At 48.3% G+C, this 140163-nt stretch overlaps 4 protein-coding genes, 1 long non-coding RNA gene and 3 other non-coding genes across 27 annotated transcripts; 6 read left to right on the top strand and 2 right to left on the bottom strand.

The window, feature by feature from the left end:
• Positions 1-14910: 14910 nt before the first annotated feature.
• LOC117017781 (uncharacterized) lies at positions 14911-27441 on the bottom strand. 3 transcript variants are annotated; one of them, XR_004422126.1, is made up of 6 exons: positions 27316-27441; positions 25121-25232; positions 21792-21842; positions 17860-17987; positions 16873-17194; positions 14911-16123 (listed from the first exon to the last, which is right to left on the bottom strand). It is a non-coding gene; the product is annotated as an uncharacterized LOC117017781 (long non-coding RNA). The 3 variants fall into 3 exon arrangements; XR_004422124.1 differs by lacking the exon at positions 27316-27441 and adding an exon at positions 26687-26879; XR_004422125.1 differs by lacking the exons at positions 14911-16123; positions 27316-27441 and adding an exon at positions 26687-26879 and having other exon boundaries at positions 16518-17194.
• On the top strand, positions 27063-49628 carry MSI1 (musashi RNA binding protein 1). 4 transcript variants are annotated; one of them, XM_033098387.1, is made up of 15 exons: positions 27063-27178; positions 27348-27388; positions 27952-28033; positions 28132-28216; positions 31145-31186; positions 32723-32815; positions 36386-36434; positions 37635-37717; positions 38219-38336; positions 40916-40996; positions 42279-42335; positions 45312-45380; positions 46173-46327; positions 46791-46854; positions 47852-49628. In XM_033098387.1, exons 1-14 carry the CDS (start codon positions 27120-27122, stop codon positions 46830-46832), a joined length of 1056 nt encoding a protein of 351 aa, XP_032954278.1. In that variant the 5' UTR covers positions 27063-27119; the 3' UTR covers positions 46833-46854; positions 47852-49628. The 4 variants fall into 4 exon arrangements, with proteins under 4 accessions (XP_032954278.1, XP_032954277.1, XP_032954280.1 ...); XM_033098386.1 differs by having other exon boundaries at positions 46140-46327; XM_033098389.1 differs by lacking the exon at positions 42279-42335.
• Positions 49629-53795: 4167 nt separating this feature from the next.
• LOC117017902 (U6 spliceosomal RNA) lies at positions 53796-53902 on the top strand. The gene has a single exon (XR_004422136.1). It is a non-coding gene; the product is annotated as a U6 spliceosomal RNA (small nuclear RNA).
• A 1571-nt stretch (positions 53903-55473) lies between these two features.
• Positions 55474-62402, top strand: PLA2G1B (phospholipase A2 group IB). Its single transcript, XM_033098390.1, has 4 exons — positions 55474-55529; positions 58832-58991; positions 59490-59617; positions 62205-62402. The coding sequence occupies exons 1-4, from the start codon at positions 55496-55498 to the stop codon at positions 62327-62329; spliced, it is 447 nt and encodes a 148-aa protein (XP_032954281.1). The 5' UTR covers positions 55474-55495; the 3' UTR covers positions 62330-62402.
• Positions 62403-68721: 6319 nt separating this feature from the next.
• On the bottom strand, positions 68722-82100 carry SIRT4 (sirtuin 4). 9 transcript variants are annotated; one of them, XM_033097145.1, is made up of 7 exons: positions 78638-78682; positions 76453-76478; positions 74360-74857; positions 71647-71941; positions 71334-71543; positions 69421-69730; positions 68722-69175 (listed from the first exon to the last, which is right to left on the bottom strand). In XM_033097145.1, exons 1-5 carry the CDS (start codon positions 78665-78667, stop codon positions 71391-71393), a joined length of 1002 nt encoding a protein of 333 aa, XP_032953036.1. In that variant the 5' UTR covers positions 78668-78682; the 3' UTR covers positions 68722-69175; positions 69421-69730; positions 71334-71390. The 9 variants fall into 9 exon arrangements, with proteins under 9 accessions (XP_032953036.1, XP_032953038.1, XP_032953039.1 ...); XM_033097147.1 differs by lacking the exons at positions 68722-69175; positions 78638-78682 and adding exons at positions 79049-79111; positions 82017-82100 and having other exon boundaries at positions 69330-69730; positions 76453-76592; XM_033097148.1 differs by lacking the exons at positions 68722-69175; positions 78638-78682 and adding exons at positions 79049-79111; positions 82017-82100 and having other exon boundaries at positions 69330-69730; positions 76453-76586.
• Positions 81568-81708, top strand: LOC117017901 (U4 spliceosomal RNA). The gene has a single exon (XR_004422135.1). It is a non-coding gene; the product is annotated as a U4 spliceosomal RNA (small nuclear RNA).
• A 237-nt stretch (positions 82101-82337) lies between the features above and the next one.
• On the top strand, positions 82338-82478 carry LOC117017923 (U4 spliceosomal RNA). Its single transcript, XR_004422153.1, has one exon. It is a non-coding gene; the product is annotated as a U4 spliceosomal RNA (small nuclear RNA).
• A 13376-nt stretch (positions 82479-95854) lies between these two features.
• Positions 95855-139894, top strand: PXN (paxillin). Of its 7 annotated transcripts, XM_033097696.1 has the most exons (16): positions 95855-96021; positions 96500-96538; positions 127769-127995; positions 128267-128382; positions 128715-128851; positions 128966-129167; positions 130002-130137; positions 131601-132500; positions 133516-133791; positions 134055-134369; positions 134972-135067; positions 135337-135507; positions 135630-135803; positions 136427-136508; positions 136634-136782; positions 137751-139894. In XM_033097696.1, exons 1-16 carry the CDS (start codon positions 96009-96011, stop codon positions 138015-138017), a joined length of 3300 nt encoding a protein of 1099 aa, XP_032953587.1. In that variant the 5' UTR covers positions 95855-96008; the 3' UTR covers positions 138018-139894. The 7 variants fall into 7 exon arrangements, with proteins under 7 accessions (XP_032953587.1, XP_032953588.1, XP_032953590.1 ...); XM_033097697.1 differs by lacking the exon at positions 96500-96538; XM_033097698.1 differs by lacking the exons at positions 95855-96021; positions 96500-96538 and adding an exon at positions 127473-127568.
• The last annotated feature ends 269 nt before the right edge of the window (positions 139895-140163 follow it).

Raw genomic sequence — 140163 nt, 5'->3', positions numbered from 1 at the left:
TGGGGCTTTGGGGTTCCAACAAGACTCAGAATCTCTCAGAACTACAGCCCGAGCCGTGCGTCTCCCCTCCAGGGCTGGGTGCTGCCTGTCCATCATAAAAAAAATTTTTAAAAAGGAAATAGTAGTTAAGCACCCGCATGCCCAGACAGGGAGGAAATCGGGCAGCCCCAGTGCATGTTCAGCCATGGCCATTCCATGGTTAGGAGTATGAAGTATTAAGATGAACAGAAAAGCGGTGAGATACGAGGAGAAGGAAAATGCCCAAAGAAGGATAGTGTTCCGAAGGAAGGATGCACAAACAGGCGGCAGAGAAGGACATGGTGCCCGGAAGAAGTGAGCTGGGAATCAGCTGGTCCCGGAAGGTGAAAGAGGACTAAATACTCTAACCTGAGTTTCCACTTCAAAGCATTGTAGCGTGTCTGGCCTAGAAAGTCCAGGCAGTGCATTTTATAGGTGAGGCCTCTGAAGCACAGGCAGAGGGAGAGAACAAGTCTCTCCCAGGCCACAGAGATGGCAAGCCTGGGATTCTGCCACTGCCTCTGAGGTCTCCTTCTGTTACATGGTCCCATCATCTCTTGGCTGAAGGTCAGAGCCCCAAGAGGTGAAAATCTAGATTTGTCTTCCTTGTTTGGGGCTGGGCTATGTTCCCTGCTCATGTGGATGCAGATGCTCTGATGCCAAAGATGGGGAAGCAACTAGTAGGATGGAAAATTCCAGGAAGGCTAGGCTACTAGGTATCCATCCATCCCTCCATGCATCCGTCTGTCCATCCATCTCCATATAGCCCATATAGCCATTGATTTGTCCATTCATTTGCCAGTCCTTCTCTCCATCCACCCATCCATCCACCCATTTATCCATCCTTCTGTCCATCCATAAATATCCATCATCCATGTTAACGCTGCTAATCACGGGGTATGCTGGTTAAGACTGAGTTCTGGAACCAGACTCTTCGAGTGAGAATCCTGGCTCCACCACATACAAACTGTGTGACGTTAGGCAAGTTACCTAGCCTCTCTGTTTGTTTCCTCCTTGACAAACTGCAGATAACAATATTATATCCACTTCATAGGGTTGTTGTGAGTGTTCAATGAGTTAATCCATTTAAAGTACTTCGAGCTAGTTCATATCTATGGAGCAAATTTGTTCACGTTAACACCACTTATTATTATTTAAGGATGTGCTAAATGGGGTCCCGAGGTTTGAATAAAGGTGCTGCGGAATACAGAGGCAAAAGTGAACAGCTTGGTGTGGGGCCCAAGTCAGGGAAAGCTGTTCCTTGATTCACTGTTTCTGGGTCCTTGTTTGGAGTCCAGAGGTGAAAGGAGGGGAGCACGGACCCCCCTGGCTGTGGCCTGGGGCGCTGTGTAGCAGGTGCCACGGTGTAAAGCACCCTCCTGCTCCGCCTTTAGGACCGAGGCATGCATTCCCCTCGCTGCCGGAGTCCGTGGCGGACAGCTCACAGCTGAGTCCCTCTATGTGGCTTGCCCACAGTTGAAGGGATTCATGGCACCAAGGTCATGCCCTCTACTCAGGGCAACTCATAGTCTTGGTCTGGTCAACACAGGTATAAATATTCAGGCCTCTCGTGTCAACTCAGGACAACGCTGATGGACCATCTCAGCTTCAGGGCTCCCGGTGGTTGGCTGAAGCCTCCACTGAGACTGCATTACAGCCCAGCTCTTCCCTTTACACATTCCTGCTTCATTGCCACAGGTGTTGGCCCCCAAAACACCTCCTAAGAAAGGTCTGCATGCTAATCTCCATCTCTACATTTGCTTCCTAGAGAACCTGACCTGTTTTTGTTTTGTTTTTAGTTTTGGTTTTCTAAATTACAATTGACATTCAATATTGTATTAGTTTCAGGTGTACAACATAATGATTTGGCATTTATATAACTTACAATGTGATCACCACGATAAGTCTAGTAACCATCTATTACCATACAAAGTTAATACGGGATTATTGACTTACTCCCTGTACTGTACCTTACATCCCGTGACTTATTTATTTTATAGCTGAAAGTTTGTACCTCTTATTCCCTTTCACCTTTTTCACCCATCCCCTCTCCTCACCTTCCCTCTGGCAACCATCAGTTTGTTCTCTGTATCTATGAGTCTGTTTCTGTATGTTTTGTTTGTTTGTTTTAGATTCCACGTATAAGTGAGATCACATAGTATATGTCTTTCTCTGTCTGACTTATTTCACTCAGTATAATACCCTCTAGGTCCATTCATGTTGTCGCAACGGCAAGATTTCGTTCTTTTTTATTGCTGAATATTAGAATCTGACCTGTTGGATAAAAGATACACTCTCTCTTAAAGGCTATTCACCATGTGCTATATATATAAAATTCCTGACAACATCCTCGGGGAGTAGATGCTATTTATCACTCCCATTTGCAGATGGGGAAATTGAGGCACAGGAAGGTGAGAAGATTTGCCCAAAGTCACACAGCTGGTATGTGGCAGAACCAGGACTCAAACCCAGCAATCAGGAGCCGGAGTCTGTGCACTTGCCCATTGCACTACCCTGCCCAACGAGGTTCAGACCAAGCCCAGGAATTCCCCCAGGAGGTGGGTGGGTGGAGGTGTGAGTGTGTGAGTGGAAGGATGCATGTGGGGCCACACAGGTGCACACAGGTCCCCATGTGTTCACTGTGAGTGTGACTGCACAAGTGCGTGCCCATGTGGTCTGTGCTCTGCTGGCATGAGGGTGACCAAGCCAGGCGTGTGGGGCTGCACGTGCACATGGATACCCCGCTCAGGTTCCCACAGGACCTGTCTCCCTGGTTTCTCCTCTTTCCTTTTATATACAGGAGTTGTGAGGGTGTGCATGGAAGGGGGGAACGCAGGACTTGGATTCCCAAGCCAAACTGCCATTTCCTTATTCTCACCATGCCTCCCGAGAGTAGGTAGGGTCTGGATTGTTGGAACATCAAGCTCTCTGTAGAACAGAGTTGGCAAATTGGGCAGGGAAGTTAGAGAATGATATCGTTTGTACCAAAGGCAGCAACCCCAGCCTTTGGCCCTGCTTGACCTCCAGTGGGGTGGCTGGTATTTATTACTTCATTGGGGTCCATGTAGTTAGGGGTAGGAGAAGCCTGTGGAGTGAAACTGTTGGGTTCAAATCCCAGCTTAGCCTCTTAGCTCTGTGACTTCATCAACTTACTTACGCTGTCTGATCCTCGCCTTCCTCCCCTGTAAAGTGAGAGTCTAATAATAGTAACTCCTTCACAGGGTTTATTGTAAGGCTAAATACCACTTGAAATAATGCTGAGCCTATAGTAAGTCCTCAAAAATGCTAGTTTTATTATTATTTTGAATCCACACCAGACAAGTAAAGGGCAGAGATAGTGCTTTCCCAAAGGAAAGTGCTTTTGTCAAGTAGCTATATTATCCAACCTTGTGAAGCAGGTACTAACAGGCCCATTTTATAGATGAGGAAACTGAGGTTCAGCAAGATGAAGTAACTTGCTACAGATCACACAGCAAGTGAGTGACAAAACCAGATTTCCAATATTGGTCTCATCCTAATTCCAGTGTTCTTCCTACCATCCCACAGCTGCCCCCTTGTTTAGCCTAGAAACTTCTGGGTTGTGACAACTTGTCCTGGAAACTCTGTTCAACGCAGATATATTGCTGCCTACATGTTTTTCTCTCATGTTGCCTACTCACAAGAAAATATGTAAGGATTTACAGGTGGTCAGACTTTATAAAATTAAAAAAAAAAAGACATCTTTCTTTGTGCAGAAAGAAACACAAGAGAGACAGTGAAGCAGGGAGCTCTTAGAGGAAAATGGGAGGTTCAAAAGGCAATTAATGCTTCTGTCTGAAACTGTAAACAGATAGTTACCGGCTCTGACACCACCAGCATGCAGACAAAAGGCAGACAGAAACAGCGCACCACAAGGAAGCTGGGATAGACTACGCCCAGGGTGGAAATTAAATGTTTTCCTGAAGCAGAAAGGAAAACCATGGTTAAAGCCAAGCCATGACTCTAAGTCTGTGACTCCATGACAGTTTAAGTTTAGTGAGTTAAAGGCCCATAATTTGTACCTAGGTGGTGTGAATCTTAAAGTCTTACTGGCCATTTTCTCTTGACCTAAGTTTGTAAAGCAAAAGTAATAATTAGAGGTGAGTCTTCAATGCACACTGTCATTTTAATATATATATATATATATATATATATATATATATATATATATAGAGAGAGAGAGAGAGAGAGAGAGAGAGAGAGAGAGAGAGAGAGAATCATTGGCATATTTAGTCAGAACTCTTGGTTGTAAGCAACAGAAAACTCAACTGAAAAAGTTGCAACCAAAATATTAATAGTTAATAGTAATTATTACTTAGTGGCTCACAACTGGATCCAGACATTCAAACATTTCAGTTAGTGTTCTGCCATGTCTTGGCTGTGCTTCTTCTGTGGCTTTGTTCTCAGCCAGACATGCTCCCTGCCAGGGTGACAAGATGACCCTCAGAAGCTCCATGTTGCTTTCTTCTCTAAGTGAAAAAGAGATTGCTTCTCTCCAGCTGAAACTTTAGGGTTCCCTCTGATTGGCTGTCATTGGGTCACATGCCTTATATTTCAACCAATCCTGTGGCCAGGATGGATCACAGGGTCGGAGTAAGCCCCATCCAAGGTATGAGGACTGATATTGGTGGAGGGAGAGTTCCCCAGGGAAACTGGGGCACCGTTTCCAGAAGAAGACACATGTTCACCATCTGGTAGTTCCTGCCTCTCTGTTAACCAAGCTTAAGTAGAGGCCGGCATCAGGAATAATGATAATAATAATTAATAATAATAACTAACTCTTATTGAATACTCACTACGTGCCAGGCATTATATACTAAATGTTTTATATACATTATCAAATTTAGTCTTCATATTTATTGCTTATTGTCATCTAACTTCACCAATGGGCAAACTGATGCTTAGAGTGTTTAAGGAACTGACACAAATTCATACAGATAGCAAGGAGTGAAACCAGGCGGTCTTTTTCAAATTCTGTGCGCTCTTGGCTTCTCTGGGAACTATACTTAGAGCTGGTGTATCTCTCAGAATCGCCAACTCTGTGCCAATGAGAAAGCCCTGAGCTTTCTAAAGCCTTGCAAAGGTTGCCCGGGGCGGGATGGCAGATAGCATCCTGATGCTCATTTAGAAGGATTCATGATTCTCAGAGGGCTTGTCCTGGGGCAGTGCCATGGACCTACTGCCATGGACATTGAGAGAGTTTACAAGGATAGTCTGATCCAAGGATCATTGTGGGTTTAAGAGCCTGGATTCCTTGGTGCCTCGGCCTGCCTCCACATCAGGAGTGTTGGGTAGTGTGCCATGGAGGGATGTGCTGGGTCTGAGCCTCTGTTCTGCAACTAGCCAACTATATATGTCTTCTAATAATTTCCATGAATCTCTCTGAGCCTCAGTTCCCACATCCTTAAAATGGGCATAACAACACCTACCTCAAAGGGTTGTGGGGATTGCATTGCATGCAAAATAATACCTGCTTGTCACCCAGCTGGTGCTCCAAAAAGTTGGTTCTCTCCACATTGTCCCCCTTCTCCCTACCCTGGAGATTTAGCAAGAGGCACAGCAAGTAGAGAAAGAAAAGCACCTTCTGCCTCCCCTGGCCAGCCTGCTGGGCTCTCCTCCCCTCCTCCTCCTCCCCTGTCCAGCATTGTTCCTGGGTTCGAATCCCAGCTCAGTTGTCCTCTTCCTAGTATCATGACCTTGGGTAAGTCCCTGTCACCCTCCTTTCCCCCCTTAGCTGAAGAACACACCACCCTCACGAGGTTTGATGAAAGCCTCCTCTGTAACCGGGCCTGGCCCAGGGGTTGTTTATTCTCTGGGTCTGAAAGAGTGAAAGGGACAGAACTGGGTGGGTTAGGCTGCTTTGGGCAGGGCCCGAGATGTCTGGTCAGCAGAGGGGCCCTCTCAACTTCACTTCCCCTCTCCTGAATAATTCATGACAAACAAAATGGCTGGCCCAGACTCCCGAGCTCCCTCCTCCTGGCTGGGGAATGGAGAAAAGTTTCTAATTACAGGTCAGCTGCCCGACTCCCTGGGCCCCTGGGCGCTGCACACAGGGGGGGTTCATGGGAAGAGCCGGGAGGGGAGGGACTCTGTCCCAGCCCCTTTCCAGAAGGAACTCAATTCCTCTGGAATGGTAGCCTGGGCCTGCCAAGGCCTGGAGAAGGACTGGGGAAAGAAACTTAGAATGGACAGGAAGAGAAAACTTTGCCGAAGGGTTAGAGAAGTGTCCAGAAAAATGGCAGGTCAGAGAAGGGACCACACTTCCTGAAGTCCCATGGAGAGTGCGGCCAACCTGGGCTCCCAGAGGAGGATGTCCTGATTCCCAAACCATAGCCTCTCAGCTACCTTACAATTTCCCCACCTGGGAAATGGGGGGAAACACAGAACCTACCTTACAGCATGGTTGGGGAATTACATGAGTTAATATATGTAGAGTGCTTAGAATACTGCCTGGCACAAAACTCAAAAAATATATATTAGCATTAGTGTAGTTGTTATTTTTTGCATTATGTTGCCTCCACGGGGAGGTGGGTAAAGGATGAACCTGAAGAAAAGAGAAGGTTCAGGGAGATTGTAGAAGAGGAGAAAAGTGACTTGGGAGGCAGTTTAGTATAGTGATTAAAAGTAGAGACTCATATGTTTTGCCATAATAGTGGAAAAAAAGAAGGAGAAGGAGAAGGAGAAGGAGAAGGAGAAGGAGAAGGAGAAGGAGAAGGAGAAGGAGAAGGAGAAGGAGAAGGAGAAGGAGAAGGAGAAGGAGAAGGAGAAGGAGAAGGAGAAGGAGAAGGAGAAGGAGAAGGAGAAGGAGAAGAAGAAGAAGAAGAAGAAGAAGAAGAAGAAGAAGAAAAGAAGAAGGACCATAGGATTAGGCTGCCTGGGTTCAATCCCAACTCTGCCTCTTACTAGCTGTGTGATCTTGGGCAAATTGCTGCACCTCTTTGAGCCCCTGGATTCACCGTCTGTGATAAATGGTAGCCACTTCCAGTAGTAGAGAGTGGTAAACAAAACAGATAAGGTCTCTATCCTTGTGGAGCTTGCAGTCTAGCAGAAAGTTTCTGTTAATCAAGAGCACTTATTGAATGCCCACTGCGTGCAGATCTTGTGCCTACTGCATCATAGAGCTTGCAGTCTACCAGAAAAGCTATACTAATCTAGAACATTTACTGTGTGCCTACTGTGTGCAGGTTCTGAGCACTCTGCAGACATTCTCTCCAATAAACCTCATAGCTCTCACCCCCATTTTATAAATAAAGAGGCGGAAGCTCAAGGTCAGGAGCAGGGAAGGAATTTGAAACGAAGGAACAGGTCAACAGCATGGATGAACCTCCAGACTTGAATAACGTTAAGTAGAAAAAGTCAGACACAAAAGAGTACACATTGTATGATTTCATTTATATGAAATTCTGGAAAAATGCAGACTAACCTATAGTGACAGAAAGCAGATCAATGGTTACCTGGGACCGGGAGGGAGGGCAAGCACTGACTCCAAAGGGGCACAGGGGAAGTTTTTGGGGAGATGGAAATGTTTTATATGTGACAGTGATGCTGGTTACGTGGCTGTATTCACTTGCTGCTGCTCATTGAATTGGACACTTAAATGAGTGCATTTTATTGCATGTAAATTATATCTCAGTGAAGTTGATTTTTTTGAGGGCGTAAAAACTACACCGGACTCCAGAGTCCTGCAACCCTTCTTGTACTATTTGTCTGATTTCAAGCTCATTAGTGGGCAGAAACTGCATCAGGACCTAACATCTTTAGGTCCTCCCCCGACTTCCCAACCCAGGGCCTAGCAAAATGTTCTCAAACCCACTAGGTCAGATCAGCAAATACACCTTGGACCTTGGGCACCTTCTTTGTGCTGGATGCTGAGGTCACAGAGCAATCAGTCTAGTGGGGAAAACAGAAGAAAATGGACAAATAGACATAATAATACAGTTCAGTACATGTTCTGATGGGGTAAGTGAGACATCAAGAGTGTGCCTGCTGGGCCACAGTAATGAGTCCTGCACAGAGACTGGAACTTGAGGTGGTGAGGCTCCCGGGGTCTGGAATGTACTGCCGGGATTCTAATCCCCACTCTGCCACTAGCTAACGGTGTGCCCTTGGGTGACCACCTTAACATACCAAGTTTCAGTTCCCATCTCTGGAAAATGGAGATCATAGTCTCTCCACTCGAAGAGGGCTGTTGTGAGGATGAAAGAACATGGGGACTGTCACTTGCTTAGCACAGCATGCACAGTAAGTGTTCAATAATTGTTAGCTGTTCCTATCATGATTGAAGAATAGGGAGCTGGGGGGCAGAGACACACAGAGGGGGACTCCCTACCCAACCTGGGGGTGGGAGAGGGGTGGGGGATCCTTTCCCAGAGAAGTGATACTTGGAGGAGGAGCTGGCCAGTTTGAGTGGCCATGGGGGCAGGAGAGATTGGGAACAGCTTGGGGCAAACGCCAAATAAATATTTGCTCAATAAATAAAAAAAAAAATAAAGACCGGTGCAAGGCCTGCCTGTAACCAGGGGGACAGAGAAAGCCTGCCAGGCAGACTGGGGGGTCCTCGGGAGGCAGGATCCGTGTGGCTGGCCCCAATGGCAGACTCCAGACCTTTTAGGGATGCAGGGCCCTCCCTGGCCCGGCTGGATCCCACCCTGTACCCCTGATCTGTACACCCCAAGACCTGAGACCTGGGGCTCACAGAAGAGGGCACCGTGAGGCAGGCTGGTGAGGAGGGGGTCCTCCCGGACCTTCTCCCCTTAAAGAGAATGGGCCAAGTCCCTGTGAGGCGCCTCCCCCCGGCCACCCCCCCACCCCCCCACCCCCACCCCCGCGTTGTCCGAGCCACAAAGGGCCGGGATCAATGGAAGGCGGGAGCGGCTGACGGGCCACCTCTTTGTGCGGCTGTCTCAGGCCTGTTTGCGCCGCCGTCTCCGCGCCCCCATTGATCAGGCATGTGGAAAGATTCCGCCTCCTGGTCTCCCTTTGTGGCCGCGTTGCCAGGCTGCGCCCGGAGTGACTGCACCGCGCAGGGCGCTCCCGCCTGCGGTGGGCACAGGGCTGCGAGATGGGTCGGGGGTCCCGAGAGGGTAGGATTGCCAGAGTTAGCACATAAAAATACAGGATGCCCAATTAAATGAGAATTTCTGATAAACCACGAATAAAAGCAAAAAATATTTTTAGTGTAAGTATCTCCCAAATATTGCCTGGGACATACTTATACTAAAAAAGTGTTTGTTTTGTTTTATCTGAAATTCAAATGTAACTAGGCGTCCTCTGTTTTATCTGGCACCCTATGAGAGGGGAAACCAAAAAAATTCCTTTCCCCAGCACTTATGCTGATAACTTCTCCCGACTTCAATGACTGGAGTTTTTCTTTCTTTTTTTTTTTTTTTTTTTTTTTTTTTGTTTTTGCTTTTTGGCCCTATCTGCATAGGGCCAAGCTACTTGAACTATTATTTAGATGTTATTTTTCTTGAAATGAATCTATTTTTATACTTAAATTAATAGTGATTTACTGATGCATACATTACATACATTCACTTGAACGAGTATTAAATGTAACCTCCGAATGCATTTTTACCTATGTGACATCCATGTGATGTGCCGAGATCAAGATATAGTCCCATCACCCCAGAAGGTTCCTTTGGATGGCTTCCACCCCCCACCCCCTCAGGTCCCTGTCCCGTTGGCAGCCAGTATTCTGACTTCCCTCACCATGGATTTGTTTTAGTTGTTCTTGAACTTTGCATAAACAGAATGGCTTATACGTAGTATGTACTCTCTTGAGTCTAGCTTCTTTCAGTCTGTGTTAAATCTGTGAGATTCATCCACGTAGTGGCTTGGGTCAGTAGTTTGTTCCCTTTCACTGCTAGCTGAGGAATATTCCGTTGTATGGCTGTACCACGGTTTAAGTATCCATTCTCTCACTGATGGATGTCTCAGCTGTTTCCAGTTTTTGGCTACTATGAACAAAGCTGCTATGATCAAACTTGTACTGGTTATTGTATGGACTTCAAATATATTTAACCTAAGCAATACTATTTGGGAATTTGTAGACTGGAAATGCTAGTTTTATTATTTTTCTCCTGCATGTTAAATATAGAACTATTACACGTTTATGTGAGCAACTTCGTAAGATCACCAAACTCACCTGCTGCGCCATCGATGCCAAACTGCAGAATAGACGTTAAGAGAACAAACCGGCTTGGGCTGGATCCTGGGCAAGTGAGTTAGCCCCTCTGAGCCCCAGTTTCTTCATCTGTAAAATGGGAGTGATAATGCTAATTACCTCACAGGATGGTTGAAAGGTAAAATGGGATAATCTGTATGAAAGGATTCAGCACAGGGCTGGCCAGCAAGTACTCCACACAAACTATCAAGCGCTGGATTGACAGTAGCAATCGATGAGCTGAGCATATTAGATGCTTGCTCTCATTCCATCCTCATTTCAATCCTTTGAGGTAGGTCCTGTTATTATCGACCTGTTCTATAGATGAGGAAACCGAGGCTCTGAAAGGCAAAGTCACTTACTCATAATGGCATAGTTAGTAAATGACAAAGCCACCATCCAGTGTGGTTTCCAGAGCTGGATGGCAGGAGGGACCCAGGAATGATGAGGCTCAGTGCCTGGAAATGAGAGTGGGCTATCAGGCAGAGCTGGGTACCTTCTCCTTCCTGTCTCTGTGTCGCCCAGTAGCACCCAACCCAAAGACAAGCAGCTGGCTTAGGACCCAGTTTCTCTTTGGAGAGTGGAAGGAGCTGGGCTGAACATTGCTAGGAGAGGCTAAGCCTTCCAGCCATAGGGCAGGTGGGAGGACAGGCAGGGCAAGTCTGACGGGATAGGTTTGGGGAGGGGGGGGCAGAGAAAGCTAGAAGCAGGAGGAAAAGCCCGGCCCCCTTGCAGAACTGCAGCCACAGCCGCTGGGCAGAGCCCAGCATCGCTACCTGCCATCTGAAGGGCACGGGAACTGCTGATCTCAGGCGATTAGCATAACAATCCCCGATCCAGCGTCCTCGGGGCCCAGAGCTGGGTCTGCACAATCCCATTTCAAGCCAGCTCTTTCTTTAGCAGGCTAATTATGGGGGGAGGAGGGGAGCGGCCGGGGGAAGAGGGGACACACGATCTTCTTAAAGGGCCCCTGCACCCAGGGCCCAGGCTGGTGCTAGGAGCAGGAAAGGGTCCCAGCAATACCTTCAGCTCTGACAAAGTGTGAATGCCACCACTCAGGCCATAGGGAAAATAACTATCCTCACCAGGGATTTCACTACGCTTCCTGTTTCTATCTTCCTCAGCCTCATTCGTGCATAACTGTAGGGTATGTCCTGCTCATAGCTGTATCCCAGTGCTTGGCACAGAGTAGGTGCTCAAATAACTAACTGAAGCACAGAGTCTGTGGCTCCAGAACTCAAGACTCTTATCTATAAATACAGTAGGGCCCCAGGCTGGGTGCTAATGGAGGTCCCTGAGGCAACCTCATCTTTGCAGGTCCCCCAGAGTCTTCCTTCTGCTTATTCCGACCCTCAAGGTCCTGAGCCCCACCTTACCTCTCCAGCCTTTAAGCGCTAGAACTCAAAGAGAGCACATGGGTTTGAATGGGCAGAGCAGAGCAAGAGAGCTGGGTTCGAATCTTAACTCTGCTGCTGATCACCTGTGTGATATTGGGTAAGTTTCTTAACCTCTCTGAGGCTCAGTTTTTCCATCTGTAAAATAAGGACAATCAAAACCTGCTTCAAACAGTATTGTATTTATAAGCATTCTCTAAAATGTAATATGGGAGTGTCTGTCACATGGTTGGCGCTCAGAGAATGGGAGTCTCCTCTCCGCCTTCTTTAGAAACATCCACTGCATTACTACCAATGTGCCTATTTATCAGGTGCCCGTTATATGCCAGGCTGTGCTCAGTGTTTAAATTCTCTCTTCAACCCTCGTAACACCCCTGGAAGTGGGTTCTATACTTTTTGAAGAAGAGGACAGTGAAGTCAGAAAGGCAAAGTGACTTGCCTAAAGCCATTCAGCTAGGATGTTTCAACGGGAGGCATGAGCCCAGCTGACCCTAAAAACAATGATTCCAGGGGCCAGAAAGTGACAGGAGTGATTAGGATCACTTCCCTTTTCTCACTCAGCCAGCCAGCCAGACTCAGGTCATTTGATCATCTCCTGTGTGTTAAGGGTTATGCTGAGTGCTGGGGATAGGTTGAACACAAGATGGATACAGTTTGTCATTCTGTTCTTGAGGACAGTGAAACAGGGTGATAGACTAGAGTCATGGGGGGTCCAAGAAGTCTTCTCTCACGGAAGTGATACTTGAACTTCAGGATATCCTTGGGAAGATGGGAGGGGAGCAGGAGAGCCTAATAGATAGAGGGAAGAGCACATGCAAAGATCCTGTGGCAGGATCCAGCTTGGCATATCTGAGGACTGAAAGGCAGCCAGGATACTGGAGACCTGGGGGAGAGGGTGAGAGTGGGGTGGGAAGAGGTTGGAGAGGAAGGGCCCTAATCAGGCGGGGCTTATGGCACCTAGTAAGAAATGTAGATTTTCCTCCCTTCCTCCCTCCCTTCCTCTCTTCCTTCCTTCCTTCCTTCCTGCCTCCCCTCTTCCCTCCTTCCCTCCCTCCCTCCCACCCTCTTTTCCTTCCTTCCTTTTTCTTCCCTCTGTGTCTACTATTTTCCAGGCACTGGGCCAGGGGCTGAGGGCCTGTGAGTTTCTCCCAGTTTCTCCTTCTCCTCCCATCTCCCCTCCTCTTGTGAATAGCCGCCCCACCCCCACTGGTCCAACTCTTCCCCCTTCACCCCACCCAAGCCCCTCCCCCTGACAATGAGATCGAACCCTGAGCCCAGCTCTCCATAGTATTGTCCCTTTAAGGAATCCCTAAATCCCGACGCCCCTCTCCTCCCCCACCTGAGAACCAATTAGGGTTCCCGAATTCAAGTAGAGGCTTTTGTGTGTCACGTGTTTGGGAAACAAAGCCCTCTCCGGCAGGAATAAAAGCTTCTATTCAGGAGCCAGTTTGTTCTCATTCTAATCGTTTCCACTCCAGCCTCGCCTCCTTCCCGGGTTCCCAGGGCCGCCCAGCTCGGTCTCACCTTCTCGCCTTAGCACCCCACATTAGAGCCCTACCCAAAGGCAGGTGGCCACAGACTCAGGGCTGGGCCCACCTTTTCTTCCGGAAAGATCATATGACATCTGCTGGCTCTGAGCTGGGCCTTGTGCTCAGTGCTTCACATGGATCATCCTGTACGACTGTTACTATCCTCGGTGCAACTGAGGAAACTGAGGCTCAGAGGAGTTAGGGAACTTGCCTGAGGTCATACAGCTAGTAAGAGGAGCAGTCCAGACTCTTCAGCATTATTTTTCGGTACCCTCAGCCAGTCCTTGAGTAGGACCGAGTGAGGGAGAAGGGAGCTGTCATTTTCACAAAGCCCATGGGACCAGGCACCTGCTGGGTATTAGAGATTCCTCACAACGCCATGTGAAGAAGCAACAATTGAGGTCAAAGTCATGGACAAGTCTGTGGCAGGATAGGAGTTCGAACTCAGGGCTTTGAGGAAGGAGAGACAAGGAAAGTATGGGATTTTCATATAATGGAGCCATTAGCAGGAACGTATTGATATGGAATGGTCATTGATATATTGCCAAGAGAAAAAAGGCAATACACTGAGCATAATATAATCCCATATGTGTAAAAGAAAATAATATCTACACACAAACACACGCATACACATATTGCACATTTCTATATGAATACGTATGGAAAATGAAGAGAAATATGCAATAAATTGTAGTATCTGTGTTTATTTCTTTGGGGAGTGGGAATGGGGAGTGGGAAAAGGTCACTTAGTACCATTCTGTGCTGTTTGAAAAAAATCCTTTCTTACCACAATTATGTATTTCTTTTATCATAATTAATTTTGGGGTTAACTTAAGCATTTTGTAGTGTACAATTCAGTTGCATGTGTACATTCACACTGTTGTGCAACCATCACTTCTATCTAATTCCAAAACATTTTCATCACCTCAAAGGCAAACCCCGTACTGGTTAGGCAGTTACTTCCCATTCCTTCCTCCCCTGGCCACTGGCAAACACTAACCTGCTTTCTGTCGCTATAGATTTGCCCATTCTGGATATTTCATATAAATAGAATCACAAAACATGTTACCTTTGTGTTTGGCTTCTTTCACTTAGCATGCTTTTGAATTCACCCATGTTGTAGTGTGTGAGTGCTTGATTCCTTTTTATGGCTGAATTATATTCCATTGTATGGATAGACCGCATTTTGCTTATCCAGTCATCATTTGATGGACATTTGGGTTGTTTCCATCTTTTGGCAATCGTGAATGGTGTTGCTATGATCATTCATGCACAAGTTTTTGTTTGAATACCCGTATTCAATTCTTTCAGGTATATACCTAAGAACTGGGTTATATGGTAATTCCACATTTAACATTTATCCCCCATGTTGAACTTTTTGAGGAACCACCAAAGTGTTTCCTATAGCACCACACCATTTGACATACCCACCAACAGGTTGCCATTTCTCTGCATTCTTGCCAACACTTGTAACTTTCCTTTAAAAATTTTTTTCTATTAGAACCATCTGAGTGGGTGTGAAGTGACATTTCATTGTGGCTTCGATTTGCGTTTCACTTATGGCTAATGATTTCGCGCATCTTTTCATGTACTTATTAGCCATTTGTACATCTTCTTTGGAGAAATATCCAGTCAAGTCTTTTGTCCATTTTTAATTGGGTTGTTTGTCTTTTTATTGTTGAGTTGCAAGAGTTTTTTATATATTCTGGGTACGACGTAGATTCTTATCAGATATATAATTTGGAAATTCTGTTCGTTGTTTTTTTCCTTCCTTGAAAGTATCTTTTGATATACAAAATTTTCAATTTTGATGAATTCTAATTAATCTCTTCTGTCTTTTGTTGCTTGTGCTCTGGTGACATAACTAAGAATCCATTGCCAAACCCAAGGTCACGAAGATTTAGCCTATGTTTTTCTACTAAGAGTTTTATATTAGGTTGGCGCAAAAGTAATTGCGGTTTAAAAGGTTAAAAATAATTGCTAAAACCACAATTACTTTTGCACCAACTTAAGAGTTGTAGGTCTTTGATCCATTTGGAGTTGATTTTTGAATACGGTGAAGATAGGCAGGGGCCTAACTTCATTCTTTTATACATAGATATTCTATAATAATTCTTTCTAGCCTTGTCCCTACTGTCTTAACGAATGGTTTCCAAATTTTTGTGATCATCCATTCCTAAGAGGAAGCAATCTTTGAACCCATATCTCTAAAGCATAGAGATTTACTTATTGATAATATATGTATATAATTATAGTGTCATAATATCTTTGCTATAAAACATACACAAAAGAAATTTTTAGAGACTGAAATAGAAAGCAACACATCTAGAAGGCCTCGTCTTTTCTTGGTGGGTCATCTTGAGTGCCCCCAGGGCTCTTGACCCTCTGGGGCTTGCTGGTCCTTATGGCAGAGCAGATCAGCAGTCCTTCTAAAGGGACAGCTGGGACTGCTGTGGCATGGCATGGGAGTGTACTCTCCAGGTTGGAGCTGACTTCCCTCTTCTGAGTTACAAAGTCTGATGTCGTAAGGACAGGTGTATGAACCCTGGCTTTTTCTAGTTCCTAAGCTGTGTCACGTCAGGCAAGTGGCTTTGCCTTTCTGAGCCCCAGATCATAGTCTTTGCTTTATAGGATGGTGGTGGTGAGGGTTCTGTGAGGTGATATGAGTGCAGTGCCTGCCCCCTGGTAACCTCTCCGGAAAAAACAGCAATGATCACAATTCCTATATTAGGAGCCAGGTCCCAGCAGACCTTCTGATCTCCTCTGCCAGCTAAAGAAGTCAAGGCAGGAACCCCTCATTGGAGGAACTGAAGGAAGGGAAAGGACAGGGAAGCAGGGAGAATGAGCTGGCCCTGCTCTCCGAGAGGCAGTATATGGTGTGATGGGTGAGATATACCCAGAGTGAAGAGGGAGGCCTGGGATGAAGTCCTGCTCTTCCTCTTACCGATCATACGACCTTGGCCAAGTGGTAACTCTTCTTTGAACTTCACAACGTTCATCTGTAAAATGGAGATAATAATCATTATACCTGCATTATAGAGTTATTTAATGAGAAAACGAAATAGCATGTGAAAGTGCTTGCCCCACAATAAGAGCTCAATAAACAACAGTGATTATTATTATTTCTTGAGGCCTAAGGGGGGTAATGCGTTTACCACATTATTTACCTATATTCATTCCACCAAAATTTATAAAGTGCTTACTATGTGCCAGCCATACAATAGGAAACAAGAAGAAAACAGTCATTACTGTCAAGAAGCTTATGACACAGAGATACACAGACATTAATCAAGCAGTGCATTATACATAAATACACATAGTGACAAGTGCTACAGCGAAAAATGGGGAAAAGGCAAAGGAATAAAAGGATCAGAAAAGTGATCAGGGACGGTATCATGGGAAAGTGACATTTATACTGAAATTTGGAAAGGAAGTAACCAGGCACAGAAGGGAGAGAGGAGTGTTTCAGTCGGGGAAGCAGGATCTGGCTGGGGAAAGGTGTCAGGGCTAAAATGAAGGCACTCCAGGATAAGCAAAGGTTGCTGCAGGCTGGGGTCAGCGCAGGGTGCTCCACACAGACGAAAAACTTCTCCAGGCAGAGACAACGTGCTCCAAGCTACAAGATGGTCCCTCCAGGCTGGAGGAAGCCTGTTCAAAGACCCCAGGTTGAGAAAGCATGGTGATTTGCAGTTTCTGAAAGGCCAGCTGACCAGAGGGAAGAAGGGAGGTAGGGTATGGGGAGATGAACCTGGAGAGGCAGGGGTCAGGTCTTGCAGGGCTCCGTAGGCCACTGTAAGGATTTGGATTTTGTTCTACCAGTGCAGAGATAATCACTCGAGGGTTTTCATCTAGGGCAGAGAGCAACAGCAGCTGCCGGAAGAGCGGGTATACTGTTACAGACATCTTGCTGAGGAGGTGGTGCCTGGACTTGCATGGTGGATGAGAAGATGGAAAGAAGCGATTGGATCCAGCATGGTTTAGAACTTGCCTGTGTTTGAGTCCCACCTTCTGATTTCTTGGTTGTGTGACCTTAGGATGTTACACATCCTTCTGTGTCTGGGATACCCCTTCTGTCCAATAAAGATAATAGATGTACCTACTTCAGTTTCGGGGTGGCGGGGGGAAGAGACTAAATGAGTCAATTAACATAAGTTGCTTAGCAAAGCATTTGGCACATTGTAAGTATATTATAAATGGTAATTATATCTTCTACTTCTACTGTTATTGCTGTTCTTCTATTATGTCACACAGAGAGATGGACCTGGTATATTTGACTCAAGTCCCAGAAGGACTTAATGCTATGCATGGAACATAATAGACATTTAGTAAATATTTGTTGAATGAATGAATGAATGCACCTTTCTCTCTCCATTTCTGACAAATGAATTCCATCCTGCATCAGTCAACCAACATTGGCGGAGCCTTAATGTAGACCCAGCACCATGCTGGACAGTACAGAAGGGCAATAATGGAAAATACATAATTCAGCTGATACCAGTGTCCACACTGGCTCTCCTTTAGGAAGTGCCCACTCCTCTATTTCTGCTTTCCCATCCAGCTCAGATACCAGTCTTCTCTTTCTCTCCAACCTGCTGTACCCTCTCCATCCCTTGAGTCTCCAAAACTCCCGTAAGGTCCTCTTACTATGAATGATAAAATTTGTCCCTTTGCTGGAGTGTAAACTTCTCCAGAACTGGCAACAAGTTGTAGTGAGGTTTAGACACCTCCAAAGTACCTGACATGGTGGAAAGGCATATTTGATTCATTCGATGGAAGTGAAGATGCAAGGATGGAGCCACCGAGTACTAGCTGTGTGACCTTAGGCAAGACATCTCTCTCTTTGGATCTCTTAACTTTCTCCATCTATAAAGCAAGAAGGGGGCATCAGTGGCTCTCCATGGCAGCCGTTACCTTTTTGAAATTGGGACACTCCTGATAGAAAGACATTCACAGGTGACGCATGCTTCCCTGGGCATTCAGATGAGATAGCCTGAAGCTCTATATAACCCCAGCTCTCCTCCCCCAGTCAGGAGAGCATGTCTGAAAGCCAGGGAGCAAGAGTGATGTTATTTATAGACATAAACTTGAACCCATTCTTCTTCACTATTTATTTCTTTTTCTTCCTTCTTTCTTTTCCTTCTTTCTTTTCCTTCCTTCCTTCTTTCCTTCCTTCCTTCCTTCTTTCCTCCCTCCCTCCCTCCCACCCTTCTTCCCTCCCTTCCTTCCTTTCTTTTTTTTTTTTTTTTAAAGCAAGTAAAGTATTTCAAGCTTCAGTAGAGGTAGTGGTTAAGAATACCAGTCCAGAAGCCAAGGAGACTCTCATTGAAATCCCCTCTTTGTCACTTCTTAGTGGAGTGACGTGGAGCAAGTTACTGAGCCTCAGTTTTCAAGTCTGCAAAATGGGAAGATCATAAGAGAACCAACCTCAGAGGGCTGTGGAGAGGATAAATGAAATCATACGGGAAAGTTCTTAGCACTATCCTGAGCAAATGGCAAGGGTTCAGTAAAGTTGTCAATATCTACGTTTACAATTATTAGTGACATGTCATATGTAGCACACTAGAAAATTAGGATACAATGCTGAAGACTGAAAACTAAGCTCTGAAAACTAAAGTTGATTTTTCATGGTTTTCTGGCCCAGTTTTGGGTGTCCTGAGTACCAGCAGATTTCCAAGCAAGGATGGGAAATAGATTTATGGATATAGCTTCTTTTCTTTGCCTCGTTACTCTATCCCCACTCTCTTATCCTATCCCCCTTTTAAATTTTTTTTATTTTGTCTTTTTAGTAAATTATCATTCTTTTTTATTGAGCTATAATTTACATAAAGTAAAATGCACAAATATTAAGTGTACAGCTTGATGAATTTCTATATATAATGACGACTCAGGTTAAGTAAGATACACACCTGTGTTGTCTATTGCAGTGACCACTCACCACATGAAACTACGGAACACTTAAAATGTGGCCCGTCCAACCTAAGAAGTGCCATAGCACAAAATATACATTGGATATTGAAGAATGTAACACATGAATGTAAACTATATCATTAATAATTTCATATTGATTACATGTTGAAATCTAATGTTTTGAACATATTACTAACAAATTTTACCTATTTTCTTTTCCTTTTTTATAGTATGGCTACTAGAAAAATTTAAATTACATATATGATTGCATTTTATTTCAGTTGGACAACACTGGTATGGAATATTTTTATCCTCCAGAAAATTCTCTCTTGCTTTCCAGTCTATATCTGTTTCCTTGTACCAAGGATAAACACTATTCTAACTTTTCTCCCCATGGATTAATTTTGCCTATTCCAGAACTTCATATAAATGGAATCACACAGTATGTATTTTTCAGTGTCTGACTTCTTTTGCTCAACATAATGTTTTTGAAACTCATTTGTGTATCAGTCATACGTTCCTTTTTATTTTTGAATAGTATTCCATTGTATGACTATATCATAGTTTATCCATTCTCCTATTGATGGACATTTGGATTGCTTCCAATTTCTATTATGAATAATGCTGCTATGACTGTTCTTGAAAAAGTCTTTAAATGGTCTCATTCAAATTATTTTTACTAATTTTTTATTGTTGAAATGAATCCATACTCACAGAAAAAAATCTACATGCATACTAACATACAATGTGCACCCCAGCCCCTCCTTGTTAATGGTTTGATGTAAATCCTTTCAGACCTTTTCTCCACATACAGAGTCATGTATTATCATTATTAATAAAATTAACACTTTGGTGGTTCCTCCCTTGGCTTTCTGACCCCTGGGGATGGCTACATAGTCCTGGATCTTTGCCCTCTTTTCTCAAAATCTCTAAAAGACCAAAACTGGAAAAAAAGTCGGGGTAGTCTGGGGAGGACAAATGTATATCGCTCCTTTCAATATTCCCTGATTAACTGTATCCATGACAGACATCGCTAATCAATCACAGCTTTCTATCCTTGCCCAGCCCCAGCCACTACTAATCAATAGAAAAACTGAAACCAATTTCCCATCTTTGAAATAATCTGGCCACCTTCCATTTTGCTGATGAATAAACTAGGGCTCAGAGAGGGGAAGAGCCTGCTTCAAGGTCAGAGATGGAGCCCCAGGCTCCTGACTCCCTGTCCAATGTTTTTTTCTTCTTTTTCTTTCTTTCCTACTACATTCACTGACTCCAAAAAACAATTTCCCTGGGATCCTTGAAAACCTGGTCTCTATGGAGAGGGTGTTTTGTTTCCCAGACAGGGCTCAAAGGTGGGACCCTCCTCTAGCTAGCCCCTCATCTTTATGCCCTGCCTGAGTGTAACTGGAAGCCCCTGCCAACAGCCTGGCATCCCCTCCCCCACCGTCACCACTGACAGACCTGCGGTTTCTGTTCTCCAGGTCTGCAGTTTCAGTTTCCCAAAATAAACATTTAAAAAAATAAAAAATAAAGGAAGCATGCTTTTAACATCTTTGTCTTCAGCCCCAGAATTGTGGAATTATTAATTGACCAGACTAAATCAAATAGTTAATTGCAGCAGAGAGGCGACTTCAGATGCTGAAACCATAAAACTCCAAAAGCATCCCCCTTTCACCAACACATCAAACCGACTCTGGCTGTCATTGGAAGCGACAGTGAGAAAGTGGGATAGTCAGCAGGTCTGGAGAGACTGTGGGTGTTCTCAGCTGGGCAAGCAGAATAGTTTATTTAATTCCCTCCCTGCCAGGGCAGGAGGGGAAAAGTCAGGGGCGGGGAAATGGAGACAGAATGTAGCATAATGTTTGAGTCAGGTGAAACTGGGTTCTTAGACTGGCTCCACACACTTGCTAGCTGCGTGACCTTGGACATGCCATTTCAGGTGTCTGAGCCTTAAGTTTCTTCATCTGTAAACAGGTGTATTAATAAAGCCTACTGCGTTGGAGTATTGCAGTGATTAAAATGACTTGGTTAAAAAAGATGTGTATGAAACTCTTGTGAATATTTGTCTCTAGACTGTAAGCCCTTTGAGAGTACGGGTAGCTGTTTATTGCATTCACCATCGCATCCCTCAGTGACTGGTTCTAAGCAAGTACTTAATAAACAACTATTGAGCACCCAGTATAAGGTATGGTCCTGAGGATGGGGATAGTGGTGGAGAAGATGGCAAAGAGGTTTATTAGCACAGGGGCCCTGCCCTTAAACAACTTTCATTACAGCGTAACAGACAGGCCAGAACCATCTATAATAATAAGTGGATTGTTATGCATTAAATAGGTAGATAATATAATGTAGTGATTCATGGTGGAGATTCTGGCATCAGACTCGAGTTCAAATCTCAGCTCTCCCACTTGCTACCATTCTGATCTTTATTAGCAAGTTTTCTTCCTAATGCTTCTGTTTCCAGATATGTAAATTAGGGACCTTCCTGATGGAGTGGTTGTAAGGACTGAATAAGTTTCCTGAAGCAGTGCTTAGGACAGTGCCTGGAACACAGTAATTGCTCAATGAATCTTAGCTATTACTTTTCCCAGTTACGATGTGACTTTAGACAAATTACTTATCTTCTCTTAAGACTTGTTTTCCTGGCCAGTAAAACAAAAACATTCTAGTTCCTATCTTGAAGAATTGCTGGGAGAATAAAATGGGAAAATCCCTGAAGAGTGTGCTTAGCAAGGTGTCTGGCATATGGAAAGTACTTACCAATTTCTAGATGATGAAGATGATGATGATGATAAAGTTAAAAACAAGGTGCTATGGAAGAAAAGAGAGTAAATTCATTTAGATGCATAGGCATCTAATCAGATGCCTGGAATCAGAGAAAGGTTTATAACAGGTAAGTGATTTTTTTTTGGTAACAACTTTATTGAGATATAATTCACATATCATACAATTTACCCATTTAAAGTGTATAATTCAATAGTTTTTAGTATATTCACAGAATTGTATAACCATCGCCATAATCAATTTTAGAATATTTTCATTACTCCAAGTAGAAACTTGTACCCATTTCTCCCCAGATCTTCCTCTTCCCCACAAGCCCCAGGCAACCACAAGTTTATTTCCTGTTTCTGTGGATTTGCCTACTGTGGACATCTCATGTAAATGGAATCATAAAATACATGACCTTTTGTATCTGGCTTCTTTCACTTAGCATAATGTTTTCCAGGTTCATCTGTGTTGTAGCATGTGTCAGTAATGCATTCCTTTTTATGGCCAAATAATATTCCATTCTATAGAGTTGATAGACATTGGGTTGTTTTCCACTTTTTTGGCTGTTACGAACAATGCTGCTTAAACTTTCAGGTACAAGTTTTTGTGTGGATATATAGTTCCATTTTTCTGGGGTATATACCAAGGAGTGGAATTGCTAGGTTTTGTGGTAACTCTGTGTTTAACCTTTTAAAGACCTGTTTTTCCAGACTGTTTTCCATAGTGCAGCACCTTTTTATATTCCCACCAGCAATGCACAAAGGTTTCAGTTTCTCCACATCCTTACCAACACTTGTTATTATCTATCTTTTTGATTATAGCCATCCTAGTGGGTGTCAAGTGATATCTCATTGTTTTTTGTTTTTTATAAGGAGGGCTCAGCTCACAGTGGCCCATGTGGGGATCAAACCAGCAACCTTGGTGTTATTAGCGCCACACTCTAACCAACTGAGCTAACTGGTCACCCTCATTGTGGTTTTGATTTGTACTTCCTTATGGCTATTATTAGCATTGATCATTTTTTCATGTGCTCATTGGTCATTTATATATCTTCTTTGGAGATATGTCTATTCAGATCCTTTGCCTATTTTTAATTGGATTATTTATCTTTTTTATTACTGAGTTGTAGGACTTCTTTATATACTTTAGGTACAAGTCCTTCATCAGATACATGCTTTGCAAAGTTTTCTCCTATTTCTGTGGGTTGTTTTTTTTACTTTCTTGATAGTGTCCTTTGAAGCATAAAAGTTTTTAATTTTAATGATGTTTGATTGATTTATTTTTCTTTTTATAGTTTTAGTTCTTACATATCAGTCTTTAACCCATTTTGAGTTGTTTTCTGTACATGGTGTGAGGTAGAGGTGCAACTTAATTCTTTTACATATGGATATCCAGTTGTCCCAGTACCATTTGTTGAAGAGACTGGCTTATTTCTGGACTCTCAATTCTAATCTATATACACATATATCTTTACGCCAGTACCACACTGTCTTGAAGGTAACTGAATTTGTACTGGACCAAATGAACTGGATCTGCTAATGCAAAGTCACAGAGCTTCTTTCCTTTTCCATAGTGCTTTAGAGATTTTAAGGTGCTTTCATATACATGATCTCACTCAAGTCTCGCAGAAACTCTGAGACTAAATGTAAGCTCAGAAGGCTGAGTGGCTTATCCCTAGACTCACTCAACCAGGACCCACTTGGTCAAGTGCTCTCATTAACCCAGCCGTTTGCCTGCTGGTTGAGTCCAGAAATTTGGGAAAAGGAAAAAGTATAGAAAAGAATCAGGACAAAAAAGGGAGGCGGGGTATAAAACAGACTGATTACAAATGTTTGGCTCCTAATCAGCCTATGATAAATTTTCCCTTCTCTTCCATGGACAAGAAATGAGAGGTTCTGAATAATCCAGGGTTTTGCTTGGGTATTGCATTTTCAAAGAATGAGAACACGGTGAAATACTCTAAACACTAAAACCACATGGACTGTAATTTAATCTTTAATTTTGTTGTTGTCATTCTAGAAGACTAGTATATTTTAGAGCAATGTTTCTTTAAGAGTGGTCCAAGGAAAACCTCAGCTATCAGCATCATCTAAACGAGGTACTTGCAAACGAGGTACTTTAAAAAGGCAGTTTTCAGAGTCCCCATCCACCCTGGGTCTACTGAAACTCACTGGGTGATTTTTTTTTTTTTTAAAAGCACATTAAGATTTGGGAACCGTGTTTTAGAGCAGTGAAAATCAAACTGTGACGATCAATTATCATTGCACTCAAGAGATGCAGACATTCTGCTTAAGGGAGAGTTCTAGATAATACAGTAGATTAATATACCTCATTTCCTTTACGTCTTTGCTAAAATATCACTCCTCCCTATGAGAACTTTCCTGATTTAAAATTGTGTATCACCCTCTCCCCCATGCCTCCCACCCTCCTTCCTTCTCCACAGCACTTACTAACATCTGTCATATTATTTATTCATCTATCTATTTATTGTATTATCTGACTCCTGTCTTTAGAAAGCAAGCTTCACAAAGGTAGGCGCTAGGAATATGGTGCCTAATACTCCTCGGGAGTATACAGTGTCTGCTGGGTAGCAGGTAAATATTTGTAGGAGGAATGAATGTGCCAAGTTGCAACTTAGGGCATAGGCATAATGTCATGTGTCCTCCGTTTTTCTCGAAAGGATTTTTTAAAACATACTATAAAGCAAATGATTCTTTACTTCTCCGAGTGATGCTTGGTGTGCGCAGCACTAGAGAGAAAGAGTTGGAACCACATCCTCTAATCTCCTAATTCTGGAGTCTGGGCCAGTTGCTCCGAAGATCATTTTTCCTTAATACTGCTGAGATCCTCAATTTATGATGAGGATCCTGCATTTACAGCTGTATTGTCCTGTGAGGGCTTCCCCTAGGAGGACTCCTTGCCCCTAGTGCGAACAAAGTGGACTAAAGCAGCGAGGCTGAGATGGACCTGCAGTGGGAAGAGATTTCTGGAAGCCCCTCCACACTTTACTGTGCTTCAAACAAGGTAGTGACAAGTAGACAGTTTCTCCTCTGAGGTCGTGAATGAGGATGTTAATAAATGGGTCCTGTCCCAATCTATTACTCATGCAGGTTTGGCAGACTCTGAACGAATGACCCTTACCTATATCTTACCCTGTAAACTACCGGCCCAACAGCAACAGCACACAAATCAATGCTCATGGACACTTGTGGTTTTCCCCTCCTTGCACCTCTCTATTGGCCCCATTTTACACACAAGGAACTTGCAATTGAGACCTAGGAATAGTCAGTTCCCTAACACTGAAGGTGCTACCTACTGACCTTCATGTGTGTCTCCTCCAGGACATATCTGATGTTTCAGTTTGTATTGAGATGGTGAGAAATACCCTGCAAGGGATGTCTCCCACCCCCAGTTCAGGGGAGTCTGAGAAATCTGTGGGGTAAGACAATAAAAACAGGAAAAAGCAAGTTGGTTTCTTGTGTTATGCACACAGGGTGGCAGGATATACCTGCTGAGTGTTCCCTAAATGTCCCAGAGAAAACCATTAACTTGAGTCTCTCACGTTCTTATATGTATGGTGGTTAGGGTGGGAGGAGAGAAGGTGTACTAAGAGGAGGGGATGGGCACCCTTCCAGATGTTAGGATTATGATGCCTACAGCTGCCTCACACATTAATAAACAGTGGCTGACTGGAAAATGGATGTCAAGGTGAGCAGCAAGGGGCTTGTCATCAAAGGTTTTCACTGGGTTACATGGGAGGTGAGTTGGGAGGAACGGGCTTGTGTGGTACTGAGACCCCCAGCAGGGATGGGAAATGGGGAGGGGGGCGGTAGTGGCTACCTTAGCCTCCTAATTTGACCCTTGCTGGGCTGGGGAATTAAGGAGAGGATATGGATAAGGCTGGATGGGGATAGGGAGGGCCGCCTCTGGTTCTGAAGGTGATCCTGCAAGGACTTTCTCAGGGTTCCCAGGCCGGTGGGAGGGAGTTTTCCTAGTTGGTGAGATGGCCCCCAGAGGCCTTGGGTGAATGTTCTGGGGGAATCTTAGAGACCCAGAAGATAGGAGGGTGGGGAGGAGGAAGAATTGAAGGCGTTTGCCTTCCTGAGGAGTATTCTCAAATTGAGACGGACTGAGAGAAACAACTACAAACGCAGTGGGTAGGCAGTTTAGCTTCTTCCCATCGATGGGGTGGGACTTAGAACTCTGCAAAAGAAAGAGGTCATTCGGAGGGGAAGGTGAACAGCTGAGCCATCAGGCTCCTAAACTGGAAACGGTAGGCTCTAAGAGGCACTGACCCCCTACCCCAGCCTGGGTGGGGAGGAGGCGGTGAACGGCTGGAACCAGTCAGACAGCAGTGGGGGGCTGATAAGAGCCAGGGAGTGAAAGAGTGGGTACTCCTTATACTGGGGGGGGGGTGGTGGCGGCAAACTAGGAACACGGGCTTGGGGCAGGGGGGCTTCTGTGAACGGAAGGGATTTGGGGGAGCTGAGGGAGATTCTCACTCGGGAGAGCAAGGGCTGAGGAGGGATTGTCCCCAAACTGATACGGTTTCTACTGGGGTGCTGATGGAGGCTCCTCACTCGAGACGCGAGGCACTGAGAGGGTTCCCCAAATTGGATATGGGGGATATGGGACACTGGAAATGGACTGAGGGCCGCTGAGGGGGAACCCTAAATTAGGTTCGGAGGAAATTCGCGGCTCAGAGGGCGGCTTCTCGCTCGGACTGGGGGAATGGAGGGATTCTCACCAGCTAGAACCGCGAAGGGATTGGGGGCCACTGGGGCTATCTCCCTCCCGACCCAGGGAGATTGGGGATCTCTTAGATTCTGGATAGTGGGGGCCTGAGAGGGAGGACTGGGGGGGTCCCCGATCCGGAACCGAGCTACCTTGAAGGCACCGGGAAGCGCTTCGTCCCGGGAGGGCGTTCCCGCGGCCCGGCCCCCGCGCTGGGGTGGGTGGGGGGTGCGGCCGCGCCCAGGTCCCGGACCGCGTCGGGATTCGGGGTCTCTCTCGCCCTCGGGTACCCGTGAGCCCGGCGGGAGCGGGATCCGGGCGCCGCCGCCTCCGCGGGCGCCCGGACGCGCCGGCAAGCGCGGGGCTTTATGCGCGCGGGGCGGCGGGGGGAGGAGCCGGCAGGTCGGCCCCCGGCGGGCCCTCCCCTCGGCCGTCCCCGCCCGCCCGCCCGAGCGGGGTCGGGGGAGGGGGCAGCATGGCCTGTCCGTCCGGCCCCCTTCGCCGCGCTCCTCATCTGCCCCGCGCCGAGCGCTGCCGCCGCCGCCGCCGCCGCCGCTCCGCTGCCCGCGCCGCCCGCGGCTCCCGATGGAGACTGACGCGCCCCAGCCCGGCCTCGCCTCCCCGGACTCGCCGCACGACCCCTGGTACGGCCCGGCCCAGCCCGGCCCGGCCTGCCCGGCCCGCGCTTGCCCCGGCCCCGCCAACATGGCCGATCCGGGTCGGGCCGGGCCTCCCCGGGGCCCGGGCCCGCGCCCCCTGCGCCCCGCCGCCCGGCGCTCACGCGGGCCCTTTGTGTCTCTCCTCCTCCCGCAGCAAGATGTTCATCGGGGGACTCAGTTGGCAGACTACGCAGGGTGAGCGAGCCCGGGAGCGCCCGCCGGCTCGGCAGGGCACCCCGGACCCTTTGGCGCCCCGGAACCGGACACCCCAGCCGGGCCCTGCGCCCTGCTGACCCCGGGCGCCCCCGCGCTCTCTTTCGCGCCTCGCCCGGGGACCCCGAGAGCTCTGGGCGATCGGGAAGCGCGCACGGCCCAGCGGGTGGAGGGGAGGAGATGAGGGGTTCAGGGGGGCATCGGGGGGTGGGCTGGGCCCCCGGGACCCGCCGGCGGCAGCGCGAACTCCGCTCGCACCTGCGGCTCAAACTTTTGTGAGGCGGCTCCCGGAGCGGCGGGAACCCGGCCGGAGCCGTCCCCCCTCCAGCCCAGCTCGGCCCTCGGCTTTCTGGGGCCCCCGTGGGCGCCAGGAGGCTCCTCGGGAGTCGGGTGAGGGCTGGAGGTGGGGGGGCAAACTGGAGAACGCTCAGGCTGCTTGGCGCGGGGGCGGACGGGCCGCGCCGGGGTCACCGGGGGCAAAGGACGGCGGAGAGGGGGAAGGGCGCGGGGCCCGGGCTGGTCCGAAGGCGGGTGTGTGGTTACAGAAGGGCTGCGCGAATACTTCGGCCAGTTCGGGGAGGTGAAGGAGTGTCTGGTGATGCGGGACCCCCTGACCAAGAGATCCAGGTGAGCCCCTCACCCCCTCCTCCTGCTCCCGGCTCGCCCCCCTCCACCGCCACTCACTGCCTTGTAACCATCTGCCTCTCCCTCACTACGGCGCGCAGGGGTTTCGGCTTCGTCACTTTCATGGACCAGGCGGGGGTGGATAAAGTGCTGGCGCAATCGCGGCACGAGCTCGACTCCAAAACAGTGAGTGGCCCTCGGGGCTTCGGGGGTCCTTTGGGAGAGGGAGGCCGCCGGAGGAGAGGGTCAGGACTCTCCCCAGGGGACAGTTGTATGGGGTCTTTAAGGAAGAGGGGAGTTTTCTGAGTAGAACGGCTGCCAGGCTCTGAAACTTTGTCACCAGAGTTGAGGGGAGAGGGAGGAGAAAAAACCCAGGCCTGCCATGAGATGCTACATCTCCCAACCCCTCCGGTATTGGCGAGGGAAGAAGCAGCTACCACCCCCTCCTACTAATCTTAAAGCCTCAGAGAGGAGCTTGGGGTGGGGCTAGGTCCCTCCCCTAACCCAAATTGGGTGAGTCAGAGCTGCAGTGACCCACCCCGTGGCTTCTCTGAACTGTAACTAGTATTTGGCTCTGCGACACCCCCACCCCATTCCAAACCAATGGCAAAGCACCATTGAATCCCCCTCCCTCCATTCTTCCCTCCCCTGACTTTTGGTCAATGTGCTCCTTGCTTTGTGTGGAAGACCCAGACCTGCTTTGCCCGTGAAGGGGTTTATGAGAAGGGAGCTAGCTTGCCTGAAAACAACCCTTCTGAGGACTAGATCTTAGGTGCTTGTTTGGCATTCAAACTCCTGGAACATTTTGCTGTTGTCCCACCACTCCCCAGTGTCTTGGGCCCTGTAGGGGGCGCTGGCTCAGGCTGGGGCTCAAGGAAACAGGGAAAAGGAGAAAGTCAGGGGTTATTCTGTGATGGGGGTGACCAGCGATGGGGGTGACCATCTGCCAAGGGCCCAGGACAGTGTGATCTCTCTCCACACTCCCCCACTCTCCTCCAGCCCTGGGCCTCCCTGCTTGGGTCAGTCCCTGGCTCCTGTTTACCTGCAACAATAGCTGGTTGTGCCCAAGAATTTGTTAAATTACCGCCTGTCCCCAGCTCCTGTTATCTCTGCCCAGTGGCTCCCACTCCTGCTCCCAGTAATGAGCAAATGAGGCCAGGCCTCAACTTTGCCGGCTCTGAAAGGATCTTCTTGGCTCAGACTGAGTGACCCAAGCTGGGAATGGAGAGACAGTGGCCTATTGTTTTTTGGTGATTATCTGCCATCAAGCTGCCTGTTCTCCTACCATCCCCTGTCCTCAGAATGCACTGATGGCTTCTGCAGCGCTCAGGAAGCTGAGATTTAAGGGCTGGGGCTGGGGCTGGCGTGGGGAATGGAAGATTGATAAAGGGAAGAGAGGGGAGAAAGGAGGGTGAGATGAGCATCCTTCCGAGCTTGGGGACTCAAGGGCAAGGGCTTTGTGTTTGGCCTTCTCTGGCCTGGGAGAGGGAGGATGGGAGGGAGGTTTATTGTGGGGAGTCTATTTTGGGTTCTTTCACCTTTTATTTATTTGTTGGGTTTTACTTATGTTGCCAGCTGTGAGTCAGAGTGGAGGTGGGGCGTGTCAGGGATGGGTGTGTGTGGGTCTGTGGGACCTGGCTTGGGTACCGTCTCCTCATCAGTGTCTGTGCAGGGGTACTATCTGAGTTGTGTTTTGGTAGCTGGGGAGGATGCTTCAGGAGAAACAGAAGGACGAAAATGTCCATAGATGTACAAAATCACACCTTCAGACAAGGAAAATGGTCAGCTGTGATTTTCTCTGGGGCCTGGGGGGACTTTGGGAGAGAGAAGACACTGCCCTTGCGTGGATTTTGGAGGTTCCTTCTCTGTGGCCAAATTCTACTGGGGGCGCTTATAGGAAGCTGGTCCCTGGTTCATGCCATTCAGGCAGAGAGGAGCCAGAGCCGGTTGAGTAGAATGAACGAGGCTGAGTTTTTGAACGGAAGGAACTTTGGGAAAAGATAGATCTTGCCTGGGATTGGCTGGTCAATTTCTGACTGGTGTCCACCCATGTGGGTGGCAAGAAACTCTGGAATGACCGGCCCTCATAGCCCGTGCATTGATCACAGTGTCTCATGGCTTTTGTTATTTCTAAGTACAGGTAGAGTACTCGGGAGTACCCAGGTGCATGTTGCTTTTCCCCTCAGTTTTCACAGCCAAGGGCAAAGGTGGCCTGCTGGTAATAACACCTTTGTTTGTGCAATGAAGGGCAGTTCACAAAGGACTGCTTTCACCCGCATTATCTCATTTGATTCCCCCCAGCTGCCCCTGGGAAAAATGGGTGTGATTGTCCCCACTTTGCAGATGAGGGAACTGAGGTTCAGAGGGACCAGGCGAGGTCCCAAGATCATAGGTTTGGCCAGGGGCCCAGAGTTTCTGAGTCCAAGTCCCATGCCCCTGCATGTCACCAGAGCCTGGGCTCTGCTTCGCCTCAAACCTAGCTGCGTTCTCAGGAAGCTGTTTGCACCGTCAAGGAGGGCTGTTAGATGTCGATAATATCGGGGAAACAGAACTGAGTCCATTCCTGGTAGTTTATGCATTCTTATCTTGAAGCAAAGAGTTTCCATTCGCAAGACTTCAAAAGTCTGGATTGCATGCCTCACCTAGACAGGTTATCTGTGTGAAGTAGGTTAAGCTGGGAAGGCCCTCGATATACCTGGTGCTTAAAGGAATAAGACTTTGCTTACTTTTTTGGGTTCTTGCTGTGAGCTAGACACCATGCCAAGTGCTTTGTAAGCATTATCTCCAATAATCTGCAGATGACTCTTTGAGGTGGATGTTACTATTTGCCCATTTTGCAGGTGAGCTTGACCCTGAGGCTCAGACAGCTTAACTTGCCTAAGGTCTCACAGCTGAGAAGCAGTGTAAGTGGGATTCAAACCCAGCAGCCTGGCTCTATGGCCTAAACGGTTAACCACTACACTTTCTTGCTAGAGGCTGTGGGGGTTTCTGTCACTTGTGTGTCACCTCTGTCTGTGTCCTGGGATAAGAGATGTCCTCAGGGCTGAAAGCTGTATAGTCACCCATCTGAAGTGTGATAATCAAGGCCCCTTCTACATCTCCCTTCTCTTTCAGATTGATCCCAAGGTGGCCTTTCCTCGGAGAGCACAGCCTAAGGTAGGTGTGTCTGTGTCTGAGAGGACCTCTGTTACTGAGGGCAGTGATATTCCCAGCATTCCTTTCTATGAAAGATGCTTCTGGAACCTCTGTGGACTGGGATGGGAGGAAGGAGAATTCTTGATATCCTCGCTCTGTGGATTGAAGATACCATGCATCATCTTTCCATCTGCTCTGGGATGGACTGGGGAGGGGCTGCATGTGTTGGGAGAAGGGGAACCTCTCAGGGGACCCATTGTCCTGTATTTGAAGCCAGTATGGTTTGGACCCTGAGTCAAATTCTGACCTCAGAGATCACAGCCTCTGTGCCCAGCGACTTTGGGGGTGAAACCCAGGACAGGCTTACCCCCTGAGGCTGAGCTAGAATCAGGCCAGGGGGCTACCTCTGACCCCAGTCACTCTCCTACCTCTTGGATGTGATGTGTTTGAAGAGGGGGAAGGCACCATGGAGTCTGTCACCTGTTGTCTTTCAACTTGGGTGACTGGAGCTGCTCTCCCAAGTGCTCTCTCTCCCTGGGCAGTGGCGAGTTTTTGTGGGTATGCGGAAAACAGATTTCTGAGCAGTTGAGCTATATAGCACTCAAAACTATTGGCCCAGGGGAGGGGCCCAGATTCTATTCCAGGCCTCATGGCAAATCTTAATTTTTAAGCAGTCGCATATAGGGGACAGACAGGAAGGCTGATTAGAGTACAAGGAGCAGGACTCTTGTGTCTGCTGACTTATCATGTGTCCTAGGACTAGGTCCCTCTCCAGGAGATCTTAGTTTCCTCTTTGCAAGGGGGTTGGTGGAAACTAGGATGCCTTAGGATTTTGAGCCATGGCGCCCAGCTCCTGCCACAGTGAAGGGAGAAGGGCAACTTTCAGGAGACAGGAAAGGGACATCTCTGTAAGGGTCCAGCAGAGGGCCTGAAAGCAATTATGGAGCAGGTATTCGAAGGAAGCCGCACTAGGGAGCACATGGTCGGAATTGGGTTAATTCCATTAAGCAGTTTGGTGACAGAAGGTGCTTTAGTGTTAGGATGGGGCTGGGAATTGCCTGTGGATTAGCCATGCGCTCCTGGGGTAATTAGGACCATGTGTTCTTCCTAAAACAGGGCTGGGGCCACGGGGCTACCAGTGGTTGAGTTGAGAGGAGGTTGATGAGGAAAATGTCAGTGTGGAGTTCAGGGGCATCCTGTGATGGGCCTTGGCCTCTCTGGGAGGGGGCGGTGGTGGGGTCTCTAAGTTAAGCTGTATGCTTGGGTTACTAGCCCACGCCTCTCTCTGTGTGGGTCTTTAGGGAAGTCATTTTCCCCACACAGACCCCAGGGAGGGAGGCAGGGGAGAGGCACACTCCAGCCAGCCAGGGTTTGGGGTGCACAGCTGCCCATGACAGGAGGCGGGTGTCCAAAGGGGAGCTCAGGAGGGGCCTTCTGAGTAGCTGGGGCCACAGAGAGCTTGTCAGCTGGCGCCCTGGCAGGAGGTCTCGAGCCCCTGCTGGTGGCAGTAGGCCACAGGACTCAGATGCCCACTTTCTTATTCCCTCCTCCTAACAGATGGTGACTCGAACGAAGAAGATCTTTGTGGGGGGGCTATCAGTGAACACCACGGTGGAGGACGTGAAGCAATATTTTGAGCAGTTCGGGAAGGTGGGTCAAATCTGGGGGTGCTTGCTGAAGGGGTGACAGGTCTGTAGAATTGGTCAGTAGCAAGAGGAGTCCAGGTCATTCCAATTCCTGCAAAAGGTGAAGAAAAGGGGGTTGGGTCCTTCTGTGGGTGAGGCCAGGCCAACCCACCGTTCAGGCTCCTGGGCTATCTGTGGGCTTCAGACTCTGGACACATCCCCAGGGACAGAAGCCACACAGTAGCTGTCTCTGTTGTTGCCCTTCCCCTGTGTTTTTCTCTTGCTTATCTTCATTCTCCCCAGGGAGGCTGCTCTCTCATAGCCAGTTCAATCCAGTCACCCCTTGGCCTCTTGGGAGTTTGCACCTGTCCAGGCCATGGGCTGTTGCACCTTCCCCCACTCCTTCCGGGTGCGGATGATAAGGGGGCAATAAAGATGAGCCCCAGTCGCACTCAGCACCCTGCTTGCACAGGTGGGAGCTTAGGGCAGGAGCTCGGGATTGTGGTTGGTGGCCTGTGCTGATTCCGAGCTATTTCGGGGGGCTGAAGATCAGACTCAGAGGATTGGCCCTCAGCTTTGAGGTGCATCCAGCTTTAATTTGGGGCCTGTTTAATCTGCAAAGTAGGAGATATGGTGTCATCAGAAAATAGGATGTCCCCAGAAAGGTGAGCAATTTCAGCGTCAAGGTCCCAGGGAGAGATGGCAGAGGACCAAATTTTAATCTGGGGGTGAAATAGGGCTGTTGTGCTTAATGCTGGGGTCCCTGGTCCACTCCTTCATGAAACAGGCTACAGGCTGGATCTCTACTTTCCCATCAAGGCATTTCCAGTTCCCTGTTAGGCAAAGGGCAAAAAAGGTGGCTTGGGAAATAGGATGTGAGCTGGCGACTGGGTGGGTTTCCAGCCCCCTTTCTAGGGGAGAGGGTGGGAGGTCCCCTAGCTAGCGGATGCTGGCGGCGTTGAGGCCAGAGGCCGAGGCTCAGGCGCCTCCGTGGGGACCCGGGTCCAGGACAGAGGGCAGGTCGGTGGCCTGGGCCCCAGAGGGAAGGGCGCCCCTGGGAAGCAGCAGGCCCCGCTCACTCCGGCGGGGTGTCTTTGTGTCTGAACGCCGAGCATTAGAGCTCGCACTAATCTGATCCAGCAGCTGTGATTGGAGGCCGCCTGCCCCCGGGGCCGGAGTTGCCATAGCAACCGGGCCCCAGGAGAAGCCGTCAGCGGCCGCGTCTTTTGTTCGGGCCTAAATCGGCGTTGGCATGTGAAACCGGCCCGGGGAGGCCAGGGGGAGCCGGAGAATAGGCTGCCAGGGAGCGAGGGGGACAGCCGGGAATGCCAAGGGCCCCGCGGCGGGGGGCCCCCCGCCCGGATCGAGGGGCCGCCGCCGAGGGGGGAACAATGGTCAGCCGCCATGGCTGCCACTCAGGCTTAGCGGCTGCCGAACTTGGCGGCTCCCACTGGTCAGCAGGCCTCGGCCGCCTCCCCTCCCCCCGCCGGAGCCCCCCTGCCCTAGGGTTCCCATGGAGACCAAAGCCTATTAAGGACACCGGGCTGGGAGCCTCCCTCTCCTCAGCTGGCCCCAGGAGGGGACACTGGTGGGGTCTCCTGGACCCCAGGCCACTTTCCTTGCTTCCTGTCCTGGCCTCAGTCCCCCTGCCCCACTAGGGTCCTGTCCAGCCAGGGCCCAGGTTGAAGGGTCTGAGGGGCCAGGGATGGTGGAATTGAAAGGCTGGGTAGAGGAAAGCAGAAGGGCTGTAGATTTGAGCTGAATCAGTTTGTGGGTCAAAGCTGTAGGAGAGGGAGGAGGGTGTGGCTAATTCTTAGTTTATTCATTCATTCGTTGGTTCAGAAAAATAATTATTGAGCCCAAGTCAGGGTGCTCAATAGGTTGGTTGGTCATGGTCATAGCTGATACAGGCACAGTGTCCTGGTGGATCCTTGAAAGCCAGTGTTGGGCTGCTCTCTCTCCAGCTTTGCCTCTCTCCCCCATGTGACTGTGGGCCATCCCCTCCATAATAAGGTAATAAAAATAATAGTCATTATTTATTAAGCACTTACTGTATCCCAGGGACCGTGAGTTAAGAGTATTACGTGCACGATCTCATTTAACTCCTCCCTATAAGACACTCGCACATCCATTTTACAGATGAGGAACCTGAGTCATGGAGACCCAGAGCCACTTGCCCAGGGCTACCCACCAGCAAATGTGGGACCTAGGATTCCAAGTCAAAGTCTGCTTTTATCACAACCCTCCTTTCTGAGTAGCACTTTTCCGTTGGTTAAAGGCGTGGGGAAGATGTGCTAAGCCTGAGTGTACGTCTAGTTTGGACAGTCAAGCTGATTGGGGATTGGGACTCAGAATGGTTCCATAAATGGGAGCGAAAGTGACACTCCCCTTCAGCCCTGGGGCAGGAAGCTCCTTGGGTGGGAGCTGTCATTTCCTTCAGATTCTCCAGGGACCCTGCTGCCTCCTGACTCAGTGGGGTCCTGGTTCTCCCTGGGGGAAGTCAGAGGCCCGGAGCAGCTTGGCACCTAAGGAGAGCTAGAGGACCACCCTGTTTGGGGTTTGCCCTTTTCTTCAAAGAGGCAGATGACGGGCCTGGAAAGAGAGTGAAGGAGAGTAGGGGAGAAGCTGTGTCCCATGGCCTCGGGAAGTTTACCTTCATCCCTTGGGTGTCTGAACATTTGTGGGAGGGTTGGCATCTGGAGTGCGATGGAGGGTATCGGGGTATTATTCACCGAGGATGAATTAGACCTTAGCTTAACCCCATGAGATAGCTGACATTGGCTGAAGAATTAAGAGGGCAAAGAGGACTCACCAGATGTAGTCAAAGAGAAGGAGATGGAACTAGGGAAGGAAGCTAAGGCCTTTGGCCGTCGATGTATTCATGCAGATGCTTTGAAGGAGTAGCAAGAAGAGAAGTCTGGGTTTCAGGGGAAGGGGGATAATGTAGACCCTCATCCTTCCTCAGCCGCTATCCCCTCCCCCAGTCAGTGGGAGGCAAGCAGCTCAGGCACTGAACTCTACTTGCTTTAATTACAGCCTCTAGCAAAAGGAAACTTCAATTAGAGGAAAAGATCTGTACCAGCAGAGGGAGTCAAGACTGGCTGGGGTGGCTGCTGTCCTCCTGGCCTTTTGCAAAAAGGGAAGAGGCTTTTGTTTCTCCATCTCATATCTTGCTCCTGTATTTCCTCCTCTAGTGCCTACTCAGTGCCTCCTCCTCCCAGACTTGGTCTAGGAGTTGCTGTGTGACCCTGGGCAGGTGACTTCACCTCTCTGAGCCCATTTCTTTTTCTACAAAATGAGGATTCTGCTATGCAGGGAATGTGGAGAGGATGATGGGGCAAAGTGCCAAGCACATATTTGGCACTTAATATTTGCAGGCTGGTCCACTGAGAATCTGGTGGTTGAATGGGGGTTACTGTGGCATCTAGTTGGGGTTGCAGATGAAAAGTTGTCCCCAGCATGGGGAACAGGTTTAAGATAAAGTCTGGACTGGGTAATAGGGGAGTGGGTGTGGGGGCCCCTGCTCCTGGGTTGTGATGGGTCCCCGGGTATCTGGTGGGTCCTCCAACAACAAAATGGCTCTGTTTTATTTCAGGTGGATGATGCCATGCTGATGTTTGACAAAACCACCAACAGGCACCGAGGTGGGTGTGGCCTCCTCCCCCTTTTCAGGCTGGGCTGGGGGCCTGTGGTCAGCCAGGGGGCTGCAGGTCACAGCTGCCCTTTCATCTCTCCTCCTGACATCCTATCCCTGAGGATCTGCATCCTCTCCAGGGCCTGGCCTTACAGAAGGCTTTTGTCCCGCCGCGTTTCCTGTGCTAGAAACTTGCAGAATTGCAGACACCCGAGAGGAGCAGAGGAGCGGACTCACCCCCGCCCCCCCAACTGAGCCCTCCACCCCTACCCAGCCCCCACCATCCCACCATGTCTGCCCAGCCAGTGTCTCTGCAGGCGCTTACCTTGTCCCTGGTAACCAGAGCTCAGGCCAGGCTGCCCCAGGGTCAGGCTGACTTGCAGCCCCAGGCAGTCTGCTCCTACCACTGCCCTTCACCCCCACCCTTGGGCTGAGCGCTGAGCCCAGCCCCCTTGCCCCTGAACCTGTGAGCATGTGGGCCACAGTGTTCACACTCACTGCCTGGTTGTTTTTCTCCCAAGGGCCTTGCCTTCTGAGAATCCCATTCCAGTCCCTGGGGCACACCCGGGAAGAGGCGGGGTTTTTCTCCAGTTGCTTCAGGCCTTTGGGCCTATCAGCCTGTTCTGGGATTGGAGTATGTGCTATTGTGTGTGTGGTATGTGTGTGTGTGCATCTGCATGTGAGGGTGTCAGTATCTGAATATTTGTGTATGTCTGGTGTGTCAGGGTGACTGTACATGTATGCAGGGCTCTTTCTGTTTTTGTGAGCACCGGTGAGTATCTGTGTGATACATAGGTACGTGCATGTCTACCGATACGTGTATGAGTGTGTGTGTACAAACATATGTTTGGGTGTATACAACTTTGTGTAAGTTAAAATCAGTGTTTGTGTGTGTTCTTTCTTCCCTCTTTGGAAAGCATCTGAGGAAGAGAAAGGGCACGTAGAGTGTAATTTCCTCACAGCTCTGCCACTTTCTAAGTTGCTGTGTGATCTTGACCAAGTCGCTTCACTTCTCTGAGCCCTGGTTTTCACATCTGTAATTTGGAGCTAGAAACCCTGTCTCAGACACTAGTTGAGAGGTTTCTTGGCTGTGGGCAGAGCCTTTCGTTAACTCTCAGACACTAGCCTGCGAGAGAGGAGTGGTGGTTGGTATGACTCGGCGCTGGGTTTTGACCATGAGCCCTGTTTTGGCCCTGCCTTTGCCCACTAGGGTTCGGTTTTGTCACGTTTGAGAGCGAAGACATCGTGGAGAAAGTGTGTGAAATCCACTTCCATGAAATCAACAACAAAATGGTGAGCTGGGGTTGGATGGGGTGGAGGTACCCAGGGAGACGGGGGTTCCAGGTTGAGCCAGCCAGGCACACGCTTGGGGGTTCTACAGGCAGGCAGTGGGGCCTCACAGTTAGTGGGACAGAGCCAGTTCTCCTACCCCCTGAAAATCTGGACAGGAAGGCTTTTTAACCCATGGTGGTTAAAAAGCACAGGTTGAAACCTCACTCCGCCACTTGCTAGTGTAGTCATTGGGCAGATGACGTCCCCTCTCAGCCTCAGTTTCCTCATCTGTAAAACGTGAGTAGCCATAGTACCTCCCTCATAGGAGCGGTGTCAGCATTCATGACCTATTGCATGCAAAGCAGTAGTTTGCACTCACACAGCGCTTAACACATAGTGAGGGCTCCATAAATGGTAACTATGAAATTAAAACTAAAATGGCCAGCCAGGAAACAGGAGCGTCCGTGGGGGGGACAAACAGGAGGGATTGTAGGAGGGACTGACCGCCAGGTCTCATTGCAGGTGGAATGTAAGAAAGCTCAGCCAAAAGAGGTGATGTCGCCAACGGGTTCGGCCCGGGGGAGGTCTCGAGTCATGCCCTACGGAATGGACGCTTTCATGCTGGGCATCGGCATGCTGGGTATGTGCCAGGCCTGCACCTGTGGCTTCTTCCTGCCTGGAACTGCTCCAGAGGCTGCCAGGGGCTGCGTGGGTGTTGCATCTCTTCTGTGGTCTGCCCTCCTGTCTGAGTCATTGGGTGGGAGTGCAGACGAGGATCTCAGGTCTGGCAGGCCTACCAAAAGTGGGGCAGTTTTGTTGTGGGATACTGCCCTCTGGCGGTGGCCAGAAGAATGGTCCAGCTGCTCCTTATTAATTGGTCCTTCTGTTCATCCCTTTATTTGTTCGTCCATTCATCCATCCAGTAAATAGTTATTGAGCAACTATGATGCCAGGCACTATCCTGGGAAGTACGGCAGTGACTTTCCTTGGACCTTTGTAGTCTGGCAGGGGAAACAAATAAGTAAGAACATAAATAAATAGGTTTGGGATGGAAAAGTGTACCAAGGGAGCATGGGTCACAGGGAATTTGACCAAGACTTAGAGAAGCCGGAAAAGAAGTTACTTTTAAGCTGAGTCTGCGGGTTGAGTAGGAGCTAGTTATGGGAAGGCAGGGGAGAAGGGAAAGGAAAAGTGTGCTAGGCAGAGGGAACAGCATTTACAAAGATCCAAAGATGTTTGGGAAGGCAAAAAAGAAGGCAGCTGCTTTTTGTTCATTCAACTGACATTGATTGAGCAGCTTCTGAGAGGCACCACCTGCCCTCATGGAGTTCCCCGTCAAGTGGGAGACAGGAACAAATGGTCAATGTCACCACAGAGTGATTGGAGGCTCGAATCACCACAGAGTGGATTCAAGGAGGCACCTAACCCATCGGGGTGTCAGGGAGGCCCCCTGGACGAGATGAAGGCTGCCATGAGCCTTGGAACTTGAGGAGGGGTCAGCAACACTTGGGGCCCACGACTGGATGGAAAATCTGAGCTGGGCCCACAGGAAGTTTATCCCTGGAGAGACAAGATGTGTGAACACAGAAAGAGAACATACGACAAGGGGTCTTTATCGCAAGGGATGGGGGAGGGTGCTCTGGGAATTCAGAGGAGGGGGCATGGTGTGGGCTAGAGGGTGAGGATTTGGGATCACAGATAGGATGGGTGAGGACGGCACCCTCTAAATGGAGCACAGTCTTCTCTTGAAGTTTTTGTTTTAATTTTTAATTTGGAAGTAATTTCGAACTTTCAGAAGGGTGAAAAAATAAAGTAGCACAAACAACATTCATATCCCCTTTACCAGATTCACCTATTGTTAACATTATACCCCATTTGCTTTAGCATGTTCTCTCTCTGTGTATATGTTTGTGTGTGTGTGTGTGTGTGTATACGTACGTACATGTGAACACACACGCTAGTGATTTTTCCCTGGATTATTTGAGGGTAAATTATATGCATTATGGCCCTTTACCCTTAAATACTTCATTGTATATTTCCTAAAATTGGAGATATTCTTTCACGAAACCACATAATGATCCACTTTATACATTTATATTGATAAACTATTTTAATCTAATCTATTTTCTGACTTTATCAGTTGACCCAGTAATATTCTTTATAGCATATTTTTGCCCTGCAGAACAAAATCTAGGCTAGAATCAGGTCTTGCATTTGGTTGTCCTGTCTCTTTAGCCTCCTTTGATCTGAAACATTGAGAAAGTTTTCTTTTCAAGATGATTCATTTTTCACCCCATTTAAAGAGTAAAAAAAGAAAAAGAACGGAAGAAAGAAAGAAGAAAGAAAGAAAGAAAAGAGAAGTTTCCTAACATGTAGTTAGAATGGTGGTTAAGAGACTTGGAGCCAGTCAGATCTGAATTTGAACCCCATTTACAACATTATTGCTCACTACATGAGTTTTCTTTCATAGCTGCAAATATTTATTAGGTGCATGCTAAGTAGCAGGTACCATGCTGGTGCTGGAGATGCAGAAATAAAAGATGGGGAAAACAGAAAATCAACTCTAAAAGAAATCCTGAAATAAATTCAGATAATGATCATCAGGGCTATGAAAGGGAAAAACCAGGGCGATACGATAAATATTGTAACTAATAAGAGGAAAGACTTTTGTGGCGTGGTCTCTCTGAGGAGGGCATTTGAGCTGACACTTGCACGATGAAAAGGACCCAGTCACGTGAAAACCTGGGGAGATGAGTGTTCCAGGCAGAGGGAACAACATATGCAAAGGCCCTGACGTGGGACGGAGCTTGGTGAATTTAGGAAACAGCAGGGTAGTCAGTGTGGCTGGAGCAGAGTGACCTGGGGCAGAGTGTAGATGAGGTTGGGATGGAGGCAGGAACCAGAGCACGAAGGGCCTTGGTAAGGGTTTGGATTATTCTCAGCCAGTAAGTGTTATCTCTCTGAGCCTTAGTTTCCTTATCTCTATAATGGGGCTCCGAATAGTAACTATTGCTTAGGGTTCTCGTGAGGTTTAAGGAGAAAATAAACTGCGCGGTGGACTTAGCACAGGGCGTGGCATATGGAAGGCATTTGGTACGTGTAACTGACTGTTACTTGTGTTACAAGCTGGGGAGGGAAATGAGAGGCTCAGAGCCCTCGCACTGATCAGGGTCCATGCTGTAGGCGAGGCATCTGACACTAGCCCTTTTGCCCCATCAGGTTACCCCGGTTTCCAAGCCACGACCTACGCCAGCCGGAGTTACACAGGCCTCGCCCCTGGCTACACCTACCAGTTCCCCGGTAAGTCCTGCTCAGTGTCTCTGCTGCCAGCATGTCCCCCGTTCCTGGGCAGTCTGACTCCTCAGGGCGGTGTGTGTGGGGGGGTGCATGGCTGGGGGGAGTCTGCCTGCTGGAGGCTTGGAAGGAAGGGCATGACTGAGGAAGGAGCGCCTCTCCCCACCCATCCCCTCCTCACCCTTTTCCTAGAAGCTGGGGATGGGGGCTCCAGCATGGCCCTGCATGGCACCGTTCTCTCCCAGGCCCAGGCCAATCCCTGCCTGCCTCCTGTCTTTCTCTCCTCCCCACCCCACTCTAGGGTTGCCACTTCCACCAAAGAGGGCACCAGGCTTGTGGTGGGGCAGTGGGGAGCTCCCCAAGGGCCAGCGTTGGTTGTGTCTTTCTGGACACATGTACAATGACCACTAGCTACGCTGAGCCTTTCAAGGCTCACAAGATCCTGAATGGTGAAAAACAATTTAAAAGCATGATGGTCACCACCCTCATTTGTAATTCAAAATAAAAATAACATTAGGCCTTCAAATAAGTGGCAGGAAGCCCAACAAATTTTTGAACTCTCCCATGATGACTATTCAATGTTGTTTTCTTTGAGATATTTGAGATATCAAATATCAAATTTTTGCAAGGCGGTTTTTTCTTTTTGGGTCTTATTTGTTAGTGGATCCCTAAACACTTGCATCATTTGCCTCTGGGGCTGTACACCGCTTGGGATCCTGTGTACACATTACGTTGTCTAATCCTGACGACAATCTCATGAGGGAGGGCTAATGATCCCCATTGCATAGGTGAGGAAACAGGCTCAGAGAGGAGGAGTGAGTTGCCGAGATGACCCAACTAGAAAATGCTGGAACTGGGGACCAAACCTGAGGCTGACCTGCTGTATTAGGGTCATCGCTTTTCAGCAATGTTGCCTCCCTAGCTTTTCCTCCCCTCCCCCACTTTCACCAAAATAGGAGAAAAGGAGAATTCCGGGGAATGTTTTGGTGCAATTTCAAGCCTTTTAAGAAACATTGGGAACGGTAGCTCCAGCATTGCCCTGTGCCCAGGGTGTAGGTGGCAACTCTGCCTACTCTTTCTCTCCCTGTCTGTCTGTGTCTCCTCTCTGTGTCTGTGTCTCCTCGCCTACCTTTGCCTGCTGGGGACTATGCTTTCCCCATCCCCAGCTCTTGGGTCCTGTGCATGGCCTGTCCCCCCACCCAGTGTCCCTGTGGGTGCATTTGTCCTCTCTGGGCCATGCCCGAGGGCCTCCCTGCATCTTCCTAAGCTGTTTTACGTTTCATTTTAGAATTCCGTGTAGAGCGGACCCCTCTCCCGAGCGCCCCAGTCCTCCCCGAGCTTACAGGTCAGTCGCTCGGATTTCGTATACCTCACAGGCCACATGGGGAGAAAGAAAAGGACTCAGGGACCTTCCCCGGGGAAAGCTAGTGGGACCCTTTTCTCCTGCCCATCAGCCCTCCTGCTGTGAGGATACAGCGATCCACCCAGGCACTGGCCAGTCTGTGTGGCTGCATGGCCCTTAAGCGAGGGACGTAGGGCCAAGCCCACCCAGCAGCTGGAGGCAAAGTCACTCATTCATCCATCTGGCAGATATTTATATCGTGGCTACTGTGTGCCAGGTGCCATGTAGGCTCTGGGACCCAGCAGTGAAGAAGCCAGGGACTCAAACTCAGAGCAGAATGGGCCAGGTGGGCAAATTGGAGTGGGCATGCCTGCAATCCCTGCCAGCCGACCCTTGCTGGGAGGGGATACAGATCCAGTATTTTAAGATCTTGTTTTCCAAGAGAAGCCAGAAACCTGGCTCTTGCTTTCAAATGAATTTTTCAACTATTTTCAAATGTTGGCAACAAATTCAAAATTTTTAAACCACCACGAGCCAAGTGAGACCTATATGAGGGGCAAATCCAGCCCTCTGGCTGCCCATTTGGGAATTCTAGGCAAGTGGTATGAAGGTGCTTAGCCATTGGAGCCATTTCTCCAACTGGAGCTTTCACTTGGGCCAATCAATGCAGCTATGGAGCTGGGGGCAAGGCCAAGTCCAAGGGGAGGGGAAGGACATGCTCAGATGAGGTGGGCTGCAAGGGGTTTCTATGTTCAACCTGCTTCTCCCCCACCCCACCCCCAGACTCTCCCCCCCAACCTGGCCGTGTGTGGAGGACGTGAGCATGGATGCTGCTTTAGATGAGACCTTCCTTCCAAGGGGTGCTCAGGAGTCCCCCAAAGTGGGGAAGGGGAAAGAGAAACATGGGGTGAAGAAAGGGGAGGGAGTAGAGAGTCCTGAAGATGAGGGTGATAGAGACTCTTCCGTGGGCGGGGTGGGGGTTTGACCAGCAATGGGGGAGACAGATGAAGGGCCTTTTCTACTCATTGAAGAACTCGGTGTTGAGGACCTACTGTGTGAGACACTCTGCTAGGCCCTGGGGGACAAGACAGAGCCAGGGCCTGCTGTCACAGAACTTGCAGTCTAGACAGGGAAACAAACACTTATACAAAATGAGTGACCCTTTACAGTTGTGGTAAAGCATCTGCTCGGGGTGGCCATGCTGACTTTCCTTTGTGGAAATGCCTAAATGGACCAAAAAACAGACCTCAGAGCCCAGCCCCCACCCTCAAAGAACTAAGGGAAGAAGTGTCCCCTCTGCAGATCCAGGGTCTGAACTTTCCTCTTGCCTTCCGGAAACGTGGGTGTCTCCTTCATGCATTCAGTAGATATTTATCATGCCAGATACTATTCCAGGCAGTGGGGATACAGCAGTGAATGAGACAGACAAGGTCTCTGCCCTCCTGGAGCTGATATTCTTGTGGAGGGAGATAGCAATAGACAAGTAAACAAACAAGTAAATAAGATACTTTCAGAGGGTGAGAAATTCCACAAGGAAAATAAAACAGAGATGAAGTGAGGCATTAGGGTTATGGGCAAGGGGCTGCCTTAGTGAGGGTGGTCTGGGAGGGCTTCTCAGAGGAGGTGACATCTGAGTGAGGAGGAGCCAACTGTGTAAAGCTCTTAGGCAAGGCTCCTCTAATGTGCAGGAACTGCACTGTCTTAAACTTGAATCACCAGGCCAGTCAATGGCCATGCCAAGGATTTTCAGGGGCATTTTTCTGCAGTCCCTAGCCCCAGGTCTAGTTCCAGTTCCAGTTCCAGTTCAGGGTCAGGGTGACCAATCAGCCCCAAGAGGGCGCATCTTAGGATGAGAGACTGGTGTTCCCCAGGGCAAATGCCAACTCTGCAGACCATGGCTTTAGGTGGGATTGTAGTCTCTTGGGCTGTAGTGGCAGAGCTAAGCATTAAAAGGTGCTCCAGGTATTTATTTTTTTAAGTGTGTTTTCCCAGGACCCATCAGCTCCAAGTCAAATAGTTGTTTCAACCTAGTTGTGGAGGGCAACTCACAGTGGCTCGTGGGGATCAAACTGGCAACCTTGTTGTTAATAGCACCGCGCTCTAACCAACTGAGCCAACGGGCCACCCCCACTCTCCAGCCAGTTATTTAAGCAGAGGTCCCTTCTGCTCCTTCAGCTGACATTTATTAAACACCTACTGAGTACAAGGCAGGGTGCTAGGTGCTGTGAAGGGAGGGTGAAGGTAGACAGCAAACAAGGAAATAGCAAGATCCCTGTGTCTGAAGAGGGGATCAGAGAAAAGGGGCTGAAGGGATTTGGGGGTGGAGGTGGTCATTTCTGGCTTGCTGGTGGTTAGGGGGACCCTGAGGCATGCACACGATTTATTAAGGACATGCTCTCAGGAGAAGGGGAGCGAGGGAAGCAGGCCAGGCAGCAGAAGGAGCAAAGCAGAAGTGTGGCCGCCCCTGGAGTCTGCCTTCCGCAGGTCGGCACAGGGAGCTCTGTGGCTTGAACTGTACCGGAGTCAGTTCTACCTGAGGGAGCGGACCTGGCTTTTTGGATGCCACGTCAATTAGTCACTGGCTCCAGCTGACAGGGGTTTGGAAGAGGGACATAACCTCCCCAGTACCTCTGGGCTAGGTGGCCCCTTTTGGGCCAAGGGCACTCCCTGGAGAAGGGACAGCTGTGGGCAACACTCAGAACAGCTCAGGGTGGGGTGCCCTGCCCCCACCCTCGATGAGTTTTGGGTTGTCTGTGCTGCTTGAGTCCAGGGGTGAAGGATGGGAAGCCATCCTCTCCCACCTCTCTCCATCCTTTCTGCGGGGCAGAGCACAGAGGGAGCTCTTTCTGCTTTGACCCTGGGCTGCACTGTTCCCTCTGTGGTGGGGAAGGCTGCAGAGGCTCTACCTAGAGGGGGCCTCCTTCATCTACCTCTGTCTCCTCACCCACCACACTGAAGTGTCCATACCTTTCCTTTCAGCCATTCCTCTCACCGCTTATGGACCAATGGCAGCAGCAGCGGCGGCAGCAGCTGTGGTTCGAGGGACAGGTGAGGCCTTCTGGAGTTCAGGAAGCAAGGAAAGGAGTATAGGTGGTCAGAGAAGTCTAGAGGGAGGGAAGGTAGCCACTGCCACCCCTTCTCAGAGGGACTTACATACTCATTCACTGGACAAATGTTAACTGAGCACGTAGCGAGCCAGCCAGGAATGAGACTGACACGGTCTCTTGCCCTCCAGAGATTACAGGCTGGTGGGGGCATCAGGTATTAAAAAGGCAATACTTCTGAAGGATGGTACTCTCCTTTGGGGAAGTCGGGAGTTCACAGGCCTCTCCGGAAGTCATCCAGGAGGAAGGGCCTCTTCACTTCCGATTTGAAGGCAAAGAGGAGGAAAAGAGTTCTTGGCAGAGGGAATAGTAGGTGCAAAGACTTGGCAGCCAGGGAGCATGGGTGGTGGGCAGAAATGGGAATAGGGAAGAGGAGGAACCGGGTCCTGGGGAGAGGCTGAACATTTTAAGCAGTGGAGTGATGTGAATTTTAGAAAATGTACACAGCTGCAGCATGGGGAACGGTTTGAAGGGGTTCAAGAGGGGAGCCCTGGAGATCAGTGAGGGAGGGGGCTGCTGCGTGGTCAGACAAGAGATGACAAGGGCTGGTGGGGACAGATAGAAGTGGAGGGGTCTCCAGGAGGTGGACCCACAGGCCCTGCTGGGATGTGGGGCTGCGGCAGAGGGGAGGGGTCAAGGTCAGGGTGGGTAGGACAGGTTTGAAGGCACAGGGGCTATCACCATCTTCTTTCTGGGTTGCCAGGCTCTCACCCCTGGACGATGGCTCCCCCTCCAGGTTCGACTCCCAGCCGCACAGGGGGCTTCCTGGGGACCACCAGCCCCGGCCCCATGGCTGAGCTCTACGGAGCAGCCAACCAGGACTCGGGGGTCAGCAGTTACATCAGCGCTGCCAGCCCCGCCCCCAGCACCGGCTTTGGCCACAGTCTTGGGGTGAGTGGGCCGGTCCTGGAAGACCCTGAAGTTGGAGGAGGGAAAAGCCTTGTCCATCTGCTGGGCAGAAGGGAGGCGAGGGATGATGGTTGGAGAGAGAGTGTTGTTGCCCAGGGGGAACATGGGAGTCCTCATTCATTCAGTGGGCATGTCAGGATTGCTCTCGGTGTACCAGGTGTTGATTGGGTGGGCTCTGGGGATAGCATGCGAATGAGACTCACCATCTCTGCCTGCATGGAGGCTAGATTCCAGCTCCGGGGGCCCAAATTTAACCAGAGTACTGGTGATATGCAAATCCCGAGGCACTGCTCCGAAGAATCTTTTAGTGGGTCTGCAGTAGGAGCGGTCTGGGCAGGTCAGAGTAGGGCCTGAGCCTCACCTCGGGTCTTCTGTGGGAGAAAAGGAGCCCCTGGGCTTTTCTGCTTCCCCCAGGAATCTAGGAGTCTAATTCTTCTCTTTCCAGGGCCCTTTGATTGCCACAGCTTTCACCAATGGGTACCACTGAAGCGAGAGACAGGTGGCAGGAGGTGAGGTGGGCAGGGACCTTGGGGTGGGGGAGACATTGGGGAGCTGGAATTGGGTATCCCAGTCTGGGACACTGACCGTGGCCCTGCCCACATGGAAACCACAGTCCACTGGGCGGACAGACCTTCATACCAGCAATGGTCAATGAACATGAAAAGCTGCTCAACCTGCTACATAAAAAATGTGAATGAAAATAACAAGGCAGCATGTTCCACCTGTCAGGCAAAGATTTTTTTTTTAAAGATTCCTAATGCCCAGCATTGATGAGGGTGTAGGGGAAACAGTGCAAATAGGTTTAGGGTTTCTAAAGGGCAGTCTGGCAGTGTTTATCCAGATTTTAAACATTCATCCCCTTGACCCAGTGATTCCACTTTTAGGCATTTATTTTAAGAAGTGCAAATAACTGAATTGCCCATCAAAAGGAAAGTAGTTAAATAAATGAGAGTGCGAGTATATGCATACAATGGAATATTTTACAACTATTAAAACAATACTGTTGACATGTAAACATATACAGAGAGAGAGAGAGAACCCTGTACACGCAATCAGCATTCAGTGTGTAGCACGATGGTGGGGTACCATGTGAATCAGTGACCTTTCATTTTTTTTATTCATTCATTCAAACTATTTGTTGACCACTATTCCAGGAAAGAGGATGTGTAAGACAGACTAGGTTCCTCTCTCATTCTACAGATAAAAATCAAGTAAACAAGCGAGATAATTCCAAATTGTGTGTGAGGGGGCTACTTTAGGGGTTCAGAGAAGGCATCTCTGAAAAGGGGACATTTGAATAACTCCAGCCATCTAAATCTAGGGTAAGAGCTTTTCAAACTGGGAACCAAAAGCTCAAAGTGTATGAACAAAGATCATCCAGGAGAGGGTATCAGGGAAAGAGGTCTATGCACAGGGATACGTTCTGGGGCCCCCAAAGAATGGGGGGGCAGAGAGTTATAGGGGCAAGACGCCTCCTTGCCCCAATAACTTCCGGATGTGTTGCAGAGCCCCAGCCTGCAGCTGAGGACCACGAGTGAGCCAGCAAGGGGGCAGGGACACCTCAGCCGCAGCCACCCCCTCCCCCGCAGCGACTGGACCGCTACTGCCTGCCCCCTACTCATGGGCCCACAGCCCGGGCCCCTGCCCTGCTGTCCCTAGACGTCGTCTGGCTCCCCTACTAACCTCCCCATATTCTGCCCTTGTGCCCCTTGCCCCTCTCCTACCCTCTTTTATTTATTTTGGATTAGCCGGTTGCCCCCCACCACCCCCTGGTTTTTCCGTCTCGGGTCTGTGCCCCTCCCTCTCTGCCATGCCCCCATAGGACCCCCCCCCCCAAGAAGGCTTTTGTATTTGTGCATAGCTAGAGTGAGGGTGGAGGGGGCCTGCTACAGGCCGCAGCTCCAACCCGGGGTTTTTTATTCTGATTTTCCCTCCTTTTCTCTTTACTTTTTTTTTTTTTTTTAAAGAAACCATTTTTTAAACTATTTCTAGGTTTGTGAATGTGAAGCCCCAGGCCACAGGGGGCAAGGGGCCAGGTGCCCCCCACCAGCTGAGAACAAAATGTTTATGTGGGTGTGGGCCCCTGGCCACCTCCCTCCAGCCCTGGAGAGGAGACAGGGCTGTGTAGGCCAGGCCGAGCCCCTGGAACCATCCCGTCCTGTATTATATGTAAATACTGTGAGGTGAAGCCCCTACCCTCTCTAAGACCCCTTGGGGGTGAGGGCATCGCCTGGCCCCACCCTGCACAGGTCTCCTCCCTCCCGTGTTTCTGTCCCCTCCTCAGACACCGTTACTGTAAGCTTGCAGGCCTCAACTGTGGCCGAGGCAGGCCCGCTCTCTCAGGCCCTAGGGCTCAAGCCTTGGGCCTGCTCACCCTGAAAACCCAGTGTGGAGGAAAGGGTGAGGGAAGAGAAGCACTTGCCCGGAGCCACTGCTGGAAAGGAATTAACTCTCCAAAGGTCTCCCCTGCTCCTACCTAGGTCAGGCCTTCATGGTTTCTGCTCTGAGCCCCCCATGAGTGGGCATCAGGGGGCACTTTGGGAAGGGGCGGACCCTAGGGGAAAGCAAAGGGCTTCTCAGGGAACCCCCACATTCTCTCACTGAAGTTTCCCACCAGGACGGTCCCATGGCCAGAGCCTCTTGGCAGCCCCTTACTCCTGAGTCCCCTTCAAAGGAAAAAGAGGCTCAGGGTCTGACTTCATGAACAGTGAGTGACCTGGCTGGCGTGGCAGGGCCGAGGCCCACCCGTCATCGTCCGCCTTCTCTCGATGTCCCTTCCCCCCCAGGTCTGAGGCTGGGGACCTAAGCTCCCTTCTGCATCACAGTCCCCACCCTGAAAACCCCCTTTGGAGAGTTAATTGTCTGTGTGAGGTGCTTAACCTATTCGCCCTGAGAACACAAAGCAATAATCTTTGTTACTGAGATGTGCGGCTGTTCGTGGTTTTTTTTTTTTTTAATGTTTCCTAATAAAAGAGAAGCTGCATTTTATTGGTTTTTATTTTTAATTTTCTACACGTTTGAGCTGAGTCATGAAAGACTTAGCTTCCCTCTCCTTCTCTTCCTGTGACACCCTTACCCCCACCCCACTGGGCCCACCCATGGGATCAGGGCCCTGGAATTCCGTTTTCTGATTTGTTTGGGGAATTTTTAAAAAAGATGTTACATGGTGTTTCGAAGCCAGCAAGTTACCACCCTCCGGTGTCTCTTCTCTCCACATCTGTAACTTCTTTATCCAGGTTTTATTTTCAGTTTGAAATTCCTAATAAATTATTTGAAAACGGTGGTGAGGTTGTGAGTATGTCTTGTTTCTGTGTGCATTCAGGTCTAGGGACCCTATTTTCTATTTTCCTCCTGGAACAATATTTGATTCTCACTGAGGTATATATGTAGCTTGTTGAGATATGATTTGGAAAAACTAACTGTAAAAAGACATTTTAAGACAAAGGCCTCTGAAAATAGTCTTGAGTATTAACTAATACTAAGAAGTCATTGGTATTTTTGTTGCATGTGATCATGGCATTGTAGTTATGTTTTTAAAAAATTCCTACTGAAAGCTTTTTCTCTCAGATCAGGAGCAAGGGAAGGATGCCTACTCTGGCCACTTTTCAACATAGTGTTGGAAGTCCTACCCAGAGCATTTAGGCAGGAAAAATAAATCAAAGCCACCCACCTTGGAAAGGAAGAAGTAAAATTATCTCTGTTCATAGGTGACATGATCTTACATGCAGAAAACCCTAAGGATTCCACATGCACATAAAGAAAAAACTGTTAGAACTAATAAAAGAATTCAACAAAGTTGCAGGATACATAATCACAAAAATCAACTTTCTGTACATTAACAATGAACAATCAGAAAAGGAAATCAAAACAATTCTATTTACAGTAGCATCAAAAATAATTACATGCTTAGGAAAACTTAACTATCGTAACCAGGTGAAAGACTTGTACAGTGAAAACTACAAAACATTTCTAAAAGAAAAAGGACACAAATGGAAAGACACCCTGCCTTCATGGATAGGAAGACAATATTGTTAAAATGTCCACACTACCCAGAGTAATCTGCAGATTCAGTGGAATACCTATCAAAATGCCAATAGCATTTGTAGCAGAAATAGAAAAACTCCTCCTAAAATTCATATGGAATCTCAAGGGACCCCCAAAGGGTAGAAACCATTTTGAAAAAGTTGGAAGTCACACTTTCTGATTTCAAAACATTACAAAATCTATTGTAAACAAAAAGTGAGGCACTGACACAGAGACACCACAATGGAATAGAATAGAGAGCCCAAAAATAAGCTATTACTTTTATTGGCAAATGATCTTCAACAGTGATGCCAAAGCCACTCATTCTGGAAAGGGCAGTTTCTTCTACAAATGGTGTTGGGAAAACTGGATATCCATGTGCAAAAGAATCAAGTTGAACCCTTACACCATCTAATAAAGTTAGCTCAAAATGGATTAAATACCTGAAACTATAAAACTAGAAGAAAACATAGGGGAAAAGCTTCATAGCCTTGGAGTTGGCAATGATTTAGTGGATGTGAGATCAAAAGCACAGGCCACAAAACCAAAAAGAGACAAATTGGACTACATCAAACTTTAAAACTTTTGTGCATCAAAGGACACAACCAAGTGAAGGCAACCTATGGAACAGGATAAAATATTTGCAAATCATCTAACAAGAGGTTAATATCCAGAATATATTAAGAACTCCTTCGCTGGGTAGATAAAGGGAGGTGGAGAACAGATGCTGCTAGAGCAGTTAGGAGACTGTCATAAAAATCCAGATGCTGAGGACGGTGGCTTTGGGTGTGGAAAAAGGTTTAGATGCTTTGGTATACTGCCTCAGTTTGCTCACCTCTAATAGCACTTGATCGTAGGCTAACCTGTATAAAGCTCTTATTATCTCTCCTGGCCCAGCACTCAAGGGATGTTAGTTGCCATTATTATTATTATTATTATTATTATTATTATTATTATTATTATTATTATTATTATTATTGAAGAGAGCAGCCCTGGACTGAGAGGCAGGTGCACAGATTCAAATCCTATCTCTGCCACTTTCTAGCTATGTGACTTTATACAAGTCACATCAGCTCTCTGAGCCTGTCTTATCAGTAAAAAGGGGAAGGTAATGAAACAATAATAACTACGCCAAAAGGTTGTTGTTAGGCTGAAAAATAATGTATGTAAAGCCCTTAGCACAGTACCAAGCACCTAGAAGCAGTCACCAAATGGTAGCTGGTGGCTGCTTTTAAGCATTCCCTGGAAGCAGGAGCCATGTCCTCTAGGGGTTGGGCAGGTGTGACCTTGCTAGAGTGTGGGTATGCTGTCACCTGAAGGAGCCACGAAGTTATCCTTAGCTGTTCTTTCCACTGGAGAGTGTGTTTTTCCCAGACTGGGAGAAACTGTGTTCTACACACCTGTGCATGGATCCACGGCAGCAGAAGGTCATGGTACAGAGAGTGTAGGGGCGTGGCAGGCTATCCAGTGACTGACAGGTCCATTCCTCTGCCACCTCTGTGTCCCCTGCCGAGGTCTGGACTATCACATTTAGTAGGTATCTTTCCAGGAAAGGAAAGTTCTAGTAGCAGCCTGACCCCTCCTCCACCAGGTACTTTGCCTAAGCCTTAGCACAAATTGCATGTGGGAATTTGTGCAGCCTGCCCTTGTGGAAGGCCTCCAGCTGGCTGGAGGAGGGGGAGAGAAGGGAAATAGGTGAGACTAAACCTCCTGGCCTCCAGGGACCTTCGGCACTCCCACCCACTTCAATAATTCTCTGTCATGATGTGATATTCTGGTATCATAAGCACCAGATCCAACTCACATCTTGGTCCTGCTGTGTGACATTGGGGCAGTTCCCTAACCTCTCTGAGCCTCAATCGTCTTCTCTGGAAAATGGAGTTTGTAATTGGACTTATCTCAGAGGCTTGTGCCAAGTTCTTAGCATGGGACCTGGAATAGTGTTAGTGCTCAGTAAATGAGCACTATTTGCTTTAGTGGATTTTGTAGCACCAGCTACTCCTCCTTTCTCAGAACTGCCCCCTCCCCCCCCGGCCAACAGGAGTAGTGCCTAGTCCTTCCTCTGTTTCGTTCTGACACCAAAGAATCCACCTAAAAGGGACTTAGCGTTTTTTTGTCCAAGCCTTCCCTTTCCTTAGGTAGTCTTCACTCATTCTGGGGGCTGAGGAGGCAGACAATTCATCAGGCTGATGTGGGGTCCTGAGCTAATCCTGCTCTCCTTCCAGTAGCTCTCACAGCCCTGGGATCTGTCATGTCCTGAACAGCACTGTTCAACAGAATCTTCTGTGGTGGTGAAAACATTCTATATCTGTGCTGTCCAATACAGCAGCCACTAACCACATGTAACTACTGGACATTTGAAATGCAGCTAGTGAAACCAAGAAACTGATTTTTTAAACATTATTTCATCGTAATGAATTTAAATAGCCACATGTGGCTAATGGCTCCCATACTGGACAGATGTAGAAACAGACAAATAGACAGGTGGCATGAGACAAACCTTGGTCAAATGGGGGCAGAATCAGGCCCAAGCAAATAAATCACTTCGCAATTCTGGGCCTCAGTTTCCCCACCTGCTTACTAACTGCTGCTTTGGTGTTATCTCATTAGCTGAAGGATCTTTCCTGAGACTCCTGCACTTGGGATGAAACAGGGAAGCCCTTTCACACGGATTTCTTCTTTCTTGGCCCAGGTGCATGCTCAAGGAAAAAGTACGCTAGCAGAAAAAAACAGGGTTAGGATTAGGTCAATTGATTCTGCGCTGACTCACACACCACATAACCTTGCCCAGGCTGGAAGGAAATACTTCAGTGGGAAGAGGCAGGTGTGAGTTACGTGTGGGCATGGTCATTTCCAGCTCTACCCCAGGTTGAGCCTGGATGTTCTCATCTGGAGAGTGGCCAAGGTGCATCCAGGATAAAAGATGATTCAATAGAACATGGCCGTGTGATGAAAATAGCACTTTACCGCTGTGATCTTCCTCCCCTAAATCCATAACCAACCGCCAGTCTAATCATGAGTCGAGCATCAGACACATTCCAACACAGGGGCATCCTATGATATGCCAGACCAGTACTCCTCAAACTGTCAAGGTCATCAACGACAAGGGAGCCTGAGAAACCGCCACAGCCCCGAGCGGCCCGAAGAGACCTGATGACTTAAGATATTTATAATATGCTATCTTGGATCGGATCCTGAAACAGAAAAAGGACATTTGGTAAAAACTAAGGAAATCTGAATAACCTATGGCCTTCAGTTTATTAATACTATTTTTGATGATGATAATAATGCATCAATATTGATTCATTAATCATAACAAATGTATCATACTAATATAAGGTATTAACAATAGGTGAACCTATTGGAGAGGATGGGGCGGGGCAGGCTGGAGGGTATGTGGGAACTTTGCTCAAGAAAAATAAGTAGGGTGCTCGCTTCGGCAGCACATATACTAAAATTGGAACGATACAGAGAAGATTAGCATGGCCCCTGCGCAAGGATGACACGCAAATTCGTGAAGCGTTCCATATTTTTAACATGGATGGATCTAGAGAACATTATGTTAAGTGAAATAAGTCAGACAGAGAAAGATAAGTTCCATATGATCTCACTTATTTGCGGATTCTAAAGAAAAGAATAAGTGAATGAACTAATCAGAAACTGTGTGGGAGACAATGAGGAAAAACTGAGGGTTGCTAGATGGGCGGGGGGAGTGGGGGGTGGGGGGGAGGGTGAGGGGATTGGAGGGCAGTCGGTGACCACAGGATGGCCACGGGGTTTGAATATTAATCTGGGGAACGTAATTTGGTGGTTACCAGAGCGTAAGGGGGTTGGGGGGTGGGGGATGAGGGTGAGGGGGATCAAATGTACGGTGATGGAAGGGGAGCTGACTCTGGGTGGTGAACACACAGTGTGATTTATGGATGATGTGATACAGAATTGCACAACTGAAATCTATGTAATTCTACTAACAATTGTCACCCCAATAAATTAAAAAATAAAAATAAAAATAAAAAAAAATAAAAAAAAAAAGAAAGCAAAAAAAAAAAAAATAGGGTTGTTTGTCTTCTAACTATTGAGTTATGAGCATTGTTTATATTTTCTAGACAAAAGTTCTTTGAGATATATATTCTCTCTTTATTTGGATTGCTTTTTGTTTCCTTAATAATATGTTTTGAAAAACAAACATGTTAAAATTTTATGAAGTCCAACTTATGAATATTTTTCCTGTGATTCTGCCTTACATGTTCTATTTAAGATGTGTTGCTTACCCTTAAGTCTCCAAAATTATGTTTGTTTTGTTTTAAAATAGGTATTTGATGGTTTTACTTTTTATATTTATGTCTATAACCCATTAAGGTTAATTTTGTGTGAGTTAAGGTTGGGATTATTTTTATTTTATAATTTTCAAACTGATGTCAAGTTCTTCCAGTGCCACTTTTTGAAAATACATTTTTTTCACCCTTTGAAAAAAAAAAAAAGAAAAAAAAGAAAAAAAAAAAAGAAAAATAAGTAGGGCCGGCCCAATGGCTTAGGAGGTTGGAGCTCCATGCTCCTAACTCCAAAGGCTGCCTGTTCGATTCCCACATGGGCCAGTGGGCTCTCAACCACAAGGTTGCCAGTTCGATTCCTCGAGTCCCGCAAGGGATGGTGGGCAGCGACCCCTGCAACTAAGATTGAACACGGCACCTTGAGCTGAGCGCCCAGATGGCTCAGTTGGTTGGAGCGCATCCTCTCAACCACAAGGTTGCCGGTTCGACTCCCACAAGGGATGGTGGGCTGCGCCCCCTGCAACTAGCAACTAGCAACAGCAACTGGACCTGGAGCTGAGCTGTGCCCTCCACAACTAAGATTGAAAGGACAACAACTTGACTTGGGAAAAAATCCTGGAAGTACACACTGCTCTCTACACACCGTTCTCCAATGAAAGTCCTATTCCACTTCCCTAATAAAAAATGCTGGTCTAACTTGTCCATCAGGATTATTCGAGTAACAGACTCAAGGACAACTTGAAGTCAGCAGGGAGAAAAGCAAATACTACAGCCTTATCTTGGGGCCTCCTGGTGACTATAAGGAGGGAGACCTTAGGTATCCACAGTCTTTTCTCATCACCAGCTTGACAACAGGATGAAACTCCTTGTGCTGGCTGCTCTGCTCACAGGTAGGCAAGTCTTTCCCGCTCCACCCACTTCATGGGCGAAGGTCTTAGTCCTCTGGAAAGGGGGGCACAGATCACAGGGCTGGCCAGACCTGCTGAATTTTTTATCAAGGGCCCCCTGTGGGCCTGAAGAACTCCCATCTTGGGGTTCCCTCAAGTCCCCTTATAGCACCTTTCAACCTTCAGCTCTGAACTGAGATGACTCCTCTCTGAAATGCCTACCATGCCCACCCGGGCTCCGAAAGATCCTCTCCTTTCTTTCTACCATATTGCCTTGATACAAGATCTTCCCAGCACTTACCTTTGCCTGCAATTTGTTTCTTGTTGATTCATTTCCTTTTTTACCCCCTCACCCACATCAAAGCTTGGGCTCCATGAAAGCAGGGATAGTGCTGTTTGCACCATTAATTGAATGAATGAATGAATGAAATCAGATACACTGGAATTCAAATCTCACCTCATTCATCCATCCTGCATTCATTCATTCAACATTGATGGTATCAGAGCTACAAAGATATCGGGTTCTGGGTTGAGATGGGAGAATCGGGGATGAACGAGCCATGTTACCCAACCGAGGAACACACACACACACACACACACACACACACACACACACACACACTCACACACGAGCAGTAGCTTTGTGCAGGTCTGGCCTCTACAAAGGGCAGAGCTCTTTTGATCAGAAAGAGAGAAAACAGAGGGAAGCAAGAGTGGGGTCTGGAGATGGGCCAAGGTAGTCAGGCCACTGTCGTCTGAGCAGGCTCCAGGCCCCTGCTCCTGGATACAGCTGCTCTGTTGGCAGCCACTGTGGAGGCTGCTTATAGGGGAGAATGACCAGCTGCCTCCCTTCCTTGGCCCTGGTATTTAAGCACATGGAACAGCTACAGAGGGCACAGCATCTCAAGGAAAGAAAGGGCAAGGCATGGGGCAAAGAGACGATACTGGTGGCTGACTGAAACAGGACCCAAAAGTCATTTCATGCCATCATGTCTTGAGGGCACCAAATCTCACAGGGTAGGGCTCTGCAAATGGGGTGAAGAGGTCCTATTTCCCTGAGTCTACTGTGCCAAGCCTCGTGCTTGGTTTGGCAAACACTCAACCAGTGGTAGACTTTACAAACTTATTTAGTAGCTACTTATTGAGCGTCTACTATGTGCCAACAATTTTCTGTAATTCACATATTGATTATTTCATTCATTTAACTCATCATATATTTATTGAGTGCCTACTGTGTGTCACATCCCTGGGGAATGTCAGCCTTGGGGAATAAAAGCCTGTCTTTGACTTTATGGTTCTTTGAAAGAGAAGCATTCAATAAACAAGTGGATACAGATTGTGAGAGGTACTATGAAACAAAGAACATGACAAAAAGTGACAATGAAGAAAAGTGATACCAGAGGAGCCAGTTAGTTTGGGTGGTCAGGGAAAGCTTTTTTTTTTTTTAATTTGTAGGAAGGGCCTTTTTGAGGAGTTTCATTTAAACTACGATCTTCCAGCCTTTTAAAAAGTAAGATGACAAGTGTGCCAGGCAGAGGGAACAGCAGGTGCGTGGGCCTTGAGGCAGAAAAGAGGTTGAAGACGGGAGGCCACAGAGGCCTCCTCACTATTCCTTACTCTCCTGCACCACCTCAACCTCACCATCCCCCACTCAACCCCCCATTTTAGATTCTCCTTACCCTGCTCCAATTTTTCCACCCTCTAACACAATATCTGATTTTCTTATTTATTACATTTATTGCTTATTGGTTTTCTTCCCCACTAGGATCTAAGCTCAATAAGGTTATAGAATTGTTATTTGTTCAATGATGTATCTCCAGCTCCTAGGTCAGTGATTGGCCCATAGTAGGTGCTCAAAAAATATTTGCTAGATAAATAGTGGGGATAATTTAAAACCATCTCCATTGAAAAGACATGTTCACACAAAAAACTAGTACACTCTCGCGTCCAGCGCAACACGGGCAGTGAGAGAACAAGAAGGGGCGGCAAAGGGTTAAGCAAGAAACAGAAATCAAGAAAGTTTTGAAACAGGGGCCAAGGGTCTCACAGCCTCAAAGGACTGAGAGCCCTGAATCGGGCCACCCTGTGGCTTTTATTGATGCACATACAAGGAAGTAGCATTGTTTTCACTACGGTCTGTGAGTCTCATACACCATACCAGAAAACTGGCTCAAACCAATCACCCTTGCCTGTCGAAAGTCCCATGATGTATGAATAATTATTGTTTGTACCTCCCCAGGGGACAAAACCTTTATGTTGAAAACTTACTGAGATGGAGAACTGATGTTATCACATCTAGAACCACTTCCCAAGCAGGTTGTGGGAAGGAATACAGCCACAGAGGCAGAAGGGGAAGGTGGGGGGCTGTGCCCACCTCTATCAACCCTGTGAATTCTCCTGGTGGTCCCCACACGACTGTGCCTGTCTTAGGTCATTCCTTTCTTGAGGAATCTTACCCGTCATTGGCTAGCCAGCCATCCTTTGGGGCCAAACAAGGAGATGGCATAAAGGTGAAGCAATGTCCCTGAAAGGAATAGTCTCAAAGACTCTTCTTTCTTTGTAGGGGTAGGCACAAGGGGACAGACGGGCATGCTGCTGTGTGACAACAGTACACAAATGTTAATAGCAGCACTATTCACAATAGTCAAAAAGTAGAAACAACCCAAATGTCCATCAAGTGATGAATGAACAAAACACAGTCTATCCATAGAGTGGAAGATTATTGAGCTATGAAAAGGGAAGAAGTACTAATACATGTTATAACATAAAGAAACCTCAAAAACATGATGCTAAGTGAAAGAAGCCAGTCACACAAGGCCACATATGGTATAATTCCATTTATATTAGGTGTTCAGAATAGGAAAATCCACAGAGACAGAAAGTAGATAAGTGGTTGCCAAAGGGAAGGGTGGAAAGGGGAGCTTTTGTTAATGGGTGCAGGGTGTTCTTTGGAGGGTGATGAAAATGTTCTGGAATTGGTGGTGATGTTGCACATCTCTGTGATCATACGAAAAACCACTGAAGTGTACACTTTAAGTGGCTAAAATAGTGAATGTTATATGAATTTGATCTCAGTGAAAAAAACTGTTAAGTTTTCATTAAAAAAAAATTTGTAGTCACTTTACCAAGTTTCTGTCTCCAGCTCTCTTCTGAGGAGAGAGCTGGCAGAGGTCAGGTTGGGGGCAGGGGGCTGGGAGGACTGGGGGTGGGATGGGTCAGCGTGGGGTCTGAGAAGGCGGTGGGGTCCTGGGGTGTTGGCAGAGCCAACCAGGACAGATTTGAACTCGTGCTGTATCTTCTTACAGTGGGCGCTGTCGAGTGCGGCATCAGTCCGCGGGCAGTGTGGCAGTTCCGCAACATGATCAAATGCACGATGCCGGAGAGCGACCCCTTGAAAGATTACAACAACTACGGCTGCTACTGTGGCCTGGGTGGATCCGGCACCCCTGTGGATGAACTAGATGCGTGAGTGATTGAAGTGCAGGGAGAGTGGAGTGCTGGTGCTATGGGAGGAGGGCACAAGCCAAGGAGCTCAGAAGGAGGCACAGAAAGAGGATTTGCAGACTTGCTAAGAATAACATATTTTCACCTCTTATAAACAACTATGGTCTAAGAGGACCATGAATCCAATGCTCCCTATTGGGGATGGAAAGAGGAACATCACAGATGTGAGGTACTGGATGTTGCTGCCCTCTAGTGGCAGGACATTGCAACACAGAACATCACAGCCGCTACTCAATTGTCATCTTCAGAATATATGATCGTACTGTATTCCTGCAACCATTTTTAAAGTCTCCTTCAATAAACATGATAAAAGGACTTAAATTTTTTTCACGCCAAAAAGCCAATATCTTCCGGAGCATGTCAGCTAAAACACCTCCACCTGTTCCTGAGAGAGTGGGTACAGGCTGCCCTGCTTCCCTGTGCTTCTCCTGCCTCAGCTCTGTCCCTCCCCCTCTCCAGGTGCTGTCAGACACATGACCGGTGCTACGACCAAGCCAAGAAGCTGGACAGCTGCAAATTCCTCCTGGACAACCCCTATACCAAACACTACTCATACTCCTGCTCTGGCTCAGAGATCACCTGCAGCAGTATGTTGACCCTTTTGTTGACTTGTCGGCCTTCAGTAGGCATGGGGGGTATAATGGTAATGATAGACACAATTTATTGATCATTTTCTTGGTGCCAAGAAGTGTACCATGATTATCCCCATTTTACAGACGAGGAAACTGAGGTTCAAAAGGCTGAGCCATTTGCCCAAGGGCACACAGCTCGTAAATGGTGGCGTTTGACTTTTGAACACAGGTCTGTCTGTGTGACTCCAAAGCCTCTCCTCTTAACTGCCATGCTATACTGCTTTGTTATTGCATAAAAAGAGCTCAGAACTAGCATTTATTAAGGTCTTAATATATGCCAGGTACAAAGTGAGGCGTGGATATGAGATAGGTTTTATTAACCCCATTTTACAGGTTAGGAAGCTGAGGCTCAAAAATAGTCACTTGCCCAAAATCAGATAGCTTATGAGTGATAAGGTGGGCATTTGAACGCAGTTGCTTCTGATTTCAAAGTCTCTGGTCTTAACCACTAAGTTCTGCAGCTCTCATGGTGAAATGTGTCCCTCCATGAAGGTAGTTCTGAAGAACAGACAATTCAGAGAGATGAAGGTATTGTCACTACTGTACAAACAACACTGGAATAACCATAATTCAAATCCAAACATGCCAAGAAAAAAGTTACCTGGAATCTCACTATCCTAAGAAATAAATGGTTTCATGTCTCCATGTTCCTTTTTGCCCTTGTCTTTGGATTAAGTTTTATGTCATTTGAATTGTGGCTACACCTGCGTCCCTAACCCTAATCTCAAATCCTTTGTTTCTTCCTCACAAAACACTTTCCATGGAATATCTGCTTGGGTCACAACGTCATTCCAGATCTTTCATTCAAATGTAGATTTCTCAGTGAGGTCTTCCCTCACTGCATTTTTAAAAATCACATGCATACTCCCTCCATCTCTCCAGCATTCTCTGTCTTCTCTCTCTGCTTTACTTTCTCCACAGAATTTATCAACATCTGATATGTTTAGTTCTTTATTTTCTATCTCTCTAACAGAAAGTGAGATTCATAGGAATAGGGATTGCTGTCTGTTTTCTTAACTGCTATATCTCCAGAATCTAGAGCAGTGCCTGGCATATAGTAGGTGCTCAGTAAATATTTGATGAATGCAGAGGCTAGATACGACCTCGCATTCTGCTTTTTCTCACTTATCACTACATTATGACCATTTCCCTGTATTGCCCCATAGTCTTTATTGTTATTCCTTTAATTGTTGCATAATGTGGCTTAATTTGCTTACACAGTCCCCTGCTAACAGGTTCTGCTCCACGTTGGAAAGTCAAATATATGGGAACTCATATTTTTACACTACAATTTGACTGGCAAAGTTTCCTTGCTATGGATTCCAGACTCCCTTACAAATCTGATGAAAGCTATGGAGCCTCTCCCCAGGGGAAACATACTTACTCTCACACACATATATTTTTACAAATAATTTCTTTTTAATGTAGCTGTCCTCCCCCACCCACCAGGTCAAAAAGCCTGCATCACACGGTGTTTGTTCATATTAATTAACAATAACTCGCTAAGTAATTATCTCGTTGTTCACTTTATAATCTAATTGCTAATTTATGCTTCAGTGGATGTTCGCTGGGCAAAGAAAACATTTGTGATTTTTAAAAGAAAGGAGTAGAGACAAACAAAATTTTAATAAGATTATTGAAGGTAAGCAGATATACACAATTAAATTATGGATAATAAAATTCAAATGCATTTTAAATGTTATATGTACTATTTCTTTTGTTACCAAAGTAAACAAGGCAAAAAAATAATGTAATTTCAAACTCTACAGAAATATACGTCATGAAAAGTGGAAGGCACTTGTAATCCTACTATCCAAAGATAACCAGTTTTATATATATATATATATATATATATATATATATATATATATATACACTCACACACACACACACACACATATATATATATATGTGTGTGTGTGTGTGTGTATCTTCAAATTTTTAAGGATTTCCTAGTTATTTTTTCCTCTAATAAAATATCTTGGAAATATTTCCACATACAGACATACTTAATTCTTTTAAATGTCTGTATAATATTCTATTGTAATGTTATTCTATAATTTTAAAAACATGTGCTTTAAAGTAGAGCAATTGGCTTACTAAACTTCACTAAGTTGAAATGTACAATACTTTGCTGCCTTAAGTGTATGTTTTAGTGTTTTCCATATGGTTTATAATTGTTCGCCTACGATATCAGAGATCTGTAGCTATATGGGTTTTAAAAGCAGTGAGCTCATTTAGGGGAATGAAATAGACAAGACTTTCCAAAGGGCAATATCACACCTAGGATCTCCAGATAAATCACAGGTTGCCCAGTTAAATTTGACTTTCAGATAGACGATGAACAATGTTGTAGCCTTTGTCCCAAGCATTGCATTCATTGTTTATCTGAAATTCTGGTATTTTTATTTGCTTAATCTGTCAGCCCTAAATGTGCACCGATGGAATGGCCACTGAATTGCTCCGGTTAATTCTTCCTGCCCCTGGATTGTACAAAGCAGGATCCACCTTGGCTCAGTCCTCTCCTCTTGCTCTTTTCCAGGCAAAAACAAAGAATGCCAGGCCTTTATCTGCAACTGCGACCGCAATGCTGCAATCTGCTTTTCAAAGGCCCCATACAACAAGGAGCACAAGAACCTGGACACCAAGAAGTACTGTCAGGACTGAGTATTCCCTCTGGAAATCATCATCCCTATGGCTTTCACCTTACACTGTACCCTCCAATAAAGCACCTTGTTGAAAGGGCTCACATTTGGAGATTGTTTTATTCTCTATCTACTGAACATGACTAAGCCTCTTCCTAGTCCTTTATCAGCATCATTCCTTCCAGCCTTAGATGTTGAATTAGACAGATATTTCCAGGAAGTGAGCACCATGAGACCAGAATAATGATTAACAACTGCTGATTGTTTACCCTGTGCCAGCACTGTGTGTCTTGTCTCTAAATTCTCTGGACTGCCCTGTAAGGTTTTGACAGTATTAGCAAATACTACTTTTCTAAGCTAAGCCTCTATAAAAGTCACTTGCCCAATGCAATGCATCTAATAAATAGCAAAGAAGGGATCTGAACTCAGCAAATCCAACAGACACACACTCTTAATCACTACCCTGCCCTGCCTGAAGCTCTGGTTTCAATGGGAGCCAGATCTCTCCCTCTCTCATTTCTCTGCCTCCATTTCCAACTATGTAAAAACCAATTTTTTTCAACTCTTTTCAAAGACTTCACCGCACTCTACAAGCTGATTTTTACGTTGCAGTCATTAAATATAATAAACAATAACAGCTTCTACTTCTTGAGCGCTTGTTGCATATCACTGTGCTAAGGGCTTTTCACATCTCATCCCATTAAATATTCAGACGAGCTCTGTGAGATCGATATTATTGCCCTCATTTGATGGATGAGGGACTAAAAGCTCAGAGAAGTTAAGTCACCTGCCCAAGATCACACAAATGGCAGAGTCAGGATTTGACCAGATCTGTCTGATGGCAACGCCTGAGCTCTTAACCACTAAGTTACTGGGCCAAGTTTCTCTATTAGGGTTTATGACTATACTGGCACCAAAATTCACCAGAGAGAGTGGGGAGGGGAAGAGAAGGGAACTGAATTAGAAAAAGCAAAGATGAGAAAGGACAATGTGGACTATAAGAAGCCACCACTGAGTAGTTTTAAACCACTGGAGGCTGACAGAATAGCAGCCACTGCTGGGTGTATGTGGTGGGCAGCAAAGGAGTGTGTAGATTCATCTTTCGAAGAAGGGGATGTGTGTGGATTTGTCTTTTCGCCCAATTATTCCCTCTTTTCATTCACCCATTCGATGAATAGCTATTGAACACTCACTCTGGGCCAGACACTGTAGAAAATGCTGAGAATACAATGAATTTGGGGCTGGCCTCAAGACAACAATTTATTGTTAGCAGCTGCCTGTAATTTAATCTTTTCTGAGACTTTTAATTTTCTTCCCTTCAAACTGGTGTATGTTGTTTTATATGCTATGCTCTATGCTCTCAACAGTGCCAAGCACTGTGAATAATTACCCCCTCATCCTCCCCACAGTGCTATAGTTGTAGGTATATTACCTCCTCATTTTACAGATGAAGTAACCCGCTCAGAGGCAAGTGACTTGTCAAAGATCACCCACTCATAGGTGGCATAGCTGAGATTGGACCCCAAATCTGGACAATTTAATCACATTGCAAACTTGCTGAAGGCAGAGTGAGGTAGATGTCTTAATCATTTTTGTATCCCTACCTTCCTAGTACCGCACTTGACACACAGGAGACACTCAATAAATAGTTGCTAAACGCTGAATGATGTGTTGGTCATTAGCGCTCAACTGTTTTCAAATTTAACAAGTTTAGATTGATGGCCATTCTGTTCACACTGTGTTACAGTAGGATTACAGGGGATAGAAAAATTACGTTAGACTTGGCTTCAGCCTTCCACGAACTGTAAAGGTCATAAATGTCTTTCTTCAATGGAAAGACACTGCAAGCCCCTTTTGGATGGAAGAAAGGTCAGATTTAAAAAAAAACAACTGTTGCTTATTCCCACTTCTCCCCCTCTCCCCATGATAAAACAAACAAGAGTACAGTCAGTCGAGTACTCAAGCTGGGCTCTAAAAATATCCCCTGACGTAGAAACCTTCCTCCTTTTTCATTATCCCAAGGGTTTGGGGAGAGAGAGAACAAATTCCTTTAACACTCTTTTAATGAGCACCTGCTGTTCTCATTAAAGGAAACAACACGGGAAACACTAGAACAGTGGGTGGGATGATTCAAATGAATAAATAATGAAATAAACTGGACTGAGAGTAATTTGAAGTCTGGATTATATCGTAGCAGCCACAGTATCTTCACAGTGCTTAGTACATCTCGCATGCTCATTCAATGCTTGTTTAATGAAGATACAGTGCGGCGCAATGGTTTGCGGCAGTCGAGGGAAAAACCACGTGGCCGTATTTACCTTTTGTATCACGTGATCTTCCGCGCCCAACCCTGTCAATCCGCCAGCCACACTCCAGGGATGGAGGGAATTCGGGGTAAAAAAAATGTGATTGGATATCTTGTGGGCACGTGGCTCCCGATTCCTCTTTTCTATTGGTGAACAGGAATCCAGCTTCTGACCTCCCTCCGCACCACCCAGTCTCAGGCCCCGCCCCTCCCGGGCATAGGTCCTGAGCCAGCGCGTGCGTAGTGGTTGGTAATGGTCGCCTGAGGTGGCGTCTCAGGGTAGTGAGTACGTGGTACGCTCTTCTCCTGAGGCAGAATCCCGCGGGAAGGACAGAGTAGGCGGGTCGAGTGTGACAAGAAGGTGAACACACGTGGGTGTGGTGATGGGTCCAACTTTCCTGCCATGTTCATCCCTCTCCGGGTCTCTCACTCCCTGCGCACACCCTCCTCCTCCCCCAGCTCCCCCTGCCAGTTTCCGGATGGTCTAACTCCTTCTTAGCTTTTATTCCGGGGACCAGAGAGGGCCAGAGGGGGCCGGGAAAGTGGGGTGTTGGGAATCAAAGTGGGGAGAGAAGGAAGAATGACCAAGGAGGGGTGAGGGAATTTTGGGCGGAGCCAAGGGCCTCTGGGGCGTCCCAAGCCCACACTTGAATCCCCACCTCCACCTTCAAGAGGAAAAAAAAAAGGTGAAGGGATTTGCAGGTCTGACCTCCATGCTTTGCGTTTGTCTCCTCCGTTTGGGATGCGCCTCCTTTTCCGCCGGGTGAATGCCTGCCTGTTCATCTTACAGGACCTAGCTTGGGTCACTTCGGGCAGTTTCTTACCTCCCAAAGTACAGTTGCTCGGTTACCCCACCGGGTTTCTGCGGCATTAAAGAGAGGGAACTCAGAACTGGACCGACCAGGTTTGATTACTGGCCTGATCACCCGAGGTGACATTTGGGCAAGTTACATAAGCTTCAGGATTCTTATCTTTCAAAAGAAATAGCAGTGTGCAGATCATAGGGTTGGTTGTGGGAGTTAGGTGAATCAGTGCGTTGTAAAATGCTTCCTACAGTGCTGCTTGTATAGTAAATGTTTAACAACTACTACGAGGTCTGACAAGTTTGCGAACTTCCCAATGTGCTTACGTTGGCAGCACTGTGCTAACAGCTCCGTAAGGTTTCATAACCTTGGTATATCAGTGTCTCACAGCTGTGTTCATGTCGACGTGTGGCGGGGTCTTACTGAGTGGCGTTCATTATAGTTAGTTGTTGCATGATTTTGTGTGCTGTTGTGAGAATGAGCTTGAATTAGAGCAACGAACAAGCATTAAATTTCTTGTTAAACTTGGCAAGAGTGGAAGTGAAATCAGGGATAATTACGGGTATAATACCATGAAGAAAACGGCAGTGTACAAATGGATTAAACGTTTTACTGAGGGGAAAGAATGCATCACTGATGAAGAGAGGTCAGGGTGGCCAGTAACAAGCAGAACTGACGAAAACATTGCAAAAACTCCTCGAATTGTGCGTCAGAATTGTTGGGCTGACTGTGAGAAGTATAGCAGACCAAGTAAACATCGATAGAGAAACAGTTCGGAAAATCTTAACTGAAAATCTTGGCATGAGAAAGCTGTGTGCAGAAACGGTTCCCAAGGAGCTCACCGAAGAACAAAAGCAAAGGGAGTTTTTAGCCAGTAAACAAACAACTGTATTGGAACACCCTCCCTACTCACCTGATCTGGCCCCCAGTGACTTCTTTATCCGAAGATAAAAGAAATGTTGAAATGAAAACATTACGATGACATTCGGGATATCAAGGATAATATGACGACAACACTGATGGCCATTCTAGAAAGAGTTCCAGGGGGTGGCTGGTAACCTCAGTTGGTTAGAGTGCAGTGCACTTAACAAGGTTGCCTGTTCGATCCCCACATGGGCCACTGTGAGTTGCGCCCTCCACAACTAAATTGAAACAACTACTTGACTTGGAGCTGATGGGTTCTAGAAAAACACACTTAAATAAATAAAAGTTAAAAACAAAAAGAAAAGACAAAGTTCCAAAATTACTTTGAAGGGCGGACTGGGCGCTGGTGTTGGTGCATAGCTTCCCAAAAGGAGTACTTTGAATGTGACCATAGTGATATTCAGCAATGAGGTATGCAGCACTTTTTCTAGGATAAAGTGGAGAACTTAATTGTCAGACCTTTGTATTTTCCCAAGGGAATGGAGAAGGAAGGCTATTCATTTATTTTCTTTAGAAAGGCTTAAAAAGACAAACAGGTACACAAAAAGAAATGTGGCTCTGGGGAAGATTCCTGTGAGTTTAGTTAAAGGAGTAAATAGGGCGCAAAAGTTTGGCAGGTATCATGGCTTCCTCTCCCACCATCCCACCCTCCTCCTGTATCCTACTTATAATGGCTGGCATTTTCTTACTGTGTGCCAGGCACTGCTGTGAGCTTCACACACATCATTACCTTGTTTCATCTTCATAACAGCCCAATGAGGTAGCTACTATCATCCTCATTTATAAAAAGACTGAAGATAAAACAACTTGCCCAAGTTCACCTAACTAGTAAGTAGCAAGAAATGGATGGAAATCAAAGTCTGTCTGTACCTTAACGGTTTCAATTCCATGCTGTATTCCTTTACTGATAAACTGAGAGGGAAATAAACCACTCTCCTTTCTTGGATGAGTTTAATTTTTTTCCCTCATGAAGTAACTTTATTTGTTTTGTGAGAAAAATAAGTAAAAAATCTGCATCTTACAGCACCATCTTGAATCTCAGGAAGGATAATATATCTAGAATTAACTATTATATCTGGTGGCAATCTCTGCTGTTCCTAGGAGCAGGGAGACCAATGCATCCTGATTTTAGCACTGAAAAGTCCTGGATCTCAGGAAACCCCTTAGTACTGGGTAATCTGGGACAGTTGGTCACCTGATCTAAGAGTGTTGAATTTCTTATCGCTCCTTCCTTTGATCCTCTGAGAAAAAGTTCAGCATTCACTGAAGACTGACCTTTATGCAAGCCCAAGCATCTCTTGGGGGGGTTAATTCTTATTGAACTAACGTGTTGTAAAATGCTTCACCAGCTGCTGTGGGTATAGTGTGCTCACTAAATGCTATTATTTAAAGGAGAGGTGAGAGAAGGATATTCAATTTATGACAGCATAAGAAAGAAAATATGAGTCAGTGGGAAGGAGGTTTCAAGTGTTATGTACCCATTTGACTTTGTAACTCCTATTTACTAAAACTGGGATCACACAGCAGAACTGTGGAAGCACCTGAGGGAGAGCATGACCGAAAAGTCATGCCTAAAGCTGGGCTTATGCCGTTAGACCCATGTAAACAGGGCAGTGACAACTGGTAGCGCCAGCTAGTAGATGTTATTTAAACCGAGGGCACTTATAGTGGGTTAGGAACTGCCATACTGGTAGAAAGCTAAAGATGTAAAGTAAGGAGACATGACAAACATCAGCTTCAGGAAATACCACGTTCCTCTTGAAACAAATTTTTTGGAAAAAATTCTCAGGAGGAAATATGAACAAACGGAACATTCCTAAGGCCCTCAAAACTTGATTACATGAATCATACCAGCATTAGGTGATGAAACAGCCTGCCTTCCCTCCCTGAAAACCTAACCTCTCTACTGCCCACCACAGTTTAACCATTCCTGGTCTCCTTGGCCAGGTGTACTGCTAGCTTCTGCTTCTACTCCAGGCTGACTTCTTTCTAACCATAATCTTCAGACAAATGAGAAGCACTGTTGTTTAAAAAGAAAAGAACTGGGAGGAAAATCCACTTGGATTCTAGTCCTGGCTTTGAAACTATGTACTGTGGCCTTAGATGAGTCTAGATCTTAGTTTTCTCAAAAATGAAGGGGCGAGGGACTAAATTTTCTCTCATCCTGTCATTCTATGCATTATTCTGTGACATTTTCTGGTAGACAGTAAGGGTGGGAGAAATAGCACGTCCTCTGAGAGCCACTTGAGGGAAAGAGGTTGTATCTTTGTAGCCTTAGTACCTTCATATAGTTTCTATCAGTAACCATTTGTGAGATTTGTGGATGAGAATGGCTTGAGATTCAAAAGACCCAGATTTGAACAACTGGACAGATTTGTACGACTTTGGACAATTGAGCAAATCTGGTTCAGAGCACCTTAGGATCTCCGTCTGCAAAAACAGTTGGAATGAGATTTCCAACATCATGAGCAAGGTTTCTGGCGATGAGCAAACCTACAGTCGTAGAGGTGAAAAGAAGTCTGTGTTTTCCAAGATCTTGGGTTATCCCAGTTAACTGAAATTTGCTTCCTAGGCAGCTGCAGGATGAACATTTATTGCTTGCCCTACTTGTAGACAAAAGACTACCTGGAATAGGCTGTGATTCTTTCATCCGCTTCACCTTTTGATGAGATTGTGCAGAAAGCTTTAGCCTGGTACAGTGATTCTTCCTGGCTAACACAGTAATCAAACAAGTCTTGCTGCTTCCCTCGGCAGAAACAAATCAATTTAAGATCCCACTTGGGAATTCACTGTTTCCTCTCTACAGACCAGGTTCAAGGCAGGTGTCTCTTTCTGGCTGAAATCAAGCAGAAATCCTTAGAGAACCATGTCATAAAGCCCCATTTACTTTTAGCTGATTAAAAAATATAAACGTACAGCCCACATACCTGCTGTGCTATTTAAAAAAGGATTCCCTTATTTCTTGGTTAATAAATTCATTCATAGCATTGTTCATCTTTTCAAAAAATATATTAAACCGGTTCAGTTAAAGACATTTAACCATTTGGAATTATAAATGAAGTCATTTCCTTCTCCCCTTACCTCCCACATTAGTGAGATCCCTAGGTTAGCACTCCAGAGACCATTCTGGCCTACATATTTCCTGGGCCATCTCTTTTGCCGGTGAGATAAAAAGGAAGTGAAAGCACTTTTCCTATCAGGAGAAGCTGCTGCTTTGAAAAAGTCTTTCTTCAGGGACAAATCTCTTCAGCCTGAAGATCTTAACTCCTTGGCTTTGAAACCTGAGGTGTTCAGAGATGGGCAGGCAGAGAGATGTTGGTTTGCTGCCCTCTACAGGCTGCACTCGTGAGCTTCGATTAGTTGGAGGAAGAAGGGATGAATCCTTAGGGATCTGAAAACAAATGAAAGAAAGGAGTTAATGCCAAAATAAGCCGAGGGGGGTGGGATGAACAATTGGGAACATCAGCCTACCATTCAAACAAATATAGCATTTAGGACATGTAAATATGGCTACTATATGTTGTTAAGTGAAATAGGATGTAATAAAATAGTATGATTCACTTTTTGTAAAAACAGATTTAGTTATACCAGAATGTTACACTTTGGTATCTCAGTGGTGGGATTATGGGTAATTTGTATTATATCCTTTTTACTTATCTGTATCATCTAAACTTTCTACTATTAATACATATTATTCAAGTAATAACTAGTTAAAAAAGTAGTTGTGCCAAGGGGACTTCTCGCGTGCTGAATGTTCTGTTCCTTGATCTACATGTCTGGATCATGGAGCTGCCCACTTATGATACATGCACTTCTCTGTATGTGTAGTTCAATTAAAAAGTGGTTGTTACAAGAACTCATTCATTGCTAGTGGGACTGCAAATTGCCAAGCCACTTTGGAAGACAGTTTGGTAGTTTCTAACAAAATGAAACATTTATCACATGACCCAGCAATCTTACTCTTTGGTATTTATCCAAATGAGTTGAAAACTTCAGTCCACACAAAAACCTGCACACGGATGTTTATAACAGCTTTATTTATAATTGCCAAAAACTCAGAAGCAACCAAGATGTCCTTCAGTAGGTGATGGATAAATACTGTGTGCGTGTACAGAGGCCAGGAGCATATGGGGACTCTCCACTTTTCTGCTCAATTCTGTGAACCTAAAACTGCACTAAAAAATAAAGTCTATTTAAAAAAGTGGTTGTACCCTTCTAGGAATATACTAAAAACATTGTACACATTCAGTGAGGGAACTGTATAGTATGTGAGTTATAGCTCAGTAAAGCCTACTTATATTTTTAAGTGGTTGTACTCACAGATGAAAATAGATACAAAGTACTGACACATGCTATAATATGGATGAACCTTGAAAATATCATGCCAAGTGGAAAAGCCAGGTACAAAAGGCTATATACTATATGAAATATCTAGAATAGGTAGAAACAGAAAGATTAGTTGTTGCCAGGAACTTGGGGGTGGGACGGGGGTGGGGAATGACGGCTAATGGATATAGGTTTCTTCTTGAGATGATGAAAATATTCTGGAATTAGTGGTTGTTAATGTACAACTTTGTGAATGTACTAAACATTAATTGTATACTTTTTTTTAAAAATTTATTGGGGTGACAATTGTTAGCGAAATTACATAGATTCCAGGTGCACAATTCTGTATTACATCATCTATAAATACCATTGTGTGTTCACCACCCACTAATTGTATACTTTTAAAGGGTGAACTTTATGGTATATGAATTATACCTCAATAAAGCTGTTAATTTTAAGAAACGGAAATAAGTTATGGCAGATTTTGGAACATTGTTTTAAATAGCTATGTGACTAGAATTTGAAAATCATAGTCTTTCAAACACTATAGCTTAATGTAATTAGAAAACTAAGAATGGCCATACATTAAGAAGCCTAGAACCTTCTAGATTTTGTCAGTGCTCTCACTTGAAAAGGGACTGGAAGCTGATACCTGAGAAGGCATTTACCTTCAGCAGCAGGATGCAAGTGAAAGTCCCAGCTCCTGGCTCGGGAACAGGCTGTGGTCAGTGTGGGTCTATTAAAGGCAGCAGCTCTCCACAACGAGAATCCAGTTTCAGACACGCCAAGGCATCCGACCGTGTGGGCCCAATATTCAGTATTGCAATTGGTAGCTTCTTCTCCCGTGCAGTGAGGATAAACCTGTAACCAGAGTACACCTGTACGAGGAGGAGACACAGGTAAGAGATTTCAAGATGCAGGAAGACACAAACCAAGTAGGGAGTGTGACCGGGGCAGTGACAGCCTGAGCAAGTCAGGTACCTGCAAGGACGATCCCACCACCAAGAGAGAGTCAGCTTCTTTGACGCGCCTGTGCACAAAGTTGACCTTGTCAGGGTTCACGGTGTCCCCGAAGAAAACGACATCTGGTTTCAGAGGGCCCCCACATCGAGCACAGGACGGGACCTGAAAGCTCTGTACCTGCTCCTCCGTGAGAAAGACATCACCATCAGGAGCCAGGCCCTGGGCCTCCGCACTCCAGGTGGGGTTCAGGGCTTCAAAGCGCCCCTGCAGCACCCCACGGGCAGTCTGCTCACCGCAATGCAAGCAGAGGACCCTGAAACCAAAAAGGGGGCCAACTGAACGGTCTGTCGTGGGGAGGTATAAAGCGGCCAGAAATGTGTAATCCCCAACCATTTTTCAGCCCCTCCATCATCGTTTCCTTGTCCTAACACCCCCAGTTTTTTCCCTATTATAGGAATACCTTCTCATGACCTCTTGAGCTACCACCATTTCTCAGCTTCCTTCCACTGCCAACCTTCTAGAATGAGTAATATACACATATATACGTTTCCTTACTACACACTCCCTGCTTAACCTTTGGTCAGCTCATTTTTATGCTTCACATGACTGCAAATTCTTTACCAAATGATTTCCTTAGTGCCCAAACCAGTTTTCCCCTCCATTCTCCGCTGTGCTCATCAGCTGTAGTTGTCACTATCCATCACCATCCTCTCTTTAAAACTCTCTCTTCCCTTGATGTCTGTGACATGGTGCCTTCTGGTTCTCTTGTCACCTGTCTAATCAAGAGAACATGAGCTCCATGACAGCGAGAACTTTGAGTCTTGCCCTGTCGCAAGACCACTGCTCTTGACCACCACTCTATGCCCACCACCTACAACAGTGCCCACTCAATAGCTGTTGAAAGAACAAACGGTTGTTCAGTTGGTTCCCCCTCTGCTCCTCAATCCTCCCGCTTGTTTTCTTTCTATGTTTGTAACCTTGGGGACACTCCCTTTTCACTGCCTCAGTGCCTCTGTGCTAATGGTTTCCTCCTCTGCATAGGACTCCCCTCCTGCTCTCTCTTTGAAACTCAAGTCCAATTCCAAGTTTTGACTGTTCTATCAAGTTTACCTTCTGTCTTCAACCACTCCTCCCCAATTTCTCCGTCACCATCATTTCTCCAGTTACTTGGGCTGAAACCTTTGGAAAAATTCATTACTCCTTTTTATCTGGTCAACCATCAAATTATGTTGATTTTTTTTTTTAAAGGCCCCCTCTGAAATGACAAGCAGTCTTGGATTTGTTCTAAAATAGTTAAGAGATAAGTAAAGAAGGGATAAAGGCAACATAAAATGTTTGAATCTGGGTGATAGTATAGGGGAATTCATTACACTATTTACTTTTGTGGGTGTTTTTGAAATTTTCATCATCAAAAAAAAACCCAAAAAACCCCACAACTTTTAAAATAGACCCACAGCCATCATTAATACTCTCATTCCCCTGTTGTCACCTTAGTCTGGCTCCTTCAGGCTGACCCTGAGCCACTCTTTCTAGTCCTGTTTAGCCTTCCTCAAATGCTACTTTTATCATGTTGCTCTCTTACTCAGAAACCACTAATAGACCCCTTCGGTCTCTCACAAGAGATGCAAATTGCACTGCATGCTTTTCAGATGCATCCATGAGTCGGGTCTAGCCTTTCCAGACATCCGATTTCATACTAGTTTGGAGGCCAGACCAGACTCCCTTGGGCTCTACAAATTCCTTTCATTCAGAAAGCCCTTTTTCCCTTCCTTTGCCTAGTCAAGCGTGAGTCAGTCTCAAGCCCCACCTTACCCATAAAAGCTGTCCTCATTTCTCCAATCTTTACTAAATCTGTTTCTCCAAACTTGTAAAGCATGTCGATCAAGGACCACAATTTAACAATAGTGTGGAGTTGTCATTAAACATGTTATTTTTGGGTCTCCCCAAACAGATTACAAAGTTCTCACGTATAAAATAGACCATGTGTTATACTTTGGTTTTGATCCCTCCACACTACCAAGTAGCATACCACTACACACCACATGTTGCAGGCCCCCAATAAACATTTTACAATCGACAGGAGGATCTCTGAGGCTTAAAAGATAAGGAAATGGTCTCCAATTAGTTACAAGTTATTGCCAGGGCCACATGTATTCATTCCATCAATATCTACTGGGTTCTGATTAAATGCCAGGCTATACTGTGTTCTACGTGTCTAGGCACCAGATAGATGCAGCTGTTTGTAGCATATGCTACAAACGACGCTCTGCTCGTCGTCCCCTCAGGACACCTAAAGGCCACTGCACACAGTTCTCTTTCAAGCAACTTCTTGGGGCCAAGGAAGCCGTGTCTGGAGGAGCAGAGTCAGTATCAGGGAGTCAATGCCCCAGGAGTGACCTTCGACCAGTGAGGGGTGGGAGATGGTGGATAAACACCCCAGCTTCCTTCACTTTCAGTGAGACAATTCTGAAGCACCCTCTAGACAGTGAGAGGGCCCCTCACTGGATGGAGCTCCAGCTGCCCATAGGAGTAACCTTTCTTGGCTTTCCTCCCTTCTCTGTTTCACTTCCCTACTCCCTCCCTGAGTTTGCTGGGATCAACTCCAAAATAAACAACTTGCTCCCAAATGCTTTTCTCAAGGTCTAATAAAGACAACAGTGAGCAAGATGGCCAAGGTCCCTGCTCACAGAACACATATTTCTGGGTTCAAATTGCTTAGACCTTCCTGCACCTGTGCATGGATCCGTGGAGTTCTGTCAGGCGCTGACTACCCGCCTTGGTGTGCAAGGCATCCACATTTTGGGTCACCAACCAGTGCAGCTTTCCGAGTCTCTCCCAGTTGCTCAAAGCCCAGTGTGCAGGGTTAGGCTGGTGGGAGGAGAACCGAGGCCAGCCCACGAAGTTTCTCGCCCAGTACCGCTGGCGGATTGGAGCACTCCGTACAAAATCCCCATGCTGGATGGGCCTCCGATCAGTGCGGGCATAAAGTCCCACCTTTTCTGACCGGTAGTCTGGGATCCCGGACTCGGTGGAGATTCCCGCTCCAGTCATTACTAGGAGTCTCTTGGAAAGGGTGATGAAGCGCTGTAATTCTTTGACCTTCTCAGGGTCCACAGGAGGACTTGGTGGCACAAATAACCCAATGGATCCATGTGAGTACTGCCGGCTGTGCTTCACCATGCAAAGGCCTTTCACTGCCCTGAAAGTCAACCCAAAATTCATCTTCATTCTAGAGAGAAAGAAACTTCATGTGAGAAACTGATTGATTGATTGATTTACTGAGATATAATGGACATTAACGTATTAGCTTCAGGTGTATAATATAATGATTCAATGTTTGTATATATTGTGAAATGATCACCACAATAACTAGTTACATTCGTCACCACACAATTACAAAAAAATTTTGTTTCCTGTGATGAGGACTTTTAAGATTTACTCTCTCAGCAACTTTCAAGTATGCAATAGTATTATGAACTATAATCTCCAGGCTGTACGTTAATTATATCCCCATGACTTACTTATTTCTTCACTGGAATTGTATACCTTTTGAGCATCTTCACCCATTTCCCCTACCACCCAACCCCCACCTCTGGCAACCACCAATCTGTTCTCTTGATCTGTGAGCTTGGGGTTTGTTTTGTTTTGTTCTTTTAGAAACCAGTTTTTAAAAAACAGAGGTAACCATCAACTGACGAATGGATAAACAAAATGTGGTCTATCCACACAATGGAATGTTATTCAGCTATAAAAATGAATGAAGTTCTGATATATGCTACAATATGGATAAACATTGAAAACATTATGCTAGGTGTAAGAAGCCAGTAACCAAAGGACAAATATAAGATTCCACTTATATGAAATGTCCCGAATTGGCAAATCTATAGTGATAGAAAGTAGATTACTAGTTGCCAGGAGCTGGAGAAAGGGAGAATGTATCAGAACTTCGTTCATTTTTATAGCTGAAAAACAAAGGTAGGGTCTAGACACTGGGCATCAACAGCTGCTTACATTATAAAAATAAAGGACCAGAATTATGAGACTCTTGATGGAAGAGCACGTCACCACCCAAGATGTCTTGGCAAAAAAAATTGAACTTGATTCTGATCAAGTCTCTAGAGCTAATTAACAATTATAGGAAATACAGAGCCCAAAGCAATGTGTTCCATTTGTCAATCAGCAAAGTCCAGACTATGGGAAAGTCTACAGGACAGACAAATCAGTTTCTCCACCAATAAACTGTGAGAGAGAGAGATAAAGAGAGATGAAGGCGAATTAATAGATGAAAAGCGATTTAAGGACCAACCAATTGTAATATATAGGCCTTCTTTGGATCCTGATCCAAACAAACTTTTAAAATATGACATTTATAAGACAATTGGAAAATTAAACATTAACTTAAAAAAGTCCTCATCCTATAGTTACATATTGAAATATTTGGATGAAATGATATATCTTGGAGGATTTGCTTCAGAATAATATGGGGCTGGTGGAGTAGATAAAAATATATAAATGGAACAAGTTTAACCAAGAGTTGTTAATCATTGAAGTTGGGTAATGGGTCCATAGATGTGGGTTCGTTATATTATTCTACCTCCACAATAAAAAAAATTTTAAAAAGTAATCCCTTAGATGAATGTGTGGCTTGCAGATGTCCTAGTATGCTCTGCACAGTGGTAGTACAGAAATGCCAAAAGCCATGAGATGAAGGAAAATGATTATATCTTTCAAATATTTTAAAAGCTTAAGAGATACCAGAAAAGTGAGAAGAAAAAAAAAGAAATAGAGAAGTTTGAAGAGAAGCTAAAATGTGGAATGCTTTACCTTAAAGGAAGACTAAACTCCAATATCTGGACCATATCAGCTGTCAGATAGCGTTTGGAGAAAGCGTATGTGAAGTTAAATGTACAAAGTTAATAAGGGCAGGTAACTTCAAAGTACATCTTCCTCATGATGCCCTAGATCTAGATAAAAATGAAAGTAAGGGCACATGATTATCAAAAATACAGAGATAAACAAGGGCTAAGCTTAGCCTTAAAAAATATAGGCAAACTCTAAATAACTCTAAACAAGAAACCACAAATAAAAGCTTGGGTAGCATCCTTATCTCCCCAAAATAGTCCACCTTAAGTGGGATTATGGAGCAGGCTACTGATGAGATTTCAAGACCTCTCCAACTTGTATCTGGAGGCTGCCAACCCAAAAGGTATCTAATAATTAGCAAACTTGCACACTGAAATATGTTAGGAGAAGGGTGATGAGAAAGAGCATGATAGTGAGAAATGGCTGGAGGGTAGGAATTTGTTGGCATTGCGTACAATACTGTCTTCTGGAAGATAACATCTAGGTATTAGAAAAATGTATTGGAAAGAGCACAAGTTTTCACATATCTAAGAAAGCTATCCATCCAGACCATACTACTTCCTGTAGCAGATTTTATGCTTATCTGAACAACCTATTGATAATGAATTAATCAATGACTCCAGTAACCTCAAAGGATGGCCCCAAACTAAACAAGAATATCTTTCACTAGAAAGGTACAGCCCCCTTCTCTCCAAACATACCTAGAATGTATTTATAATCTTACTTTGAAATCCAAATCAATCTTTTGTAAAATTTGAAAGGGTGAGAGCTAGCTCAGAATCTGATGACTCGATGCATTTGGACACTGGGGCTCCAGGCTTATAGAGAAAACTGACCCTTGCCAGGGGTGTGCTGGTAAACTGGCTTCCCCTCCTACCCTCCCCCTCAAAAAAAGATAATAGAAAACAATCTATTACATGGCCAATTTCAGGCTACCAATGGTTTAACTACTGGCTAGCAAATTCCTGAATATTTAACAACTGGCCCTCACAGTACAAACAGATACCACCACACCTTTCTGCATCCTTTGAAGTTCAATCTGAAACAAGAAGCCTACTCTTTTATTATCTTCTTAATAATCTATTTTGGTCAAGAATTTCTAATACCTACTACAAAATAAAATCCTGTCTCCACCCTGGACTATTTCATAACAGCCCAAGCCAATCTTACCTTCCTGACCTCCTAAGAACTTATAACCCGGGTTCTATGTTGTATTCATCACATGGAAATTAACTTGAAATGGCTGGTGAATCTGCCAAGGCTTTCTGCGTCCAAGGGAAACTATATTTTGATTTATTAAAAAGAAAAATGGGGCTCTAAAAAATAATCTATTTAAAAGAGGGAAGGTGAAGTAAAAATTGGTAAAGCAGCATAATGTAAGGCCTATAGTGTGTTTCCCAGTAACACCTGGCTGGTCAGACTGAATCCCTTATAAATTTCAAAAGGTTAATGGCTTACCCCAATATCCTTTAAATCCCTTAATACCTTGTCATTCCATCTATGACTACATCTAAAGATGTCTCTATAAGAATATATTTATGTTTTTAGTTAATACCACCCCTTGGGGGACTGTGTGTTCCATAAACCTACTTCCCATTTAGAAATTAGAATTATCTTACTTCTTCATACACTAAGAGAAGCACATTTGAGTTCTAGTATGCCAGGTGTTGAAGAAGTTGCTCAGACTTTTCATGCTTTTTATTTTATTAATGTAATGAAGCACATGCACATCTTTTATTCTTTCATTCTCCCCATATTCTTTTAGTTTACCCTCAACTACAAACTCTGCTACTACACAACAAATAGTAGTGAGATCTGGCAAAACATTCTACTCTAGCGTTTCTGCTTTTCTAGCCATAAAAACAAGGCTTTGACATTACTTGATATAATGCAGAAATTGTCTAGTGACATGCACCCCATATGTAAACATTTTATGCTTGGATTTCCAGATTTGGGTTCAGGACCCCGATTTCTCCTTGACATTCCACAGCGACACGTGAACAGAGTCCCGATTCCTGAGACCAGATGGCTTGGGAAAACCTGCTTTATTAGAACAGCTGCTTTCTCTCAGGTCCCACCAATGGGCAAAGAGAAGAAATGGGAAAAATCCCTTACAGGGAATCCAGCCTGCCCAGAACACACTTACCTTTCTCTCACAGCTTAAGGGACATTTCATGTCCGACAGTGGAACTGACTGGCTATATTTGCATTTTGGGAAATGTAGTTCACGAATCCTAAATGATGCAAGAAAAACTACAAGTCCCACAATTCTCTAGGTTTCATAGTTGAGGGACCCAGTTTGTCCGGTAGCGCCCCCCTGTCGGCTCTTCCTGGTCAGAGGTTTTGAAGCTTGGTTCGCGACGTGTTGCTCTCACCCTAGCCAATGCGTTGTCGTCTCTGAGAGAACTGTTTAGAGCTTGATGCCAGTATCCTGAGGGAAATCGTGCATCCAAACAGCGCTAACTTAGGAATTCATACTCTCTAAGAGAGAAGCTTTAACAACGGATCTAGATTTGAGTCGCCCTCAACTTCAGTGTTTATGATCCTTTCCACTCACCATGATAGAATCAAGTTCCCACCTTTCAGTGACTGGGTTGTCGAGAAGTATATTCACAAGTACCTGAAAATTGATGTTTTTACATATTAGTGAACAATTAAAGCCAAATCTAATATACAGGAACTAATATGTTTACCCACATGGCTTCTCCAATTTCATTTTCTATCTTGTGTTTTAATTCAATTAACCAACACAATGCCTGGGTCTCACTCCCAGAGATTGGTTTAATTGGTCTGGGGAGATGCCTGGGAATCAAATCCGCTTACAAACTTCCCAGTTGTCTCCAGTGTGTAGCCTATGAGAACCGCTGCCCATAGTATCACCTAAATAAGACATCAATCGATTTGTAAGTGTTTTAGAACAGAATCAAAGGGCAGTTAACAGGGATCTTAAAGACCAGGAACCACTACCCCCAGTTTAAGATGAACTGAAACATAGAGAAGTAGTATGGAGGCTGGAGGCAGAGTTTTAATCCTTGTCCTCTCTTTGAATGAATGGGGGTAAATATTGGTAAAGTAACCCAGTTCAATAGTTTGGGAGCAGTACCTCCAGCAACAGCTCAGATAGGTCACTAAGCTGTGAGAATCACCTATCGTGACAGCCTTTTGTGCCTTTGTTAACCTGTCCACAGGGGTTCAAAGAAAGGACCAAAATGTAGGTTGGAAACTTTTACTAAGTCCCCAAAAAAAGTAATTCATAATGTTTTCTGCACACATGGGAATTTGATCAAAACCTATGGAAATGCCCAGTCACATTTCCCCCACCCCAGACAAATTTTATTATGAAAAATTTTAAACTCATGTTATTTTTTTCAGTTCTCCAAGTGGAATAAGCATCATTAATAGAGACTGACTAGGAATACATGACTATTGTGTTTTTAGGCCCCAAAGAATCTCATGTTCTGGGGAGAAGTTAGCTGAGTTTTCCGTTTTTCTCATAGTACTGGAAAGTCATCCATGGAGGGTGAAGTCATCCAAGATAGCTGGTAAAACACACACTTTCCCTTGATAGCTATTGACAGGGTGGTAATGGGCCACATAAGACATATTCAAGGACTGAGAAGTTCTGTGAATGACCCTAGTCTTTTTACTGCTTACAATTCCACAACACCGGAAATTAATGACTAAGTCCTTAATTGTATTAAAGTAAAATAACCTAAATTAATCAGATTGCTAGTGTTTTGTATTTTTCTGCTGGTTTTTCTAACCCTGGCACTTATGGCTGTGAGCAAAAATTACACATCAGCATCACACAGGCCTTTCAAAGATGTTCATTTTTGTATCTAGATGATGACTACACGAATATTCACTGAGCAATACTTTGTTCCATGTTTGAAATTTTTTATAATAAAATGTTGGGGAGAGTGTCACTTTCTTGGAGACTACTATTTGCATCTTAATGATTACCAAAAGTATTTTGGAAAATATAATTCAGGGATGAAACATATCCAGATATAGATTTCTAACAACTGTAGAGAGAAAACAAGCAATGAGAGTGAAAGTTACTTCAAACTTCATGAACTGTGGACATTTCTGTGGAAATAGCCTCTTTCTTTTAGCCTTTCTCCTCAGAATTAAGTTGTCCACAGAAAACTCTTGTATTAAACATAATATTACCACATAATCCAGAAATTCCACTTCTAGGTATATACACAAAAGAATTGAAAACAAAGATTCAAACCGATACTTGTATGCCAATGTGCATAGAAGCATTATTTACAATAGCCAAAAAGTGGAAGCAACTTGTGTCTATGGAAGAATGAATGGGTAACAAAATTCCACACAATCAAATATTTGTCAGTCAAAAAAAAGAATGAAATTCTGATATATACCACAACATGGGTGGACCTTAAAAACATTATTCTATGAAACAAGCCGGACACAAAAGGTCAAATATTGGATGATTCTGCTTATAGGAGGTACTTAGAATAATCAAATTCATAGAGACAGAAAGTAGAATAGAGGTTGCCAGGGTCTGGGGGGTTGGGGGAGGAATGGAGAGTTAGTGTTTAATAAGTACAGAGTTTCAGTTTGAGATGATGAAAAAGTTCTGGAGATAGAAGTGAAGTTTGCCAACAATTCAATGTTAATGCTACTGAACTGTACACTTAAAAATGGTTAAAGCGGTAAATTTTATGTGATGTGTACTTGACCATAAGTAACCCCTCCCCCCAAAAAAACCCCCAAAAATCACAACCCTACTTTTGAGAGGCTAGTTACACTGTGAACCCGGAGCCACGTGAATAATACCTTGACACCAAGCCTATTTTTCATTCGCTCAATTCATTTCTTAGCATGTTCCCTCCCATAATGCTTTGCTTCATGCTCCATCAAAACCTAGTTAAGTAAAATCAAGCAAGAATCTTCAGAAACAGCCTATGCATTTCCGCGAGATCGTCATATGGTCATATAATTTTTCAACCAAACAATAATTGGAGGTTTTTCCATGAGACTCAAGATCGCCTTTCTGAAATAGGGACCTTGCTTATTGGCAGTGATGAGTAGGGGGCGTTGCTCGTTAGCTTTGCGCAGTGGCAGTATCGTAGCCAATGAGGTTTATCCGAGGCGCGATTATTGCTAATTGAAAACTTTTCCCAATACCCCGCCATGACGACTTGAAATATAGTCGGCATTGGCAATTTTTGACAGTCTCTGCGGAGACTGAACATTTTGGTTTAAAGAAAAAAAATAAATTTTATGTATTTTTTTTGAGAGCGAGTAGTGTTTAAAGTTTAACCCTATTACCGTTAAGTGTTTGCTGTTTTGTTTTTAGAAGTTTTTCTTTTAGATTAAGGTGGGGTTTTACGTTTGTGTCCCAGTAGTTTGTTTTTTATCTATTCTGACTTTATTTTCTATTTATCCAATGCTGCGTTTTCGGTCGTTTGTCACGCTTTTGAGATTTGTTTCTCTGAGAATGCCCCTTCTGGCCCTTGTCTACTGTTTCTGCACCCCCCACCTCAGCCACTCACCGGTCTCCGGCTCACTCGCTTTCCCCCGCCTTCCCGCCGCAGTTTCTTTCCCCAAATTCAAGTCAATCGGGTCATCTCTGTGACGTCACAATGATTTGCATAAAATTCCCCAGCATCCCCTGCGAATGTGCACTCATTTCCAAAATCTGAATGTTTTACATGAGATGATCCAACAACAAGAAGCTTCCCATGCAGACGGACCTTAAATAAAGCTGCTCGAAGGGGAACGCGTCAGATTTATGAACTCGCTGGCAGTCGCTCACCCTCCGTGTAAAGATCGTTGTCATCCGTCGGGGAGAGGGGTGCGTGCTCACGTTTTTCAGCTTTGCGCAGTGGCAGTATCGTAGCCAATGAGGTTTATCCGAGGCGCGATTATTGCTAATTGAAAACTTTTCCCAATACCCCGCCATGACGACTTGAAATATAGTCGGCATTGGCAATTTTTGACAGTCTCTACGGAGACTGAATCTTAATGGTTTAAAAGAAGTTGTGTTGAAGTTAAGTGTTTCTTCGCTTTTTCTTTAAGCCGCGGGTTTTTATTTTAATTAGTTTTGTCTTCCTTTTTTCGCGTGTTTTTTTAGTAATGTTTTCACTGTAGGAGTTTAGGGTTCAGTCTTTCGGGTATTGTTCGAGTCGTATGATATTAGGTCTTTAAAAAACGTGGGCACTCTCTCGTACGCTTCAGAGTGCCGCTCGAAGGTTTTCCAGTGCAGAGAGTGTACATTTGGTTGTAGCTACTCTTTACCTCAAATCTCACAGTTTTTAGTAAATGGCAGTCCCCATTTCCCCATTGTAGTAGGCAACCTCATCCAGAGGGTCACAGATTCTCAGAAATGGACGCGAATCTGAAAACCTCTCATCCACATACTTCCTTTAAAGCGACCAGGAGGGAAATGGATGTAATAGACTTACTCAGGTTTCACCGTGGAGTCCCGGACAGAGATGGGCCTGGAACCAAGTCCTCTTATTCCTAGTGGTGTACTGGTTTCCACTACACCCGCTACCTCTAGTCTTGTCCTCTTAGGAAGGCCAAGAGTATCCCTGGATCGAAGGCTGCAGAAGTCCTACGCCTGGGCAAGGCAGTCCAGCTGCACCTGCTTAGGTTACCACCCGTAAACGCTCCTCTGGCCTGTAAGCAAAAGGATGTGGTTACTTAAGGATGAAGGTGGTGGAACCAGCATCCATTGGTTTAAAGCGGCACTGGTGGAAACCACCAGTCTTGACACACACCACAAATAAGTAAACAAACAGATAAACTAGATAATTACATATTTCAGTGCTATAAAGAAAATAAACAGGGAGATGTGATGGAGCCATCCAGGAGACCAGCCAAACTCCAACAACTATTGAGCACTTGCTTTATGCCAGACTCCACACAAAGTGCTTACTATGCTTCATGTCATTTAATTCTCATAAAAACTATTCTCCCCATTTAAAAACAAACTCTACTGGGAGATAATCGATATTCAATAAACTGTACATGTTTAAAGCATACAATTTTATAAGTTTTGAAACATGTACACCCATGAAACCATTACTGAAATCCATCACTCCCAAAAGTTTCCTGGTGTTCCTCTGTAATCCATCTGTCACTCCAGTCTCTCCCCACTCCCCGGTTCCCCCCTTCTGTCACTACCTATTAGTTTGCATTTTCTAGAATTTCATATAAATGAAATTGTGATTTTTTTGGGAGATTGACTTTTTCGCTAAATATAATGTCCTTGAGGTCCATACACGTTGTTGCACGTATCAATAGTTCATCCTTTTTCCTTGCTGAGTAGTATTCTGTTAGGAATGGGGAAACTTTCCCTGTACTCCTTTAGTTCTTCTGGCTGGTTGAATAATTCAAAGGACATACAACAGATTAACAGGAAAAAATCAAGTTTTAATACATGCATATGGAGAATTCACATAAGCATGAAAATTCCACAGGCAGAAAAGCAGAAGGAGGTATATATATGCCATTCTGGACCAAGAAAGGGGAGGCAGGGGTCTAGGGACTTCAAAAGGAAATAAGGCAAATTTACAAGGGGATGAAAAGAGTTAATGTTTAGTTAACAAATGTTTGCTGGGTCATCTTGAAACAATGGGACACAGGGGCACTTTGAGCAAATGGGCTTTGCTAGGTTCCTCCCTGTCTATCATATCTAGTTCGGGTTAAAGAATAGTTATCTATGATGGTTACTCCCTTCCTGGAGTAGTTCCTCTATCTTAAATGCTTTTAAGCAGTCATGGGGAAAGCCAAAATTTCTTCCTGAGCCTTATGAGCTTTTATTGTTTTCAGCTTGAAATAATAATCTGCATGCCAGAGTATCGGGTGACTCGTTCTGAACCCCCACAATTCCATTGTATAGAAGTACCAGAGTTTGTTCAACCATTCACCCACTGAAGGGCATTGGGATTGTCCAGTATTTTGCTATCACAAATAAAGCTGCTAAGAACATTCTTGTACAAGTTTTTGTGTGAGCATGTTTTTAATTCTCTGGGCTGCATGGTAAATCGCATGTTTGGTTTCATAAAAAACTGCTAGATTATTTTCCAGAGCGGCTGTACCATTTTTACATGCCATCTGCCTTCTTTTAAAAGCTAGATCAATCCCCCTGCCTTTTTTCTTTCCTTCATGACATTGATTTTTTGAAGTCCAAGACAGTTGTCTTGTAGAATGTTCTACGTTCTGGCTTCACCTGGTAGAGTCCCCTGCGGTGTTGTTCAAAACTGTTGTACAGTTTTCCTCTGTCCCCTGTACTTCCTGTAAACTGGAAGTTAGACCTTGAAGCTTGATTAGATGAAATATAACTTCAGAGGTGGCATTGTGAACTTTGTACTGCATCTTCCACTATTAGTGATGCTGACTTTAAGCACCTGGTTAAGGCAGTAACTGCTCTCTCTCTACTGTAAAAGTGCATTTTTCCTTATGTAATCAGTAATTTGTGAACAACCCTTGATATAGGAACCATTTGATTCTAAAAGCCTTTTGGTTTCCACGACCACTTCCCTGAACCACTCACTTCCTGATCAGGCATCAAGATATCATGGCTGAGGGAGGGGGTACAGGGGATGGGTGAAAAGGGGAGGCGGAACTTAGTCAATAATACTGTAATACATTTGCATGGTGACAGATGATTACTGAAATTAGTGTAAAGTATAACAATGTTGCATCACCATATTGTTCACCTGAAACTAATATAACCAAGATAAGATTATATACCAACAATACTTATAAAAAAAAAAAAAAGATATCATGGCTGAGTAAGATAATCAACGTCACTTCTTTTCTGGAACCCAGGATAGGTTTCCTGGAATCAAGGCCTGTGATCAGGACCTGTGGTCCCAGGAAGTCAAGAAGAGTCCCCTGATAAGCCAGTGTGTCAGAAATGTGGTGGAAAGAGGGGATCAGTGAAAACTGTTCAAAGGGGCATCCTGGAGGTCCCACACTGATTACAGGAACTGTGAAAGTTTCCAATGTGTACCCCCCAGAAGCTGAAATTTCCAGGAGCTACAAATATCCTTGATAGCGTGGTCTGAAAATGCACTCCAACCATTTCTTTCCACCTTATCTGTTTGCCAAGATGGATAATCTGGGTGTCAGATCAGCGCTGGAGGAAATAGAAGATGGAAGCTTGCTCCCACCGCAACTTTTGTATTGATCAGAAAGTTCAGATGATGGTCTGGCAAACACTGACCTGTGTGTGTGTGTGTGTGTGTGTGTGTGTGTGTGTGTGTGTGTGTGTGTGTGTGATTTTCTTAGAATTTATAATAGCAAGTAAGTAAAATAACGACTCATTTGTAAGCAAATACAAGAAAGAAAAGCCTGGAAAAACCATCGAAATGTTGAATAAATAACTTAAGGAAAGCAAAACAATTTTTTGTTTTCATAAAATTTATGAAACATGCATGTGATATTTTGCTTTTAGCTCTACTGGAATCTTCCTTGGGCTGGGTAGTTTGGATTACACTGACTTCTTTTTTTTTAATTGAAGTAAAATTCAAATAACATAAAATTAACCATTTTAAAGTAGACCCATGGGATGTTTACATAGTATTGTTTTCTGTTTCACAACCTAATTTTTTTCTTACAAAATTACAGCACATTTGTATATAAAATCCAAATATTATACATACGAAGCAGTGACAAAGAACCTCATCATAATCCCACTTCCACTGCTAGAGGAGATAGCCACAGGTAGGTGAGATTATTCCTCCAAACTGTTCTATTCATATGTCAACATAATTATGAACAAACATTGAATTACAGTCTACGTACAGTTCTAGTACTTCCTTTTTCTTTCTGCTAAACAATATATCGAGGACATATTTTCCATGTCAATACACAGCTCCCCTCTTCCTGTACGAAATATATCCCACTTCAGCTAACCAATCCTCTATGGATGGGCATTTGGGTTGTTTCCCGTTTTTTTACAATTATAAGCAATGCTACGATGAACATCCTTGGATGTGCTTCTTTGCCTAGTCAGGGGAATTTTGCCTACTTGCGGGGTATTTCTAAGGGAAATTTCTATAGGTGAGATTGCCTGCTCAAAGGCCATACATATTTTGCATTTTTAGCGGTTCCCTCCTCCAGCACTGTACCAATGTATTCGCCCGCAAAGCCACAGAGAAGAGCATCTGGAGAATGTTGGATGTGTATGTTTGGACGTGCTCTGCAGTTTTCACGGAACTCTCCCGGGTTAGGGAGGGGAAAGGGAGGAGGGTGAACTCATATCCAGTTCTAACGCTTGTTTGTTCTCTAGTTCCTTCCCAGGCAGACAGCAGGGAGAAGGGGCTGGGTTGGGTGAGGTAATCCTGACCCTCTCCGCCTCCTCTGTGTACGGGAATATCTTTGGAAATATCAGCCCCTGATGGAACCAACCCTTAACCCACCCTCCCACCCTGTCACCCAAGCCAGCCTGGACCCACTGGCCCCAGGGGACGGAAAGGCTGGACACTGAGGAATATTTCAGCTGGGAAAGGGTCCTCTGGCCCCTAAACAATTTTCTCAGTGTTCAAGTCACTACAGGATGTCTGCAAGAATCCTAGCTTCTCTAGGTTAAAAATATCTCATGCCCGAGGGGCCCTCAGTGTCTGTCTCAGAGGAGACTGGCTCACAGCTCTCCATCGGTGGGGGAATTAACTGAGGCCAATTGATTTTGTTCTTGCGTAGTTCTGAAGCCAGAATTTCTGGGTTCAAATCCTCACTCTACTATTCATTAACTGCGTGACCCTAAGCCACTTACTGAACTTCTCTGTGCCTCAGTTTCCCTGGCTGTAAAAGGAGTGTCAGGATCACATCTATCTTAGAAGCCAGTGGGTCTCCACCCTAGCTGTACATCAGAACAGCCTGAGGGAGATTTTTGAAATCCTGATGCCCAGGCTGCATTCCAGGCCAACTGAATCAGAATTTCTAAAGGTTAGTTCTGAGCAAAAAAACATATTTTAAAGCTTCCCAGGTGATTCCAATGTGCCACCAAGGATGAGGCCCACTGCCATAGAGATTTTGTGGGTGTCAAATTAGATAATAGAGGAAAAGTGCTTCTGATAGTTCCTGATAAAGAGTTAAATGCTTTAGTGGGGGGGTGGTGGGACCAATTATGCACGTCTAGGCGGTAGTCAGGGAAGGCTTCCTGGAGGAGGGTGTGGCTGACCTGCGAACTGAAGGAGGAAAGGAGTTAACCAGAAGAAAGAGGACAGGACACTTTTCAGCAAGAGTAACGGCCCCTGCAGGGGTCTCAAACCAGGAGAATGTGGCCTCTTGGAGGAACTTGAAGTCATTCCCTTTGACTAGAGCTGCAAAAGGAGAAAGGGAGAGTTGGGAAGAAGGCACATTACACTGGGTCCTCTAATGAGGTCAAAGATCATGGAAAATCACTGGGCTTTATTCTGGCATCATGAAGAGTGTAAGCAGGGCAGTGAGTGACCCAGACAGTATTCTCCCCCCAGATTCAGAGGCAGCAAAGCCTTTTCAAGACACTCTGCTCAAGCCAGCTGGGGAGCTTGAAGTTGTCAAGGGGCTGTGACACGCCCCTATACTCCCCTTCATGAGCCAGTATATGGATTCTGGAGTCAGACAGTCCTGGGTTTGAATCCTGACCTTGCCCTTTCGTACCTGTGTGGCCTTGGGCAGGTTACTTTATGAGCCTCAGTTTCCTGGCCTGTAAAATAGGCATAACCCCTCTCCCCATGACTCTTTGTGAGGATTAAATGAGATAACATGGTGCTACCCATATGTTAAACAATAAATATTCCCAATAATAATTATATGGATAATTATTAATATGATTAATAATATTCACTTCCTAGATTCTGCAACCCCTTCGTGACTGGATAAATCCCCAAATCTGTACTTTTCTCTCCTAGCCCTAAAGTCCCACTTGGGTTCTCCTGTGATAATTATAGCTATAATTTCTCAGGGCTTTTCCTGCAATTTTGTTGTTGTTGAATCCACATAACAACTTTAGGAGATATATGTTGTATTAGCCAGATTTTATAATTCAGGCAACTGAGGCTCAGTGGTTAAAACACTTACCCCAAAGCACCCAGCTAATCAAACCTGCAGAACTTCAGGCCCATTGTGCTGAAGAGAAACGGAGGTTCAGGGAGATGAAGTATCATGCCCAAGGCTGCATGGTTGGCAGGTGGCAGAGCTGGGATTTGAACCCTTGTCTGCCTTAGGACTCCTGGACCTTAAAGGGTTGCCCCCAGAGGACTTGAGAGCCTGCTAGGACCCACTCTCTGGGTCACCTGGTTCATCCTTGAGACAAGCACAGCCTTTCAGTCTTGGCTGCCCCTATTCTGGGGCCCTCTGCATACTTTTCTGAACTCCTTCTGGAATGCCCTTCCCACTGCTTCCCATTCTCCAAAAATCAGGTCAGAGTTAGCTCTTTTCCAGGAAACGTTTTCCAAGCCTCATTCGAATCACTCTTAAGCAGTTGATTTTTATGTTAATGTTTGCAGTGTCAGTTTTCTAATGCAGTTGTATTTGGTTTTGAAAATATTAATGCATTCTGGGAATAGGTAAACTTGCATATATGATTCGAAATTCCAAAGATTCCAAAGGATATTTAGTGAAATCTTCTTCCCACTCCTGACCCCCAGCCACCCCATTCCCCCACTCCCACTCCCTGCCAGGTGACACTAGTGTTTACTTATTCTTCCAGAGATGTTCCAGCATGTATAACCATCTTATAAACAAATATATTGTTTCCTACTTTCTCCGCAAAGATGCACATGTTACACACACTGTTCAGTTTTATTTTTTTTAGATCTTGGGGACTGTTTCATACCAGTACATAATGAGCTTCCTCGATGTCTTCTGTGGCTACATAGTTTTCCATTGTAGGACTGCATGCAATTTATTTAATCAATTCCCTACTGATGGACTTTTGGGTTTTTTCTAGTCCTTTGCTCTTAAAAACAGCACCTCTGCTAAGAACCCTGTACTCGAATCTTGTTGTCATCCTGGAAAGCTCTGTGAATGGCCTGTGTTAGAGAAAGGATTGGGCTGGGTGCCAGGATATTGGGGTTCTCCACCTGATCCTGCAACTAACTCCATGACCCAGTCCACTCAGCTCTTTGTACCTTGGTGTCCGCAGCTAGAATGGAGCATCCTCTATTCTAGACACTGGTGAACAAGATAGGCACAATCCCTCACCTCAGAGTGCTGACATTTTCACGGGGGAGGGAGAGACAAATAATAAACAGGTAAACAAATAAATACAGAACATAAAGTCAGAAGTTGAAAGTAAATAAAGTAAACCAGGATAAGAGGATGGGGTCTAACGGGGATGGAGAGACTTTAGTTAAAATGTTCAGGAACCACAGAGGTGACATGTGAACTGAGACCTCAATGATGAGCAGGAACAGCCATGACAAGATCTGGGAAGAACGTTCCAGAAAGGGGCTCATACCTGCAAGTCTCCAAAGTCAGAACTAGCTTGTTATGAATGAGGGACAGAACAGAGGCCAGGGACAGAACTGGAGTATAATGAGCAGGGGAGACTGGTAGAAGACAAGATCCAAGGTATATCCTCGGAGACCCTGGTGAAGAGTTTGGATTTTATTCCAAGGGGAATAGGAAACCACTGGAATGGTTCAGCAGAGGAATGAGGATGATACTTAATACACATTTTAAAAACATTAGGCTGTGACCCTGCCGTTACCGTCCTAGGAATGTATGGAAGAGAAATGAAAACATATGTCCACACAAAGACTTCTATACGAATGTTCATGGCAGCTTCATCCATAGAGGCCCAAACGAGAGAAACAACCTATCAACAGGACAATGGAGAAACCAACGGTGCCATATCCACACAATGGAGTACCACTCAGCCAGGAAAAGGAGCAAACTCGGGTGGCTGGTTTGCTCAGTGATTAGAGCGCAGTGCTCATAACACCAAGGTCGTCGGTTCAATTCCCACATGGGCCAGTGAGCTGCACCCTCCACAACAAGACTGAAAACAACGATTTGATTTGGAACTGAGCTGTGCCCCCCCACAACTAGATTGAAAACAACGACTTGACATGGAGCTGATGGGTCCTGGAAAAACACACTGTTCCCCAATATTCCCTAAAAAAAAAAAAAAAAAAAGTTAAAAAAATAAGAAAAAGAAAAGGAGCAAACTCTTGATACAACAACCTGGATAAATCTCAAGAACACATTGAGTCAAAGAAGCCAGACCTCCCACAATCTAAAAAAAAAGAAAAGAAAATACATACTGTATCATTCCATTTATATAAATGCATTATAGAAAATATAAACTAATCTATAGTGACAGCAAATCACTGGTTACCTAGATCCAAAAGTGGAGGGGGGTCAACTGCAAGGGGCACGAGGGAGTGATGGAATGTTCTGTATCTTAATTGATGTGGTCGTTACATGGGTGTAAATATCTGTCCAAGCTCATCAAACTAGTCTGCTTGAATGGGTGCATTTTACTGGCTTTAAATTATGCCTCAATAAAGTTGTTTTTTCCTGAGTGTGTCTCTGCTCCAGCTTAACTTCTTCAATTACACAATACTTTTGGGGAGTGATCACACATCAGAAGCTCTCAAATTCCAGTGATGATTTTTGCTGTAAGTGAGAACCCACTGTGCTGTAACTTACTTAATATTTTCATGTCAATGACCCAATTTTTAAAACTTAGTCTCATCCTGAACTATATTGGTTTTATGTGCTAGTTAGTTATTTTTCTAATATGCATAAATACATAACTATTAAAATAAGAAATCTTTGTCCATGTACCATTTACACATCTCTCATTGCATTGGTGGCACTTGTACCACATTTGGGGGAATTCTTCATGGGGTCACCCTAAAGTATTGTGTGTGAGTTGGTGCACATGAAATATATTGTCTATTTATCTAGATGCAGTTGTTATGGAAAGCACTTCGTCAGCACCCAGCAAAAGGACTAACAATAGTGCACATAACCTCTAATACAGCACTTCCACTTCTAGGAATCCATCTTAGGAAATAATTGAGGATGTATCCAAGATTTAGCTATAAGGAACTTCTTCTCAGCATTGCTAATTATAGTGAAAAGTTGGAAATAACTGAATTTAGCCAGGGAACTGGTTAAGTAAATGCTGGTACAGTTATCCTGGAATGCTATTTCGCCCAAAGAAATGATGTTTTAGAAGAATATTGAATGCCATAAAAAGATGTTCACAAAATAGTGTTTAGTGAAAAAAAAAAAAGCAGGTTTCAAAGCAGTGCACAGAAATATAAAAATGCATATTTAAACATTTTATATATGTGGTATAGATATTTATATGAGTATATGTGTGTAAAAGAATGGCCTAGAAGATTGTACCACTGGTCATTAATTTTTTTTGGATTATGGATACTTTTAATTTTCACCTCTTAATTTATCTTACTTTTTTTCTAAATTTCTTCCGACAATGAATAACTATTGCTTTTGTAAAAAAAATTTCCACATCTATATTGTAAGTTCTGGAATTTATTCTCCTAAATCTTTTTTTCCTCCTTTAATCTCCTCTTTCTTCCCAACAACAGTTAGTGCAGTGCTAAGCTTATTTCTTTAAGTGGTATTTAATAAATGTTATTCACACAGCATATTTTTATTGAGTACCTACTGTGTCTTCGGCCCTGTGCCAGGCACTGGGGTAGAACAGTGAATAAGACAGATGTGGTTTCTGCCTTCCTTAAGTCTAGAGTTTAATAGGAGATGGACGGGGGCAAACAATGAATGCATAAAAGTTATTTAATTATAATTATGATGAGTGCTTCCAGGGCGCTAAATAAATATCTTCATATGCAGGAGCCCTGACAGTCTAGCAGGTGAGGAAATGGTTTTCTGAGCAAATGGCTTTTAGATTGAAATTCCAAAAAGTAATGAGGACAGATAACATTTAAAGCTATGCTGTGTGGTAGCCAGTGTGGTAGCCACTAACCACATGTGGCTACTGAGCATTTGGAATGTGGCTGGTCAAACTGAGATGTGTTATAAGTGTAAAATACGTACCAGATTTCAAAGACTTGGTACGAAAAAAAGTGAGCGATCCCATTGATATTTTTTATATTGATGACATGTTGAAATGATAACATTTAGGATATTTGGGATTACATAAAATATATTAAGATTAATTTTTTCTGTTTCTTTTTTTACCTTTTTAAGGAGCGACTAGAAAATTTTAAATTACGTATGTAATTTGCATTTTGTTTCTAGGGGTCATCCTATGATGACCCTGAGAGGTAGCTATTATTAATCTTTTTTCTGCAGAGGAGGAAACTGAGGCACAGAGAATAACTGGCCCGAGACTCATCGCCAACAGGAACATAGCTGGGACTCAAACCTATAGTGGAGTGAACCTATAGGTGGAGTCAGTCCTATAGTCTCTGCACTTAACCTCTAAGGCACACTACTGAGCAGAGGTGCCCGGGGGCTGGGACAGGAAGAGGCATCCAGAACCATCCAGGCAGAAGGAACAGCACATGTGAAAAGATAGACATTCCATGGACTAGATGGGTCTCCGTGCCTTTGGCCATGGAGTGATTCTCTCAGTGGATCTGCTTTCTTGGGGGATGTTTCCTCACCATGGGGACCCTGAATTCAGTTTTGACAGGGCTGTCTACCTGCCCCATCAATGTCAACTAATCTTTAGGAAGACGCGAAAACCTGGATTGAGTCAACCAAGTCTGATGGGGATAGGAGTCCCAGAGGGGTGGAGGAAGAAGGGGAGAAAATGGAGTTTAGGGGCTATATAGGTACATGAGGAAATCCCAAGTAGGGGCCTGAATGTTCAAGGTCACCAGCACTGAACTCTGAAGCCTCTGTTCTCTTTAGAACTCCACCCCCCGGGGCAAAATCCCCTGCTCAGTTGGTGTCTCAGTTTCCCCTCCAGCGAACATTGCTTTGAAAAAGAAAGGTTTGAGACCTTTGAAAAGTGAACAAGTACGTGCCCTGGGATGGGTCTAAGGAGTAGCAACGTCACCTGGCAGGCTTCCTGCACAGGCCTCAGCATACACCTCCCCAGGTTCAAATCCCAATTTCCCTACTTACGAGCTCTGAGACCTTAGATAGCTCAGTCTCTCTCTGATCTCAACTTTTTCAACTGGAAAAGGGGATGATAGTGGCCATCTCCTAGTCTTGTGGTCAGGAGTAAATGCAAAAAAGCATGGCAAGCACCCAGCCCAGAGCCTCTTCTTTATATTGAGAGTAGCTGTTATCAATTGAGAATTCATTTGACCTCCTCTAGAGGAAACGTGACATTGCATCCCCATTGTAATATCATCCTGCATTACAGCATTAGCATATTGTTCATCCCAGAAACTCCAGGGCCTAACACGGATTTGACTATTTGTGGATTCTTCTTTCTGCTTCTCCCAGCTTTAGCCCAGTGTCTGATGTAGGACAGGTGCCCCTGCAAAACCCTCTGTCCTCCCGTTATCATTCCTCACTTTGTATTCCACGCTGCAATTTCTTTTTGGTGCTTCCAATGCTCCATGGTCTCTGTCTTGCCTAGAGGATTTTGCATATGCTGTTCCAGGCAGCTGGGAATGGTGTGAGGCTATTCATCCTTCATACTGGTCTGTTTGCTCTTCTGCCTGTCCCTTTGGACTATAGACCCCAAGAAGGCAGGCACCATATCAGTCGTATTCATCATTGTATCTCCAGCCCCAGCAGAAGGTCTGTACAGAGTGAGCACCATTAAATATCTCATCATTGAGTGGATGAATGACTGATCTCACAGCTTAATCTTCTGCTTCTTCTATTAAACTGTGAACTTTCTGAGGAAAGGGACTGTGGTTTGCTGTGTTCCAAGTGTCAGGCACAATGCCTGCCAGTCATCTAGCAGATATATATTGAGTACCTACTATGTGCCACATACTAAGTATGGCTATGTGGTGGACATAAGTGGACATGGTTTCTACCTCTACATGCTTTTAGTATGGTAGGGAGAGAGAGATTAATCAGATAATCCCACCACTAAATGGAAATTGTAGCAGTGAGGAGTGCCTACTCCTACAAAACAGAGGTACTGTTTTGAATGCCTACAAAATAGAGATACATGAAAGTTGTTGAAATGGCATGAGATAGAGTGCCTAGTTGGGGAGCAGTCTTAGCTCTTGAATTTTAATTTAGGAGGATGTGGCAGCCACGGAGATGAACTGCTTGGTTCCACTTTTGAAAGAGAGCTTGTTATCCAGCTTGAGGAATGACAACTTCCAGATGTAAGGCCTTTCGGGCCAGGTCACACACTTCCTGGGCATCCCCAGCCGATGGCTGAACATGGTGGGGAATTGGGGCCTGGACACTTCTGCCCAATGAGGACTCCTCTAATGGGTTTTTGTCCTGGGGCTCCCGGTTGGGTTGGCCTATCTTTGTCAGATCTGTGCCTCTCCTTGCTCTATCTTGTTTCTTCCCCTTTCTCTTTCACAGGCCACCTATCACAGCATCTGCTTCCTGGAGGACCTGGCCTGACCCAGGGGGGCCTTGGGGGCTGGATTCTTGTGGGAAGGGGAGCTTTGAAATTGTGCTTAAAGGGCATTTTTATATAAAATCGACAAACTACCATTGCCCATTCCAAAGTGTGAGGAAGGGCTGGTAGTAATAACTACTTCTATAGAATTTAGATAACATACTGTAGTTACATAGTATCTGGAACTCAATATAATAATAAATGGCAGCTGTTATGATTATCTGATTTCTGAGCCCACGGAAGCAGGCTCTGGGTATATCCACCCTATAGTTTTTCCTTTAATGTGTGAGATGGGGTCTCCTCTGCTTCAAGAGGAGTTTTGGAAAAGTCTCCCTCTGGTGAGGATGGACATGTGAAAGATTAAGGGACATATAGCCTGGAAAGTATTGAATCTGGCCCCAAAGGTGGGCTGTGGCGAGCTGCACTACCATCGGCCCAGAGGGCGACCCCAGGAAAAGTCCTCCAAAGGTTCCTGACCTTGCTTGGTATTGATTTAGGGTCCTCCTGGGAGGTGACATACTGGGAGACAGACAAGTGGACAAATCTGATTCTCCAGTGGACAGACATGTGATGAGTGGGTGACTGATGATGGACAGACACAGGTCAGACTGTGAGATGCCAAGACAGGCGGATGGATCTGTCAGCCACACGGTGAGGCATGTGACTTTGAGACGGACAGAAAGACTGACCGGAGGGCAGAAGACCTGGGAGCCGCCCACCTGCTGGCTCGGCCAAGAGGGGGCGCCGCCGCCCCGCCCAGCGTTGCCCACCATCCAGGCTGGGTGCGCGCTCGCGGGCCGGCGGGGGGCGGGGCTAGTGTGCGCACGGGGCGGAGCCAGCATGCTCGCGGGGGCGACTGCGGGCGGGGCGCGGCGCGCGTGCTCGCGGTGGCGGCCGGGGGCGGGGCGCGCGGCGGGCGCGGGCGCGCGCGGTGGCGGCGCGTTCCGTTCCGGCCCAAGGCTCGCGGTGGAAAAGTTGCGGGTCGGAGAGAAGCGGCCCCGGGACAAGCAGCGAGCACGACGCCGAGCCGGTTCCCGGCGCCTGCGGTCCCGCCATGGACGACCTCGGTGAGTGAGCGGAGGGACGAGGGAGGAGGCGGAGAGGGGCGCGCGGCCCCGGGCCGGGCGGGCGCGAGCGAGCGGTGGGTGCTGCGGGATCCCACCCCCGGTGGCCTGGCTCCCCGCACCGGTCCCTGCTGGCTGGGGTTCCGCGGGGCCGGGATCCCAAGCTGGGCCTGAGTCCTGGGTCAGGCCGGCCCTGCTGCGGTCCTCTCAGCCGCCACCCCCCCGCCTCGGGGACGGCCCCACCTCCGGACCCCAGACCTCGGAGACCCACCCCCATCTCCCAGACCAGTCCCAGGGACCAGCGTGCACCTTAGGGACCCGCCCTGCCTGCTTCAGAGGCGAGATCCCCAGTGCCTGGACCAGACCACCTCTCTACCTACGGGACCCTACTTCACACACGCTCCCCCACCCCCACCTCACGCAGGGACTGCCCGATTAGGGGAACAGCTGCCTAATCTCACGGCTGGTCCCTCAATTCCAGGATCTGCTCCCACGCCCTCGAGGACCGATCCCACTTCAGGTATAGCTCCTCCGAACCCACCCCTTTCATGTCACTAGTCAAATTCACAAGTTAGAGATGAGCCTCTGATGACCACACCTCATACAAAGACAAGTTTCCCATGTGCCCCACTAATCCCCTGTTTCAGGTCTGGTCACCCTGTGTCATGGACTGGTCACTCCATTTCACTGACTGCCCTCTCCCCTCTGTGGACCAGCCTCTCCCCTTTCATATCCTAGACCAGCCTAATCCTAGAAGAGTAGCCTAGGGGAGACATGATCCTTTTCCCACTCCCAGACTGGTAAAATGCCAGGGGAATAAGGAGGGAAGTGGGCCCCAAGTTATGGCCATCTTTGAACTTGTCCTGGCTGGCAGAGTCCTCCCACCCCCTCTAGCATCAGACCCTGCTGGAAGCCACACAGGAAAGCAGGACAGGATGCCCAGAACAGAGTTTTACTGTTTTCATGTTATTGGAGCTCCAAAACTACTCTTTTCAGTCCAGTCGATTTGGTGTAAGGGCAGGGGAAAGTGTCTCCTGGAACCAGACACTAAACCCAAGGGGGTTGGTGCCAGGGTTCTAGGAATGCCTTGAGTGGCGTGAACCCTGCAGTGGGAGGATTCACTCTCCCTCCCCTTTCACGCCTGTAGCTGGAGGGCCTCTGAGCTGGGGAGGTAAAGAGGGGGGAAAGTTTCTTCTCTGTAGGAGCCTTGTCTTCCCTCTCTGGACTGTGGGTGGCTTATGTGATCATTGATGTTTTCTCTGTCCCAGGCTCTGAGGAGGGGATTCATCAGACAGAACTGACCAGCCTCCCCTAAGCACACAGGGCCCTAAGTTAAGACTGGCTATTTGTAGGCAATGGACTTCCAGGAGGAGAGGGAGGAGGGCTGGGGTTTTACTGCTTCCTGGCAGCTTCCTTCTGGGACCAGCCCCCCACTTCCAAGAGATCCTGGAGCTGGGGATGGTGTACAGTCCTGCCTGTTTCGCAGAGTGTGATGGCTGCCAAGCATAGTTATACCTTTGGGTCAGGTTTGGCACCCATTTTCCAACACATTCAAGGTTGGCATGGCTTCCAGGCAGGTATTTTTTTTTCACATAAAAATAACTAAGCTTAAAGGAGGTTTGGGGGTTATTTTTAAAATCAGGATCTGAAAGTCTCAAGGCTTTCCCAGTGGGAACTGAGGAGCAGAGTTACAGTTTCTCAAATGTTGATGTGGTTCTGTTGCTTCTGCACAGTCCCTGTGCTGTGTGCAGGACTGAGAAAGTCTTTGTAGCTTTTGCAGTTGAAGTCCTGAATTCCTGCCTTCTGACAATCTTCCATTTAGGGCCAGGAAACTGAGTTAGTCTCTGAAAGGAAAGAGAGTGTAGTGGCAGAGGGGATTGTAAGATTTGAAATTTGCTGTTTATGCAATACTTCCCCGTACCTCAACTTGTCCAGTTCTCACAGCCACCCTTTATAAGAGCCCCTTAGGGCCACTGCTGTCGTTTACTACGCGCCTTTTACAAATTGAGAAACTGAGACCAAGAGAGGTTGATTCACTTGCCCAAGGCTGCACAGCCACAAAATGACAAAACCAGGACTAGAAGCCCAGTCCCTAGCTCCTAGATGTGCAGCTCTTGTGTACCAAGAGGCCTTTCTTCCTGAGGAGGGGGCAAGCCTCATGTGAAGGAGAGGTCGCAGCAGGGCGATGGCTGCCACCTGTAACTTCTGCCGCCTTCCACCCCAGGCTCCCCAGTTGTTTGGATCCTGGCTGCCCAACTTCCTTGGCCTAAGCTCCCAGGGGGCCAGCCACGCCTGGCTGGCCTGGCTGACCGGAGCCTGGGGTGGGAGGAATGGGGCGTGCAGGAGGGGAGGGGAATTTGCCTGTGTGCCCAGGCCCCATCAGCTGTCTGGCCGACTGCTCAGCACCGTGCCCGTCAGCTGTTTTCCTTAGTTAGGGGAGACACAAAGGCCAGCCCACTTGTTTTTATTTTTCTCCTGAGTGCGCTCAGCTGTGAACCTCTCAGTCCCTGAAACCAGGGAGAGCTTACAGTCTGTCCTGTGGCAAGGCCAGAGGGGGCAAGAGTCTCCGCTGTGACTTTGTTTCCTGGTCTAAAAAAAATCGGAGAACACTTTCCTCCCCATAGCTAGGGACAGACTCACCATGTGCTATTTAATAAGTTACAAATTTATAGCTCTTTGGGCAGAAAAACATAAACACAGCCCTTCCCTGTGTGTTCTCTCTGCTTTGTGCTGCGGGGTGGCTGCTGGTGGCTTTTCTCATTACTGTTTAGACGATGGTTTGGCCGGGAGTTTGCCCTGTTCGAGTTCTGGCCGGAGTTTCCTGGACAGAGTTCCCACAACACTGAGATGCACTCTGATTACGTTTTCTGACCCAGCTCCTTGCTTTCCCCTCGTTCTGGTTCCTAGTGCACTTGGGGGGGCCCGTGACCACAGCTGTGGTCCAATAATGATCACTCCTGCTCGATGGGAGACAGGCACCGGACTCAGCGCTTTATGCGTTTCATCACGGTCATTCCGAGAGGGAGGTGTTTTATCTCAGCTTTATAGCTGCAGAAATCTGAGCTCTGGGAAGTTCACTGGGGGAGCTGGGATTGGAACTCAGACTGATCTAATTCCAGATTTGGTCATCTTAATCATAACAAGGTAGTACCGTGTTTTCCCGAAAATAAGACCTAGCTGGACCGTCAGCTCTAATGCGTCTTTTGGAGCAAAAATTAATATGAGACCTGGTCTTACTTTACTGTAATATAAGACCGGGTCTTATATAATATATAATATAATGTAATATAATGTAATGTAATATAATATAATATGATATAATATAATATAATACCGGGTCTTATATTAATTTTTGCTCCAAAAGACGCATTAGAGCTAATGGTTTGGCTAGGTCTTATTTTCAGGGAAACGCGGTTAAGTGATTAGTGACTAACCAGGGGGATGAGCCATGAGGCCTGTTGAGTAATTTCTAGTTACCTTGAAAATTTCTGCCGTGGGAATGGCCTCAGCAGAGGGTGTGGGTCCACTTCAGGCTTTGATAGTTTTGCCTTCCCCATCTCACCCAGAGGAAACAGCCAGCTGTTGGCAATGTCCTGTTGCAGCTGGAATTTGGACATGTCTTCTTTCAGCTTCTCAGCAGTCTTGACCCTCTGGAAAACAGTGCCTCGTTGTCTTTGGGGGTATTGGAGGGAGCAGGGGAGTTGCCTGGGGCATTCTGGGCTATGGAGCCTCCCTGTTTCCATGGAAAGGCTGGACTTTGGACTTGCCTGTCTGTGGTGCCTCTGTGTATTGGGCCAGGGTCAGGGCACCCAGCTGCTGGGCCTGTGGCAGAGGCACTCCTGGAGTGATGTGGGCTCTATGTCTCCTGGGCTGTACACTAGTGAGGGGCAGAGCTGGGATTCAAACCTTGGAGTGTCTGAGTCTTAGCAGGTGCCCTTTCTGTGGTGCTGTGCCAAGCTGTCTGCTGCCCGGGCAGCCACAGCTCTGTGGGGAAAGGTTTGGGCTGCTGGAGGCTGTGGTTTTGAGGTCTTCCGAGGGAGCATCTCAGTCTTCCTTTCTTCCAGCTTCCCCAGTGATGGCCTGGCATTGGTGAGGTCGGAGGGGCCGATGGAAGGCCAGAGTTACCGCGGAGGTGCTGAGCAAAACTCTTCCTCCCCTTCGTCATCCCGCAGGGAGTGTGCTGACTCTCCAAAGCTTCCCTGGGGCCCTTACCTTGTTCCAAGGTCAGAGATGTTGGAAAACCTTCCTCTAGGCTTCACTCTCCTTCCAGCCCTTCCCTGGGTTGTCCTGATCTCAGTGCCTCCATTCGTAATAACAGGCATCTGTAGAACACTTTTCTTTTTTCAGTGTTTACTGAACTCTTTCTGTAATATTTACTGAGCACTTACTATATGCAGGCCCTGTGCTGGGCACCTTACACACATTGTTTCCTTGAATCAGGTGGGCCATATGAGGTGCAGGTTTTATGATTATCACAAGTACCTATTTTACAGATGACAGAACAGGCACAGAGGGCCCACTTGCCCAAGTTCTATAACTAATAAATGGCAGGGCTGGGATTTAAACCCGGGCCTGGGCTTTAAATGTGGAGTCGAGCTTGCAACCATTCTTTACCCTTTAGTTCATGATACTGGATTGGATCTTGGTTGCCTGTTGGTTTGATTTGCTTCAAACAGGTTGCCTGTTGCCCGTTGGTTTGATTGCTTTCCATTTTTAGGAGGCTAAAAACCTTCTCTGTCCCCTTTCTCCCCCACCCCTTCCCACTCTCTGTTCAGTCTCCTACTTCGGTTCTTCTCCTGTTCTCTGTGACTTCCCTCTCCTTTGTTCTTTCTTGGGGACTCAGGAAGGGATGCTGGGCAGACCCCTGTGGCAGCGTCTCCTGCTCCGTGGAGGGCCCCACTTCTCTTCTACCTGTCATCAGTCCAGTTACCTGGGACTTCCTGCAGAGCTGTGGAGGAGAACCTGGGGCGGTCCTCCAAGGTCGTCTCCTACTACTCCTTCTGGGTGGAATCAGAAGCCTCCGTGCCCCCGCCCCATACAAACATGCTCCTTTGTTCAAGTGTTTGTACATGGCTGCCATTTGGAGCCATCCCATTTCGAGGAGGAAGTCGTCGACGACTTTTAGTATATGTGCTGCCGAAGTGAGCACAAGTCGACGACTTTTAAGGTGGAGAACTGAGGATGTCCTGCGGGAGGAAGAGAGGGAGAGGAAAAATTAGGAAGCTGAGTTTTTCCAGGAAATCTTGACAAAGCAACTGATTAAAACGGGTGTCCAGTATCGGAACTCTTTGCCTGGGACAGGCCTGGAATCTCCCCACAGCCTCCCGGGCCCACTTTGCCTTTTCAGGTGGGGTCTTGTTGGGAGTCTCACACATGGCCTCCAGTGTGTGTTCACGTCCTGATAAGTCTTCCTGCTAATGGGTGGATTGCCTAACCAGTGGGGCTCCGTGCCAGTCTCTCCAGGGAGGCCTTGGATGTTGGGCCAGTGGCAGGCAGAATGTGTGGTTGGCCAGGCCCGGCAGAGCTCCGGTGGCGAAATTTTCCCTTAAAGACGGCCTCCTAATGCTTATTTCTTTTGTGATTGTGGTATTGTGGTTTTATGGGGGAACATTGTTATTGTTAGGTGCATACTAAAGTATTTTGGAGTAATATGATGTCCGCAACTTAGATTTAAATGATATAGTAAAAAAAGGGAGATAAATGTATGTGTGTGTGTATAGAGAGAGGGAGCGAGAGCAAGCGCACACGTTGTTATACACAGTGGCGACCTGTGAACGACTGGATCTCGGGGGAGGGTATTCGGGTGCTCATGGTTAGGGTTTTCAACTTTATGTATTTAGATATTTTCATGACAAAAAGTTGGAAAAGAGAATGAAAACCCTGCGTTTTCATATTCGTGGGCTCAGACTCGTTCAGCCACTGTCATCTACCTGTGGTTGACTGGAGTGACTCAGCCTCCTGTGACGCGCAGGTGCTGTAAAGACGGGGTGGGCAGAGACCGGAGCCCAGCGGGTCTGTATGATGGTGATTGGTGACTGGCAGCTGGGGGTGGGGGCACCCCGCCCCCACAACCCTGCAGAAGAAAGAGGGCCAGACTGGCCAGAGAGAGCTTCCACAGTGTGGAGGCAGCCTCCGGGGTTATTTTGGGTCTGGTGACCAGGGTCGGCCAAGGGGTTGCCTGGGTGGGATGCAGAACAAGGCTTTATAAAGGCAGAGAACAGCCTGTGGGCAGCTGGAGCCTGGGGGATGGGATGAAATGCCATTCAATTCACATCATGAGCCTCTTATCTGTGACCAAAGGAACACCACTCGCCTGTGGGCAGCATGGGCTGGAGTGGCCCCAGGCTCTTGCTTAGAGCTCAGACCTAATAGCTGTCCAGTTCTGCAGACGTCAGGCTCCTTCTCCTGGAATCCCCACTGCCAGGTCCCTCTTGTCTCGTTTGGTGTTGGCTCAAAGGTGGGCCACTTGGGTCTCTCATCTCTGGGAAAAATAGCTGGATTCTGACACGAGTGGCCCCCTTGGCTTTGAGGGTCCTGGTACCTACCAGAAACATTGGGCCGCTAGCAGGCCCTCATCCAGGGAGCACTTCGTGTGGGCACTTCTCTGAGCTTCACATCTGTCAGTGTGCAAGGACGCAGAGGCTGGCCGTTTGGTCGGGATCATGGGATCTTCCTAGCGTGGTCTCAGAGTGGTGTGTCATGGCCTTCCTCTGCCTGTTTGAGAAGCAGCATGATGTGTGTTTTATGGGGGAGGGGTGGTGCCGGGAGGAAGCTTTATGTAATTCTTGGCTGGGACTCAGGTAATTGTTTTAATGAAATGGAATGCAGCTTATTCAGAACTCACTTGGCAGAAACAGCCATGTTCTGTTCTGTTTTCTTGTTGGGGAGAGCAGGGCACACATTTCCAGCTGTTTCGAATAGGAGAACCCTGGGTGAGCAACAGCAAGGTGGGTGGAGGCCTCCAGAGAGCTCCTTGCAGTTTAGCTCAGGGATCCTCAGGTGGCTTGATTCTCCTCTGGCCCCCAGTCTGTGTGTCTCTTTGAATGAGCCATGGAGACTTGGGCCTCTTGGAACAACAGAAAAACCCTGTTGAAAACAGGTTGTAAAATGGTCCCAAAGCCTGTCTTCTGTGTAGTGGGAAGCTGTGTGAGATGAGGGACGTGGACGTATGCAGAACACAGCAAACAGACCCTCCACGACTCTCTTTGTTCATTCATTCTTTACTCTACCCTCTACATGTCTTTTTCTACCTGGATACCTTTCGTTACTCCTGGGGCCCTCCCGGCCCATATATGCCATCACTGTAGATGGCCGTGGCCTAAGGTGACCTAATATTCTCCATCCGCAGGTTACCTCAACTCCTTTTTCTTCTGGTTCCCTCTTTTTACCTTTCTGCCCTTACCTTCTTTTGTTTGCTCCTTTTTCTTTCTTTCTTTTTTAACACAATATGGCCATTCTTCCATGTCTTCCCTTTTGCTAGGAACACCTCCCGCTTTTTGGTGGCCATATTTCCCCCTCCCTTCCTTAAGATCCACTTCTTTTGCATTTTCCTACAGGCTTTTGCGGGGCTCCCTGTTTCCTAGGTATCGACGTCAGTTTATCTACTTGCGTGACCTCTTTTCTCACGGTGTGTTGGTGACTCCTAAGTTTATATTTCCACCTCTGACGTGGATGCCATTGTCCAGATTCTTCCGGTCTGCACACCAGTAAAGACCCAACTCATTTCCTTCTCACTCTCTCCTTGTGGACTCATCTGTTGTCTACTTTCTCTATTACTGTCCCCTCTCTTCTCTTGGCCTGTGTGACATAATGGGCACTTGTGCAACACTTTCGCATTTAGGCAACATTTTCATGTGCTTTGTCATTTTTTTTATATGATTCCTGACAACAGCCCTTTGTGGGTAAATGGTAGTTTTCTCTGTTTGACAGCTGAGGAACAAAACTGAAGCTCAGGGGACTCAGAGGAAGGGGACACACCCAGTGTCACCACAGATAACGATGTAAGAATTTGACCCTAGGTCTTGTGGCACCCAGCTCGTTCTCTTTTTTGGTTCTTCATACTGGACGCCTTTAGGCAGAGATGGGAACTCACAGATCGGATTTGGCCTGCAGACCTGTGTTGCTTGGCCTTCATGGTATTTAAAAATATGCCAAATTAGTTGCCAACACTTAAAGCATCAGGAGGTTGCACCTAAGAATCCACATATTGTTTCTTTTGAGAAGTCACAGTTGGCTGCGCTGGACATCCGTCCTCCGCGGCGTCACTTGGTTGACCTCAGCGGCTGCAGCCCTCACCTTGGCTCTCTCTGTTGCCTGCAGAGGGCCCAGCTCCCTTGTGCGTGTTTCTACCTGGCTCTGCTTAGGGAGGTTCTGAGAATGTTCTTTCTGCCCTGTATCTATGGCAAGCATAGTAGATACCACAGTTGCCAAGTCTAGGGGGTTTCTTGAATGGTGTTCTCCGAGTTAGATTGGACTTTGGACCACTCCAAGCTCTTACGTCTGCCTGGAGTCTGGATCTTTGTCTACTTTACAGAAAATAGCCTCTGTTCCCCATGACCTTCTGCCTTTATGATCTCAGCTGCAACCACCTTCTTGAGAAGGCTTTTTCTGGTTAAAACCCCTAACCTCTTTACCCTCCCACTTTGATAAAACGTCACAGATCTGTGTAAATTGGGCTTCCTCCCGTTTGTCTTCCCCCAGCGCTGTAAACCCCTTGAAGACAGGGATCTTACCTGCCTTTCAAGTGTCTCTTACTGCCAAGTATGGCCCGGTTCTTTCTGCGGTTGCTTAATAAATATTTGATGGTGGTTGCTGATTAAATGGGTCTGAACTGTGGACGCCCACTCTGAAGGCATCATAGTCTCCAGCAAACCACTTCCTCCGTTGGAGAATCTGAGCAAGAAACCCTTTGGGTTTCAAGTGGGTGGGGAAGCAGTCTGGTACCCTGGACAGAACACAGCCTCTGCCATCAGCCATTCCTGGGTCTGTATCGCTGCTGCCACTTGCTGACGGCGTGACCTCGGCAGGTCACCAAACCTTGAGCCTCATTCCCTGATCTGTGAAACAGGTGCATTTCCTGAAATGCTTCAAAGTGTTCAATAAATGGTAATGATTCTGATTATTATTCATCCGTGGAATAATCCACACATTGCTCTGGGGCTTGGCTCTCTCCATCACCCCTCCACTTGACAAACCTGCTGCCTGTGTCTGCTGTGGCCTTGGTGGCGGGCATTCAGTGCACATGAGCCTGGTTGGCCGTTCAGCTAGGCCTGGGGTAGGAATGTGGTTTGGGATGCTTCATGGCCCTGTGCGGTAGGGAGTATTGGGGGCTGTGTTCTACAGGTGAAACGGTTGTGCCCCAGTGCTAGTGGTGTTAGCTGGGTTTTGGTTTTGTGACATGTCATTTCCCCTGAGCCTCTTTGGTGGCTTTGAGGAGGAAGTGGCTAGGGGAGGAGGTTATTTCATGGCTTGGTTTAAACTAACTGGGCCGGCCCGGTGGCTCAGGTGGTTGAAGAGTGGTGCTCCTAACACCAAAGTTGCTGGTTCAATTCCCACATGGGCCAGTGAGCTGTGCCCTCTACAGGTAATGGCTCTCCCTGGAGCTGGTCTGCCGTGAGCAATCGGAGCTCGGTGTGGGCTGCGGTGTGTTGTTGTGGGCTGCCATGTGCTGCCAGGAGCGGCTGGTGGCCAGCGTGAATGGACGGCAGCCATCATGAGTGGCCGGCAGCCAGCGAGAGCTGCTGTGAGCTGAGCTGCCGTGAGCGGCCGACCGACGACCGGCGACCGACGACCGACTTCCTCAGCGGGGGGAGCGCAAGACTCATCATACCAGCATGGGCCAGGGAGCTGTGTCCTACACAACTAGACTGAGAAACGGGGGAGGGGCGGAGGTGGAAGAAGGGGAGAAAAAAAAGAAAATGACTGAAAAAAACCTAATTGCTCATCTAACACTAAAGTCAGAGCTCACCAAAAGCCACTTCGAGAACGCTTCCAGTTCAGGTCCAGGCTGCTCCCAGAGCCCTTCGGCTGTGAGGGCTGCTCTGATATCAGGGAAGCCTCACAGGATGGCTGTAGGCCAGGGCGGCTCCTAGTGGCAGTAGAAAAAGGGAGAGTTTGGTTTTCTGGACTGTGAACTGTGGTTTTTTGCCAGTTGAGTGGGCACAGCCATTAGCTAGAAGCCTGCCCAGTGAAGGCTGCCCTGCTGCGTCTGAATCCTTTTAGGGGCAGTCTGTCTTTTGGATCACCCTGGACCTCGTTGGGGGTTTGAAGTAGCTCACAGCGTCCTGGCCAGGCTTTTCTTCACTCTCTGTTTCCTGGAACTTTCCTCTTCTTTCTGTGGAAATGGGACTGTCCCACAGCCTGCACTGGTTTCCTCTGGATTTGCCATTTCTCCCGTGGACTCCTGGCTTGCTGGATCTCCAGGGTGGTTTCTCATCACTGGTGAGTCAGGTCGGGCTGGTTCCCTGAGGTGGATGTGAAGGAGTGGCTCTCCCTGGAGCACCACCCTCCAAGACCTGGGCTCGCATGGTCCTGTGCTGCCCATCTGGAAAGTCCTGTGTGCCCACAAGTGGCTGTGTGGTTTCCTTACCCCTTCTTAGTGGCATCAGCCTAGCTGCGTCTTTGGGGGCAGCTGTGGGGATGGCTGGGTGGCCTCGTTTCCTCCCTGCCTCACCACCTCAGATGGCCTCTTCTGCTGTGTCCTGAACTTTCCAAGAATTCCTGCCCCTTCTCTCTCTTTAGAAGTCGGCACTTGAAGTTTTTTTGCCTGTTCTGCTGAGATAGCCACATCGGAAACACGCTGGGGGGGAAGAGGAGCCTCACCTGGAGGCGGTTGTCATGGCTTCCTGTGGTCACTTCCGGTCATCTGTGTCCAAACATCCTGTTTGCGCCTCTAGAGCAGCAGGAACACTGACCTGGAGACAGTTGTTATCTGGCTGACCTCACAGAAGTGTGGGGGCCGGCCGGGGTTGCCACAGTTCATCTGCCCCCGGGACCCTTGGCTTGCTGGTCATTGGCTAGTGACGGCATTGGGTTTCATCCCAGCTCTGCCCTTCCTCTGCTCCCTGCTTCTACTGCCGGGGAGATTTCTCCTTGGGATGTTGTGTTGGGTGTGATCAGTCAACACTCCCTTCTCTGTGGTTCTGGATGGGTTCAGTCGTTCTTAGACCCCTGTGCTTCTAGACCGTGAAGGAGCCTTGGGGTGTCTCTTACCCCTGGGGGTGGGGAGGTCTGTGACCATCACCTTCTTTACTCAGAGCTGCTCACTTTCTATGTTTATGTGTTAGGCTCTCATTGAAGATTACGATTGTAAAGGGTTTTGTGGCTTTTAAGAAATCTGAAGTTAAAAATGTAAGAACATTTGAAAATCACTTGTGAGGTTCAACCCAGTTGTTTTGCTTTTTTTAATTTTTGTTGGGGAATATTGGGGAACAGTGTGTTTTTCCAGGACCCATCAGGTCCAAGTCAAGTTGTTGTTTTACAGTCTACTTGTGGAGGGTGCAGCTCACTGGCCCATGTGGGAATCGAACCGGCGGCCTTGGTGTTATGAGCACTGCGTTCTAACCACTGAGCCAACCGGCTGCCCAACAACCCACTTGTTTTATAGATGGGCAAACGGAGGCCTTCTGAGCGGAAAGCACTTGCCCAGGACGCTTACTAGCACCGCAGGCCAGTACTTTTAACTCTTTCTAGCCCTTTTGGGGAAATGTCGGGGGTCCTAGTTTTCTTCATTTCTAGAACTACACATCTGCCACAGTGTCGCCTTGAGCTTTGTTTGTTTTTCCCTAGAGACTTTTCCGATGTCATTTTGTTTCCTATTGTTACTTACTTTTGTTAAAGCTTTTATGTCAAATAAGATACATGCTTAATATAAGAAGGAAAAAAAAGGTACAGAAGTGAAAGTCCTTTCTTCCTTCCCCAACCAGGGGTAACTATTGTTAATAGTTTGGTATGTATCTTTTCCAACCATTTGCTGTACATTTCTAAATGTATAAGTGGGCATATAATATACATGCTCTTCATTGTATTTTTTTAACTAAGATGAAATTCACATAACATACAATTAACCATTTTAAAGTGTACAACTCAGAGGCAGTTAGTACATTCACAATTTGTACAAACATCACCTCATTCTAGTTCCAGAACATTTTCATCCCAAAGGAGTTCCCGTACCCAGTAAGCAGTTTCTTCCTCTTACCTCCTCCCCCAGCCCTTGGCAATCACCAGTCTGCTTTCTGTCTCTGTCGATTTGCCTATTCTGGACATGTCATGTAAATGGAATCATACAGTACACGGCCCTTTGTGACTGGCTTCTTTCACTTAACGTGATGTTTTTTGAGGTTCATCCACGTTGTGTCAGGACTTCTTCCCTATTAATAGCTGAATACTATTTCGTTGTGGGGCTATACCACATTCTGTTTATCCAATCATCTGTTGACGGACATTTGGGTTGTTTCCACCTTTTTGGCTGTTGTGAATATGCTGCTGTGAACATTCGTGTTCAACTATTTACTGGAACACCTGTTTTCAGTTCTTTGGGTTTATATCTTTTCATTGTTTTTAAAGTTTATTTTTCTGTATTATAAATGTCTGTTAAAAGGACTAATTATATTCATGTTCCTCTTAACATTTAACTTTTTTTTACTGATTGTAGAAATTTGAAAACTACAGAGCTGCACAAAGAAGAAAATAATTAAAAAACTCTTAGAGATAATCAGTCATAACCACGATTAATATTTTAATGCATTTCTGTAAGATCTTTTTAGTGCATATGTATTACATAATTGAGATAATATTATCAGCATTAATATAATTTACTCTATGCTAGGCACTGTTCTAAGTGCCTTCCTTGCATTACTTTATTTTTTCCTCACAACAACCCTATGAAGTAGGTATTCTTACAGATGCAGACACCACAGCCTGGAGAGGATAAGTGACTTGCCTGAGGTGAGCTGCTGGGAAGTGGCCAGCCCGAATTGGAATCCAGAGACGGCTTTAGTCCGCTGTCTCATACAGTCCCTTTGATTATGCTGTAGACTCCCATTCTGATTGCCGCTTAGTGATGCCACTGCGTGCCACGGGGAAGGAAAGAGGGAGGGGGACAGGCTGGCGTGTGTTTGCGGTGTATATCCTGTATGTGGATCACAACGTGCTTGGGAATGTGGTAATTGAGAAGATGATCAAACAGATGTATGGGGATGGGTATCAAACACGGCCCCCCACCCAGATTTGTCAGGGATGAAAAGCCACTGGGAAGTGTGGCACGAGTGAAGGTGCCTCCCTCACCTCCAGGGGAGGTCTGTGGTTCCAGCAAAAGGAAGGGAGCCTTTCCCGCTCTGTGGCAGCCCCCCAGCTGCCTCTGCTTCAGGGAGCAAAGGCCTGGGGTCCCTCGTGTTCCTCAGACCGGCGCTTGGTTCACCCTCTCTGTTCTGCTGTTCTTTAACTTGCAGGTTATTTGCTTATATCTTCCTCTGGCTTTTTTTTTTTGAAATCTCCAGCTACAACTGTGGATTTGTTTCTTTTTCCTTTCTGTTCTGTCTGTTTTTGCTTCACCTTGTTTGAAGCTGTGTGATTGGATGTATATGCGTTTAGGATACTACATCTTGACCTTTTTAGCATCACGAAGTGTCCTTCTTTCTCTCTGGTACTATGCCTGTCTGGAGGTCTGCCTTGTCTGATATTAACAGAACCACTCCCGACTTGCGTAATATTAGCATTAGCGTGGTTTATTTTTCTTTCTCGTTTTACACATATCACACCAGTAGGAGCTATCTATCTGTGTCTTTATATTTAAAGGATTTCTTATAAACAGCAAGTATTGAATCTTGCGTTTTTATCCAGTCTGGCAATCTCTTCCTTTTAATTGGAGTGTATAGCCGTTTTAACATTTAAGGTAATTATCAGTATGATTGAGTTTGTCTACCATGTTAAAATTTGTTTTCTATTTGTGCATCTGTTCTAAATTCTTTTTTTTTTCCTGCCTTCTTTTGGAGCCACTGAATATTTTGTAGGATTCCACTTTATCTCCACTTTTGGCTTATTTAGCTATACTTCATTGGTTTACTTTTTTCGTGGTTGCTGTGCGGGTTACAGGTTTAATTTATCGCAGTCTACCTTCAAATCGTATTGTACTATTTCATGTATAATGTAAGAATCTTACAACACTATGTTTCCATTTCTCCCTGTGGTCCTTGGTGTCATTTTGGTCATAAATTTTATGTCTACATATATTATAAAAACCCACACTATGTTGTTGGTCTTTTATATTTACCCACAAATTTACTATTTCTGGCGCTCTTTGTTCCTTTGTAAAAACGGCCTTTTAAAGTCTAAAGACATGAACAACAACAAAATGTTTGCAAAACATCTTTTTTTCCCCTTCTTCTCTTTCAGTTTCTCTTCCAAAAATGTGTCTTCCTTTTTCTTTCCCTGGCTGGTGTTCCCTGCGTGGAGCTTCCCTCAGCATTGCTAATCTTCAGTGCATGCTTTGTGGTTCGGTTTGTCTGATGTGTAGCTTAGTCATGAGAATCAATGCTGCTATCAGCCACTCCCAGCTACGGAGCCCCATGGCTGGTGTTGGTAACAGATTCCAGGGGTGCACGTTTCAGAAAATCTGCACATTCCAGCTTGCGTCTCCTGTCTCCTCTGCCCCATGGGGAGAGGTGTGACAAAATGAGATCAGCAGGATGTTGGGGCTGCCATGTCCCTGTTCCTTCTTGTCCTGTTACTCTTCAGCCACGCAGTCCCAGGTCCTGACTCTGCCTGGGACCCAGACTCCCTCCCAGCTGCTTCACTCCTGTGAGCCTAGCCCACCTCACTGACTTGCCCTCCCCCACCCCCAGAGGAAGCCAGATAGGCCACACAGTGAGTTTAAACCTTAAGTACCCACAAGGGGCTGCTATGCTTGGCCACAAAGTCTTATGGAGTGTTCCTTTGATTTTTTTTTTTTTTTAAGGGTAGGAGTGGTGCCTGCTGGGGAGGGGTGGTGGTAACTAGATCACAGTCGAGGGGAATGTCCTGGCTTAGAAGAGTAGGGAGGGCTTGGGCCCTCTGTGCATGTGTTGCTCTCGTCCATCATGCTTTGCACGTGGTGGTGAGCACTCAGAGGCTGGAAGTGGCATGGACTGAAGTGATGGGGCAGATCTCTGTAGCACATGGGCTTGGCGGGTGGTGGGGGAGTGGGCGTCATTCATTCATTCGCTCAGTAGTCGTCCACAGAGCACCTCATATATGCTAGGCTCTGCCCTACGCGGGGAGGTGAAGATAGATAACGCACATTTTCTGCCCTTGCTGAGCTGTCACACGCTGGTGGCACACTTAGGCAGACAATTCCTACCTGTTTGAAATGAGGTCTCAGAGGAAGTGCACAGTACTTTGGGAACTCAAAGGAGAGGAGTCTTGAACCCTGTGCAGGGAATATGGTCAGGGAGGACTTCCTGGAGGAAGTAAATTTTATGTCTGTTGTGCAGTTATTTCAATTATTGCAATTGAACCTGACTGTTGTGCAGTTATTTCAATTATTGCAATTATTTTAATTGGAATCTTGACACTTAGAAAAAGCCCTCAACCTTCATCCTTTATGTAGATAATAAAGATTTCCCTGATAAGATTTGGGATTCTCTAACAGAAGAGGCCCCCCAGCATAAAAACTACGCATTCCTTTTTTTTTGTAGGTAGGCAAGGAAGATCTTTTTATCCTCGCATTGCAGAAGAGGAAGCGAACTGTGAGGAGTTTGAAGGGATAAATGATTTGGCTTGTTAAAGAAAACAGGAGGGTGGCCTAGGCAGAGGGAACAGTACGTGCAGAGGCCTGGAGAGAGGAGGCTGTTGTGTGCGTGTGTGCGTGTGTGCACGCGTGTGCACGCACTAAGCTCATTGGCTGTGATTCGCACCCTGTGTTCTCCCAATTGGATCTTACAAACAGTCAAACCCAGCCTGAGCCACGAGGCCAGGGACAGTCACTAGCCTTTGCTTCCTCAGTGGAATGACGTTTTGGGGTGACCTGGGTGTGACAGCTGAGGTGGGGATGCCCTCTGGGGTTTCTGTTACCCTCCAGTCAAATGTTAGGCTCTGTCTGTGCAAACTCTTCCTGGGCTCAGCAAGGTGGGGCCCTGGGCCAGTTCTGAGGGGCATTTCCACGAGAGTTTGGGGCCTGAGATTGCATCCTGGACCTGCCGGCCTGTGGTAAGCCCCCGTGCTTATGCGCAGGAAGCACCTGGTTCCTGTGATAAGGGGCTTGGCCTCGCCCCTCTTCCTGAGGGGCTGTCGGGGGTGGGTGGCCTTCAGCACCACGAGTGCAGGGGCAGGGGGAGGGAACCCTTGGTAATTTGGGCACTCTGAGAATTCAGGGAGCTGGCAGCATGCAGTTTACAGCTCCCTCAAGGCTGGGCTGGGAGAACTACTTGTTTTCAGAGGAAGAGCAGACTGCAGCGACAACCCTGTATTATTTCCCAAAGCTCTGCGTTCTGGGCCCCTGAGAGATTCATAGGTGACGTGACCAGGGGAAGAGAAAGCAGGCCCTGGCTCTGGTAGCTCTGTGGCTAGGCCTGACCTCCATCGCTGCCCTTGCCACCCTGACCCTCCCATGCACTGTGTTTCCAGCTCCTGCTCCTGTCTTCTCTTATCGCATCTGGTGGAACTTCCATCCTCCCGCAGGAAACAAATGTGAGAGGCATCCTGCACTCCTCCCTCTTTCCCCGTAGCGACTCCATGACCAGGCCTTGATTTTACCTCATTTTATTCAGAGCATTGCAATTCTTGGTCTTCCTCCAGCCAAACCACGTCTCCCTCATGTCTCTCGGTACACGCTGCCTGAATGAGCCAACACGCAAGCCCGGTCCTGCCATTCCTGCTGAGAGTCTTCCTGACTTTGCCCTTGTAAGTCCAGACTCCACAGCAGGCCCAGGTCCTTGACTTCTCTCCCACCAAGCCGGGACTTGTACCCTGAATTCCAGCCCCTCTGTCTGCTTCGCACCTCTGCCTCTGCTCCTTACTCTGCCCAGAAAGCCCTCCTTTCCTCTCCCCCTGGCCCGGTTATGACAGTCTCCCACCAGTTAGTGCTCCCTGGAGACAGACACTATATGTTTGTCTCCCCTGTGCCCAGCACAGCGCCTGTGCCCAGTGTGGTCAGGGCCGTCACGGGCACCCGAGAGAGGGATGGAAGGGCTGGAGGACGCAGCTGGACAGGTCCCGGTGTGCAGCACTCACCCTTTTCCAAGTTGGCCTTGGGGACCCAAGTGACCTACACGGTTTGTGCCTCCTGCAAGGGTGGTAGCTTTGTTGGAGAGGAGTGTGTGTGCTGCCTGGGGCAGTGCCCAGCGGGGCTCATTCCAGAAATTTCATTCACCTGGGACTGAGGCAACGATGAGGCTGCTTCAGCCCCATGATCAGACTTGTCTTCAGAGGACCCAGCAGTGAGTGGAGAGGGGCAGGCTGGCCACTGCCAGCTGTTGTCCCGGCAGTGGTCTCACCTTTGCACAGTCGCAATCCCTCTGGACCCTGAGCTCTATGAACCGTCTCCCCAGAGCGGTGCTGTGGGGGACACGTGCACGATGTTTCGTGTGGAGTCTCAGGCAGCCCACACAGCCCCTAGAGCAGGGGTGTCCAAACTGTTTTCAACGTTTTTCACCAAGGGCCATATGCGGTAAAATACACACACAGCCGGGCCACTCACTCGAGGTGAAGTACGTATTGTCTCACGTGGTTTATTTAAGTAAACTATATTTTTGGAATTTGCTGCGGGCCGATTAAAAATGGGTTGCGGACCGCAGTTGGCCCGCGGGCCGCAGTTTGGACACCCCTGCCCTAGAGGGTCATCCATGGAGGCCAGATTCAGACCTCTGGTGTACGGCTGAGCTCCTTTGCCCTGGAAATGGGGATGAGGAGTCTTTTTGCCCTTGGGTGAGAAGCTGAACTGAGTTAACAGAGGGAGGGGAGATTGTGTGGCCGCGTGCAGGCCACACCACGCAAGTGGGCGCTTGTCATGCCCGATACTCGGCCTCTGGAGAAAATCCAGGGCAGCCTGGTTCAGTGCTTCCCCAAAGGCTGAACCCTCTGGCCAAGTTAGAAGTTAGAGACCTCAGATGGGTAAGTGCAGCAAGGACTACCTTGGTTCACCCCTGGACCCCTTCCTTGGAGCTCGGCTTGTCAGAGCAGGTGGCACTGTGGGGCTAGGAGGCTGGCCTTTGGACCGGACTCGCGGGAGGTACAGCTGTGCCCGTCCTCCCTGTGGCTTTGTGTCCTGAGCTCCCCACGCCCTGAGCATTGAGGCCCCTGGATGCTCCATTTGGTGAGTCTTTGAACTTGGGGATGGCTTTGAAGCAGGGGAGAGAGATGAGTTTTGGTTGGGTCCTGCCCAGCCTGTCATCTTTTTACCCAAGATCTCCTTGTGGGCAGAGACCAGTGATCTGACTCTGGTGTGTTAAAACATGGAGCTGGGGCGGGGTGGGGGGCAGTGTGGCAGAGGTAGGCTGCCTCCCTGACACCTTTCAGAGCACTTTCTCTGCAGTTGCTTCTGGCTTGTGCTTCTTTTGCACCTGCTCAGGTGGGGCAGTCAGGGATGTCAGCTTTGTGGGTGGGACAGCCACTCAGCCCCCGTCTGTCACCTGGTGTCACTTGGTGAGGGAGGCATTAGTGATATGTGCGCTTGTGATAGGCTCGGCCTGCTTTATGTTCATTATCGTACTTGTTGTTCCAGCTGGTTGAGCAAACCTTGGGAATCCCACAGTCTCCACTGTTCTATAGATGAGGGAAGTGAGCTCAGAGAAGTGCAGTGTTAGCGAGTGGCAGATTGGGGTTTGAACCCAAGGTGTTCAAGTGAAAAGCCTGTGCCACATTATGTTGCAAACTCACGTACCTACTGAGGCCGGGCAGGTGTTGTGAATAGATGAAGTGAGCCAAGAAAGAAAGGGACCTAGACTTCAAGCTACCGCCAGTGGTTTCCCTGCAGAGAAGTAGACCAGTATGACTAGCTTACCCAACTACTCCTGGGAAGACAGAAATCCTGGCTTTCGTGTGCAATCTCTTGATCTCTTAAGACTAATTCTAATTTCTTAAAAAGCACAAACACATGCGTGTGGGGGGTGGGGTTCAACCTGCAGGCCTTGGGCTGGTGACCTCTGCTGGATTCTCTCTTGCCTCCCTTCACCTCCACCCCGGTCCTGCTGCCTCTAGGATCCCCCTGGAAGGAGAAGAATCAGAATTCATTGCTAAAAGTAATCTTGGAAAATTTACCTGGGCCAACCCTTGGTCATTTACAATTCGTGTTTCAGCAAAAAGATAGGTAGGGGTGGAAAGTTAAGGAACTGTAGAATCGGGCAGAAGGGAGTGCGCTTGAGAAAGAAAATGTGCGCTTGGCCATCCACGTCCAGCCTGAGCAGTCTGGGCTCGGCCACCAGCTCCCCGGGGTGCCTCTGGAGGGTGCCGGTACTTCCTGCTGTCTGCCACCCCACACTGACCTCCCATGGGCGCTAAGGGTGGTGCGGCCTCTGGGAAGACCTGCACACTAGGGGAGAGTGCCCTGGCCACTCTTTGGGCCTGTTTTTGAAATTTGTCCCTCTCAGTCAGAAACAGGAGTCATTGTTCATAGTGAGATTTGACTCCTTTCCTCCCAGCTCCTGCCTCATCTAGGTGTGGGGTGAGACAGTGGAGTGGGGCCAGGCACCCTTTGCTTGCAGGCAACCCCTCCCAAGGGACAGCCCACGGAGGAGGACATCACAGTGGGGGTCAAGGAGAGTGGATGGGGACCGAGACCTCCACTTTTAAAGAGGAGAAAGAAGTGGTGTCAGAAAGGGCAGCAGCAGGTGGCACTGGATCAGCTCACTGACTTCCTTGGTGACCATTTCCTGTCTGGATGTAGAGAGTGATGGGAGGAGAGGCAGCCGCCCCAGCTGGCAGTTTTGTTCAGATCGGAGGTTGCCCAGTTAACCCCAGGCTCCCTGGTATTTCGCACAGCTGTTCCGGGACAGAGCACAGGATTTCTAGTCCCGTCTGTTCCTGGGAAGTTTCGGGCAGCTGTACCCCTCAGTGCACAGCACACTGCCGGCCACAAAGCAGGCGCTGTGAGTGTGGAATGATGGGATTCAATGCTCCTGAGTTATGCTGGCCTGCCCCCCACCCCAGTGGTCCTCCTGGGCTCCCCAGAGTGCGAAAGCATTCTGTGAAAACACTGCAGAACCTAGTGTCCAGTGGAACTCACCCAAATCTCCCCCTCAGAGCGTTGCTTCTATTAGAAGACAGTCCCTATAGTTCAAAATCCATCTTCCATACAGACTTCTGGAATTCTCCAGGTGTGGACATTGGGGGCTTCTATGTGATGTTTCGGCATTATGGCTGGGCATTGCTCTTGCCATATTTCCTTGCTCTGCTGAGGTGGGTTCCCAGAGCCCTAGAGTGTCTCCTCCAATAAAATCCAAATCAGGGCTAAGGTGGATACCTCCCTGGCCCCATCAGTCTCCTGGTGTAACCGGCTGTGTGTAGGGGAGGGAGGCCGGCCAAACCAGGCCCCGTCAAGCCAAACCAAGCCAAGCTGGAGCCCAGGGACCCTCTCTAACGCACGAACCCGGGGCACAGACCACTCATTCAGTTCTCCCCTGAGGCTTGCCATCTGCTCGGCTCTCTGCCTCAGCTCTGGGGTTGGTGGGCTTCTTGCAGGTGGACTAGAGGGTCTTGTTTTGGTCCTGTTCCCACCGTGTCCTCCTCTGCACCTTGATGTCCTTACATGTGAGCCCTGCCAGCGACACTGACAGCTCAGAGGTCTCCCTAGATATTTTTTTCAGGAAAGTCACCTTTTTCCTCCTTTTTTCCTCTTGTGGTTTCCCAGTATGACTCTGGTTACTCAAGGCTATGAGGACTATAGCCTCCATCTGCTTCCTCCCTGTCCAGGAAGAGGCCTGTTTCCCAGTGCGGAGAGTAGGCAAGGATCTGGGCTTGCGGAGAAATTGGTGTCCTCGGGACGATGGCTGAAGCATTTCCCTCCTTTGTAGGTCAGTGACGCCATCCCACCAGGGCCTCCAGTCAGGTCAGGCCAGCGGCCTACCCGCATGGGGATGAGCGTGGGGAGCTTGGGTGGACTGAGACAGGAGTCGGGGCTCCTGTGCATATGATGAGCCCTCCCTAGACCATCCCGACTCCAGAGGTGCCGGCAGTCAGTCATGACACCAACTGTCAAGTGGCCCCAGAACTTTGTCTTGCCCAGAGCTGAGCAGATGGCTTCCAAAACCCGTGAGACCAAGAAGGGTGGTATGGATGCCTCCAGGGAAATGAAAGTGTCATTGAGGGTCACGTGGGGGATGCAGTGGACAGCTGGCCCTGGCTCTTTTCCTCTCCAATGTGCCCCTTCTCAGAGCTCTGACTATCTCAGCTAGTGGTTCCAATCTATGTTCCGCAGTGACGTACCCTACAGATGACACTTGTGGCAGCTAAAGATCATGTGCTGCCCATCCATGAGGGCACACTTGGGGTTTTGTGCCCTTCCTAGCTCTTTCTGTCATACCGAAATACACATGGGTGGGGCTGATGGTCCTGGGTAATCTTGAGCTTGCTTCAGTCTGTTTTCTAAAATGAAAAGCAAATACATTACAAATGTCAGTACTTTATGATTGTTAGCCAGGGACTGGTGGTGGCATACCTCACGGCTGATGGATTACACATTAGGCTTGAGATTCGCTTTGTCCCTTGGCTGTTGGGTGCTTTCCCTGGAGCCCTGACCACCATCTGTCCCCTGGTGATTCTCCTGCCTCCTCTGCCTGTTTCTGAGGGTGCCAAGGAGCCACTGATCTGTTTGTGCCCAGGCTCCTCCCTTTTCCAGATGAGAAGACTGCCTGGCAGTGAGCGAGAATAGAGGTCAGTGCCTGGGACAGCCCTGTCTTGCATCATGCTGTTCAGACGAGGCCGCTGGCCGTGTGACACAGGAAGGGACCACTTGTGCAGGCTGACCTGTATGGCAAGTTAGCTGAACCATGGAGCTCCAGCCTTCTCTGAATTCTTGAGCTCCCCGTGCCACCATTAGGGGCTCATCAGTGGTCAGGATCCTGCCTCAGGCTGAGGGTGAAGGAGAGAAGGAGGGGTAAAGGCAGGGCGGCGAGAATAAGGGCCTGGAGGTAGTGGTGGAGCAGACCGTGGGGGAATAGCACCCCCATGGCCAGCCTTCTTGGATTGCTCTAGGGGCTCCGGGGACTTATGCTTTGGAAGCTGGACAGTGGTGACAGGCAGAATGAGAGACAGCTGCTGACAGCCTCTCCCAGTGGGGTGTCATGGAAAGAACGTGGATGAGTTCTGCAGCCAGGCAGAGCTGTCCTCGAGGGGCACTCAGCCTGCCTGCAATGTGTTCTCTCTCATTGGACATCCCTGAGCCTGTGTGCTTGTCTGTAAAATGGGGGTGTGAGGCCAGGATGCTAGTAGATGCTTACTGAGGATTATTTTACTTTTCTTCCCTCCCCCGTCTGAGCTTCCTGGCCATGCAGCCTGTCTTTGGGTCTCTTCATAGCATTGTGCTGGGTTCAGAACCTTACTGGCGGAAGCAGAGGCAGCTTTCTCCTGGGTGTGCTCCTTTGGGAGGTCAGAGGCTGAGAGCTAACGTGGAGCTTGGGAAGTTCCTGCTGTTGTCCCCATTCCAGGTTCAAAGCCACAGGATTCTCAGACAGCTGTGACTTCCCGGCAGGCAGTTGAGCCCTGACACTTCTCTCTCTTGCCTCTGTCCTTGCTAGGGAGTGAGTTGGAGGCTTCTGGACTCAGTTGATGTTCTCCGAGGAGAACTTGGAATGAACCTGAGGCAGGGAGGAGTGAGGTCGGTGGTTTGCTCAGCAAGGAGGCCCAAGATAGTGACGGGCCTGTCACAGCTCCCAGGATTCCTGGCTGCAGTTCCTGGCTCCACCTCCTCCCCCTCCTGTTCTTAAGGGATATAAAAATCAGTGATGTGGATTTATTTACCCAGTGCCTCATCCGTGTCACAGTGGAGGACAGAGGAGATTCTCTCTAGCCTTCCTGGTGGCTTTCGCACTTTTTCATTGATTACTCACTGTGTGCTCTATGGTGTGTCTGAGTAACTGAAGCCCAGAATGGTCCAGTAAATTGCCACCCAAGCTAGTGAGTAGTGGACTTGGACTTGTCTGCCTGACTACTGGAGGCGGGTTCCTGCCACTCTGCCACACTGCCATGCAGCCTGGGATGCCAGACGGGGATATAGCTGTTACCATCCCAGCTCCCAGCACCACCAGAGCTGCCAAATCTGTGGTATGGACAAGGGTGGCTTTGTGGTGCTTCTTAAAATTGTTCCCCAGAGTCCCCAAGTGCATGTGCAAAAAGTCTCTTTGAAACCTCACTTCTTATCTTACAATTCATTTGCTTTTTACATTTGACTCCATAACCATGCTTGTTTTAACAATTAAATTTGCCTTGCTTGTTTGAATTTAAGGCAGTGGTTTCAGTTACTTGCTCCTGAGTAAATTTGATCCTCAGAAGGTGTTCTGGGTTGATCCTGAGGTCGTTCGTTTCTGCGCCCTTGGCTCCATCTGTCCCCTGGGGGTATGGATAGCTCTGCAGGAGATGGGGCCGGCACATTCAGTATTATGAATATACAGCTCTGTTATATTCCCGGCACACAGCTGGGAAAGGGTAGCGGGGCCCAGTTTGGTTGGAGAGTCAGGTTGCAGTGAGGGGGCCGAGGAAGGGGTAAGGGCTAGTTTGGGGCCATATTCTGAGAAGCTCAAGACCAGGGGTTCTGATTTTATCCCATAGGCAGAGAGGGCGATTGGTGACTGAGTTCTGTGGGTCCTTCCTGCTTGGCTCACATCCATTCACTGTATGGGAGGCCACGCAGGTGCTCGTGCCAGGGATCCAGCGAGGGGAAGGAGGTGTCTGTCCACAGAGGGCGTGCAGCTTAGCGGGAGAGGTGAGAGTGATGTGTGGAAGCACACAAATAGGTGGGGTTCCGAGGCGTTCACGCTGCTGGTATCTGCCTAAAGGGCTGAGCATGGATCCGAATGCTCGTCGAGGTTGTTGGCTTCCTGTGATGAAAAGAAAGGGAGGAAAGTGATGGGGAGAGGCCCCGGGAAGGAAGAATTGATGCGACTTGGTGACAAGTGAAATGTGGGAGCTAGAAGAGGTGCTATAGGAGAACCGGGAAAGGCAGGCAAGAGAGCTGAGTTAGGGAAATGACCCTGCTACCTGCGACCGGGAAGCACTGACCTGCTCTGTGGCCACCTTGGGCTGTGTTCATTGGTCAGAACCTGACTGGCAAAGAGTGGGTAACTAGTACTGTGAAATCCACAAACATCATGGAAAGACTACAGCTCATTCCTGAAACAGGCAAACTTTTGAACTTTCTGTCCTAGTCTCTGTAGGGCAGATGACTCACTTCTGAGCCCCTCCTAACCTCTGTTGGTGATTAGCAGGGGTGAGAGGCCCAAGGAGCCGCCCTGCTCTGCAACAGACTGACTCGCCTCAAAGAACCTAGATGCAGGGATGGATTGGATGGATTGGCAAGAGCTGAGAAAATTTCCAGTACCTGAGCCTCCTGGGTTCCAGGCTGTCTTTTTGTGTGTAAATTGGTGCTTTACCCATTGAAGGAACTGTGGGATGGGACTGGAGATAGGCCCTATAGACTTGACCTTAAAAAGTCTGGAGTCTTTGAGTGACCTGAAGAGGTGGATGAATCTGACCAATGAAATGCTTCCAATGGTGTTCTGGGACCAGTGGGGGAGGGCTGAGCCGCTGACCCTGGACAGAGAATTATTTACAGTAGAAAAGAGACTCTGCTGGCCAGCCAGCCTGGACCTGCTCCTGTGCCTATGGGGGGCTGGAGGTGTGCAGAGTAAACCTGGGGAGCTCCTTGCACCTGCTGTTGCTTAAGCTCCCGGAGCCCCATCAGATGGGGAAGCCTGATGACCAGTGGGGCCCCTGGGTGGGTGCCTGGTGCAGATGGGGCCTGGCGTGGTTGGGTTTCTTTCTGGTGCTCAGGGTGACCTCTGGAGTTGCCTTTCCGCCTTTATTTTCTCAAGTCTCTGGTTACTTGTGCTCTGTGACCTTGGGCGCAAGCCAGGCACCCAATAAAGAAAGCGAACCTGTCCACACACTTTACGTGTCAGTCCTGCAATAAATGGCTCCTCAGCAGACTGGAAACCACCCTCCCATGACCTGTGGTTAGCCCAGGGAAGAAACAGGCCACCTCCCACCTCTCCCAGGAGTAGATGGGAAGAGTCGGCCTTCTCCCCTGGTTTCCTGTGTGTCACCCCAGCCCACACTTCCTTCAGGGCTGTGAGAGTAGAATGGCAGTTCCTGTTGAGTGAAGCATGAGTCAGCCAAGGAGAAAGGTGGCTGAGTCTTCATAACCTCCAGGCACGGTTATTAAATATTTAGGTGACACTACAGTATTGATGGGTTCTCATCCAGCCCCTTAGGGAGGGCAGTTCTGTCTGGGAGTCAGATAATAGCAGTATCTTAGATTTAGACAAATTCCGAAGAGCTCAAAGGTGCTATATAAATTTCAGCCGAAATTGTATTAGAGCTTGTATGTAGAGCTTGCTACTAGGAATAAGGACAAATTGGGTTCTGCCCACTCCGCAGAGAGACGACACCCTAGGTGTAGGATGCATTGATGGGCATGGAGCAGGCTGAGCCTGGAATCAGCCTCCTGGCTGCCACTCAACTAACTGGCTGTTTTGTCTGCTCACCGCTCCTTCCCCGTCTTCCTCTTCCTCATGGTCCCTCTGTCACTCAGCTAGTCATTCTAGCTGCTGGGGATATGGCATCGAGCAAGACAAGGCCCCTGCTCTCTAGAGCTGAATTCTTGGAGAGGAGACAGTCAGTTGACAAGAATCCAGATTGGCAGGGAAGGCCCCTTTAGGAGATTGAGTTCCTAGTCAGTGTCCAGGCCCTGGATCCCTGGGCTATGTTGGGGCAGAGCAGATCTGGCCTAATTGTAGATTGGCCCTTACTGGTCACAAATCTGCCTTCCCTCCAAGGACAGTTATCAGGATAAATATACCCAGCTCCCCATTCCTGGGGAGTTACTCACTGAGCAAAAGTACCCCGCTGCTGGGGATTAGATTACCTCTGCTCTAGCTGCTCATGTGCTCCGGGCTGGGGGAGGGGAGACCTGCCTTTTTGTTCTGCTTTCCTTCCTAATCTGGAAGAGTTTCAGCAAAGGGGCTGAGATGAGACCATCTGCAGGCACTGGTCCTGCTGTTTACATAGCTCTTTCCTTAGGAAGGCCCAGCCCCACTCACTGCTTATGTCCCTGAGCTCAGGCCGCCTTAAGGAGGCCGGGCAGCTTCTCCTCTGACACCAAGGCCCAGCAGGTGCTCAGCAGGGGGGGCCCCAAACTTCCCTTACCCAGAGTTCTGAGTCCAGCAGGATAGACAGGCCTTAAGGCTGAGCCTCTCCAGGACTCGTGGGGAAGGGACTTGCTGAGCTGGTGCTATCTCTGCGAGTCCAGGTCTCCTATTAAATGGCAGGGATGGACAGCTGGCCCTAGACTGTTGGGAAGGCCCTGTGCTCTGACAGCCCCTAGCTGCCTGCGCTGGAGCTTTTGGGGTGCTTGTTTGCTGCTCTTTCCTTCTGCTTGTCAGCTCCTAAGGAAACTGCCATCTTTTGCTTGGGGCAGTGAGAGCTGAGTTAAATTGGCTTGCAGAAAGAAGATGGGTGACCAGGTCTTGAAACTATCTGGTTCTTACTGTGCGCCTCTCCTAGACCTGCCGAGGTGGGCCTTCCTCTGGGCAGAGGACCCCATCTCTTCTAGTTCTGCTGGGGCTGCCAGGTGGAAGAGGGACGAGGGGCCCAGCACTGGGGTGCGTATGGCAATGTGGACTCTGGGACTCACTGATGCCCCACGTTTACTTGTCCTCATCCATGGAGACCTGCTGGGGAGGCTTCTATGGCGTGACTTTGTTGTCCCCAGAATGGTGCCCCTAACTGCTGATCCTGAATTGCAGCGTCCTCTGCCTCCAGGAGTGGGATGGGATGGGGAGGCACTTTCTCTTTCGCCTCCAGAGCTAATCACTGCCGTGTACTGAGCATGTGCTCTATTCCAGGGACTGTGCTAAGCAAACACTGTGTGTGTATCCATTTTCTCATGTAATCCTTATTCCTGTAAGGCGATGGAATTCCCATCCAAAAGACAAGGAAACTGAGGCACAGAGCAGTTAATCAGCCTGGATGAGTAATCGGGTCACTGAGCAGTGACTCAGAATCCCCCTGTGTGAGTTCTACCCGCTCGTGTGCTTAGAGCCCGGGAGGCCTGAATGGCTCTGGGTCCGCCTGTTCCCCCACCCCCACCCCATACACTTGAGGGATCCTGGATGGGCCTTTATCTCACACTCTTGGCATCTATTCAGCATTAGGCCTCTGGTCTTGACAGTACTGAGAAGTGGCTGAGGTGGGAGGAAGAAGTCAGTCTTGTGAAAGAGCCCTGATGACTTGTTTTTATACTGTAGTTGGGGGTGGAGGTAGAAAGGGTTCATAGATTCTCTTTACCTTATTGGGTGCCATGTGTCAGTGGGTCAACCTAGGTCCCCAGAGCCACAGTCTGGGGGGGCATCCCCTACCTGGGGAGCATGAGGGGGTGGGGCAGCTGCTTATTAGCCCTGGAATGCGGTAGCCCTGGAATGCGGACAGACTGGCCTCTACGTCCCCTCCCTCCAGGGGCAGCAAGACCAACTCCTATGTCTTAAACCCCTGGGGGGTTGCAGACCCGGTGGCTCCCACCCCGTTCTCAGGAATATACTCCTTGGCTCAGCGGATGGGGCCAGGGAAAGGCCTCTGCGTCTCCGCTTGGCCCCAGTGCGCCTTGCGGCCCAGTCGCCTGCCCTGGGGCCGCCTCCCGACAGGAGGCTGAAGCCCTGCTGCTCTGAGCGTGGCTCCAGCTGTTGGTGGGCACCTGCTGGTGATGCATATGCAGAGGGGGCGCTGACGGTCAGGGCGTCCTGTGGGTCTCCGGAGTCCCGCGGGGCTGTGTCACTTTTGGGTCGCCCCTTCAAATCATAGTGTGTTAACAGGCACGGGCTGGAGGCTTGGCGCCTTGGCGGTCTCGTGCTCCTCCTCATAGCCTGCTCTGTTCTTCCAGCTTAGCGGAGTTTCTCGCCATTGAAACTTACCCAGTGCATTGGTGGCAGTGGGGCTCCCGGGTCTTCGCCAGCCAGAAATTCTGTGATGGCGTGAGGTTACCTTCGGTTACTACCCCCGGCTGGGAGCCTGCGAACCAATGGCGCCCTCTGGCGGGAAGCTGCGGAAGGTCCACACCCCTTAGTCACCAGGGCGTAGCTGAGTGGCCGTTGCTCCTGGTGGTTTGGAGGGTTCGCACTCAGTGCCGCCGTCCCCTTTCGCCCCAGTTTGGAGAGGAGAACCCCTCTCCAGGGCCTGGGAAGTGCCAGGGCCTGGTTCAGATAGCCCAGAGAGGTAAAAGCTTTCAGAATCTAGTGTGGTTTCCTCCGGAAAGGGGCCTGGAAACCCCAGGGAGAGCTTCCTTCTGCAGCATGACTGGGACAGTCCTGGTGGCTCTGACTCATCCGGATGGCCTCAGGCCTGGAGCGGTGCTGAGGAAGTTTGAAGCCTTCCTTCGCCTGAATGAGCGAGCCCTGACAGCTCCTGAAACTGCTTCTGTGTTCCAGTGGGCCCCGTATTCTCTGACATCTTCTTTGGAGTATGAGTAGAAGGAATTTCTGAGCCTGCCCCGAGGGTATTTAGAGCTGGGTGCCAGGCAGTCGCCATAGCTGAAAACTGGGGCACCCCTCCCCATGGGGCACTGCCTGCGAATGGATTCCTCTGCCGGCTTCCCTCTGCCGCCTCTGTTTACTCAGGAAGGGGTGGAGTTTGCTGAGCTTGCAAGGAGACTTTGGCCTGTAACCATTGTGCAGCCTGGGGGAAGCTAGCAGGCTCTGCACCCGCAGGAATCCACCGTAGTGCTCAGAGTGTACTCCTTGGCTGCCTCCTATATTCCTGGCTCTCTCCTCTGCGGCGTTTGTGTGAGGTTTGGGGGGACAGTCACCCCAAGCCCTGTCCAGTCACCGATCAAAGACTAAGGTTAGAGAGCGAGAAGGAAGTTACACCACAGAGCCTGTGGCTGCGTGTGGCCTCCTCTGGATTCGTCTCTCTCATTCTGAAGTTTGGAAAATGATGTGCCTTCTCCCTGCCATCCACACATTTCACTTTGAATGCTACTTTATTACTTCGCGTTTTCATTCAAGGCCACTCTTTTCGTGTCTTGCTCAGATTCTACCCGTAGAAGACTTAGGAGAAGTCAGTGCTTTGCATCTCACGCTGAGCTCCTTGGAGGAAGATTTTTTTCTGAATTTCACAGAGCAAATAAGATCTGATGTTTGCAGCTTCACATGTGTGCTATAGCATCTGCTATCCCCTATAAACTACCCGAGTTGACTGAGGAAACTGAGGCTCAGGGAAGCTAAGTGATTGGCTGTGTGGCCATGGATAATGGAGAGAGCAGCTGGGACTGCAACTTAGCTCTGGCTCGACTCCAAAACTTGAGATCTTTTGTCTCTGTATCCCAGGACTGCGCCTTCTGACCAACAGATGTATCCTTGTCGAAAAGAGCCCATTGAATCATAAACCAGAAGCCAGTCTATAAACCAACAAGCCAGATTTAGAGTCAGGTCACGAGCGACAGGGGAGGTATTTGATGCAGAGGGCAGTGGTGTGTCCCTGACTCAGGTTTGACAGGGAAGGTTAACTGTCTTCTGTTGAGTGTTTAGAGACCAAGAGACCCAAGTTCAGATTCCAGCTGTGTCACTTCAACCAGCTGTGGCAGTGTGGGGGTATGACGACATCTGAGCCTCAGTTTTACCATCTGTGCTAGTGTTGTGAGGGCGGGAACACTGGCACGTGGCAGGTGTCCAGGCATGGCAGCTGCTCCTGTTACTGCTCTGGGGTTGTACTGGTTGCCTGCTCTGGGGAGCCCAGCTGGCCCTGCCCATGATGGAGAAGGAGAGACCCTGCCTTGGCTGGATCGGGCCCAGAGGAACTGGGAACTGCATGAAGCCAAGGCAGCAGGTGTGGCCATGTAGAGGCCACTGGGATTGGCCCTGGACACTGGTTCCTTTTCTGCTGTTACCTAGACACACTGACTCCCTCTAGTTCCGGTTTGTTAGAGACAGGAAGCCAGACCTCTTCCACAGGACCTGGAGGGGGAGGGGGCCACACGAACTGACCTTCCTCAGAAGTTAGGAGACCTGTGCTGGGCGTTGGAGCCAGCTTCCCCTCTGCACAGCTGGGTAGGTGCTGGGGGTAGGGATTGCTGCCCTTGGGGGCAGGAGAACAGGCAGGCAGCTGGGAGAAGGTACGGGCCCACAGACCAAGGCCCTGGTAAGGGCCTTGCTTCCCACTTACTCCTTTCGAGCAAGGGTGGGGTGGGGATGGGGCCATGAGGATCAGAATGGCAGTTCTCGGAGCCCGGCCCGTCGTTCAGGAAGTGGTATCGTTGAAATATGGTATCATCTTGTGATCACAGGACGCAGCCTCTTGCCAGATTTTTGGGATTTGGGGCTTCTGAGGAGCCAGCTGTCCTGCCATTCACTGTCTCTGTGATCTAGGGCGAGTCCCACCACCGCGCCGTGCTAGTTGCCCCATCCGTACAGGAAGGATAAGAATTCCACCTCTAGGGGTAGGAGGATTAACTGAGACCGTGAATGCCAAGTGCCCGGCCCTGTGTGTGTCCTCAGGACATGGCAACAAGTGCAGCCACTGCTCTCTGACGATTATTAAGGGCCTGGGACTGAGCCCCCAGCAGGTCACCAGGGAGGTGAGAGTGAGCAAGCCCCTGAGCACGACAGGAATGAGGGTGTGGCATGTGGGGCTGGCTCTCTGGGCTGTGGGGCTGGTGAGGGTCCCAGGAGGAGAGGGGTGAGGTGGGGGGGGGAGGGGAGGTAGGGGGAGATCAGGCTTTTCTACTCCTGCCCCTTGCACTGCACCCTGTTTGTCGGGAGGCTAGGGAGATCCAGGGCCCCTCTGTTGTCTGCCCGGTGCCAGGGTAATGGAAGCTTGCACTTGAGGGCCCATTCCGCTCTCTTGCTGCTGTTAAAAGCAGAATGGTGGGGCCCTGGAGCCTCTGGGGCCAGGCTGCTTGCCAGGCTCTGCAGAAACAGCCTACGGAGCAGTCCTGTCTGCACCCCCCACCCCCCACCTTGGCCGAGGGGGTAGGGAACATTGCACCAGCCTCGTCCCAGCCCCCACCTCCTCACACACCTCACCCCATAGCTGGGACGGAGCTAGGAGCCTGGGCTTCCGCTTCTACCTGGTCAGGAAGACAGTACCACCCCAGGGGCCCCTCCAGTCTGGGGGCTGAGAAAGCTTAAGCTCTTGGAAATTAAGTGGGACCTGGCACTGCCTGGGCCCCTCCCCATGACGTGGGCCCCTCCCGCCCATTCTCTCCGCCTTGCCCTGTGGAGTCAGAGCACTGAGTTCCAGGAAGGCATTTCTGACTCTCACTCAGCCAGCTACACAGCCCTGTCTGGAGGGAACACAGGTGCCTGATTCTCAGGTAGGAGAGCCCCAAGGGCAGCCCCCGGAGCCTCCAGAGCAACTTCCGACTGGGGCTGGGATAAGAGGTCAGCTGTGGGAGCTGGTTCTTAGCCAGGCTGGGCTGGGCTGGTATCTTCCTGACCTGAGGCTGGTCATTTTTCCCCGTGGGCGGGGCAGGTGCTCAGAAGTCATTAACACTTGAATGCAGGCAGGGAGGGCACTGCCATTGGAGAGTTAGTTCCCAGGATCCCTGGTTCTTACCCACTCCCTTGCCTTCTCTCTGCAGACGCCCTGCTGGAGGACTTGGAGTCCACCACCTCCCACATCTCCAAACGGCCTGTGTTCTTATCCGAGGAGACCCCCTACTCCTACCCAACTGGAAACCACACATACCAGGAGATTGCTGTGCCACCCCCTGTCCCTCCACCCCCCTCCAGCGAGGCCCTCAATGGCACGATCCTTGACCCCTTAGACCAGTGGCAGCCCAGTGCCTCCCGATTCATCCACCAGCAGGTAGGTAGAGGCAGGGGCTGTCGCCCCTAGAGGCTAAAGGAGCTTATCTGGCAGCAGCTTGGGGAGCCAGGGGAGGAGTGGGTTCGGGACAAGGGGTGAGGGGCCTGCTGTCCCCACCAGGAACCTCGTGAGGGGGGCGGTGACCAAGTGTTAATCACCTGTCTCCAGCCGGAGTGCGGAAATTCCCTGGTGAGCAGCACCCTCCTGGGGGTGACTCGGGCTGTTCCTTTTCCTCTCCTCGGGGAGGCTCTGAGCACTCTCCTTCCTACAGCCTCAGTCCCCGCCGCCTGTGTACGGCTCCGGTGCCAAAACGCCCAGTGCCTCCGTCCCCCAGGACGGCGTCGGCCCTCCATGTCCCCGAGCCGGTGAAGAAGAGCACGTCTACAGGTACTGCTCCAGACCCTGCCTGCGCACCTGTCCCTCCTGCTTGGAAACCCCAGGGACCAGCTGGGGCTGGAGGCAGCTGAGGCCAGGGCCAGTGGCTGTGCTGCCTCAGGGGTCATTGGGCTAACATCTCCGTGTAGCAGCTGTTATGTCACCCCATGTAGCTGAGGAACTGAGGCAAGACTTCCTTCCTCCGCTCTTCCTAGCGCATCCCTTCCCCACTCTCTGTCCTCTTGCTGGGGAGACTCTATCCCCTTCACCTTATTCTGGAGAATTTGGGGGTCGCTAAAGCTGGGGAACGTCTCTCACTGTGGTCTTCCCTTTGCCTCTCAAAGCTTCCCCAACAAGCAAAAGTCAACTGAGCCTTCACCCACCGTGATGAGCTCCTCCCTGGGCAGCAACCTTTCTGAACTTGACCGCCTGCTGCTGGAACTGAACGCTGTGCAGCATAACCCGCCAGGCTTCCCTGCAGGTAGGGCTGAGTCCCTGGGGCGGGGGCCTGCCAGGATCCCCAGACCCACCCTCTGGCTTCTGGACCCCCAGAGACCTCAAGTTTGAGCAGCCTTTCTCTTCTCCCTCTCCCTAGATGAGGCCAACTCAGGCCCCCTGCTGCCTGGGACTCTGAGCCCCCACTATGGCGTCCCAGAGAATAACAGCCTGCTGGGCGGCAAAGCTGGGCCCCTGATGAAAGAGAAGCCCAAACGGAACGGGGGCCGGGGCTTGGAGGACGTGCGGCCCAGCGTAGAGAGTCTCCTGGATGAACTGGAGAGCTCCGTGCCCAGCCCTGTGTGAGTGTCCGCTGGGCTTGCCCAGGCAGAGAGGCCTCGTCCAGCCAGTGTCCGTGCTCCAGTATCTGCCCACTTAGTCCCCTCGTCACCCCTTCCCTCCACAAGTCCCTGTTGTCTGCCAGGCCCTGCAGCAGGCACTGGGGGTAATGCTGAGTTACATGGACTCCATTCCTGCCTTCAGTAAGGCTGCCATCCATTAGAAAAGACAGACATCGTGCTCGCTGAGGGTGCCTGCAGCTTAGGAGCCACACAGTAGGGTTCAAACCTTGGCTCTGCCCTTACTAAGTGTCATCTCTCACGCCTTAGTTTTTCCACCTATACAATGGGATTAGAGGCTGTGGGGTAATGGGGATAAGGCCACCCGCCTCAATAAGGGTGAGACCCAATCATAAATGTAAAGCACATTGAATGGTTTCTGGCTCATAGCACATGATGTACATGGTAAGTGCTTTCTAAATGTTAGCTCTTCTCAGTGTGACCGTGTCTTTAGAACAGTCACACATGCACAGCTGTGGAGGGTACGCGGGGTGTTCTGGCTTGTTTAACAGGCAAGCTTGAACTTGGGCTGGAGGGCCAGACGCGTCTTCCTGGGAAAGATGCCGTTTGAGCGGCCCTCTCTTCTCCCACATCAGCTCTGTCCCCCTGGCTGACAGCAGCCCCCTCCCAACGATGGGTCCCCAGGAGACACTGGGAGTTGGTGGGCTTCCCAGTGGTTGGGGGTGACAGGACCCCACTGTTAGAGCTGACAGTGATCCCCTGAGGAGGGGAGGGCCACTCTGGGGGAGCGTGGGGCTCGGCTCCGGGGTCCCCACTGACGCCCTTCCTGGCCTGCAGCCCTGCCATCACTGTGAACCAGGCGGAGATGAGCAGTCCTCAGCGAGTCACCTCCAGCCAGCAGCAGACACGCATCTCGGCCTCCTCTGCCACCCGGGAGCTGGATGAGCTGATGGCCTCACTGTCAGATTTTAAGGTGCCTGGAGGCCCCTCTTCCCTGCCCTGTACCCTCTGTCTCCCCCATCCTCCTCCTGTACCTCAGTGTGAGTAGCTGGAACTCGGCCCCTCAGGTTGGATGCCTTGCCCCAAGCCAGGGACCCTGCAGTGCCTTGGCCTTGCCAGGGTGCGGGGGAGGGAGGGCCGGGCCAGGCTGGTGGGGACCGAGCTGCCTTGCAGCCTGGGAAGGCAGAGAAGCGCTCAGCAGGGACATTCCTTCCCCCCGGGGTGCTCTCAGCTCCCAGCCACCCAGGGAGGGGATCAGGAGGCTGGGACAAAGGGCCCTGTGTTGATGGCTGCCCTTGGTGGGGGAGGGCATTCTCTGCTGGGCCATGTGAGCCTTGGGGTTCTGTGCCTGGGAGGTCATTTGCCCTAGAGCCCCATCTCCCACGCCGGCTGTCCTCAACACGTCCTCTTTCTTTCTGCCTCTGGCTTCTGCATCCAGAGGCCTCCTTTGCCAGGCTCCTGTCCGGCCCCTTCTCCCTCCATGGGCCTCTGAGGCCCCATAAGTTCTGTCTGTGGAAAACCTAACCTGTCAGGCTGCTGGGCCAGTCCTGCATGCTGCACTTCTTCCCCTCCCCTTCCGGGCCTCCCCAGGCCTGCCAGGCCCGAGATGTTTTATTGAAAAGATGGGGTGCCTCCATGGGATTGATATTGACCGAGCTCTCCAACAGTTGCTGACTGCACTCTTCCATGTGGGTTGAGCTTTGGCGCGTGACTTAGGGAATCTGAGAAGGGGAGCGAGTGGTCCATGCGCTCTTGGCCCTGATGGTGCCTCCAAACCTCTCTTCAGCTGGGGTTTCGTGGTGGGGGGTGGGAGCGAGCCTGAGGGGAGGGGGCTGAGCTACTAGCAGTTCTGAGCAGCCAAGGTCCGGATCAAGTGTGTTGGACCCAGGCATTGGCCTAAGGGAGCCTTGCCCGAACACCCTTTGGAGCGATGATGCTTTCTGAGAGCCAGTGTCGTGATGCCCCGTGAGAAGCTGAGCTGGTTCTCGCTGTGCCCCTAGAGCAAGGTTTCAGGGACATAGGGAAGCTGGGTTTGTCTGGGAGAGACCGAGATGAGCATGGAGCCAAGGTTGGAGGGGGCAGAGCAGCTGCCTGTGGCTGACTGTCTCTTGATGGTTCCTGGGCTGACCTTGTCACCTGTCTCCCATGGTCACCTCGCCTTAGCCTTTTCTCCGTCCTACTACTCTGACGGGGGTGGCCTCCCAGGCTTTGCTCAGTGGCTGCTTTCTGCTGCCTGGGTTTGATGGGGGCCGAGGACGTGGAGCCCCGGAAAACCTTGTTGGCCATCATGCTTCAGCTTTGCAGCCACCCTGGTCAGCGTAGATGGTAGCTGTCAGAACCCTAAGGCCTAGTGCACCCCTTGCAGTGAGCTTTTTTCTTCACCTCTCCCATCTCTCTCTCCTCTCCCCTCTGCCTTTTGTCTTTCTCCTCCTCCAGACCAGCTCCTCTGCTGTGGCCTTGAATTCCCTGGGGCTGCCGCCCAGCTCAGCTCCATCCTCACACCACATACTTCCTTCTCCTTCTCCTCCTCCTCCTCTTCCTCCTGGGCCCTCTGTTTTCTTGCCATCTGCTACTAAACCCTCCCCTGGAGGCCACGGTCACACCCCGGAGGGCCTCTGTGTTGAGGTTAATGATAAAGGACAGGGCGTTGTGCCTCTTGCGGCCCCCAGCTGGCTTGATTTGGCCGGCCTCGGAGTAACAGCTGACACCTCCAACTCAAGGTGTCCCTCTGTGGAGGATTCTCTGGGGCCATTTGGTACAGCGAGTCAGGCTCGAGTTCGGAGCCTGACAAACCTCACCAGTGAGCGTTCCAGGGCTCCCCACAGCCACACTCTACCCGGAGCTGGGTGTGTAGGTTCCCAGGAGCCTAGAGACCCCCAAGGGCTGTCGGCCGACCGTGGGCGTCCCGAGGAGGCTGTGGCTGTCACATGGGAGCGGCCGTGGGCTTTGGAGACGTTTGGGCCTGAGACTCCCCGCGGAGCTACGCCCAGCTTCCAGGAATTAACCGAGCCAGCTGTCGTGGCCGTGGACCGTCAGGCCATCTTCCCAGATACCTGGAGTCTCACGAAGGAACGTGGACAGCGGAAGGAGAGGGCAAAGCCAGCGCCAGCGGGGCTGGAGAGCAACTGCTCTGCCCCAGTTGACGAAGAGCAGTTAGGTGGAGAGACATCCACAAGGGGAAGCCTGGTCGGGCCAAGCCAGGGACCCGAGATCCCCAGGAGACCAGAGGGCGCTACTGAAGCTGCTGCCGCGGCCGAGAGGGAGCAGCCGGAGCTTCCACATGCCATAGTCATGGACACGCCCAACGCCACCAAGAGGATTTCCACCTCTGGCCAGGCAGGCGCAAGCTCGCACGGCTGCTGGGCATGGCCCCCGGCGGGCCTGAGTGTGGGCCACTCCTGGCTAACCGCATGCAGCCTCCCACTCTGCGCATGTCTGCTTGGCCAGCAAATCCCAGTATATGGTGGCCTGTGTCCCTGACGACCAGCACTCGGCAGTGGGCTCCACGGGACCAGTGGAATTGCTCTTTAGCGACAACCCCCGTCTTGCTTGTTTAAGGCTTTTCCCTGTAGATGAGCTCCCCCTGGCAGCCTGAGGTGATGTGTGTGAAATGGTTAAAAGCATGGGCTTTGGGACCAGGTAGAACTGAATATCTGTGTGACCTTGGGCAACCCCCACCAGCCTCAGTTTTCTCATCTTTGAAATGGGGGTAATAATAGACCATTTTCCCCTGAGGTTGTCCAGAGGATTAAATGAGGTAATGCCTGGAATGTGCTTAGAGCATAGCACACGGTCGTCAAAAAGCTGTGGCTGACGTCACTATTATTACTATTTGCTACTGTTATTATTTGCTTCTTGCTTCATTAAAACTTCATGCCCTTTCCAAAAACAAAACAAAACAAAACAAAAAACCAAAACCACTACAAACCAGTGGGTTATGATATAAACATGAAAAACTGGTTAAAAGATTTGGAAGGAAAGACCGCATTTTTCATTACAAATCAAAAAAAGAAAGAGAAAACCCTATGCCCTTTCAAGAATGTCCATTTACATTCTCTCAAAGAATTCTCATAATCCTGTAAGGCAGCCAAGAAAATACTGTAACCCCATTTCAAAGATGGACAAGCTGAGGCCCCTGGAAACAAAGTGTCTTGCCCAAGGTCATTGCCGACTTGGAGGTGAGTGCTGGGTGCAGGGAGTCTGCTCTGCCGCCTGCCTCCACCGCTCCTCAGCTTGGCTCTTCTCTGGTGGTTTTGTGCTGCCCTTCTCTCCCTGGGGCACCTGAGTGTGCACTGAGCAGCACTGGCAGAGCCCAGAGTGGGACTGTGACAGTTTCCCCCTCCCCCCTCAGATCCGCTCCGTGATCAGGAGGAGCCGGGAGACGGGCCATGCGCACCCCATGTCCCGGGAGCCCTCCCCTCGCCGCCGGCTGGACCCTGCCACCCTGAGCAGGACCCCATCTCAGGAGCGGCTCATCGCAGAGCTGCAGGGTCGGCTGGGCATCCAGCCGGAGGTGGAGGATGCAGCAAGGGCAGCGGGGGCCTCCACTGAGGACTGGATGACCGAGGGCGTCGTCATCACTGTGCAGCCGCGAGGGAGGCGGGCTGGGGGGCAGCTGGTAGAGAAGGTAGTGGGGAGATGCCCAGGGCTAGGCCAGGGCCAGGTCTGCAGGCCTTCCGATTCTTCCCAGTGCTGGCCGGAGGGCAGGTTGTGTGTGTGTGGGGGAGGGAGGGAGGGGTCTGTATCCTGTGGCCCTGTAAGGCTGGCCTCATTCTTGGTATCAGAGTGGGAAGGCCTGGGGGAGCCTGGGACGCCACCTCTACCAGCCCCTGCTTGCTGAGCTTATATTTCCTCTGTCGTCTTCATCTCTCCTTCCTTTCTTCTCCTCAGGTTGTCTTCCCTCCTGGCTCTCCCATTCCCCTGAGAAGAACCTTCTCTGTTCTGCCTTCTCCTCCTCCTCCTGTCCCTTTGCTCCAACATCACAGAGACGCCTCGGCCAGCAACTCTTCTCCCCAACCCGGCCTGCCTACCCCTTCCTCTTTGGGGCCCTCAGTAATCCCCCTCGGTTCCCCTGAGGTCCAGGGTGCTGGGGCAGGGCCACGGCAAGAGGATGCACAGGGCCCCCCTCCTCCCTCTCCTGTGCCCCACACTTCGAGATCCGTGGGCTGTCAGACCGACGAGGACCCGCTCTTCCCCCCGATGCAGGCAGGCCCTGGGGCCCCAGCACGAGCCCTGCTTGTCCCCACTCTGCACGCGTGTACACATACCCTCCTCCATCCACAAACCCAGCACAGCACCTATCACAGTCCTTCCTTAGACCTTGCCTTGACTCTGGACCCCCGTGTAACTTGATGTCTGCACTCCCACCCCGGGCATCAGCTGTCTGGCTTCCTTGTGGGGCTTCCTTCTGCCGGCCTCTTCCCACCTCCCCTCAGCCCTGCCTCAGGCTCCATCTGAAGAAGCCATTCCCAGAAGGGAAACCACTACCTGTTCCTCCCTCTGCAGCCCCCAGGCCCAGTACCTGGAAGTCCCCTATGCTGTGTGGCCCGAGTCTCCTCCTCCCCTTCCTGGGTCCCCTGCCTTTGGTTGGGTCACCTGCCTCTCTCTTCTCCCCCTGGGCCTCTCTCTCTCCGGGTTGTTTTTCTCTAGACTTTTTCTCCTGATTTTGATATTGCCAGTGGGGGTGGGGAAATAAATTATCTTATCTCATTCTAAATTCCCTTTTGTGAAGTAGTCCAATAACAAGGTCTCTTTTTCTTCCTTAATTAAAAAAAAGTTTCTTATCCTCGTTTCTTCCCCTATCTAAGATCCAGGGCCTGGAACAAAGAGCGGATGGAGAGCTGGCAGCCGGCTGGCCTCCGAACGGCAGGCAGAGCAGTCCCGGAGGGCAGGACGAGGGAGGGGTCAGTGCCAAGGCTGGGGGCTCAGTGTCCTGCTTGCCATGTTTCCCGGGCCTCAGTCAGGCTGGTGGGGTGCCGTGAGCCCCTCTGACCGCCAGCATGTCTTGCAGAGTCATTCCCACCTCTAAGGCTCTTGAGGCCCCTGGAGGAGGTTGCACTTCTTGCTTCCATCAACCCACCTGTCTGGAGGGAGAAAAGCCCCCAGTGCCATGATGCTGTGAGACACCATCCTGAGCCCCAGAAATCCTGACCTGCCCTCTCTGTCTCTACAGTTCATGGCCCAGGGGAAGACGGGCAGCAGCTCTCCCCCGGGGGGACCCCCGAAGCCTGGGAGTCAGCTAGACAGCATGCTGGGGAGCCTGCAGTCTGACCTGAACAAACTAGGGGTTGCCACGGTCGCCAAAGGGGTCTGCGGGGCCTGCAAGAAGCCCATCGCTGGACAGGTGAGGGGAGGGCCGGGCAGGGGAAGAGGGAGTGGCAGGTGGGCATGGGGACCTTTGCTCCTCCAGGAAGGGTGCCCCGTGGCAGGCCAAGGCGTTGAGCCACATTCTACTTATCTCCTCAGGTCGTGACTGCCATGGGGAAGACGTGGCACCCGGAGCACTTCGTCTGCACGCACTGCCAGGAGGAGATCGGGTCCCGGAACTTCTTTGAGCGGGACGGACAGCCCTACTGTGAAAAGGACTATCACAACCTCTTCTCCCCGCGCTGCTACTACTGTAACGGTCCCATCCTGGATGTGAGTTCCTGGGCACGGTGGGGAGGGGCAGCACGCTAGCTCATTTCAGCTTCACCATCACCCTCGGAGGGTGCAGGTGGTGCCATCTGAGGCTCAAAGAGGTCACATCACATGCCCAGGCTCACACAGCTAGGAAACAGGGGGGCTGGGATTCAAATCCAGCCCTGATGGCAATGGCCTCCTAATGCATGTCAGGCAGCCCACCTCCCTCCCACCTCCTATCCCAGATTCCCTGCCTCAGAGACTCCCAGAGGTTAGGAGGAGCCCTGCCCAGATAAATGGAGTGGAGTGCAGCTCTCTCCTCTCCTGCTGTGTGACGTTAGGGAAATGCCTAGGCTCTCTGAGCCTGTTTTTTCACCTAGAGTCATAATAGAACCTATGACCTCGACTGCTTGTGAGGATTAAAGGAGAGAAAGTGTGCTTGGCATGTCACCTCCTTTAATGAGTCAGAATTCTCAGCGGTATTCAGAGCACAGTCAGGAGAGACCCCCATTTTGGCACTGTTTGCTCTTTCCTTGGCTGGGAGCTAGGGGTGGGGGTGGGAAGGATAGCCTTGCCTCAGTTGTAGGATCTGTCCAGTGGGGAGGCAGCTCAGCTCTTGACCCCACATTTTGCTTTCACAGAAAGTGGTGACAGCCCTTGATCGGACGTGGCACCCCGAGCACTTCTTCTGTGCCCAGTGTGGCGCCTTCTTTGGTCCTGAAGGTACAGACCAGCAGACTAGCTCGCTGCCCCCTGGGAGCGCTGGGGGGGTGGGGCTTTGCTGCTGGTGGAGCCGGGGTCTCCACCTCTGGAGGGCCTAACCCTGCCCCCCAAACCTCACTCCTTAGGGTTCCACGAGAAAGACGGCAAGGCCTACTGCCGGAAGGATTACTTTGACATGTTTGCGCCCAAGTGTGGCGGCTGCACCCGGGCCATCCTGGAGAACTACATCTCGGCCCTCAACACCCTCTGGCATCCTGAGTGCTTTGTGTGCCGGGTAAGGAGCCCCTGCCCCCACATCTGGAGGCGCCCGGAAGCGGGCAGTGGGAAGAGAAGGGCCCCCCTCACTGTGTTCTCAAGATCCAACTTGGTGGCCTCATTTGGGCTTATTAATGGGGTAAGCAAGCAGGGGGTACACTTCTTCAAGTCCAGGGGTTTTCTGGGACTGGTTACGTTCGGGAGAAGGGCGTGTGAAAATTAAATGAGATAATGCAAGCGTTTAACAGCCTCCATGGAAATGGGCATTGGTTTCCAAACTGCAATCTGGGGAGCTGATGGGAGCCCACAGATGTGATTAGGGATCCAGCGAGGGTCTTCTGAGCAAATGAGTTTGGGAAACACTATTCACTGCAGGACTTTTCAGGGTCTTTTATACCTACGTGTGAATCTCCACACGGGAATCTCCCGTGTTTCCTCGAAAATTAGACCGAGCCGGACCATCAGCTCTAGTGCGTCTTTTGGAGCAAAAATTAATATAAGACCCGGTCTTATATTAAAATAAGATCGGGTCTCACATCACAGCACAGCACAGCACAGCACCACATCCACCGCAAACATAATTTTTGCTCCAAAAGACGCATTAGAGCTGATGGTCTGAGATCTAATGCATTAAGCATTAGGTCTTATTTTCGGGGCAACACAGTAGGATGCAGAGTTTGACCTTGGAACCCCTTTTTTAGCACCAGAGTTTTGGGGCACATCGTTACAGCCTCCTGGTTAAGTGCCCAGGAGTCAGACCTATGTTTGAATCTAGTCTGTGCAACGTAGTAGCTGCATGACCTTGGGCAAGTCACGTCACTTGGTGCCTCATTTGCCTCCTCTGTTGGGAGAATTCAGTGGTGTTTAGTCCACCCTTGGCACGTAGGAGATGCTTAGTCGTGGGGGTCCTCACGAGTGTGACCATGATGTCTCCTGCCCCGTGCTGAGCCCCCTCCCCTCCACCTCACCCCCTCTTCCTTCCGGCAGGAATGCTTCACGCCATTCATCAACGGCAGCTTCTTCGAGCACGACGGGCAGCCCTACTGTGAGGTGCACTACCACGAGCGGCGCGGCTCGCTGTGCTCCGGCTGCCAGAAGCCCATCACGGGCCGCTGCATCACCGCCATGGCCAAGAAGTTCCACCCGGAGCACTTCGTCTGTGCCTTTTGCCTCAAGCAGCTCAACAAGGGCACCTTCAAGGAGCAGAACGACAAGCCTTACTGTCAGAACTGCTTCCTCAAGCTCTTCTGCTAGGCGCCCTCGTCCCTTCATCCACCCTGTCCCCGGCCCAGCCTTCCCAACTGCTACTGTGACCCAGAGGCCTCGCCCAGGGGTGAAGGGCCAAGCCCGACTGAAACTGGAACCCGTGTCCTCGGCTGTGCAGGGTGGCAGGAGGGCCACGAAGGGTCCCGCCTGCTTTTCTCCCCCACCTGCCAGAGCCTCTGGGCATCCTCCCACCTCCTGCAGCTCTCCCCAGGCTGCCAGCTCTTCATCCTCCTTGGAGATGGGGGCTGGAGGGCCCCACCCCACGAACCTGCCTGGCCCGGCCAGCACCCCACACTGGAGCCATCTCTTACTCATATTTTGGCAGTGTAGCCAGGGGGAGGGCGGGCAGGGTCAGATGGGGTCTCTTTTTATCCTTATATTCCCCTCGACCTAATTATCCTTGTTCTGAGAATAATGGGGGACACCTGACTCCCTCCAGACAATGCCAGCATAAACCCATCCATCCAAGCGTTGAAGTGCCCAGGGCCATGAAAGGTTCCTTGTGCTTCTCCTGCCCTTCCGGTCTCCCAAGGCCTGGGCGACTGCCCTCCACCCCCCATAACTGCTCTGATCTACTGAGACAGGCCTCTCCAGCAATAATGTTTTATAGTCACTTCCTCCGTCTCTGGGGACGGCGTGAGGTGGGGCGTTTCACCTCGTGCCTGGACACTGTACCGACTGATTTCTACACTGAGGTTTGAATTCGTATTGTCTGAGTTGCTTTTACTTCTCTCTACAAAATGATTTCGAAGAGATTTTAAAGACATCCCATTTTGTATTCTCCTCCTCGTCTGCTACCACTGGTCCTTGACAGTGGCTGTGGCATGGGGTTTGCCTTGTACTGAGGGCTTGGGGTGGGGAAGCAATTTGTATTTTATTTTTTCTTAGCATAAGCAGGTGAACTGGGAGCAGCTCTGAGTCTCCCCTTCTTTAACTTCACGGCTCACCAGGACTGTTTTATAAACTGCTGTATTTTGAAACCCCTTCCTTACTACCCAGGCCAGCAAGCTCTTAACCGCAACTAGCCCAAGGGTATTTTGCCCTTTTGGGCCTAGAAGTCCGAACCTCATCCATCCTGTTCCTGAGGGAGGAGAAGGGGAAAGTACACTTTGGGGGTGCTGTTTCCTATCCTAGCCATTAGGAGCATCTGCTCCTCTATGAACTCTTTGGCATCAGAAAGAACCCACTGAACATTCTATGCCTCCTCAGTGCTTCTCTGGGGCTCCTTCTGCCTTCTCAGGAAAGCTGGTACCTGATTTTGACCATCGGTCTTATTGATTCCACTGGGCGCATCTCTTCCCCCAATTTCCTGCCCTCCCTGGAAACTGGAGGTCTGGGGAAAAGGGCCCAGGTTATTGCAAGGTCACCTGACAGGGTTCTGTACAAAGGGACAGGATCCTGCTGAAGCCACGGGAAGCCCCCAGAGTTCTCTCCGCCAAGGACGAAACAGGTGCAGGCAGACCTGGGGTTCCCAGTCAGCAGAAAGGGGCCCAGTCGGGTCTAAAAGTAAGGAAGATCCAGACCACTCTGTTAGCCTCGTAGCAGAGGCTGAGTTCCCTGGGGTCTCAGAAGAGGGTCCCTCCTTCATGGCAGGGCTGGGAGCAGCCAGGTCCGGGGAGGTCAGCTAGGCCCCCTCCAAAGGTCTGACGTCTCCACTTCTACCCATAGGCCTTATCGCTCTGTTTACAGTGACCTCCCCCAGACCCCTCCTCTGGAGGACTAGGGTTTCTGGGGTCCACCCTCTGGGTCAATGGTTATTTGATGATTTGATTTTAAGTTTTTTCTCTGTAAACTTTTAACCTGGCTTTTCCTTATTTCAATTCCTGTGATTTATGCCAATAAAGTTTGCCATTATTTTGATCTGTGCCAGTGCCTTTTCTTTGTAGTCTGAAGTCACAGCTTAGTCCCAGAAGAGACCAAACCCTCCCCAGATTCACAAGGACCACAGTGTGAGGGTAAATCATTGACATTCCCTTGAGGCAAAAAGCCCTGAGGATGGGACCCCTGCCTCAAGAGACACTTATCTGTGGCCACAGGTCCTCCTGGCTCCCTGTATGAGCTTTGTTGGTGGGGGAAGGCTGGGGAGCAGCCTTATTGGCCCCTGTGGGGGTGGGGATGCATGCTTTGCCATGAT

This window comes from Rhinolophus ferrumequinum, chromosome 25, assembly GCF_004115265.2.
Source record: "Rhinolophus ferrumequinum isolate MPI-CBG mRhiFer1 chromosome 25, mRhiFer1_v1.p, whole genome shotgun sequence".
NCBI lineage: Eukaryota > Metazoa > Chordata > Mammalia > Chiroptera > Rhinolophidae > Rhinolophus > Rhinolophus ferrumequinum.
This window is presented reverse-complemented; position numbering and strand designations above follow the sequence as displayed.

Excerpts from the sequence above, each read along its gene's own strand:
- SIRT4 (XM_033097145.1), bottom strand. The coding sequence starts at position 78,667 with ATGAAATGTCCCTTAAGCTGTGAGAGAAAG. Across the intron at positions 76,479-78,637 it reads CCTTAAGCTGTGAGAGAAAG|ATATTGGAGTTTAGTCTTCC; the intron begins GTAAGTGTGTTC and ends GATATGGTCCAG. Across the intron at positions 71,942-74,359 it reads CTCCACGGATCCATGCACAG|GGTCCTCTGCTTGCATTGCG; the intron begins GTGCAGGAAGGT and ends TTTTGGTTTCAG.
- PLA2G1B (XM_033098390.1), top strand. The coding sequence starts at position 55,496 with ATGAAACTCCTTGTGCTGGCTGCTCTGCTCACAG. Across the intron at positions 55,530-58,831 it reads GCTGGCTGCTCTGCTCACAG|TGGGCGCTGTCGAGTGCGGC; the intron begins GTAGGCAAGTCT and ends ATCTTCTTACAG. Across the intron at positions 58,992-59,489 it reads CCTGTGGATGAACTAGATGC|GTGCTGTCAGACACATGACC; the intron begins GTGAGTGATTGA and ends CCCCCTCTCCAG.
- MSI1 (XM_033098386.1), top strand. The coding sequence starts at position 27,120 with ATGGAGACTGACGCGCCCCAGCCCGGCCTCGCCTCCCCGGACTCGCCG. Across the intron at positions 27,179-27,347 it reads GACTCGCCGCACGACCCCTG|CAAGATGTTCATCGGGGGAC; the intron begins GTACGGCCCGGC and ends CTCCTCCCGCAG. Across the intron at positions 46,328-46,790 it reads GCTTTGGCCACAGTCTTGGG|GGCCCTTTGATTGCCACAGC; the intron begins GTGAGTGGGCCG and ends TTCTCTTTCCAG.
- PXN (XM_033097696.1), top strand. Across the intron at positions 135,804-136,426 it reads GTAACGGTCCCATCCTGGAT|AAAGTGGTGACAGCCCTTGA; the intron begins GTGAGTTCCTGG and ends TTGCTTTCACAG. Across the intron at positions 136,783-137,750 it reads CTGAGTGCTTTGTGTGCCGG|GAATGCTTCACGCCATTCAT; the intron begins GTAAGGAGCCCC and ends TCCTTCCGGCAG.